General features: G+C 41.7%; 1 protein-coding gene and 1 long non-coding RNA gene across 4 annotated transcripts; one reads left to right on the top strand and one right to left on the bottom strand.

The window, feature by feature from the left end:
* Positions 1-28,362: 28,362 nt before the first annotated feature.
* ATP10B (ATPase phospholipid transporting 10B (putative)) lies at positions 28,363-103,562 on the top strand. Of its 2 annotated transcripts, XM_050962522.1 has the most exons (22): positions 28,363-28,643; positions 29,658-29,852; positions 50,865-51,069; positions 55,228-55,313; positions 58,733-58,839; positions 62,837-62,968; positions 64,406-64,533; positions 66,596-66,848; positions 70,778-71,013; positions 79,995-80,183; positions 81,822-82,443; positions 82,963-83,069; positions 84,281-84,407; positions 85,947-86,131; positions 90,596-90,911; positions 92,581-92,657; positions 93,183-93,308; positions 94,682-94,882; positions 96,616-96,696; positions 97,028-97,132; positions 97,687-97,874; positions 101,517-103,562. In XM_050962522.1, exons 1-22 carry the CDS (start codon positions 28,369-28,371, stop codon positions 102,016-102,018), a joined length of 4,443 nt encoding a protein of 1,480 aa, XP_050818479.1. In that variant the 5' UTR covers positions 28,363-28,368; the 3' UTR covers positions 102,019-103,562. The 2 variants fall into 2 exon arrangements, with proteins under 2 accessions (XP_050818479.1, XP_050818478.1); XM_050962521.1 differs by lacking the exons at positions 28,363-28,643; positions 29,658-29,852 and adding an exon at positions 31,068-31,792.
* LOC127055683 (uncharacterized) lies at positions 57,004-64,497 on the bottom strand. Of its 2 annotated transcripts, none has more exons than XR_007775553.1 (3): positions 64,277-64,497; positions 60,315-60,980; positions 57,004-58,174 (listed from the first exon to the last, which is right to left on the bottom strand). It is a non-coding gene; the product is annotated as an uncharacterized LOC127055683 (long non-coding RNA). The 2 variants fall into 2 exon arrangements; XR_007775552.1 differs by having other exon boundaries at positions 60,315-60,393.
* Positions 103,563-144,179: the final 40,617 nt, after the last annotated feature.

The raw sequence follows: 144,179 nt of genomic DNA, 5'->3' as shown, positions 1-144,179 counted from the left end.
TGTTTAAGGTGTCTGGCAGTCCATAGGTTCTTATGGTCTGTCAGGATTTGGACTAAGAATTGAACTCCTTTTAGAAGGTGACACCTCTCCTTCAAAGTGACTTTGGTAGCTGGTAGCTTCTTGTCCCAAATATTGTATTTTTTCCACTGGAGTTAGCATCCAAGAATAAAAGGCACAGGGGTGGAATTGGTTGCAGGAGTCCACATGAGACTGCATCTATGGCAAAATTCTAGGCATTGGTCTTGATTGTAAATGGTTTAGTGGGATCTAGGTGAATCAGGATGCATGCTGCAGTGAATACCCTTTTCAGTCAAACAAAGGCCAACTGAGCCTTCATGGACCAGGTGAACTGGGTTCCTTTTACAGAAGCACCATTATGGTTGCAACTTGGCTAGGGAATCCTTTAATAAATCATCTGTTGAAATTGGTGAACCCAGGGAATCGCTGCACCCTGCATACATCCTTGGATGCAGCTCACACAGATATTGCTGCCATCTTGTGCGGAACCCTGGTTAGTCCCTTGGGCAAGACAATTTATTCCAAGAATTCCGGTCTCATGTATCAATGTTCTTGTGGAAGTGGTTTTGGCAGAGTCTTTCAAAGACAGTGCCTGACTTTTAGAGAAAGAGAGAGTGTTGGCCAGATAAATTATGATAAATTGGTCCAGCAGGTACCTAAAGACTGATGGGTGACCTCTAGTAAGGTTTTTCATTGAATTTTTATTTTTCTGTTTTGTTTTGGGTTTTTTTGGTCATTGTTTCACCTTAAGAATACATGTGCTTGCCTATAATGGGCTGTGGGGTAACTCATAACTGGTGGCAATTACAGCTCTTCATAAGCTTCAAAGAGAAAGCAAAGTGCAGACACTGGGCTGTTTAGACAGGTCTGGGAGTATCATAGTGTAGGCAGGGAAATGTGTAGCCTGGAAAATATCCAGGTCAGGAGGGAGAGAGATGAGGGTCTATGCCCAAGAAAGACTTCTGAGGAACCTGGAGCTTAGAGTGAGTGCCCTGAAGGGAGCATTGAACGGAAATACAGGTGCAGATGCCCCAAATTGTAACAATATCTATTTTCTTATCTGCAAAATAGGTAGAATGCTTACCAACCTTACAAGAATTTTTTATGTTAACTAACTAGTTAATGAATTGTAAAATGAACTGAAGATGTTAAAATAGTAGCTGGTGAAGAATTTCCCATCCACATCTTGAACAGAGTTGGAATCCATTCTGGATGACAATAATTTAAAATTTAAACTCTCTGCCTGTTGACTAGAGCTTCCATTTCTTAACAGTACAGATTGTAGACTCTGAGTTCACATCTAGCAACAGGGTCACAATGTTCCTGGATGATTAAATGTGGTTGCTAAGTAACCTCATGAAAGTTTCTCCATTGCAAAATCATTAAATCACGCGTCCTTTTTAATCTCAGCAACAGTGCAGCAATTCTTTCCGTAATTACCAGTGTGAAGATTAGGATGCTGCTGGCCCATTTAAGAGAATCATTTAATTATTTGTTGCTAATTTCAAGCATCCACCACAATTTTACAGTGCTGTGCAATCTCTGGCAGCAAAAGGTGCTCTCAGACATGACTTTTTTTCTTCAAAGAAGTTTTATTCCTTGGAAATCATATTGAGATGATGATTTTGGCATTTTTTCCCTTTGTGTATTTCAAGCGTGTTAGTCACTATTACACCTGGGTAACACATTACAAGATTAAAATATGTCCATGAAGATGCCTAAGCTTCACTACTTCATTTCTCCACCTCTTGATGTCTCCAGGAATAGATATATTTCTGGAAGATATGCTTTAGTCAAACACGAGCTCTTGGGGTCAAGATAGGGATAAATAGATTAACATATATGGCCTGTGTTATATGGGAGGTCAGACTTGACTAAATGGTCCCTTCTGGCCTGCAAACCTATAAATCTCCGTATTTACTACTTGAATCATAGAAGTGTAGGACTGGAAGGGACCTCAAGAGGTCTTATAGTCCAGTCCCCTTTACTCAAGGCAGGACTAATTATTATCTAGGCTATCCCTGACAGATGTTTGTCTAACCTGCTCTTTAAAACCTCCAGTGAAGGAGATTCCACAGTCTCTCTAGGTAATTTATTCCATTGTTTAACTAACCTGACAATTAGGAAGTTTTTCCTGATGTCCAGCATAAACCTCCCTTGCTGCAATTTAAGCCCATTGCTGCTTTTCTTATCCTCAGAGGTTAATGAAAACATTTTTTTTCCTTCCTCTTTGTAACTTTTAAATTTTTTATGTACTTAAAAAGTGTTGTGTCCCTCCTCAACCTTCTCTTCTCCAGTCTAAACAAACCCAATTCTTTCAACCTTTCTAATAGGTCGTGTTTTCTAGACATTTAATAATTTTTGTTGCTCTTGTCGACTTTCTGCAGTTTGTCCACAACTTTATTAAAATCTTTTTATAGATGGGCACTATATTTGTCCTTTTCCAGTCCTCTGGAATCTCCTTCATCACCTAAGACTTTTGGAAGGCAGTTGCTAATGGCTCAGATATCTCCTCAGTCAACTCCATGAGTATTCTAGGACGTATTTCATCAGGCCCTGGCGACCTGAAGACATCTAACTAATCTAAAAAAATAGGAGTACTTGTGGCACTTTAGAGACTAACAAATTTATTTGAGCATAAGCTTTCATGGGCTACAGCCCACTTCATCGGATGCATAGAATGGAACATAGTAAGGAGAAATATATATACATATAGAGAACATGAAAAGGTAGGAGTTGCCCAACCAACTCTAAGAGGCTAATTAATTAAGAGAAAAAATGTTTGTAGTGATAATCAAGATGGCCCATTTCAGACAGTTTGACAAGAAGGTGTGAGGATACTTAATATCGGGAAATAGATTCAATGTGTGTAATGGCTCAGCCATTCGCAGTCTCTATTCAAACCTAAATTGATGGTATCTAGTTTGCATATTAATTCAAGTTCAACAATTTCTGGTTGGAGTCTGTTTTTGAAGCTTTTCTGTTGCAAAATTGCCACCTTTAAATCTGTTACTGAATGGCCAGATATGTTAGTGTTCTCCTACTGGTTTTTTAATGTTATGATTCCTGATGTCAGATTTGTGTCCATTTATTCTTTTGTGTAGAGACTGTCCGGTTTGGCCAATGTACATGGCAGAGGGCCATTTATGGCACATGATGGCATATATCACATTGGTAGATGTTCAGGTGAACGAGCCCCTGATGGCACGGCTGTGATTAGGTCCTATTATGGTGTCACTTGAATAGATATGTGGACAGAGTTGGCATTGGGCTTTGTTGCAAGGATAGGTTCCTGGGTTAGTATTTTTGTTATGTGGTTGCTGGTGAGTATTTGCTTCAGATTGGGGGGCTGTATTTCCCCATGTTAAGTATCCTCACACCTTCTTGTCTAACTGTCTGAAATAGGCTATTTGGATTATCACTACAAATGTTTTTTCTCTTAATTAATTAGTCTCTTACAGTTGGTAGGGCAACTCCCACCTTTTCATGTTCTCTGTATGTGTATATATATCTTCTTACTATATGTTCCATTCTATGCATCTGATGAAGTGGGCTGTAGCCTACGAAAGCTTATGCTCAAATAAATTTGTTAGTCTCTAAGGTGTCACAAGTACTCCTGTTCTTTTTGCATATACAGACTAACACGGCTGCTACTCTGAAACCTGTAGCTAATCTAAGTATTTTTTTTAACTTAGATCTAGAGGTGAGGTGTGGGGGTGCATGCAGGAGTACAGCCCTTCCTCGAAACTTTTCAAGCCACCTCTCACTAGGATGCCCAGCAGCAACAAGGCAGCAGCTCCCCCTGGTGGCAGCACTCACTGTATGTACATGCTGAGCTGAGATGGAAGAAGCAGCAGGGCATCTGGCTGAGGGCTGAGCTCCCTCTCTCTCCTACCTTTTGCTACATGGGTCTGCTTCTCCTTCCGTGCTGCTGGAGTCCCAGTGCTTCCCGCTGCCTGCTTTGCAGACTGCCCACTGAGGTGAGTCAGGGGGTCATCTTCGAGATCAGGAAGAGGAGCGGCGGCGTGGTGCTTAGTGCCAGGCAGCTCAGATGGAGCTTCCAATGTACCTATCAAGAAGAAGACAATTTGGGGCTGTCATATTCCCCCTCCCCCCAACAAAAAGTTCCAACTTCTTGTTAACTGAGACAACCCATCCCAAAGCACCATTCCACCCTGGTGCCACCCACCCTGATGGTGCATGGGGGCTCTGCATCCCTACTGTGTTGCCCCTTTTGTTGGTCTTGTTTTGGACACTTGCTAAATTTACCGAGGATAATTCAGGCAGGGAGGGATGCCTGCAAGCTCTGCAAGGGGCTGGGCAGCCACAGGACAGAGAACAGCAGGAAGAGGAGGAGGTATTTGTTAATGTATATTGTGAAGAGCAAGACTATAACAGGGTTCAAAAAAGAACTTAATAAATTCATGGAGGTTAGGTCCGTCAATGGCTGTTAGCTTCTGTTTGCCAGAATCTGGGAATGGGCAACAGGGGTTAGATCACTTGATGATTGCCTGTTCTGTTCATTCACTCTGGGGCACCTGGCACTGGCCACTGTTAGAAGACAAGATACTGGCTATTTGGATCTTTGGTCTACATACATATCAAGTTTCAGGGGATGAAGGCAGAGGGAACCTATGGGGAGGCCATGTGTCCCGCCCCAGAACCTTTCAATTGTGTCCCCGCCCGCCACCATCTACCATTACGTGTCATCTCTCCTCAGACCTTACCTCATTTTCACATTTGTAATGTATTTATATAATAGAACAAAACATATTGTTTTAGAAAGTCCTTGATATTGTGATAAAATATCTAACAAAAAGAAGGTAAAACAGGGAGAACCTGCTTTATGGAGATAGGTCCAGTGACTTCAGAAAGGCAAACTACCAAACTTCTGGTAATCTTAAACTGGCAAGGAATTGCAGTCTAACTGCCTTGCAAGCATGGTAAGGGCTGGTCTACACTACGGGGGAAAATCGATCTCAGATACGCAACTTCACGTAGCTGAAGTCGAAGTATCTAAGATCAAATTACTCACCGTCCTCACGGCGCGGGATCGATGTCCATAGCTCTCCATGTCAACTCCACAACTCCGTTGGGATTGGTGGAGTTCCGGAATCGATATACGCGCGTTCAGGGATTGATATATCGCATCTAGATGAGACGCGATATATCGATCTCCGAGCAATCAATTGCTACCCGCCGATACGGCAGGTAGTGAAGACGTAGCCTAAGAGACCAGCTTTTGTCTCTATTGAAAGTGGGCCACTGTAACGCTATCTTCTTCCTGCAGTGGTGAATTCTCCAACCTGGACCCATGTAAAGTGACTGGGGCCAGGATATAAGATCCAGCTTCTTACAAACACTCCTTTGTTAGTCCTACCTTTATTATAGGAAACATGACACACATCGCTTTTTGATGTTTGTAATCATTGTATTCCTTGGTGTAGCACGAAGAAGCGTGTAGCAAATCTGGGACTTCAGTTAGAGGGGATATTTAAGGAATGGCAGAGAAAAGGGTATACAAATTAGTGGCTTGATCCTGTCCCTTTGAATTCAGTGAGAAAATTCCCATTGACTTCAGTGAGAACTCAGCTGGAACCTACAAAAAATAACCAGTAAATTAGCAAAATACAGGCAAGTTAAAGTGTGATACTTACATTTGGCAAGCAGTATTCCCTGTTCACAACAAAGCTGTTAAACAGCCATAATTTCTGTGATCCACAAAAGGCTCATAGCTAAATGTGGCTCATTTAATAATTAGCCAAGAAGACTGAATCAGGCACTGAATTTATGGGCAAGCTGTAATCAGCTGCTGTACAGGGGTGAAAATCTCAGCCATATGCTTTTAAAAGCTTTAGAAGTCACAATAAAATCATCACTGTAAAATGCAAGTTGGCTGCTTTGATGAAAACATTGCATTTGAGAATTTGATGTTTGAGAAGCATGTTTCATAGAGTCTGTAGGTGTTTTGCAAGGAAGTTTATCAGGTCCCAGTGCTTGGAAAGTTTAGGAAATCCAAGATTAGAAACTGTAGTTCAAGGGGTAAGTAAAAGGGGGTAAGTAACTTGTATTTTCCATCTTTTGATTCAGGAGCAGGCATGCATATTGGTACAAATTTAACATTGCATTATCTTCCTTTAAAAAGAGAGCCTAGCAATGAAACTATACATTAACTCCACACAGAACTCATCTTTAGGTAACCTTGTTTTGTGGTATTTGTCCTTGAAAATTTGGCCATTTTGGATTATAATAGAGTGTAGCACTGTGTAAATTGAAGCAGGCAGTCATGGATTAGCCACTTGGCTGACAGGGCTCTGGCCAACTGGAGAGACCCTGGAAAAAATCCGCCTCTGGATGGCAGAAACTTCGAGCCCCAGCCATCAGGTGGGCGGAGCAGAAAAGGCCCCCACTCCCCAACCTTGCTCCCTGACAGCAGCACCGGGCAGGGTGGAGCCACAGTGCTCCCTGACCCCATCCCCATCAGAAGCTGCTGGAAGCCCCCAGTGCCTGACCCTGTCCCCAGCAGAAGATGCAGGACATCAGGGGAAGCCCCAGCACCCTGACCCATGTCTCCTGAAGTAGTGTGGGAAGTGGCAGGGGAAGCCCCAGCACCCAGACTCTGCTGCAGCCCTGAGACTGGAGGAGCTTTCACTCCCTGCCATGGCCTCAGGGCTGGGCTGGGGGAGCTCTTGCTCTCTAGTGCCAGGGCCCTGGGGCCCTGGCACAGGACCAGAGCTTCACCGGTCTTGGGGCTGCAGTAATGGGGCAGAAAGGAACAAATAGGTTGCAGGGCTGCAGTGGGAGGGATGGAATGGAGGGGACCCTGGGTGGAACAGGGGCAGGGCCCCAGGGAAGGAGCAGAAAGGGGTGGGGCCATGAGTGGGGCCACAGGCAGAAGGGGCTGGGAGGGCCCCCCACTTGCTCTGGGCTGGCCCAGGGCCCCAGTAAATGTTAATCTGCCTCTGGAAGCAGCCATGCTATACCGGCAAAGAAAAATGTATTTCCATCTTTTGTTGAAAACCACATTAGTTACTGATTATATGAGTGGCTATAGACTTATTATTCTATTTTATAGCTGCATGGTTTATGTTTTGTCATCTCACATTATACTCCTATGCCTTTGTTACTGTAATATTGTTAACAATGTATACCAAAAACATATAGATTGTGCATTGAATCTATCCTAAAAACTCTTTTATTATCATTAAAATTTGGTCTCTCAAATAATTTTAATTAAAAAAACTTTTTAAATTCACCTTTTAACGCTGTCCTTTCTGAAATATCTTTTGTAGCATCAGGTTTGCCTCCAGGAAACTTTACAGTCTGCAAACCTCTAAGGGTGGTAGTGGTGAATTTACTTTTTTTTCCCCCTCAGCTCATATCTCCTCTCCTCTTCCCTTTTCTTTCTTTCTTTCTCTGGAAAGAGGTCTTCTTAATAGTTGATTTTGAGCGCCTCTGACTTGACAATGTCCTAGAGTTCAAGGTTCCTTATCTCTGTTGGCTAGGTAATTAACCAGACAAGTTATGTTAATGTGGTCTCAGAGGCCTGTAACCAGTTGCAAGCTGATAATTTTATTAAGAGCCTTGCTCTGCTTTGGAATTAGTTTTCTTAAATCCCCTCTAGGTTTTCCTCTTCACACTTGTTCTTCTTAAACTATTTATAGTGAGATTTGCCTCTTGTGCTGCTGGAATCATTAATTGATCTCTAGTTACTTTGAACGTTTTGCACCAGTGTAAATGACGACACAAGGTGCAAGGCAACAGAGAATCAGGCCCAAGAAGTTGCCAGGATAAATACTGTGTATGCTGTCACAGTTCAGGGCAAATGGACCAGTATCGTGTCTCAGGCTTCTAGCTCCAAAATCATTGTTTCTGGGTGGAGACCTGTGTGTCTCTACCTTCTGACCAGAGTAATTCTAGGTTGCACAGTTCCCTCTCTTCCCTCCCTTCACTGTGTTCCCAGCACAGATAGGCAGCCCAAAGACACCTGCTTGCTTGCTCTTCAGAGGCGGTTAACAGGTATAATTGCGACAGTTTTAAGATACCACACAGCACTTCCCATGCAAACTGTTGATAAATTGAATAGCCAGCTGCTTGACCAGACTTTGGTTTGTTGTGACATATGTTTGAGACCAAATAATCAATAGCACTTAAAGCCTATAATACAGAAAGAAATGCTCAGTATAACAGCTTCTGGGAAGCCATCTTGGGCAGTATTGTTAAATTGTGCTTACACAGAAAGTATTCCCAAAGTTACAAGTTTCAGCTAGGAGTATTTATAGCATGATTTTACAGATTACAAAACTCTGTGTGTGTCACTAAAGTCCAGCCCAACAGTTCATCCTAATTCCTTAACTTGTTCTGCTCCTTTCCTTATCTTTGTTTTGGATACTAGTATCCTGTGTATCCTGTGTATCCATAGTATCCTGTGAAGGCATCTCTCCAGCTTGTATTGGACAGAACATTGATGTATTTTGTCTTTGACAAGTTTCTTATTTTCTTGTGCCAATGCTTACTTCAACATGGCATAAATTTTAGCATAAATGAACAGGATTATAAAAAGACAGGCCCATTCAGGCCAAGTAACTGCTAGAAATATATGTATACAATATAATGTTATATTGATATAGTGTGCTTAATGCATATTAATATATGTGGTATCAATAGTACATAGTGATAATGTGATCTATCTGTAGATAATTAGCCTAGCATATATTGGGCAACAAAGCCTACTTTACTATTCAGATAAAAAAGCATTACAGAGAAAACAAATTAAAAACCATAAAAGAGCCTACACATATGCGAATACACTTACTAGAGTTCACCCCAACCCTAAAGTGGAATTCCCCACACTTGGGGATTCCTTGTGGCTACAAGTTCATCACAGACTCAGCTCAGAACTAGCCCTCAGTCTTGTGAGGTCTCAGTAGGCCCAATCCTTGTCAAAGAATTGGAGCCCTCCATGGATCAAGTGTTCTGTCTTTTTGCTGGATCAGGAAGGCCAACCCCCTCCCCCAGCCCTGAGCCCCCTTCTGCACTCCAAACCTCTCATCCCTGGCCCCAACCCAGAGCCCACACACCCCCAGCCAAAGCCCTCACCCGCTCCCACATCCCAACCCCTTGCCTCAGCTCAGTGAAAATGAGTGAGGTTGGGGAGAGCGAGCAATGGAGGGAGGGAGGATGGAGTTAGCGGGAGATGGGGCCTCAGAGAAGTGGCGGAGTGAGGGCAAGGATGTTCGGGTTTGTGCGATTAGAAAGTTGGCAATCCTAGCTCCTCCCTACCAGAGAAGATACATACAATACCATGCATACACAATTTAATACAATGTACCCCAAAGGTATTAACCCTAATTCAGTTAGATTTATTTTAATTCAGTGAAGTTTATCTTAATTTCATAAGGTTAGTTCAGGACAGTGTCGGGGGGCACAAAAGTATCTTTTTTTTTTTTTTAATGTAAAACCTTTACAATTTAAAATTAGCAAATTTTTATTTTTGCAGTTTATTTCTAGTTTCCTGGGGCCAGATTCCTGTGCTGTGCCCTGCAGGAAAACACAGCTTGGGGGAAGAAGGGCAAATGAGGTGGCCTTATATCATCTGTGTGTTTTCCAAATTTTGAGTGAATGTGGCTAGGGCCTGTGGCACTATTTAGAGAAGCTCATGGGGATGCTCTCTGTCAGGGCCAGCTTTAGGAACTGCGGGGCCCGATTTGAATATCCGGTGGCAGTCTGGGTCTTTGGCGGCACTTCGGCGGCGGCGGATCCTTCACTAGTTCTGGACCCCCTGCCACTGAAATGCCACCAAAGACCCAGAGCAAGTGAAGGACCACCCCCCACCACCGAAGTGCCACCCAAGACCCGGACCGCAGCCAGATATGTGTAAAAAAAAATAAAAAAAAAAAAATTAAAAATTAAAAAATTAATTTTTAGGTGTGGGGCCTGATTCCGGGGAATCGGAGGAATCGGCCTAAAGCTGTTCCTGCTCTGTTACCTCAGCCTTGCAGGGCTGCCTGTATATCACTGTGTGCCCCAGAATAGCCCAAGCACAGTGCACTTCAGCCATACTCTGTCCTTCTCATGAACAACTTCCTCCTGGACAAGCCTTCCCCAGGCCTCTACATCAGAGCTGCACTGTGGAGTAATCTAGAATTACTCCACCAGCTCTATATCAGTAGATACACCCATTAACAAAAATGGTTTTCCCACAGTGCTAACCTGTCCCCTACCTGGCCTCTTCCTACCATGCGAGTGGTATAAAGGGAAGGAGGAAGAGGACAGAATTTGCTCCTTTGGTTTTAAATTTATATTTAACTTCCATCATGTTTAAATGTTTCTCTATCTTTGCACTCCCTAAATAAAGATATAAAACTAATTATTCTATATCTCTTAATCTCTGCTCACACCAGCTCACAGTATAACTCACTCGACTTGCCCTAGCTTGTGTCATTTCACAACCTGTTTTTTTCCCACCTTCTTCTCTGTGGAACGTAGCCTGAAAAGCCATCACGTCATGAATTCCTGTTTTTAAAAGAGAGTCCAATATGTATGTAATTAATTTCAGGCACCTGCAGGAATTTAAAAATAATATGAGTGCTGCAGTGTAAACACCCTTCCTACTGTCACGACAAATACAGGGCAAAACTGCCTGCCTGTAAGAGATTTTTGGGTTTTCTGTTGGTTTTTGTTGTTTTTTGATGGGTAATGGTGTAATTTCCAAGACTGATGCTTTGTCACTGTGCACTGGTAGAAGCAGGGAAGGGAAAGGACATGGAGGATGTGAAATTTAAATGAATATGGTATCAGAAACCTCTTACACAGCTGGTCTTGATTGACAGTAAACGTTGGTCCTTCTAAAGATGTTATTAATGCAGGGACGTTAAGAAACGGCTAGATTCTTGCTGGAACATATCAAGGGAGACTATACCAAACTGGGGAAGATGCTTAAGGAAATTGAGGCTCAGGTGATCTTCAGTGGGATTCTGCCTGTTCCTAGAGAAGGTCAACAAAGGTGTGACAAGATTATGGCAATCAACAGATGGCTCAGGCAGTGGTGCTATAAAGAGGGCTTTGGGATGTACGGCCACTGGGAAGCATTCATGGACAGAGGACTGTTCTCTCACCATGGACTTGACCTGAGTAAGGAGGGAAATAGACTTCTAGAATGGAGGCTGGCACAACTAATTAAGAGAGCTTTAAACTAGAAATTTGGGGGAGATGGTTGGGAGATGTCCAGGTGATCTCCAAGCCTGAATTTAACATTGAGAAGGAAGAAATCAAAGTAAGAGAGGATACAACCGTGGGCAGAAGAATGGACATAAGGAGGAAGGGTAGTGTAGATACCAGTCTAATTGGTGATACTGGTGGTATAATATCTGTGCCTAACCGGGTAAAGAATGTCAATGAAGCCAAACGGCAAAAATTAAGATGTCTGTACACTAATGAGAGGAGCCTAGGTAACAAAATGGAGGAACAAGAGCTACTGGTGCAGGAAGTGAAACCGGATATTATAGGGATAACAGAAACATGGTGGAATAGTAGTCATGACTGGAGTACAGGTATTGAAGGTTATGTGCTGTTTAGGAAAGACAGAAATAAAGGCAAAGGTGGTGGAGTAGCATTGATGAGTATATCAATGATGAGGTTAACTGTAAAGAAATAAGAAGTGATGGAATAGATAAGACAGAGTCTGTCTGGGCAAAAATCACTTTGGGAAAGATAGCTACTAGAGCCTCCCCTGAGATAGTGCTTGGGGGTGTGCTACAGACCGCCGAGATCTCATTTGGATATGGATAGAGACCTCTTTAATGTTTTTAAGGAAGTAAACACTAAGGGGAATTGTGTGATTATGGGAGACTTTAACTTCCCAGATATAGACTGGAGGACAAGTGCTAGTAGTAATAATAGGGCTCAGATTTTTCTGGATGTGATAGCTGATGGAATTCTTCACCAAATACTTGAAGAACCAACAAGAGGGGATGCCATTTTAGATTTGGTCTTGGTGAGTAGTGAGGACCTCATAGAAGAAATCGTTGTAGGGGACAACCTTGGTTCAAGTGATCATGAGCTAATTCAGTTCAAACTAGATGGAAAGATAAACAAAAATAGATCTAGGACTAGGGTTTTTGATCTCAAAAGGGCAAACTTTAAAGAATTAAGGAAATTAGTTAGGAAAGTAGATTGGACTGAAGGACTTGTGGATCTAAATGTGGAGGAGGCCTGGAATTACTTCAAGTCAAAGTTGCAGAAACTATCAGAAGCTTGCATCCCAAGAAAGGGGAAAAAACTCATAGGCAGGAGTTGTAGACCAAGCTGGATGAGCAAGCACCTTAGAGAGGTGATTAAGAAAAAGCAGAAAGCCTACAAAGAATGGAAGATAGGAGGGGTTAGCACGGAAAGCTACCTTATTGAAATCAGAACATGTAGGGATAAAGTGAGAAAGGCCAAAAGCCAAGTAGAGTTGGACCTTGCAAAGGGAATTAAAACAAAAGTAAAAGGTTCTGTAGCCATATAAATAAGAAGAAAACAAAGAAAGAAGAAGTAGGATCGCTAAACACTGAGGATGGAATGGAGGTTAAGGATAATCTAGGCATGGCCCAATATCTAAACAAATACTTTGCCTCAGTCTTTAATGAGGCGCTTAGGGATAATGGTAGGATGACAAATGGGAATGAGGATATGGAGGTAGATATTACCACATCCGAGGTAGAAGCCAAACTCGAACAGCTTAATGGGACTAAATCGGAGGGCCTAGATAATCTTCATCCAAGAATATTAAACGAACTGGCACATGAAATTGCAAGCCCATTAGCAAGAATTTTTAATGAATCAGTAAACTCTGGGGTTGTACCGTATGATTGGAGAATTGCTAACATAGTTCCTATTTTTAAGAAAGGGAAAAAAAGTGATCCTGGTAACTATAGGCCTGTTAGTTTGACATCTGTAGTACGTAAGGTCTTGGAAAAAATTTTGAAGGAGCAAGTAGTTAAGGACATTGAGGTCAATGATAATTGGGACAAAATACAACATGGTTTTACAAAAGGTAGATCATGCCAAACGAACCTGATCTCCTTTGAGAAGGTAACAGATTTTGTAGACAAAGGAAACGTAGTGGATCTAATTTACCTTGATTTCAGTAAGGCATTTGATATGGTTCCACATGGGGGAATTACTAGTTAAATTGGAAAAGATGGAGATCAATAGGAAAATTGAAAAGTGAATAAAGAACTGGTTAAAGGGGAGACTACAATGGGTCGTACTGAAAGATGAACTGTCAGGCTGGAAGGAGGTTACTAGTGGAGTTCCTCAGGGATCAGTTTTGGGATCAATCTTATTTAATCTCTTTATTACTGACCTTGGCACAAAAAGTGGGAATGTGCTAATGAAGTTTGCAGATGACACAAAGCTGGGAGGTATTGCTAACACAGAGAAGGACCGGGATATCATACAGGAAGATCTGGATGACCTTGTAAATTGGAGTAATAGTAATAGGATGAAATTTAATAGTGAAAGTGCAAGGTCATGCATTTGGGGATTAACAACAAGATTTTAGTTGTAAATTGGGGACACATCAGTTAGAAGTGGAGAAAGACCTCGGAGTATTGGCTGATCATAGGATGACTATGAGCCGCCAATGTGATATGGCCGTTAAAAAAGCTAATGCGGTTTTAGGATGCATCAGGCGAGGTATTTCCAGCAAAGATAAGGAGGTGTTAGTACCATTATACAAGGCACTGGTGAGGCCTCATCTGGAGTACTGTGTGCAGTTCTCATCTCCTATATTTAAGAAGAATGCATTCAAACTGGAACAGGTACAGAGAAGGGCTACTAGGATGATCCGAGGAATGGAAAACCTATCTTATGAAAGGATACTCAAAGAGGTTGGCTTGTTTAGCCTAACCAAAAGAAGGCTGATGGGGGGATATGATTGTTCTTTATAAATATATTGAGGGATAAATATTAGGGAGGGAGAGGAAGTATTTAAGCTTAGTACCAATGTGGACACAAGAACAAATGGATATAAACTGGACACTAGGAAGTTTAGATTTGAAATTAGATGAAGGTTTCTAACCATTAGAGGAGTGAAGTTCTGGAACAGCCTTCCAAGGGGAGTAGTGGGGGCAAAAGACATATCTGGATTTAAGACTAAGCTTGATAAGATTATGGAGGGGATGGTATGGTGGGATAGCCTAATTTTGGCAATTCATTTGGCAACTGATATTTGATTATCAGCAGATAAGTATGCCCAGTGGTCTGTGATGGGATATTAGATGGGATGGGATCTGAGTTACTACAGAGAATTCTTTCCTGGGGGCTGGCTGGTGAGTCTTGCCCACATGCTCAGGGTTTAACTGATCGCCATATTTGGGGTCGGGAAGGAATTTTCCTCCAGGGCAGATTGGCAGAGGCCCTGAAGGTTTTTCGCCTTCCTCTGCAGCATGGGGCACGAGTCACTTGCTGGAGGATTCTCTGCAGCTAGAGGTCTTCAAACTACAATTTGAGGACTTCAATAACTCAGATGTAGGCTAAGGGTTTGCTACAGGAGTGGATGGGTGAGATTGTGTGGCCTGCGTTGTGCAGGAGGTCAGACTAGATGATCATAATGGTCCCTTCTGACCTTAAAGTCTATGAGTCTAACTTCTGTGCAAATGCTTTTCTTGTGGTCTTTTAACATGAGTTTCTCTTCATTATGAAGTTCTGATCCCTCCTACTCCACACGATTATCTTAAATAAATATAATTTGCATTAAAATATCTGAATATCCTTATCTCCTCCCTAAAGCAGATTGAAAACCTTAAGCAGTGTATAGAACTTCTGTGGTAAGTAAAACATGGGACTTTTCAGTGGTATTTAGGTCACTATGTATTTTGTTTTCAGATTGTTAAATCTTTTGTTGTTACAGTGTTAGCAAGTGGACGAAGTGAAAACCTTTTACAAATGTGCATTAAATCATATGCAATGAAAAACAAGGAGTTTCATTTAAAAATAAGACAATAGAAATCAGCATTTGGACTCCAGAAAGTGCAGACATGCGATTTTTAATGTAGAGCTCTATAGCATTCTTTTCTCACCAACTGTGCTTCTGGGCATAGGACTTCAGTTCTTAAATGGGAACACCCAATACTCTTGCTTTCTCCGCCTTCTCCTGTAGTTGTCTTGCACCAGTTAGCGTGGGTATATGTGAACCTCACATATTGTGCTCTCTGCAGACTCAAAGGACAAGGCATCCCAAATTAGCCAGAGCGAAATTAAGAAATAAGACAAAGTTCGGTAGGAAAGGTAGCTGGAAGAATTTTCAACACTTTCATGGGACCCTAGGTACTTACAGTTATCAAGGTATCTGCTGGTGCAATTTCATGAGTGCAAAATGACAAACAGCATAGAACCAATAAATCGACCTGCTCCTTTTTACCCTTTCTCATAATACCAGAACCAGATGTCATTCAACTAAATTGAATGGCAACAAATATAAAGCAATAAATTTATTATATAATACTTTTTAAATGTTGCATAATTAATCTGTAAAATTCATTGCCACAAGATATTGAGGCTTAGAGTTTAAGTAGGATTATATGCAATGGAGACAATTACTATATGCCCTCTCACAAGAAAACCCTAAAGCTATCTTTTCCTCTGCTTTGGACTTTTGTTCCAGCAGAGGGAGAAACACAGCTGTATTACTGAACAGTTAATTGAGTGAATGGACTTCATTAGCTATACACAAATGACCCTAGTTTTTAAACCTTTTTCAATATATTTTCCATCACTTCAGACTTGTTGGCACTGGAACATGTTAAGCAGTTTTGGACTCTTACCACAGTCCCTGGAGGTTGGTTTTATTTGCAAAGGCCCCCATTTAAATTAGCTGTTGCCAAAACTGCTAATTTAAATGGGGCTTTTATTGAGTTGATTGAGGAGCTGTTAGTAGATTTTGACTGCATTTAAACTTGTGTGTGTTTTCCTTCTTTAAAAAAAATCCCAATTTGAATAAATGAGTTCTGTGACAGGAAAAATTGTAAGGGATTGCAGGTCTCAAACTAAGGTCTGCGGGTCTATAGGAAAACATCAGACTTCAGCCACCATCCAGCAGCTTGCTGGTACCAGTATGTAATGTGGGCTGGTGTATCCTAGCTCACCATAGGTACTGCCTATAAAACTCCTAACTGAAGGAGATGTCCAGCCTCTCCAGTTGGCTCAGACTAATTATTTAAGCCAGAAGAAGAAACAAGGAGTTGTAAGAGTAACTAGGTGAATCTCCGTCTGGCTACTACATTGGACTCTCCCTTCGCACTTCCTCCTGACCTCTGCCTTATTCCTGATTCCTACCTTCCTGTCCTGTGCCTGGTTTCTGCCTTGTTCCAGATCTCTTCTCCTCGTACACTACATCTGACACTCTTGGCTTGATTCCTGGCTCTTAATCTGGTTTAATACTTGACTCAGTCTCTGAGCCCTGACTCCTGCTCTGACTGCTCTGGCCATCTGTATCCTGGTCTACGACAAAAATGTAAAATGGAGTCTGACTAGTTTCCAAGTCAGCAGATACACTTTTAGCGAATACCACTGTTAGCTTCCTAGTGAGAAGTAGTAATCTCCATGTCAAGTACTTACATAGCACTCATTACCATAGTATGAGGGCCTCACGGTCTTTAGTACAGTTATCTTCACAACATCCCTGTGAGGTAGGGCAATGGTATTGTTCACATTTTACAAATGGGGAACTGAGCTGCAGAGAGGTTATAGGACTTGCCTGAGATCACACATGGCTGAACAGGGAATTGAACATAGGTTTCCCAAGTCCCTGGCTATTGCCCTTCATCATATTCTTCATCTTTATTATGTCTTAAAACCAGCAATGTTAGATGTCCATGTCTAGGTTTGTATTCCAGTTAATTGCTTCAGGTATCGTAGAGTGGCTGGCTGGGATACCACTTGGATGTAATAGTTTGGGACATTGGTTGATGAGGCATTTCATAGTTTGAAGTCCTTTTCCACAGTAACAAATAGGATTGTGTCTCAGTCCCCATTTACGGAAAAAGTAGGCGCATCTGTCACATGATCTGTGGCTGCAGTTCAGAATGGGACATATTTTCCATGGGAGTGAAAAGCCATTCGGTTCTTCAGTTGGGTCCTTGGTGAAGTGTTTGTTAAGGACGCTGGGGTTCTTCCACTTTGCTCACTATTGATTTTCAGGGAAGAACCCTACGTTTTCGAGCTCTTGCATTACAAGCCAAAAAAAGATTTTCTGGGTTTTAGTCAAAATCTTGGTGTGTTGTTTGGGTCTTCATAAAACGATGGGACTCTCCAAGGATTCTCATGTCATGGCAAATTTGAGGTGGATGGATGTGTGCCAGCATGGGAAGCCTTGGTTGTGGCATTGATTTTACTGTCCTTGTAATGATTCACATGGCAGTGTTAAATTGAGAGTTGGCAAGTGATGTGTGGGAGCTATGTGTCCAGATGGGTGAGCAGTATTCTGTAGCAGAGTGGACAGGCTCCAGTGTAGAGATCTGAAGAGTTTTTGCATCAGCTCTGCAGGTTGTTCCTCCCAGTTTCTGGACAAGATTTATATGCCTCTTGTTCTCATGTATATTTTTCATGGAAAATTACTAGGAGTTCAGTCCCAGCAAGGATTATCAACAGTTAATGCTAACTGTATGAAAAGATACCAAGAATGGTTCTGGAGGCATTCTGAGGGGTTCCGAAGTGGACTTTGGTCCTGCTGTCTATCATGTCTTCCTTAATGCCCTGCTTGATAGATGTGGAAAGACCTTGTTTCAGGTGATAGATAGATTGTAGCCAACAATCCAACAGTGTGATTCTTGAGAATTATCTTCAATATGGGTTTCGTGCAGGGGATGTTAGATAGGGTCTTTTAGATGGGCATGTTTGATGCTATTGGTTATCACTGCGCCGACCTTCCTCTCTGTCTGGCATGATCAACAGTGATACATCAAATAAGCAGTGTATTCACCACTGTTGGGCTGGATTTTTTTGATCACATACATTTTCAGGTAATCCTTATTACAAAGAACTTTAATAAGGTCAAGGATTTAAATATGTTTATTAAATACAAGCAGTCAGTTCACTGTCTCAGGTGTCTAATGGACATTCCTTTCACATGATTGTGTGATTAAATTCTCATTGAGATTATTCCAAACTGATCAAGTGACGTGGAACTGTGCCTTATATAATTTGTCAGTGTTTTTAGACTCTGTTGTCTCTTTTGGTTTAACATAAAGAAAAATGTGTTCTCTCTGGGGCATTTTAGTTTACTATACAGATAAGGGGAATTGAGATCAAAACAAATCAAAACGTTCTCACAAAAATCCTCACATAAAAGGTTTTTACACACAGAGGATCTTCTGGTCATTTCCCAATTTATTTTCAAGTTTTCTGCTTCCTTCTGGACTTGTTCATATGGGAACTAAGCAGTGTTGTACATCTGCAACATAATAATCTTGATCACAAGAACATTATAATCGTACATGCTATAAATATTAGATTGTCTTTTAAAGGCCACTCTACTTTGATTTTGAAAATTAAGTGGAGCAAAGAAGTTTATTATTCAAAGGATTGCTTTGATTCCAGTGTCCTCTTTTCTCAGTTAAGAAGTAAGTAGATTCCACAATGGCATGATGAGATATATCGTCTTCTGAATAAGTACTGTTTAGGAAAACTGGCACTATGTACCTGCAGGGACTGTATAATACAAAAAAGATGCAAGGACATGAATGAGACAGTAGAATTCCATACCACACTTTAACTGAGCACCCATGAAACACAGACAGCAGAGCAGCAAGACACTCAGTTTGGCTAGAACATGAAATAGTTTGAGAACAGCAAGATAAGGAAAGAGGAGAAAACACACCAGTGCAGATGCTCTTCATGTACAGAGGAGTAATTAGCTGATGATCAAATGGGCACACACAGATACTAATGAAATAAGTCTAGGATGGACCTGCAGACCAGCGTGCTATTTCCAATCAAATGGGCTGCCAGTACGATAAATTTACACTTGACCTGACGTTGACTTGTCCTTATAAGTTGGGATGTGTATGTGTCTGGTTACTTATTCACAAACATATCTATATCTCTGACTGGTACTCATCTCTTGCCTCCAATACATGGGTGAGGATAGTTAATTGGCTAACCTGAGACTTAAACCTGCCTTGTGTACAAATGTATACAGTGAAATGTAAGTCAGTTACGGTTGCTACAGCCAGCTTTAATTTGTGCTTTTGTTATGTGCTTTTGGAGGACAACCTAAGAACACTCATGTTTTCCATAGTGATTAATTCAATGTCTACACCAGTCTGCACCCAGGGATCTCTTTCCCATTGAAGTTTAGACTGCAGGCTCATTCCAAGAGATTCGTGTACCTAATAATCTTCTAGCATAGCCTGTTAGAGATCACTGCCCAACTGTGGGATCAAGCCACTAATGCATTAGTGAGATACTAAAACAACCTGTAGTCTGCAATCATTGAAAACTCTGGTCGTAGCCACCTCTAGGCTCAGATTAGTAACCAGTTGCTTCTGTAATTGCTGTGAAGAACCACTGTTATATTCTCTCTTCCTGTTTGCTACTCAGCTGAAATGACAGGAAAAATGTAAGTAGGCCAGATATAATTACAGAATTGGAGTTAGGTTAGGGTGCCAAAGTTAACACACCCTGTGCTTGTGAAAAATGCCATGGGAGCTTTCCTGAGCATGAGTGTAGTGGAGCTGGATCACTCTGTTGGCTATCAGGTTGATCACTCATTTTAGAGAAATACTGTATGTTTAAATAGCACATTAATCTTTAAAGTTAGGCTATGCTCAGAATTTTCTTACACCAACAAATGTATGGCTAGGATTTATTTACTTATCCTTTGCTCTGTCTGAGAAAGACAGATCGATAGTCACAGTGCAAGAAGGTCTTCAAGAGGATAGTTAATTTCTGTGTAATTCTGCATATGGACAGGCAAATAATATTGGCAGCAAGGCAGAATTCTTTCCTTGTGCAGCATCTGACTTCTTCCATAAAAATGAGCTAAACCAAGCATCCAGTTTTACTACATTCAGACTGACAGCATACTACTTGAGAAAAAGCCCTTTGATAATTATAGTTGTGTGTTGGCATCTGCTGAGAGCACATCTGTTTGGAGCAAGTCTTAATAATGCAGCTGTAGCCCTTTTTTAAAATCAGGTTCTCTAAACATGCTGCTGTGCTGCTGAAGCTGAAGGAAAATTCTGTCAGGCACTAAGATCTTTTGTCTGCCTTGGGAAAAGTGTTATAATTAACCCATTGTTGTGAGATTTCAGGACAGATTTCTCCCACAAGGAAACACGATTTAGTCACTGCATGAAAAGCCTGTGATAATCTAATAGAATAATAATAGAATAGCAATACACTGTAGTCTAATGATGCACTAGATTTATGTAAAGCTCCTTTCTATTTATACTGCAAAGAGAAACATTATATAAATTTTAATCCATAATGCATTTCTGTTCAATGAATGACAGGGTAGCCTGCAATGGCTAGCATTTTTGGATAATCATTTCTTTAGGACCTATTTTTAACTCTTTTTGATGCCCTGCCCCATGCATTATTTCTTCAGTACAGTGTAGCATAATTCCAGACAGCCTTTTATATGCTCCTAATGAATGACAATAGCCTCCTTCTCTTGCTCCATTCAATATTTTCATCAACCTTCACCTGCCAAATATTTTTTTCAGGATTGGTTTGACTGGATCCTGATTACAAGAGGCTTTATATAACATAGCAAAAAAAACCCAGGCTGCTTCCTAGCAGATAATTGCAATGCAGATTTAAAACAGTGTAGTTCAGCCTTCTGTAGTGCTCTGCTCACTCAGTGATGTTTATTTCCCTAACCAAACAGTCCTGAAAATGATTCACTTGAATGAGTGCCACATCTTTCATATAAGGCAACACAAAGAATAATTGCTGCTGTTTTCAGTTACGAACTGTGAGAGAAAACTTGAAAAAAATGGAATTAAGTGTTTTTCAGGGAGTGTGTGTGTGTGTGTTCTCATAGTTTATGGGTTCTTTCAATATGGAAATGTAAGGTAATAGTTTGGAGAGAAAAAATAGCTTTTTCTTAGTAACATTTGATCAATGCACACATCCTAGTGAAAGGTCCTCACCGAAATTGCTCCTGTTAATATGCTACATTTAAAACTTCCATTCTGTCTAAGCTTTTGTCCTAGAGTAAAATTTTCAAAAGCACCTGCATCCCATTGGTGTAGGCTCCAAAGTAACTTAGGAACTTTTGAAAATGCTACCTCTGTTTTTTTTACCTTTGTATTGCAGGGACAGACAGGCAGGGACAGGATGTTTATACAGCATCTAGCACAACAAGGCCTTGTTCCTTCATAAGGGCTTGTAGGCTTTAGGGTTGTGAATCCTCCAGGATTGGCCTGGAATCAGCATCCATCTCCCAGTAACTATTGAAAGCAATCCAGGAGATTTTAATAGGATATTTTAAGAAAATGACATTGTCATATTGGGGGGGGGGAGTCACCATGTATAGCTTCAGTCAGAGTTGGCAACCCTAGTAGGTGTGAGTCTCTTAATGCTAACTGTCCAGGTAATATAAGGAAAAGTGGGAAGAGGATTCTCATTAGTGGCAGGTAGGGAGAAAACTGCAAGATCATAGGCTAGGGTTTGGCAACCTGCAGCACGTGTGCCAAGGGCAGCACGCGGGCTGGTTTTTAGTGGCACGCTGTTGCCAGCCAGGGTCCCAGCCAATGGCCCCCCTCAGCCCACTGCCAGCCAGGATTATGGAACCTCAGACCAGCAGCGGGATGAGCTGCTCAGCCCGCTGCCAGTCTGGGTTTCTAGCCACTGGCCCCTTGCCAGCCAGGGTCCTGACTGCTGGCCCCACTCAGCCGGGGTCCTGGCCGCCGGCCCCACTCAGCCCGCTGCCGGCCTGGATGGATGGAACCCTGGGCTGAGTGGGGCCAGCAGCCGGGACCCCAGACCGACAGCAGGATGAGCCGCTCAGCCTGCTGCCGGTCTGGGGTTCCAGCCGCTGGCTCTTTGCCAGCCGGGATCCCAGCCGCTGGTCCTGCTCAGTCTGCTGCCAGCCTGGATGGATGGAACCTGACCAGCGGAGGGCTGAGTGGAGCCAGCGGACGGGACCCCAGACCAACAGTGGGCTGAGCAGCTCAGCTCGCTGCCGGTCTGGGGTTCCGTCTGCCACCTGCACTGCCGATCTGGCATGCAAAACTTTTTACTGGCAGGTGAAACCTTAAATTAATGAAGACTTGGCACACCACTTCTCAAAGGTTGCCGACCCCATCATAGGCGGTCTAATAGTCACACTGACCACGTATGAGGAACTGTAAATTCCTGTAGCAGTGAAGAACCAAGAGAGAATCTCCCCATTATTTTGGGGGTAGTGAGGGAGGGAACGGGAGAAAATTTGGCATCAGTGAGTTGCAGCATGCCTTTCACAATAAAGGGCAGTATTGTACAAATGAAGTATGTTTGGTACTGACAAGCACCCAGTGATTTGTGAATTAATGTAATATATTGAATCATTTGAGCCAAACCTCTACTTGGGGAATTTGAACCGCATCCCTTCCACCCCATGACTAGCCAACATACCAGCAAGCTTCTGTTCCATCATGGCACCTGACTTTAAATGAGTCCACTCCATGGCACCCTCCACTAAAATGAGTAAATCGTAATCTTGGGGCTCTTTAGTGTCTGAAGGTGTTCAGAACCCTCCTCAGACTGGGGGACTTGAATCTCAAGGATTGTGTGTTAATTCTACTTCAGTTTTTGGGAGCACATGCCTTAAAACACAGTGAGAATTATCTAGGAGATGCTATAATAAGGCATAGGGCATGAGCACATTTCATTTCTGGATGAGATGTGCAAGGCAGATATAGTGAATCTGTGAGTGCTGACAGTTCGCCTCACACATAAAATGAGGGGAAAATAAATGAGTCTTTTAAAATAATGGGTTCAGGAATGGCAGCCTTGGGCTTTATGAGTTGTAATTCGTGGCAGCTTATTGCAGTAAATACATTACTGTTGTTTTTGAGCCGTATGTAAAATCCCTGACTGTGACAGTATAGTCAATAGTATTTCACAACCAATATCTTTTCTATAGTAGTATTATGAAACCTTTAGGCAACAAATTGTATTCCTTTCCAATAATAGCATGGGACACACTTTTGAAGTTCATAAGATGTTGGTAGTTTAATCTACATGAAAATGGCAAGGAGAAATCTGTTTAATTTGATTCTCTTTGAATAGTTTGTTGTGCATTGACATGCTTGAGGTAAACTTGAAGCCACTCTGAAATGCCTGGAAATAAATGCTAGCAAATTGCACCCCAAAGCTTATTGCCAATCTCTGAAGAAATAGCACGATGTTAGTTCTCCTTATATTGCAAAGAAGTTCAGATTTTTCAAAACCTTTCCTGTTGATTGAGAATTTTATCACTTTTGTTTGTAGACTGGCTTCTTATTCCATTGTCTTGTCAGGTAAAGTATCTCTTGTAAATTTTCTCATATGTAAATCTTTCTATAGCTGTCTAAAGGAGGTGAAACATCTTTCAGACATCTGTGGACAGCTTTTTTGTGTGTCTGCATGTACCTGGCCAGAAAGCACACTGGTAAGGCCTGCTGATTGCCTTTTAACAGCAATCAAATATTTTAAATTTCTGATAGCTGAGGTGAGCATTGAGAAAACACAATTGTTTTCTTGTATTGGGATAGGAATCGACACATGCTATAACCCTAACCCCAGAGTAATGTAGCAGGCAAATCCCAAGTGACATCACAGCATCTGGAAAAATAATTCACCACTTTCTTTGCATCTTCCCTTCTTTTTCTTTAGGGGTGCCTCTGGTGGTACAGAAGCATCATTTTCAAGGTGGGAGATGCTTGCTTGTTTTGGTAACCATATGCTGAAAAGATCTGCTCTTTACTTTCATCAGATATAGCCCCCCACCAATATATGCATAATATAGAGCTATAAATAATGTGTTCGCTACATTTGTGGGTTTGCAGAGGTGGCATTCTCTGCTTCTTTTTAGCTTTATACCTCACCCTTTTAAAGGAGAGAGAGAAATCCTGTGGGAACTGCTAATATGCTTTTATTAAGAAGTAAATGTTTGAAATGGATTCCGCGCTCTTCAGAAAGTGACCCAGATGACACACTGAAATGCAATTAGTATACTTGGGAGATTCTGGATATCAGTTGGCTGATGTAAGGTGATACTGAATTTACAGAATAATGTCTGTGAGATCTTCCGTCCTTTCCCCTAGTCATCTCCTAACTGAGGTGCCAAGTCAGGTTCATCAGGTTCATCTTTATTCTTAGTGATCCCAAAATATATTAGTTGCTTTCTGCAGCTTTGTTTTTTCCAACAATTTCATTCCTGTGACAAGGAAATCATTAACTTCTGCTTTGATTATATATCCATCAATATAATTTTTTCATTGCATAGCCATTGTCCTTTTGCATAGTTTGTATTATGACATCTCCTGTGACCTAGCTAATTGTATGTTGACATCAGTCAACTTCCTTCTCTATAGATACAGCACTATTTACGGCCTCAGTACAAAGGAAGCCATGATGAGAACGTTGCTTCCTAAACTGAATCAAGCTAAGTAGGGCGAGTTTATTCTTTGATTAATTTGTTTTAATGAAATAGAATGATAGTAAGAAAAGAAATCAGCCTGAATGTCAAGAAAAACTTCGTAGTTGTGAGATCTGTAAGGCTGTGAAATAGTCTCCCAAAAGAAGTGGTGGATGACATTATTTTAGAAATTTAAAGCTAGACTGACCAGACAACTGGCAAACAAACTTGCATTGGTGGGAGAAGAGTCTCTGATTTAATATATATTTGCTACTTTAAATACCTATGATTCTGTGAATGAAAATTAGATTAAAAGATTAAGATTAGGGGTGGAAGAGACCTCAGGAGGTCCTCTAGTCCAATCCCCTGCTCAAAGCAGGACCAACTCTGCTTCATTTTTATCTATAAGCATAGAGGACTTTTATTTTACTACTTTTATTTTAACTAGTTGAAGAGCGAGGAGTATTAATAATTTGAGGTTCTGATAAGTTAGTCTAAGTGTATATGTAATTTTGTTGGAGTCAAAATATAAAAAAATCAACTAAGAGCCCGATTCTTTCATATTCACTTATGTTGAAGAGTATCTCACTCCGTGATCAGCCACATTGAAATAAATAGGTTTTCAGAGATTCAAGTTAGCCACTCCATTTTCCACAAAGGTGCAAGACACCACTGGGCAATCTTAACTCTTCATTAACTACATTTTTAAGTGTTTAATAAATAGTAGCACATAGGTATGACTTGCATTATGTTACTGTAACTGCATGCCTATGAGCACTATATCAGCGTAGCACATCGCATAAATTGTCACAGTGTAGTATTTTTCCTCCTTATGACTCAGTTATATACATCTTTGAAAATAATTTTTAAAATATAAATATTTTGTATATAGCTCTTCCTAAGAAAAATGTGTGGCTGTTCACAATTTTTAAAAGGAAAGGGGATTTGGAAGAGGGCAACATAGGCAATAGCTTCGCAAGTGTAGGGAAACTGAGAACTTGTTTATATTAAATGTGGATTCGTCAAATTTTAAATTGGTATAAAATGTAACATACTTGAACAGGTGCAAAACATAATGTGGGTACTCTTAATCCTATTTAAACAAGATTGGTATCAAATTTGCTTAAGCAGATTCTTTACTGAATTAAACTAAATCAATATTAACATAATTTAAATAAGATTAAGATTGTCCATATTGTGTGTTCTGCTAGTTTAAGTAAACTGGTTTCAAATCACAACTAAGTTTAACCAGTACAGCTTTGAATATAGACAAAGCTTTATCCTTTTTCTTATTTGTGCCGTACCATTTGTCATAAACAGATAGCTAAGGGTTAATGTCTCTTTCACCTGAAGCACCTGACCAGAGGACCAATCAGGAAACCGGATTTTTTCAACTTTGGGTGGAGGGAATTTAGTGTCTGAGTCTTTTGTCTGTCTGCCTGCTTTCTCTGAGCTTTGGAGAAGTAGTTTCTACTTTCTAGTCTTCTGTTTCTAAGTGTAAGGACAAAGAGATCAGATAGTAAGTTATATGGTTTCTTTTCTTTGGTATTTGCATGAATATAAGTGCTGGAGTGCTTTGATTTGTATTCTTTTGAATAAGGCTGTTTATTCAATATTCTTTTAAGCAATTGACCCTGTATTGTATCATCTTAATACAGAGAGACCATTGGTATGTATTTTTCTTTCTTTTTTTATATAAAGCTTTCTTTTAAGACCTGTTGGAGTTTTTCTTTACTTCAGGGAAATTGAGTCTGTACTCACCAGGGAATTGGTGGGAGGAAGAAATCAAAGGGAGATCTGTGTGTTGGATTGCTAGCCTGATTTTGCATTCCCTCTGGGGGGAATAGGAAAGTACTTTTGTTTCCAGGACTGGAAACAGAGAGGGGGAGTCACTCTGTGTAGTTTCACAGAGCTTGTGTCTGTGTATCTCTCCAGGAGCACCTGGAGGGGGGAAGCGAAAAAGGATTATTTCCCTTTGTTGTGAGACTCAAGGGATTTGGGTCTTGGGGTCCCCAGGGAAGGTTTTTCAGGGGGACCAGAATGCCCCAAAACACTCTAATTTTTTGGGTGGTGGCAGCAAGTACCAGGTCCAAGCTGGTAACTAAGCTTGGAGGTTTTCATGCTAACCCCCATATTTTGGACGCTAAGGTCCAAATCTGGGACTAAGGTTATGATACCATTCATTTTGTGTCTCCCTCCAGCCCCGACACTCATGTAGTTTACTGTGGTTTGAATTGGGCATAATAGTATAGAGCCCAGTGCTGTACCTTTAAAGTCAGTGAAAGTTGTGCTATTTGTTGGCAATCCCTTGAGGTCGAAGATGATCTCTTTCACAGGTTTTATTTTTCATGGGTCCTTTGGTGACTGAGGAGTCCAATTCTTGAGCCACAGGCTCATTGGCAGACATTGCAGGTGGTTTTGGAAGACAGGGTTGGGCCGTGACAGTTGTCTTTCCTTTCTTTTCTGGCATTTTTCTGAGATCTGGGCAAAACAATTTTCCTCAAAAGTAGAAGTTCCCTCTCTGACAAGTCTTCAACAGTTATCCCTGTCCTGGACTGCTGTCTCCCAGTGTATGCGGGATTCTCCCATTGCCACAGGACTTCTATGGGTAGGAAAAAATTCTCCTGTGAAAGAAGCCTGCACATGAGTAGTTTAGTGTAGGGGAGCTGATGCTCACCAGCAGCCACACACATCTTGGCAAAAGAGGCACCAGTCCGGTGGCAAGCAGGTCTGAGACAACTGGTGGTTTCTGTTGCAGCCTTTGTCCACCTTCACAGCCATTGAGAGGTGATCCAGCTTCATCCACCTGTTCTGTCATTGAGGTCTTACACTGGATTGCGTTGTGCTGGGCTGCACTTTGTCTGGTACCTCACCTTCGACCTTACCGCCATGAGTGACCCTACCAGGACTACAGGACTCCTGACAGCATAATTCTTAAGGTCTTAAATATATGCAAGCTTCTCTACCACGTCAAGTTGGCAGCCCAAGGAGAAGGTTGTGCTATTAGTTTCAATGGGAACAGGATCAGGGCCTTTCTGTATGATTGTGTTTCAAGCTGTACTATTACATTATATAAGGGTACTAGTATTTACTAATCAAGTTGCTAGATCCATTCAGCCAGTAAAATACCCATTGTTCCTTGATGAGTTCTGCATTTGAATCAGATTTCTATGGAGACTGAAGAATGTTTTTCCTTTTGTGAATGTAAATGAGTTTAAAATGACCATGCAGTTCATTCTCATCATAGCCTTTGTGCGTGGTTTAAGATTCAGCACCTGAGCCAATTACCTTTGTAAAAGAACATGAACAGAAGAACCATCATGCACAAGTCTGAGGCAGTCAAAGAAAAACTACCAAACAGCTTTGGTTGTGGCAGTTTGATTAAAGAAATTGATATCGACTTGGGTAAAGATAAAATAATATAGATTAAGAAATGATATAGACTTGGAAGTTCAATTGTGAACAATCAGCTTGAATCTGCCTTATTTGCATTAACTCACAGTTAGAACACACAGATCATAAAGCATTTTTCTCAGAGTTAGAAATAGATTTTTTCCATATTAAATATTTTTGTTGTACTAGTTAACTTCTGTACAGAAAGCACTGAGCGTGAAGCTGAACTGGTAATATGCTGAATTGTATTGTTTGCTGCTTTAAAACCATCACTGGCAGGACACAAAGTGAATTTGTTACCATAATGGAATTGGTTTTCAGTCCTTGTAATGCATTTCTCTTTCAGCCTTACCTTGCTTCTGTGGATGGCTTTGTCAGTGGACTCAGCTTTGTATCGTTGTCAGCGGCTGGTTGCCGAAGGATCCAGCTGGACTCAGTCGGAATCAACACCTCTGCTGTCTTCTGTCAGAAAGAGGCTGAGATACAGCTTGAACAAATGGAGGATTGTGTTTCCCAACAACAAGAGACTTCAAAAAGATTGGGAGAAGGTTTCTAGGTTTTATTCTGGAAATGGGATACAGACCAAAAAATACACCTTGCTCTCCTTTTTGCCCAGAAATCTCTTTGAACAGTTTCACAGGTATACACTTGCCAAAACTAGGGAAATAATTGATCAGCTTTAAGATCTGTCCCATCATAAGTGATCTTTGATAGAAATGTATAAAAGTTTCTATAGGTTTTTGAATAATCCTATAAGAGAATTAATATCCCTGATTTAGAATTATACAAAACAACATGCTGAAAGCCAATTATTCTCTTAAGTTCTATAGGATTTTAGAGTAATTTTATAAAATTATGTTAATTTTTAAATAAGCGCGTTGATGTCATCAATATTAAGTTATATAGAACTTGTCCATAAAGGGTGGTCAAAGCTCAGTCTTTCCCATTAACTACTGGTTGTAGGACTAGTGAGTTGGGCATGAAGAATCCTGCCAAGAGCAGCCAGTGGGAAATGCCATTCTGATCAAGATAGATTAAATTTACCCATCCATCTTTCACTTTGAAATAAACATTCTGTACTATGGTGCCAGGTTCTGTCATCCCATGGTTTGCCCTATCTTTTTCTTTACCTTATGTCTGTAAATTCATAGAGAATCTAGTCTGCTTCTTGTAAAAACAATCCTATAAATTTCTGAATATGAGTTTTAAATACTTAGTTGCTTTTTAAATTTGGCAATCCTTGAATCAAAAATGAATGAAAATATGGGAACCAGAATGTGAGGGAAGTCATGAGGTAAACAGTTTTTAGGTTTCTGGATTTAAACAGTGGTATAATACACAAATTAAATGAAATTCTTTTTAATGTTATGAAAATATCTCCTGTAGAATCCTCATAAGGAATGGAGGCATCACAATGCAGTCAGGAAATATTCTGTCCGTTACTGAGGAGGGAAGGAAGGAGGTGTGTGTGTGTGTGTGTGTGTGTGTGTGTGTGTGTGTGTGTGTGTGTGTGTGTGTGTGTGTGTGTGTGTGTGTGTGTGTGTGTGTGTGTGTGAGAGAGAGAGAGAGAGAGTTTGACTTACAAACAGTGTTGTGAATCAGGAAAGGACACATTTAATTTCTGGCTATTGTCATTTGTTTTTGACCTTCTCAGGTTGGCTAATCTCTATTTCTTCTTCCTGGTCATCCTAAACTGGTTCCCACAAGTGGAAGTTTTCCATAGGGAGATCACGATGCTACCTTTGGGTGTGGTGCTGTTAGTTATCATGGTTAAGGATGGCACTGAAGACTGCAGGAGATACAGATTTGATAAGGCAATAAACTCCTCTAAAACCAAAGCATATGATAAGTAAGTGGAATGAAACAGTGACAATGTTTTTACATTACATTATTTTATGCAGTTTAACCACATAATTTTGCAATATTTTCCCCATTTGATCACAATAAGTGAAATTAATACGTTTGCAAAGGTTTTTATATAGGGACTGTTTCCTAATGATATTAATGATAAAAAGCTAGGGGAATAATTTTAGCCGAGACTGATGTCAGTAACCTTTATTCCACCACGCAGGGTGTCTGTATTGCTATAGCATTTTCTCTTAAAGTTTTCCAACCACTTTACCAAAACCAGATAATTAAGCCTCAACATCCCTTCTCAGTAGGTAAAGGATCTTAGGGATGGTGAGGTTCCTTCACCCACTATTGAAATGCAGCCAACTTTGGAATAGAACATTGCAGCTGCTTAACAGCATGGCATAACACCGCTCATTGGCAGCAGGAAGGGAAGAATATTGTATCCAACTGAAACCAGAGCGGGAAATTTCATCGGTAGACTAGAATGTGACCAGGACATAAGTATTAACACTTCATCTCTGCCATCAGATCTCGAATAACCAAAGGTGGCCAGTCCCTCCAAGTTTCATGTGAATGACTTCACCTCCGGAAATATAATATCCTTTACATTTCTACTGGGGCATTTGCCCGTACTGACTCAGAGGGAAGAGAAAGGCTTCTACTGCCTTCTTAATTACCAGCAACACTTCTCACAGCATCAGAGGTCTCTTCTCCAAGTACTGCCCTGACTAGACCCTTCTTAGCTTGCCACAACTGATGGGGCTACATGACAAGGTGGTAAACTTGCATTAAAAGAGGATGATTACATTGCAGGGTCCTTTGGTCAAGAGGTTTGTTTTTTTCTCTTAAACTTGGTTCTGTAGAGACAAAAGCAAATGGCAGATAGAGATAGTTTTAGGAGATGAAGTCCTGGCACTATTGAAATCAATAGCAGCCTTCCATTGACTTCAGTGAGATCAGGGCTTCCCCTTTGAACTAACTTACTGGCAATAATTTTAGCTTCTAACAACTTTAAAAAGAGTGTTTCAGAAAAGCCTCAAGAGGAGGACTGGGCATATGTCTTCAAATTTATCCACCCACTGTAATAATATGCAGAAAGAAGATTGCCTGGCACAAGCTTCAGGAAGTACAGTAACACAAATAATAGCACATTTCAGGAGTGCTTTTGTCATCAGTGACTTGCAACAGGGCAGACTTTAGGACCCAGAGTCAGCTTGACTGACAGTGGCAGAACTGGTTTGGAGGAGGAGGATACTACCTATTCCTGTGACGTCTGTATTCCAACAGGTGTAGCTTTCTGTCAGGTGAAAGACAGCAGTCGTTTCAGGTAAACTCAAATCCTCATTCCACGGCTTTGCATTCTTCTGGATTATTTAAACCCCTGTGCTTTATTTTTATTATTATTTGACACGACATTTTTAAGGGGAAGATGTCAAGGAAATATGCTCTAGGCTGCTGTTCTATGAAGATCATAAGGGAAAAACTTTTTTTCAAGAAAGTTTGCTGCCATCATGCTGCTTCAGATTCTGAGACACAAAACGAGGAGTCAGAGAAGAGAGAAAAAGGAAAGAAAAGAAAGAAGAAAAATGAAAATAAATGGGTGGTCGTATCCAACTTGCCCTTTGAAAGCTGCAAGTGGAAAGAGAACCCAAACAGACATTATGACTGTAATAAAATCAAGACCACCAAATACACTTTCCTATCCTTCATTCCAAAGAATATCTTTGAGCAGTTTCACCGCTTTGCCAATTTATATTTTGTGGCCATTGCAGCATTGAACTTTGTGCCAATGGTAAATGCTTTTCAGCCAGCAGTTTCTTTGATCCCAATTTGTGTTATTATGGCTATTACAGCAGTTAAAGATGCCTGGGAGGACTTTCGGAGATACCAGTTGGACAAAGAGATCAATAATATGGTCTGCCTCGTTTACAGCAGGTAAATAAATCATACCGTTTTTCTTCATAAACCAAAAATCGCTTCAATTTTTTTTTCAAAAGCATCTTAAAAAATGGAGTCTCTGGGGGGAAAAAAAAATAACTACTGGGGAACAAACTCTTCCACAGAGGAAACCAATGAATTTGTGTGTTTGATAGCTAAAATTAAAGGGGTACCACAAAACAAACTTCACAAATAATGCCTCGTAAGGGGCAAATTAGGATGATCATCCTACTAGATTGACCAAGAAAACACTAATTTCAGAAGCTTATAAAAATGTGTGACCTTATCTAAAAAGTTTCTCTCTCCCACCACCAAAATTGTCCAGGATCCCAGTTACCTGGATTGCCTGCAGAACTGCTGCTTTTTGTTTTCCTTCAAACTGTAGCATTGATAGTATTTTCACTCTTAAGAAAATGACACATTGTAACAGAGGTAATGAAAAAATATTGACAACTTTATAGGTAAGACAATGATTAAAAGGTGGGGGTTTTTTTGTTTAATTTTACATTTGCTCAGACAAAGAAGACAGAAAGAGAGAGAAATAACAAATACACTAGATTTTAGCTGAGTGAGTCTGTGCCGGAAATCTTAATGATCTCCCTTCTGCACAAAAGAGGCATGATAAATTGCTTCTGAAAACCATTTATCAGAGATGGCTAATTCTAAGTGCTAAACGAGGAATGCACAGAAGTGTTTTCTGCTCTTCACCCTTCCTCTTGTGCCATTTTGTATTGCTTTATGTTCTTTCTGAATCTAGCAACCTTAGTACAGCAATGAACTGTCTTTGTGTTCCTTGAAAATTCCGTGTCTGTGGTTTTCCCAAATATCCAGTATATGTGTTTAACCTTTTTGTATATGAAAAACATCTACCAACTTACAGATAGACCTATGAATGCTTTGCGGAAGTTAACATCATGCCTCTCGCTCACTTTTTCTCCAGCCATGGGATACGTAATCAGTCAAACATTAAAAATAGTCCTTGGGCTATCCCAATATGTTGTGTTGTTTTGGCTTGCAGTGATGTGATATAAGGCTCTGAAAAGAGCCCTTTCCAGTTGTCTTTCACCAGATATTTGTGGCCTTAAAGGAAGTGTAAAGCCAAAGGACGTGGGGTGTCTTCAGGACAATAGAGGTTTTTTTCTCCTGGAAAAAATGGTAGATAATACAACTGCCATCAGACTTGTTATGTGCTGTAACTAATATAAATAATTTTAATTCTATGGGAAGCTGACGTTTCTTGTTTTTCTTGTTAGCTGCATTTTCATGGATGAGCTTGGTGTCTCCTCGTGTTCTCTTCCTTCCTATGAATCATCTGGCATAAGTTATTTTGTACCTGAAACTCTTCTTCTAGACACTGGAAGCCTCGTAAAACTGAATTATAATCTTGTTGCAGTAGAGCATTCTCTTTTAATACAGTAACTGATCTCCCATCTAAAGGTGAACGATTCATCAGATTTACAGTATTACCTTAGGAAAAACTGAATTGGAGACTGTGTTATCGCTGTTGTTTCAGACTTCAGTATAATGAATTCTGGTTCCCAGTTTTAATGGAAATATGAAGGCAGAATTCTATTTTGTTTATCTCTGATAGAAAGATGCTTTTCCAAAAAACTTGCTAGGAGATTGGTGGGGGAATCTCCCATCTTGCCTTTACCCAGATCACCGGGGGGGGGGGGGGAGTGAATTTAAATAGGGCATCTTGTAACATAGCCCTTTTCATTTTGCCTTTTTTAACTGAGATAAACTGATGTGTGAAGTCATTACTGGTAAGAGAACCTTTCTTAGTAGCATATTTAAATAAGACTCAGCTGTGAACAGGAGAGAGGGCAGTAGTCACTGAAGAATGTTTTAGGCTCTGTTGGCTGGTTTATGGGCTTAGTAATTGGTTATGGAAACTTGAACCTATAGGCTGCAGGTTCACAGAATCATAGTAATGGTGGTTTATAAACTGTAGCATCTTAATTTGCCAGATAAATTAAAAAGTTAATACTCTAATTGCAGATTGATCAGACCTATCTGTAGTCACCTCCATTCCCTGTGCCAGTACAGGATTGTCCCTGCATATACATTTTCTGCCTAGTTCTAAATTTCATTATCAGGAAGAAATCTATGATACTCAGCTTATATTTTCTCTTTCTTAATTGCATTCACTTTCTTCTAGCTATACTCCTTTGTATAAGTCTGATTAATTCTTCTTTATTCTTAGTATTTAATTATATCCTTTAAATATTCGTGATCAAAGTCCCTTCCCCACACTCCCAGCTATCTCCTGGCAAAGATATGCTGCATTTATTTGTTTCATCTTTTTTCATAGGTCAGTTCCTCCAGCCCCCCCTCATTGTTTTAGTTGCTTTTTTCTGAACTCCTTCCAATTCATCATCATCTTTATGAGAATAGGGGCCTAGAACGGAATATGGCATTCCAAAATATTAAATGGTATGGTTCAATCCTGTTCCAACACACACACACACACACACACACACACACACACACACACACGGCAGGAGGAGATGAACCATTAATTTCAAATACCAAAAGTCCTAGGCAAAAGGTGGTGGTATCCTTTCACCCAGTAAGAGCAATAATAATCCAGGAAAGCATAGTTGTTCACTCTGCATAGAGTACATATGTGAGCTTGCTATATACACAAAGAGACTGAAACTGGAGCTCTTTTGTGTCTGTTTCAATCCCTAGGGATTTCTGGCTAGGTTCCACAAGCATTCCCCAGCTGTTTCTCTGCTGATTCACTGAATGTCTGTATTATGATAAACACAGGGTAGCTGTCTATGTGGCTGTCAAATTTACTTAGCATCAGCTTTAAAAGCAAGTTTCAAAACTCCTACATCTGCAACAAACATTGGACATATAGCCATGATAGCAAACCTTGAAGTGCTTTAGAGTTCATTTCTTCATCAAGTCAAGTAACAGGACACTGCAGGCTACTGGAGAACTTTGCTGTAATGTGAATTCTGGTATATTTTCTGCTTTGAAGGAAAATCAGTATTTCATTTGCTTTAAACGTTACATCGTAGGGAACAGATCCTGGAGTTCTGATGTAATTTTTACTCAATCCTTACTCAGGCAAAATTCTCACTGACTTTTCAACTGGCTTTCTGCTCCCCAGTGAGGCCTTCTGCTTGTGACATATACACAGATTGCCTTCATGCACGATCTCCTACCCTCTCATCCCAGTCAACACATGTCCATGCCACACTGATGATGGGGTTTGCCTAGTATCATTAGGCATGAGCACATGAAATGTCATTTAAGCTGAATCATCTTAAAATTTGAAGTTTATTAAATAAAAGCATATACATCAATTTGAAATTTTACATTAACTACAAAAAGATAATTCTGACATCATATTTTAGTGCTCATTTCACGAAGATGCCCCATTGCAACTTAGTGTCATCAAATATTGGTGCAATGTCAGAACATCGCTCCATGATGATCTCATGGATCTGTAATTCCATTTGACATAATATCTACTCTCTCTTCCCTCCTTGTATCTTTTTTTCCTGGATACTGAAAGCATCAGGGAAGGATGCTGACAAATCCTGTCTGTTTGCTAAGAACTTTGCTAAGACTACTTTGCCTGATGTGCCAGTGTGGTGAGCACTCCTGTGACTGGTGCTCCGCTCGTATACTTGCGAAGCACAAAAGAAATCCATAATGCTACAAGAGCTGCGTACTGCTCTAAAATCTCAAGTTGAGCATTACTGATCTAGCATCTTTCAGACTGAAAGGGCACACCAAAAACAAAGGGATACTAGTTAGCTAATATAGGTCCATTCTACTGTTCTTTAAAAACTGTCTAGGTGAAACTTAGATTCTCTGGAATTTTCAGACCTGTCTGGTCTGGATAGGTGCATACAACATGTCCCTATTTTGTAAGCTAGATATACTTTTTGGGCTTCTAGCAAGTTGTGAATGTGGCTCTAGAATCATAATAAATGAGGTCTGTGTTGCATGCTGCCAAGCAACTTATTGAAACCAGTGGTATCAAAGTTGTGAAGGAAAAATTTAAAAATTGAATTCATACCATGGAGAATCTATGTGGTAAAAGAATGTCTAACCTGCTCAGCTGACTAAATTTAAAAGAACATCAGATTCTCAACATTTACTTTGGTTAGGCCCAAGCTACGGCACTGCAAATCAAGGAGCAGTGAATTAGCAATTCTCGTTGCCAGTCAATGCACATCACTGTAGTCATGATTCTTGGCTTCTTTCAATTAACACCTGCCGTAACATTGCTAATGCCATCACCTGTTTGTGCGCTGCTTTAATAACAACATCTTCAAGGTCTGTTGCATTATTGTGCCAAGACCTCTCAAGCTTGCTTCACCGCCCCCCCCCCCCCCCAAAAAAAAAGAAGTATGCAGTAGTTTAACAGACTGCAACACCAAACTAATGACTAAAGGCAAAGGGCAAATGGAAGCCTATGTTTCTGGTTTAATGAACAGCAGAATCCCTGACATCATGGCAAGGAGTGCCACAGAGAAGATGCTAAGAGGCTGAAACAATGAGTGAACAGCTTATTGAGATGCTGCAAGGAGGCAAGCAGCAGGCCACAGTCCGGGGCCCTCAGAATTGTGCGTGGGGGTGTCAGGAGGTGACAGAGGTAGTTTGGACTGAGCTTCCCAAAGGCTTGACAGGTCAATGGGAGCAACTGGAAACTAATGCAGAATCTGATTAGCAATCATTAAGTAGCTGAGCTTTCAATGGCGTTGTGCTCACTCCATCTGCTGTCAGACAGTATCCTAGCAGCAGCATTCTGCTCACGATGCTAATACAAAAAAAACCTGGCATCGGAAACACTGAGGTGTGAAATCAGAAAACTGTCAAATGAACACCTCGTTTAGAAAATGAACCTCAAAGTTACTGGACAGTAGAGTTTTGAACAACAGTCAAAAAATGTTTTTTGTAAAAAATAAATTTTCAGTTGATCTGGCTCATTGTTTTCAAAATGGATTCTGACCAAATCAGATAAATCAAAAAATACATTTATATGATAAAGTGTTCCTGACTAGTACCAGTTCTAAGTCAGTACAGACTTGGTATTGTTAGTCTATAAGTTAAGAATATAGGCATCTTTTAGCATTGAGAGAATAGTGCCCATAGTAGAAAGCAATAGATTATTTTAGCAAGTAGAAACGTGGGGTCCTTTTGTGGCATTAAGGATCATTCAATCCCCAGACAGTAGGATTATTTTAACTGCATACTTTGTTACCTTCTAGAAAATTGCATGTCATTGCAATATCAAGGGTGTTCATTGCTACCTTGCTATCTTATCATTCAAGGCCAGTCCTAAGAGTTTCCAATTACAAGGAACATACATATCTCTTCGCAAATTAGGACTTGTCTGGCTGCACAAACTGCAAATGATGTACAGAACTTTCACCTCTAGATCACAGGTTTGAATCCAGTCTAAAATGTAGTGAATGAAAGATTGGTACAGAATTGACCTCTGGGAAACAAGTAGGTCTCTTCATTCCAAACAGACATGTGTCAGCCTCACAAAAATCACTTACATGCAACTCTAATTGACACCCTGATGACAATTTTGTGCGAGTAGCCAATGAATGGAGCAGCATGGGGACCTAGCTACTTTCTTGCTGAACTGTTCTTTTGTTGAATTTTTTTTCTAGCCTCTCTGGTTGCAAAGATAACCTGCGAAGAATAAATAACTGCAGTAATTCTGTTTACTGAATATATAGCATTGACGAATGTAGACTTGATTAAAATTTCAATCAGAAGCTATAGACGATGCTTCTTGATATAGTTTTAAAATGTGGAATGTTATCAAATGTATGTGTGATAAATAAAAATGTCTGCTTTGGTCCAAATGTGGCACAGTAACTGTTTTAAAAGGTGTAACGTGCAGCATTTTGCTGGAGGACTGGGGAAAAGGTTTTTTTAAAATACTGCAAAAAATTCTAGGGTGGAGGAATGAAGGATTCAAGGGTGACGTGGTCACAGGATGAAAAAAAGCAGCTGACTTTGGGATGCAAAATACCCATGGTTTGGAAGTTGTGAATGATGAATAGTTGAAGACTTTTCTTTTCAGGGAACTGACTAGATGACTATTTCAGAAGGAGTCACAGATAAATCCTCTTCTTTGTGCCTGTGGCTGGCCGGCTGGCCCTTTAAGGCAAACCAGGCTCAGCCTTGCTGGTGACCAGACAGCCATCCCCGAGCTGAATATGATGGAGTCTTAATTATGAATGTCTCCAGTTGCAGGGGATCAGGGAGAAGAGTACTTAAACACAGCTGTGAACTTCTGCTAAGGAAGAGACCCAGGAGAGCGGAGCAAGAGAAGTTACCTTGTCAGGGATTGACCTGGGGAAGTCAGGTTGGAGGAGACCCACAGAAAGCAGGTCAGGTTCCATGGGAAAGGACTCTGAAATAGGGCCTGTAAGGAACAGGGAAACCTCTAATGGAATTGGCCAGAGTCCACAGGGAATGGAGTCAGTGGGGAAAACTTCTGATTGGAAGAAGCACAGAGAAAAACTCTGCAGGGCTCAGGAATAGGGGCAAAAGCAGAGAACTTCTGAGTAGCCCAAGATAGGCATGAGAATTACTAGTGTGGTTGTTTATGTCAACTTAGTTAGACCTTAGTTACCCTAAAAGGGGACTGAATGTAAATTTGACCTGGCCAGCAGGCGGAGGTGATCAAGAGGGGGGAATAGAGGCGATGACCCTTATAACGCCCCATTGAGGCACAAAGAGGCACCCTCGAGGTAAGGTCTTGCCATTACAGTGCTCCAGTGTGGCTAGCTTAGATTTGTCTCCACTTGGACAGATTAATGTTATTTTTTCTTAATACCCATTTGCACCCCTTCACCTTCCTCCCTATCCCAGTCTTGGTTTGGAAATTCCAGTCTTGTTTGAATCCAAGAAATAAACTGTGAGAACATTGTTGACACAATGCAAATCATTTATTCACGTCCCCATATCCAACAGTTTGCAGCCACTCCAATTTTTTTATGAGCCTTTCTTCTCAGATATAGATTCAGAAAGGACCTTTGATCCGTGCAAATAGATGTGTCAGAGGGAAAGAGATCAGAGCAGCAGACGGTAACAGTGGCCCAGGGCACAACTGATTGCTGTTGGCTGACTGTTCGGTGGGCCTTGGGACAACTTGGGAGGAAGAGAAAATTATTATCCTAAGCATGAGATATGCAGGCCCATCAGCGGGAGGTGGGAGCAAGAATGACTCTATTGAAAATCCCTAATTTTGAAAGATCCAGGCCCTGTTTTTTATTTGTTCAACTTTTTTTGCCTACAGACTCCTGTTCTTCTTCCTGTACCCCACCCAGGGCCGGCGCTTCCATTTAGGTGACCTATGCGGTTGCCTAGGGCGCCAGGATTTGGGGGGGGCGGCATTTTGCCGCTCTCTGCAGCAATTCGGCAGCGGGGGGTCCTTCCGCGCTCCGGGTCTTCGGCAGCAATTCTGCGGCAGGTCCTTCACTCGCTCCGGGACCCACCGCTGAAGTGCCCCGAAGATCAGGAGCACGGAAGGACACCCCCCCCCCGCCGCAGAATTGCCACCAACGACCGGGAGCGCGAAAGGACCCCCGCCTAGGGCGCCAAAAACCCTGGCGCCGTTCCTGACCCCACCCCTCAACTCTCTCTCTGAGCAGAGACTCCACACTAACATCTCTCATCTTTTCTTATTTATTTAATTGGGTGCTACTTTTCCTGATTCCAATGTCCTGACACTGTTTACTGGAACCAGTAGCTCAGGTTTCAAGTTTCCCACCTATCAGAAATCACCTGATGTTGTTTTTTTTTAAATTGCATAATTGTTCGCTTTGTATTGGTTCGTTGCCAGAACTGCCTAGATTTGCAACATCACTTTGTTTATTTAGCAAGGGGAGTTTGGGATTGTACTATGCACTTAAATCCATGAATAGCAAATGGACATTGCTCCCTGTCTACATAAATCTCTAAAAGGAAACTGCTTCATTTGAAAGGTCTTATGTGGTTTCAAAGCTGATAGCTGGGGCGGTGGTGGTGATTGGGGCGGGAGGGATTGCTTGTAAAGAGCTCCTTCCTGCCTTGTATCCATAGAGAAGGCACTACAACGTGTTAAAACGTATCTGATTCTTTGTACTGAAGAAACTTGTTAATTTCACTGCAACAACTGTATAACAGGTTTTTTTGGGAAACATAGTATTTTGATACAAAGCAAATATGTTCATTTAATAGCTCTAATTCTCTATGAAGGGAGGAAGAGTCTAGTGGTGAGAAAACTGACCTGGAAGCTGGGAACTCCTGAATTCTAATCCTAGCTTTGAAAATGACTGTCCTTGGGGCCTTGAGCAGATTACTTGGCATTTCTGCCTCAGTTTCCCTGCTGTAAAATGAGTTAAATAATACCCTGTATAGTAAAATTAAAGTTTTGAAGCTCCTTGAAGGTGAAAGGCATTAAGCATCATAAATGCTTTAATCAGGCTATAATCCTTAGCTCTTTCTGACAGTTTACTCTCTCAACAATTTTATTATTCAGACAATTTTCCTGTAATTTTGTGTATGTTTCACTGAAATTCATAATCAAGTTCATTCTTTCAATAGGCTATTTTTGTTTACATGGGCTCTTTGATCCCATCTAGATGTCAGATAATTGGGCCAGGCTTTTCTAAAGATCTTTGTGAGCAAGATGAATGGAACGAAAGAGTTTTGTAGATATTGGAATTAAACAAGAGGTGAGGAGAGAGAACGACAGGACTGCATTGCAGCAGTTTCTAGCACTGTGCCCAAGTATGTCTCATAAAGGTTATGGCACGTCATCTGCTTACTGTCGGCTGCCTCTGTCCTTTTGTTTTTATGATCTGTACAAACAGATTCTAAAGTTTTACCGGGAAGGTGTTAAACGCTGTTAGTGTTAAAGGTCACTCAGGGTACGTCTACACTATGGGAAAATTCTGATTTAACATAAACTGGTTTTATAAAGCAGATTGTATAAAGTCGAGTGCACGCGGCCACACTAAGCACATTAATTCAGCGGTGTGCGTCCATGGTCCGAGGCTAATGTCGATTTCCGGAGCGTTGCACTGTGGGTAGCTGTTCCATAGCTATCCCATAGTTCCTGCAGTCTCCCCCGCCCCTTAGAGTTCTGGGTTGAGAGCCCAGTGGCTGATGGGGCAAAAATCATTGTCGCGGGTGGTTCTGGGTAAATGTCGTCAGTCATTCCTTCCTCCGGGAAAGCAACGGCAGACAATCATTTCACGCCCTTTTCCCCTGGATTGTCCTGGCAGACGCCATAGCACGGCAACCATGGAGCCCATTCAGCTTTTTTTTTTTTTTTTACAGTCACCGTATGTGTACCGGATGCCGTGGACAGAGGCGATACTCCGGCGCTACACAGCAGCATTCATTTGCTTTTGCATGATAGCAGAGATGGTTACCAGTCATTCTGTACCGTCTGCTGCCAGGGTAATTTGGCAATGAGATGATGGTTATCTGTCCTTCTGTGCTGTCTGCTGCTATCATGGGTGCCCCTGGCTGAAATCGGCCAGGGGCACAAAAGCAAAACTGGGAATGACTCCCCGAGTCAATCCCTCCTTTATGGTTTCTAAAAATAGAGTCAGTCCTGCCTAGAATTTGGGGCAAGTGTACTGGAGAAGCAGTGTATCAGAGAGTACAGCTGCTCCGTGTCAGATCCCGCAGAAATGATGAGCTGCATGCCATTCACGGGGGGTGCCCCTGCAACAACCCCACCCGTTGCTTCCCTCCTCCCCCAACCTTCCTGGGCTACCGTGGCAGTGTCCCCCCCATTTGTGTCATGAAGTTATAAAGAATGCAGGAATAAGAAACAATGACTTGTTAGTGAGATAAAATGAGGGGGAGGCAGCCTCCCAGTGCTATGACAGTCCAGGCAGGACATTAAGCGGTGCGAAGGAGAGGAGCCCAGCATCCCGCTGGTATGATAGTCCAGGCAGTACAGAATCTTTTCTTTACACAGGAAAGGGAGGGGGCTGATGGAGCTCAGCCCCCAGTTGCTATGATGACAACTGTTACCAGCCGTTCTGTCCCATCTACTGGGAATGACCAGGAATCATTCCTATTTTTACCCAGGCGCCCCCAGCTGACCTCACCTGAGGCAAGCTAGGAGCACTCACGGGCTGATAGTGACGACGGATATCAGTCATATTGTACCGTCTGCCACCAGGGAGGGGAGAGGAGCAGATACTGCTCGTCACTGCTGTGGCATCGCGTCTACCAGCAGCATTCAGTAGACACAGGGTGACATTGAAAAAAGTCAAGAAACGATTTCTTCCCTTTTCTTTCACGTGAGGGGGGGAAGGAGTAAATTGACGAGCTATTCCCTGAACCACGCCGGACAATGTGTTTGACCCTACAGGCATTGGGAGCTCAGCCAAGAATGCAAATACTTTTCAGAGACTGCTGTGGACTGGGGATAGCTGGAGTCCTCAGTACCCCCTCCCTCCCTCCATGAGCGTCCATTTGTGTCTCTGGCTTCCCGTTACGCTTGTCATGCAGCACTGTGTAGCCTGTAGATTTTTTTTTCAAACGCTTTGGCATTTTGTCTTCTGTAACGGAGCTCTGATAGAACAGATTTGTTTCCCCATACAGCGATCAGATTCAGTATCTCCCTTACGGTCCATGCTGGAGCTCTTTTTGGATTTGGGACTGCATTGCCACCCGTGCTGATCAGAGCTCCACGCTGGGCAAACAGAAAATGAAAATCAATATTTCGCAGGGCTTTTCCTGTTTATCTGGCCACTGCATCCGAGCTGAGATTGCTGTCCAGAGCGGTCACAGTGGTGCACTGTGGGATACCGCCTGGAGGCCAATACCGTCGATTTGCGGCCACACTAACTCTAATCCAATATGGTAATACTGATTTTAGCGCTACTCCTCTCGTCGGGGAGGATCATAGAATCATAGAATATCAGGTTTGGAAGGGACCTCAGGAGATCATCTAGTCCAACCCCCTGCTCAAAGCAGTTCCAATCCCCAACTAAATCATCCCAGCCAGGGCTTTGTCAAGCCTGACCTTAAAAACCTCTAGGGATGGAGATTCCACCACCTCCCTAGGTAACCCATTCCAGTGCTTCACCACCCTACTAGTGAAAAATTTTTTCCTAATATCCAACCTAAACCTCCCCCACTGCAACTTGAGACCATTACTCCTTGTTCTGTCATCTGCTGCCACTGAGAACAGTCTAGATCCATCCTCTTTGGAACCCCCCTTTAGGTAGTTGAAAGCAGCTATCATATCGCCCCTCATTCCTCTCTTCTGCAGACTAAACAATCCCAGTTCCCTCAGCCTCTCCTCATAAGTCATGTGCTACAGCCCCCTAATCATTTTTGTTGCCCTCCACTGGACTCTTTCCAATTTTTCCACATCCTTCTTGTAGTGTGGGGCCCAAAACTGGACACAGTACTCCAGATGAGGCCTCACCAATGTCAAATAGAGGGGAATGATCATGTCCCTCGATCTGCTGGCAATACCCCTACTTATACAGCCTAAAATTCCGTTAGCCTTCTTGCCAACAAGGGCACACTGTCGACTCATATCTAGCTTCTCGTCCACTGTAACCCGTAGTTCCTTTTCTGCAGAACTGCTGCCTAGCCATTCGGGCCCTAGTCTGTAACAGTGAATGGGATTCTTCTGTCCTAAGTGCAGGACTCTGCACTTGTCCTTATTGAACCTCATCAGTTTTCTTTTGGCCCAGTCCTCTAATTTGTCTAGGTCCCTCTGTATCCTATCCCTACCCTCCAGCATATCTACCACTCCTCCCAGATCATTAATGAAGATATTGAACAAAACTGGCCCCAGGACAGATCCTTTGGGCACTCTGCTTGAAACTGGCTGCCAACTAGACATGGAGCCGTTGATCGCTACCCATTGAGCCCGACGATCTAGCCAGCTTTCTATCCACCTTTTAGTTCATTCATCCAGCCCATTGTTTTTTAACTTGCTGGCAAGAATACTGTGGGAGACCCTATCAAAAGCTTTGCTAAAGTCAAGGAATAACACGTCCACTGCTTTCCCCTCATCCACAGACCCAGTTATCTCCTCATTGAAGGCAATTAGGTTAGTCAGGCATGACTTGACATTGGTGAATCCGTGCTGACTGTTCCTGATCACTTTCCTCTCCTCTAAGTGCTTCAGAATTGATTCCTTGAGGACCTGCTCCATGATTTTTCCAGGGACTGAGGTGAGGCTGACTGGCCTGTAGTTCCCCAGATCCTCCTGCTTCCCTTTTTTAAAGATGGGCACTACATTAGCCTTTTTCCAGTCATCCGGGACCTCCTCCATTCACCATGAGTTTTCAAAGAGTTGAGCGCCCTAGAAGGGGGAACGGGAGTACAGAAACCGATTTAAAGAGCCCTTTATATCGATATAAAGGGCCTCGTAGTGTGGACGGGTACAACGTTAAATCGGTTTAACGCTGCTAAAATCGGTTTAAACGCGTAGTGTAGACCAGGCCTCAGCATTTGTGTCTTATTAATACCCATCCCCACTTTTGTGAAGCATTTAATGCACAGCTGCTTAAATATTTTTAAGGGGCAATTTGTCAAAGTTGCTGAGATGGAACCTTTTTATTTTTTTAATATATAAATAACATTGAACATCAGCTTAACTGAAAATAGAATTGACTTCTGAGGGTGTGGGCTTTCAGCTCATTGTTGCAGAGCTCTGTAAGCAAGGAAATATTTCTTAGCAACCAGCTTCACAGATGGGACGGATTTTTGAGAACAGCTGTGCTAACAGAATTAACATGTAGGGCCAGATTCTGTCAGGCCCCTATGTAGATGTGCATAGAGGTGCAGAGGATGAGGGTGTAAGGAGTTGCTCCCTGTGCATGATCTAGCCACGGTTGCATGTCTCTGGCTTGCATGGGCTCATGGACTGTTCCCTGACTAGTGCTGCTACTTCCATTATCCACCCCAAAGGAAGGAGGGGGGAGAAAGTGTACTCATAGCCCCATTCCCCCTCTACCCTGACTAGCCAACTGTGGATGGGGCACATGCCACAACCTGCTAGGAAGGCAGCAGTGGACATGATCCCCAGGTGCTCCTGGAAACACAATGCCTCCAGGTCTTGCTGGGGCAGTGCAGCTCTGCATATCTCCATTGTCAGCACAAGCCTTATAGGCACAAGCCTAAAGAAGTGAGTCAGTTGTTTATAAGGGCAGTTTATAGTCCTCCTGACTGCCATGATATTCTCCCCATGCGATCTCCAGGCCCACTCATTTGGCCAGGAATATGTAGCCTGGACCTTGGCTTTACACTCAGGATACTGGCAGAGCACTGTCCATCTGTGGGACCAGTGGATTGCTGAACTGGTATCACACCAAATAACTTGTCCACAATCAACATGTTTCATAAATGTCCTTTACATCACCCCATTAAATCACCTCTGTTCACCAGTGTGCTGTACCAGATAAAGCATAAGAGCAGAAAACTACAGTGTTGGTGGCTTGAGACTTGTTCAGGATTCAAGTGCAAACTTATGCCTTAGCTGTGCGGGATGGTGAGAGCTCTTCTTTGCCATAGGGTATCTGCAAAATCTTGATTTATGTAACAGTTCTAGAGCCCTCCAATCAACTCATACTACTTTCAGTCAGAGCTCATTAAGTATGACTAATATTTGGGTCTATGTAGTTAGATTAGCCAAATTTGAGAGAGACTTTCCAGCTCTGAAGAGATGAAGCCAGGGAAGAAGTGAGTGATCACAACAGAGTTGGTCACAAGCAAAGGTTCTAAATATGCCAGGAAAACCTGTACTGCCACATACAAAATGGACCCCTTCTCCTGTAGTGAATGGGGAATCCCTGAGACAGCAGCTGACCGGACTGTCAGTGCTTCATAATCCTTGAAAAATAAATGTTGCTGAAGAAAACAGCACTTCATGCAGCATTGAAGTCAGCACAGCAGCTTCAGAAAGCTGTTTAAGATGGTACTGATGCACAGGGAGTGGGGGTGCAAGATAGGGCCCGAACAGAGCACTCAACCCCTCTTTCCCCCCTCCCCTCCCCAAAGACCCCTTGGATCCAGAACTAAGCAAAAGAGACAACTGAAAGACACTAGGGGACACTAGGACCTATGCTGCATCCTCCCTCCCCAAGCCATGTGGCCTTTGTCTGACTCTTCCCTGCAGTTTCTAGCCCAGTGACTGAATCCAGAAAAGCATCAGCAGAAAGCAGTTTGAGCAAGGACCCGTGGACACCGATGATATCATTGGACTGATACCTGCAGTTTTCACTCTGAATGTCCTCTCCCCTGTGCTGTTCGGCTTCTTGTACCAAACTTTTCCCACCTCCTCTCTTCCTTTGTCTTTCCAGCTAACTAATCTCCTTCTCACACACCCCCAACAAAACCCCACTGGAATGATTTTAAATAGCAAAACAAAATTACAGAACTGACATGACATTTGCCACCATTGCATTGTTTGCTTTGCTTATACGTTCTATCCCTTTCCCCCTCCTTTTGTCTGTCTTGTCTCTTTAGAGTGTAAGCTCATGGGAGCATGAGAGATCTCTCTTCTTCTATATCTGTGCAATGCTTAGCACAGTAGGGACCTGTTTTCAGCTGGCCTCAAAGCACGGGTATAGTAAACATGATAAATAATAATAAAAATGACCTAAACAACTACCACATCCTCTCTAATGTTTCCTTCCTATTCAAAGGTATTGGGAAGGTGGTGGGTGAACTGGAAGTTTTCTGAGAAGTTGAAAGTATTTCTTTTTCTTTGAGGATAAGAAAAGATCTTGACATCTATTAGTTGAGAAGTTTTTCTGGGCATGCAGCATGGCATGAAAAGAAGGCACAAAGTCAGAAATGGGTGAAGGATACAAAAAGCAGAAGTGTGTGTAGAACATAGGAGTAGAAGGGGACAAAAGAAGAAATGAGGGAAGATTTAAGAATTAACTATTATTGCTATAAATATTTAGCAATGTTTAAACACATTTCACACCCAGTATATTCACTGAGAGGGGTTTGTGAAGATTCTTACAAGGTGGGTTTTTAAGTAATAATGTAGAGTGGATGCAATGAGGAAATGATTCACAGTTGTGTTGCATTAAAAATTATCAGAAAAAGGTATGTGTTGGCATCAAGAGGTTCCTGGGTAGCAGTATGTTATGTTCTTCCTTTTTAGATACAAGTATTTAAACACCTAGAGGTAGATAATATAAATTATTTGTCAATACGTAAGCAGGTTTATTGGGCTGCAGAGTTATTTATCTTTTCAGACAATAAATCTTCATATTCATGAAAATCAGTAGTAATTATGTGTGTTGTAGGTGGAGCAAACTTTATATTGGTTCAACATCCGGGACACGCTTTTTTTTCTTATGCCCTGATAGTTTGTGACTGCTCAGAGCTACAAATTTATGCTTATCGCTAGTTAGATATAGGATTCACTACTAGCCCTGATAGCTTGAGAGATATTAGACATTACAATCACGTATTTCCGATTGTTATTGCATTTTTCCCCTTCCACTTCAGTTCTGACCTAATTTTGAGTAAGTCAAGAGTATTAGAGCCAGTACTTTACCCTGTCTGAACTCTTGAGTCAGATTTTTTCAGATTATGTAAAACATTTATTTCTAGCTCTTGGAGTTCGTGAAACATGCTGGCTGTTAAAATCATTGTTGAACTGAGGAGAGTGTTACGGGGAATAAACAAAAGTTATAGGAATAGGCTGATTTTTAAAACTTGGGTGTCATAGAAGCCAAGAAATATAGGGCTGGAGGGGAACTTGAGAGATCATCTAATTAGAAGTAAGACTAGTAAACCTGTAGAATAGAATCCTAGGAGTCCTGACTCCAAGTCTGGTGTAGAAATCAATTCTTCTCTTAATGAAAATGAAAGTTAAATTTTGGAAAAGCCTTGAGTAGAGTACTACTCAGATATTTATGTGAAGATGAAAAGGGGTGGGAAGGAACCTCAAAATATCTGGTGTGGCTCTGTGGCCTTTTTTATAGACCTTTAAAAATAAATCAAGCTGCAGAAACTGTTAGGTTCATGCTTGACAGGCTGTGTTTGTTGGTTCAAGGCCAGCATTAGTGGGTAGCAAGCAGGGCATTTGCCGAGGGCCACATGCCACAGGGGATGCTGTGCAGTGGGGCTCAGGCTTTGACTTCAGAAACATTGCAGAAATCCAGTGAGTGAGCAGGTACGGGAGGTGGGGTGTGCGCCCACTCCGTAGTTTCTGCCCTGGGCCCCAGCAAGTCTGACGCAGGGTTTTTCAAAGGCACTCACCATTGGCCTAACCCTACTCCCACTATAGTCAAATGTAAAAGTCCCTTTGATTTCAATAGGAGTAGAGGTAAGCCAATGCTGAGTGCTTTTGATCTCACCCTATATAATGCATAATCAAGTTACAGTGTTCTGGAATGCTTTAGTCATGTGCTGCTGCATTATTAGTTTAGCATTGATCATTCAGAGCTGTTAATATTCCTCTGGGGTAACTGGGGTGGTAAATGAAGCCCATATCCCAAGACGGGAGAGAACCCAGCAGAAAAGTGCATGACCATATTTTGTATGCCAGGGTACAGAGCTGGATAATCAGAAAGTGTGGAAGAGAATTCAATGAGCACATCAGATCACGTTGAAAAGAGAGTTACCTGCACAAATAAAAGATCTGTTCCAAACTTCCTAATGAGACATAGTTATTAATTAAGGGATAACGCTCCAGGTGGAGAAGTATGCAAGGCAATGAATAGCCTTTCTGGTAATTAAACACTGAAGAAAAACTGGGGTGTTGAATCGCCACTTAAATCATTTATCAAACGTCTATTCTAATATCTTTCCCTATTGTAGGTTCAGAAATAGGATACTTCAACAAACCACATTACAAAAGTAACCTTTCTCTGCAAGATTCTTTAGTTTGGCTAAGTTTTTCCCACTAACACTAGCTCACGAAGAACTGAGCAGCATGGAGTAGGAAAGGGAGGGGAGGGAATCCCATTACTAATTTATGGCTAAATGAAGAAATTATGCAGAGAAATGAATGTGACTTGTATTTATTGCCTGGATATGCAGATGATGAGCTTTGATGAATAAACTTGTTCAAATGAAGGGTTAAATAGGATATAATTGTTAAATGAAAATTGATGTGTTAGGATACACATGCTACTCCAGAGCAAGAAAATCGTTTACACCTGGGGAGCAAGCAAAGAACACAAACTTAGTGGTAAACTAGCAAAGCAGGAGGAGATTCAGATGGGAGATGAGTTTGTAAAAGAGAGGATGGACTGGGTAATGCAGAGTGCAGTGGAAATATAGCAAATATATCACAGTTGTGAAGATTTCTCTATTGTGCAGAAAGATAACTACTTAATACGTTTTTGCAATGGAAGATTCTCTGGCTTTCCTGTTTTGACTAGGGCAAAGGTTGCAGGATCACTTCAATTGTCTGGGAGCTGGGGACAATCCATGGATTCGGGTATCCAGGAGGCAGACACGAGGATGGGGGACTGATTTGCATCTGTGTAGTTGTGTGGGAGGAGCCCTTTTAGGGTGACCAGATGTCCCAATTTCATAGGGACAGTCCTGATATTGGGGATTTTTTCTTATATAGGCACCTATTACCCCCCATCTCCTGTCCTGATTTTTCACACTTTCTATCTGGTCACCCTAATCCCTCTTTCGAGCCCACTGCTGAGGAGGGTCCAGTCCAAGCACTCCTTATTGGGGAGAGCTGACGCCTGGACTTACAGCCAATGAATCACACTGTTTTAAATGGCTTTGTCATGTCTTTTCAGTCAGACCATACCCCACACATGCTATATATAAAACATGCCCTAGATTTCTTTATTTTAGTCGCAAACATAATAAGCAGAGTTTTAGCTAATTCCTGCCCGGTGTGCTCTGTTTTTATGAGGGGACTAAAAAGTTTCCAGTGTCAGAGCACACTAATGAAATATTTGCATATGCCATAGGTACTTTGCTCTATGACACAACTTGGCCAAAGTGCAGCAGCCAAATCAGCCATTTCCTGCTTCCATTTATTTCCTGTGACACATGACTGGCCTGGGGATAGGTCTGGTAAAAGGGCCTGGAGACGGGCCTCAGGGAAAAATCTGATATAATGGAGAGTTTCACACATCCAAAGGAAATCTGTGTGGAATAAGACAAAAAGCAGGCAGCTGAGTATCAGAGCCAGAGAAGTCTGAGGCAGCAGACAGTGTTCCAGCGACCCCAGATTTTCTAAAGCCCAAAGCTGCAGTCTGCAGTCACTTTCAAAAATGCTTGCCCTTCCTTGAACCATGGAGGGAAAGTCTGTTCTCTAGTTCTTATTTTATTTATTATGCTTTGAAACAAACCATATTCCTTTTCCTTAAGTCCCAAGGCTATAATTCTTTTCTGTTTTCACTAATTCAAAACCTGTAAATGTTCTTCACCTTGAGATTTTCATTGCCCTTTAAAAAAAAAATCACAGTATGTTACTTATTTTTAAAGTGGTACCTCTCAGTTGTTGCATGTGTTGAAATCATGCATATGGGCTAAGCCTGAGGATTGTCGTAACGTTTCAAGATTTAAGAACCAGGGAGAGCTGAAATAACTGCAGCTGAGAAGTTAGTCTGACTTGTTCAAGTGTTTCTATTTTGGTGTTGGGAAACCCCAAGTAAGTAGCCTTCCAGCCTCAAGTAATGTAGCATTTTCTGTGGAATGTTTGAAGCTCCGTACAGAAGTTCTATTCAGTGCAGCTTTCGGGCTTCAGTCTTAAAATGCTATATTTTTAAAAGTGCCCACCATTGCGAGGCTTAAAGACTTAATATTTTCTCATAAGAGACTAAACATAACCTGGGGTGATGCTAGTGTCTTAGACAGTTATCACCACAGTATCGTTTTACTTTGAATGGGATTCGGTTAAAGATCTTATTGTGTACATTACACAACTCGCTTTCCAACGTTAGGTGTGTAGAAGTGATGCTATGAGACTGTAGATTGGTGATCTCTGTTTTCCTGTGCACCAAAACCTAAATTATGGAATACCCCAGTTTTCTTTTCTTAACGAACCAGTAGCTATAGACTTTTCCTCCTAATGTGGCTATTCAAATGTGGCGCTTCTTTAACACTACAGGAAAGAAAGCGACTATATTGAGAAGTGCTGGAAAGATGTGCGAGTGGGAGACTTTGTGCAGCTGCAATGTAACGAGATCATCCCTGCTGATATCCTGTTACTGTACTCCTCCGATCAGAATGGGATCTGTCACTTGGAGACTGCAAACCTCGATGGGGAGACCAATCTTAAACAAAGACAAGTTGTGAAAGGGTTCTCTAATCAGGTAGGCCTGCTGGAAATGTGACAATATTCAGGCTATTCTGCCTCTGTTTCCATGACAACTAGTGCCATGAAATGCAATATAAGCTTGTTCTGAAGGTCTGAATAATACTTGCTCAGTCTCATACAGCCACAGATGCATGTCATGAATGTATAGTACGGTAAGCAACAGATTTGTGTAGGTGTGCTATAGACATGCACAATTATAAATGAATATTATCTGGTACAAAGAAGTGCGTATATTACCGTGTTTCCTGCTTGTAGGACCAGATGACAGTACTTTCTGGGTTGCAAGTGGTATTTTGCTTCCCACTGGGCAGAATCTGCAGTGGCCATTTCCAAATGTCCAAGGAATTCCATCTCCTTTAGACTGTGATGGGATACAAGGCAAAAACAAGAGAGCTGGGTGAGGGGTGACCTGCCTTCTGCGTAGAACTAGCAATTCAATTCACTACACCCTTTCTAATTCAGTCTTTGTGCATAGATTTGAGGTGTAGCTTTCACCACATTCCCAGCCACTCTTATGCCCCATGAGTTTTTATTGTTAGCTTCCTAAGCAACACTTTGGCATATATTAACACGTGGATAAATAGTTCCAGTACACAGTAAGCTGAAAATAACTTTGTGAATGGCCCTTCTTGAAAGTACAATATATTATTGTGTAGGCTATTAGGACAAATTTGAATTAAAATGGAAGATTGGCTGTCTAGTCATCAGTTTGTATGTTGGGCAGTGAGAAATTAAATATCTGATGTTGATATTATTGCATAATTCATATTGTTCCTTTCTCCAAAGCAACTGATTGAATTATTCATTTGGTGCCACCTTTTGAGAAATCCTAAAATTGAGACAGTTTGACATTAGAAGAGTTGTATTCATCACACTCTTGAATGACTTTTCAAACATACTAGTGACAGGTGTCAGATAAGACAAAACAAGTTTAATCAGCTACATCAGGAGGAATGGAATAATTTGTACCATTGGAACCATAGTTGCAAATAGGGCAAAAATAAAGAACATGCAGATAATTCCAGGAATTAAACATCAATGTTTTAGTTAGCAGGAAGTGAGAATACACATAAGGCACAAAAATAGGAACAACTATTGCAGAAATCTCCAAATAGATATTTGTACCACAAAAAATGTTTCATTTTTTTAATCCCATTTTTAATTCACTTCAGCAGTTCAGTACTTAGGTAGATCTGGCAGCAAATTCATCCCCTACTCCACCCACTTCATTTAATTCAGTAGAGACTCCTTTGGCTGTCATACATACATTTCTCAGAGATCTTTAGGGTCTAAGTAAGTTAATACTCATAAGATCATATGAGTACTGAGGAGAGAACAAAGAAATAATTTTACTCAGTAGGTTTTATGTTTTGTGCTTTTCAGGTTCAGAGCCCATGCTATTATTTTGAACAACAATAAAATTCCATTTTTTCAGATTACTTGTCTTTAAAATGTATGGACTCAATCCTGTGAGGCTCTTTCTCCTCCAAGCCTCTGGGCACCTTTATCTCCCAATGAAGATAAATGAAAGTTGAGGGCAATAAGCACCTCCCAGAATCAGGCCCTAAATCAGTATGGCCCATTGCACTGATCTGTCGTGTCTTTCAAATAACTTGTCTTCCCATTAGCTTTTGTTCTGGCTATTAAGGTACAGGATAATAAACTGCATTGTGCTGTAACTATTTATCTAGCTTCTGCACATTCTGAATTCTCCACTCTGTTTACAATGTGAGAGGATCTGTGGTTTCAGTTCATCTCCTAATGCTCCAATTAATGTAATCTTCTATTAATCTAATAGTTTTATTCATCTGTTTATTTCACTGTTTAAAGTTTGTCCTAATTAAAATGCCTATTGAATAGATTTACAGCCCACAGTTTAGTTTGCATTCTTCAAACTATTTACTTAATGGATTACAGCAGTCCAAAATTGTAGTTAGTCCTCTTTTCAATTGAAAGACTATATTTACTTTATTACATTAAACATGAGGTTACTTGCAGCACAACTGATCCTCTGATGAAACAACAGATCATCATCATTAGTGTCACAGTTCAGGGCAACTGCACCTGTATTTCCACCTCGTGGTCCCTCAAGGGGACCCACTCTAAGCTCCCTGCTCCTCAGCCATCGCCTTTCTTGGGCAGAGACCCAAGTCTATGTCCCTTCTGACTGGGATTTTTTCAAGCTGCGGAGTCCCCTGCCTAGATTTTGTGACATCCCCAGCAAGCCAGACTGCCTAAACAGGCCAATGTCTGTACTTCGTTTTCTCTCTGAAGGCTATGAACAACTGTAATGGACAACAGTCATTTTCCCAAACAACATCATTAGTTCATTGCATGTGGTTTATTTTTTTATAGTTTTTAAATATGAATATCAATACCACCAATTCACAGTTCAGATTTCACTCCTCTGAATGTAGGTGCAGACACGGAAGATGCAGGAAGAACCTGTTGTATCCTTTAAATGAGGGTAAACCATAATTCTACACATTCTTCACCCATAGCATGGAATTTATCTCGTGCACGTGCTTAAGTGCTTTGCTAGATCAAGTCTATAGTTCCATAAACCTCAAACTATCTCTAAGCTTTGTAACAATAAGTAGGAGAGACTCTTCTTAGTGTGAAGAGTTGAAACTAGAGCTGACTGAAAAATGGTGGTTGAAACTTTTTTCTGTTGAAAGATGCTATCTCATCAAAACTGAAATGCTTCACAGAATCTTATTGATTTTCTACAAAAATTTTGCTGGGAAGTTGTCTTGACTAAAGGATGGAAGATAAGAGGTGTAAGAGGGAAATCAGCCCATCCCAGAATAGCCAATAGCCCAGTGGTTAAAGCACTCACTTAGGATATGGGGGAATTGGGTTTAAGTTTATCAGGGTTATTGGCTATTTGAAGAGGTTTATTTTTCTCTGCTTTTCACAACAAAATTTCAAAAAGTCTCATTTTCATTCACATCAAAATGAAAACAAATTTTCAAAATGTTTCATGAAACTAAGTTTTCTGCCCAGCATAGTTGAAATCTGCATATTTTATTTTATAGATTTAACAACATAAACCAAAATATATTGAACTACATATTTAACAAGGAAAAAGAGGAATAGAAAATATTACATATGTGTGATGCTACCATGTTACTAATACCTTATGAGCTACATCTTTTGTATTTCCTACCTTTTTATATTATAACTGAGCAACCTGAATGTTAAACAAAACACAAAATTCTGCACTAATAGGAGGCCATCCTCAATTCATCAGCTATTAACTCAGTATCAGTTGTGTTCTGAGTTAAATGTGCTTTGAGCTCAGATTATTTAGCTTGGTTATTACCTTGTTACCTTCAAGTTACCTAAACAAACTATATGCCCTAATGTGTGCTTTTTGCATGTATAAAATGTTGACCTCAGTAAGCTTGGTGGAAAGCAGTTTGGATTGTGGTGGTATCTAGTAGTGTAAGAGGTTAGAGTTTAATGAACTAATCAGTTTGTTCCCTTGACTTCCTGCTGTTTGTATGTTTGTTGTCAGCACCACATCATGTTGTGAGCATATGTCACTGAGTACTTGTGTACTGTATAAATGTTGGAACAATAGAACCGGAGCTAGTGCTCCCAGAAAAGCCAAAGATTGAATGAAATGTCTGCTATGCTGAATGGGATGAAAATGTTCAGTTAAATCTAAGTATGGTCAGTTTTACTTTTTGTTAATTTGCATAAAGAAAAGGCCTGGATTGATTGGTTATCTTGTAAATACCTAATCAAAACAAGATTAGTGGAGAAGCTAGCAGCAAATTTGGCCAACTTCTGCCTTTGAATGCATCCACAGCTCACTGAATTCAATAAAAGCTCTGGATGCAAATCCAAGGTCAGAATTCATATTTTATACACTAATGGGAGACAAAAGGCTGGATGTGTCTGTATGTTGCAAGCCATGAATTTGCCCTCAGCAGTTCTTGCCCATTGTTCTTTATTTTGCTGTAGTGAGGTGGATCTGCTGGGATTGTTGCATTCAATCTAATGTTATATGACCCTTCCAACAGAAGGCTTCCTATGCCAGCAACCATAGACATGTTTGCCAGTCACAACTGCTGTGAGATATTCTGATTGTTACATTGTTTAAAGTACATGTTGGGCTTAATCCTCAATGTATTTTCTTTTGTAGAACACTCCATTTGATCCAGAACTTTTCCAAAATACCGTAGTCTGTGAAAAGCCAAATAATGATCTCAATAAATTCAACGGTTTTGTGTAAGTACTTGCTATCTGTTTCTATAAATGTGTCAAATCCCCTCTGAGCTTAGAACTAAGTATTTTACAGAAAGTAATAGGTTTAAAAACTCCACCACTGCCTAAATGTGGGCTGTGGACGCTGTGTTGTAGGTCCAACTTAGATGGGATTTGGAGTTTGTGGCTAAGTCAATGCCAATACTTGTGTTTGGATTCAGTGTTGCCAGAATCACATGAGCCCTTCTCATGAGACTTCAGCTATGTCTGAATCCAGGTATAGGTCCCTTTAAATTTTAAATCTGACCTGAAACCAACACCAGAAGGACTAGTCTGGGCCAGGGTCTAAATATAAATCTCTCCTAATGTTCAAAGGGGTTCAGGTTCAAAGATCTAGATTCTCTATATGTATGTTCACAGGAAATAAAAGGCATCCAGGGATGAGCTACTGTGGCTTGATTTTCTTGTACTAGCAGAAATCAAGAGTAATTCCATTGAAGTCAATGGGATTATACTAATGTAAAATATGTGCAAGTGAGGAAAGAATCTGCCTCTTATTTTCAGTTACCTTTTGTAAAATGGTTATAAGAGGCATACATAATGCCTCTTCAGAGGAGCAATGAGAATATTAGAACTTCTGGAAGATACTGTATGGGCCAGGTTTTGTTGTGGTGTATTTACTTTGTGCTTCTCCATTGGTGTAAACCCATATCAATCTGGCCTAGAAGATTTACCCAGTGTAAGGTGATCCTCCACTTACTCTCCTATCTGACATCTTAGAAGAGTCAAGGGGTGCTGCTAGGAAACCCCTATTTAATATTGATCCAGTTTTGGGCTCCTGGGACTAGTTGCTTGGAGCATAAACTATGACAGCCCTCTCAGTTAGGCTTCTGTGGCACAGGGTAACCTTCCCGACATAGAGGCAGCAGCAGGATACTGGGTGTGCAAGGATGGGCTCTATATCACCTATGCGCACGCACAGACTGCACTGTGTGCCATCAGATGGAACCAAGGATCTGACACCAAATTTTGGAACTCTGACAGGAGTTTTGTATGAAAAATCCATTCCAGAAATATTTACTATCTCCCAAGCTTAGTGGATGCAGAATCCATTCAATGTTTCTTATCACGTGGTCCAAGGACAGCAGAAAGAATCTTCAGCAAAAAATATTCATTGTAGTTTAATGCATTTAATGATCAATGAAGCTTGAGTTCTTCCCTCTAGTTTTACTATTAGTTAGGACAATTTAGAAGCCTAGTCATAGGAAACCAGCATTATTTTAAGTAATTTTCCAACAAAAGTTGATATTCCAACAAATGAGTGTGACCCAGCATACAATGAACACAATGTCTCCAGCAAAGAATTTGCTCTAGAACAGTGGTTCTCAACCAGGGGTACATGTATGCCGAGGGGTATGCAGAGATCTTCCAGGGTGTACATCAACTCATCTAGATATGTTCCTAGTTTTACAACAGGCTACATAAAAAGCACTAGTAAAGTCAGTACAAACTAAAATTTCATAGAGACAATGACTTGTTTATACTACTCTATATACTATACACTGAAATGTAAGTACAATATTTGTAGTCCAATTGATTTATTTTATAATTATATGATAAAAATGAGAAATTAAGCATTTTTTCAGTGACACTTGTGTATTTTTATATCTGATTTTGTAGACAAGTAGTTTTGAATTGAAGTGAAACTTAGCGGTACGCAAGAGAAATCAGACTCCTGAAAGGAGTACAGTAGTCTGGAAAGGCTGAGAGTCACTGAGATTCCTCCAAGAATCGTTTCTAAGTTGTACAGTTATTTTCTGTAGCTTCACTATAAAACTATAGTAATTCCTAAGAACTGCTCTATTGAAATCACAATGCCTATCTGACAGGCTTGAAAAAATGTTCCTTACTGGATTGAAATTTGAGCAAAGGGACACATAGAGGCTTTTAGGAAATGATCTTACCAATGCCTTATCTAGACGAGGGAAAAAAGAGGTTGCTGGAGTTTTTTGTGTGTTAGTGAAGACACTTTAATTAATGCAGTTTAACTAACACATCAGCAGTGCAATACAATACAATACTGCTATGTCACTAGTTTTGGGACACTTAATCTTTATTGCTCCATAAACTGATTTTCATGTACAAATAGCATTTAATGTCTGACTGCCTGATGGTCATGTGCAAATTGCTTTTTTGTGAGCAAATGAGAAACTTTGGGCACCTATTACAGGCTACTTTTGAAAATCTGTCCCATTCATTCCCATGACTGATTCGTGGGTTACATTGCAAACTGGAGCGTATGCTACTTTGCCTAGCTCATGAAACTTAAGAGCAAAGTGGTTTCCAACAGTCCATGGAGTTTGTTTGTAACCATTCTGACCTAATTCTTCTTTGTCTTGCATCTTGTGTTGTCATTTACAAATGGGCAAACTGGCTTGAAAACACTGTGAGTGCACTCGTTTACCTTGCACTCATTTGCACAGGTATAAGTGATTATGTAAGGTGAGAGGTAGTGTATAATCAGGTATGAATAATACCATAGTTCACCAATAGAAGTTAAAAAATTAAATGGAAGCCATGAACACTTGGGAACCTCCTCTTCAATGCTGATGTTTAAAGTAGCAATATCAGTTCCACCATGTTAGGACTGACCCACATCATAATTCCCAACTTGGATGACCTCAGCAGGAACCTAGCTTGGGGTGTAATAGAATCTTTGAAAACATCAGACTTTCGCTGTTGTGTCGCTGGAGGCAGATAATGACTTGTTTACCTGAAGGAACAGCTTCATAGTGATTTGCTCAGCATGTAAATCGAACCTCCGCTTCTGCCCATCTTACTAGCAATAAGGTCTGTCTTGTGAATGTGCGTCCTAAACTGGGACTCTGTAAAGCAGGAAGAATGCTGGGATCAATAATACAGTGAAGGGGAAGACACACAAGCTTCTTTGAAAAATCTCTCCCCCCAGCTAGTGCCTCACAGAGATGAGCCCCTGAATGGTAAACACAGCAGACAAAGGATATTCTTCGTATGCACATGTGGTATCTGTACAATTGTGCTTCTACAATTTTACAAAATCTATTACTCTTAACCATTATCCTCAGAGAGAGAACACCTATAAGATTTCTTCAATAATTCCATCTGAATCGTGAGTTAAATTGCACAGTCTGTCTTATCTTCATTTCTTAAATACTAAATCTGCCAGGCAAAGAACAGAATCAGAGGCTTCAACCACATAAATCATCCTAAGATTTAAATTTTGATGCTTTAGTCCATACAGACAGGTTCTGTATCATAAGATACAAAGACTTCTATATACCTCCAGTGTGGATCCCTGACTGAAGCCAGATATAGTGAAACATTTCTCAGTCCTCACAATTTGCTGATTCAAACCCAAAGGGGAAAAAAAGGCAAATCTTATCATTTTATTTTCTTCTTTGTAGGGAGCAGCCTGATCACAAACGGATTGGTTTTGGCAGTGAAAGCCTTTTGCTTCGTGGCTGTACAATCAGAAATACTGAGATTGCAATAGGAATTGTCATTTATGCAGGTAACAACTCACTTTTTACCTTTTCATTTAGCTAAGCACGGAGTTGCTCTTGAAATATCTTACAATGAATATGTCTAGTCTGATACTGAGCCATAATACTTTACTTTAAGAAGTGGTAGTTTATGGGAATGAAATAGGTCGATAAAGTGAAAGTACTGGCCATTTATCTCTAAGGGTTTGGTTCCAATCTGAAGCTAAGGTGTCCGCCCATTGGTGCCTGATGGCTAATAGTGATAGCAGATGATCCTGCTTGTTAATTGATTTCAGATGTCCTGCTACTCAAAAATTGCTGGAGTGAAGAAGGCATAAAGTGATCTGCTCCACATCCCAGGACTGAGTCCAGTACAGGTGATGGGGAACGGAGCTTAGAGACACCTCATATACCTATACAAGCCATAAAGACATCAGTGCCCAGATCTGTAGCAGCATCACAAGGTTCACAGTTGTAGTCAGGCCTTCTGTTTCCTTCTATTGAGCTCAAATATTTTCATGGGTGATTGTTGGGCTATAGAGGAAGAACAATGGCCGTTCCTCCCAGAACACTTGCTAGCTGACATTTGAAGTGACAGTCACCATGAGTGTCATTCATTTGCACCCCTGGCTAGATGCCAAATGCTGTGACAGTGTCCATCTAACAGAAATACCTGTTTCCATTATGGCAACCTTTGTACCACTCCAGCACAGACTGCCAAGCCCCATCACTCACCTCCTTGAAATAGCTACTATAAAAAAAAATTGGAGCAACTGTTCACTGTGAAGTTGGGATCATTTCTCTTCACTTCTCCTTTTAGGAATCCTACTTTTCTCATTGCATGTCTATTGCAGTCATTTTTGGTATGTTCTTTTGATCACAGACCCTAATATGGTTTGCATCTCTGCTCTTTACTTGAATGTCTGTTCACTGCTTTCTCCACTCATTTTGAAGGTTAGAGTATCACAGTCATTCTTGTGCCATGGTGACTGTGACCTGAGCATGTCTTCAATATGATTTTTTCAGCTGAGACCCACTTATTAATGTCAATGTAAGAGTTTATTCTCACTTTTTTGTTTCTAAAATTAGATTAACCTACAGCATCTTCCCTGAGCCAGCACTAGCTTCATTTCTGGGACTCACTGACATTGATTATACTGTGACTTTTAATCAGGATCTGTAACCTCTTTTTCTGAATCACCATTATCACTTACGTTATATTTATATGATGACATGTTCTCCATTTGTATAACTCGGTTACCTCTTAAACTTGCCTTTTAATGGAGACATCTGTGAATTGTGGAGCAATCACTGAATGTGATTGCCTAGCCTGTGTGGCTCACATCTCACTGGTGTGTGGCTTTACTTTCCATGTCTATGCAGATGGCTAAATGTGAGGCAGTTGTGCTAAGGGAAAAGTGCATCATAGCTGAAGCTTCAGCCAGCACAGGGTGATGCACTCTTCCAACCATGATAGAGGAGGGGCTACATGAATTGCACTCACCCCAGACATGAAGGTGGTAGGAAGCAAGAGAGAAACTTCAATCCTGCAGCCAAGAGAAGTTCTTCCCTCCATTCAGCAACTAGAAAGTGAGACATTAGTGTTCATAGGGTGACCAGATGTCCCAATTTTATAGGGACAGTCCTGATTTTGGGGTCTTTTTCTTATATAGACTCCTATTAGCCCCCATGCTCTGTCCTGATTTTTCAGACTTGCTGTCTGGTCACCTAAGTATTCATCTGCCACCCCCTGCAGCTAAGTAAGGGAGTGAGTTAAACAGCATGTTCAGAGTTATGGGGAAGGCCTAGAAATGCAGTGTAATTCATACCTCTAATTCATAGTCTTAGCCTGTCACAAGATGATGTCGAGATCAAATTTTCATTCTGAGCTTGCTGAGATATTTTTTTTAGATTTTAGTATATTTGGGATCAGGGAAGTGTGTCTATATATATGTCAAACACCTAGCACATTGGGGCCGTCATCTTGATCGGGGCCCCTAGGCACTACTGAAATAGGAACAAAGAGTAATAATAGATGCTGTGCAATATGAATTTGGGCTACGATGTGGAACAGCAACAGCATTAGTGGCACTGCTGGACCACTTGCTGATCACTTCCTCTTCATGTTTAAGGTGTGCTTCTTTGACCTTGTCTTCTCAAATAAAAGGATCTAGCATATGATAAAACAAAGGAAAAAACAACCCATCATTCCCATATACCATGCAGTTGCAAACAAAAATCTATACATAGTTTATCCTTTGGAAAGATAAATGGAGAAAGAATCACATATGACATCATTTAAAGCACCACTGGAAGTTATTTAGCTATCACAATGAGAGGTGCAGTATGAAAAATTAATAGGCTAGAAAAAGCAGGCTCTTACATGCTGGTTTCATCTTAGCACTTCTTTCACTAGTCTCGTATTGCCATTACAAACGTAGTAACTTGATTCAGATTTAATACGTTTAATATTTTCCTATCCTACTGTGTTGTTCATACTTTACAGTCATATAATGAAGAGCTAAATAACATTAAAATCATTCACTTCTGGATCTGACATATTGGGTTTTCTGTAAGTTTGTACTTGGCAAATGTGACTAACAGCTTCTAATTAAGCCAGTTTAGCTGCTGAGATATTCAAAAGTAGTTAGAAATCAGTAGACCACCTAATCAAGGTTTTTATTTCTATATATAAAAGGAAGTAAAATAAGATGTATATTATATTATTGTGTAAGATTTTTATATTTTCCAAATCTTATTTTACTTCCTTTTCACATCAAGCAGATTTAGCTGTTAAGTAGAAGCACGTACATGTTTCCCTGGATCTTCAAATGTTGGTGTAAGCCTTGTGGTCCCGCTGACTCTGCTGCCCTTGTGAGAGTGAAATGTGTGTGACAGCTGAAATCTGTAATGTAATTGTTCTTTTGGAATCCTTCCAGACCTAATTGGAAGCTTTACTTCCTTCTAGTGCTTGTAAAGCTGGACTCTAGTGTGAAACATGCTCCCCCTAACGTCTGTTTCATAGAAATTCTTCATCTTAAAAGTTTCTCTGTGTCTTCTGTTTGTAGTTAAAACATATACATTTTACAGTGGGTGTGTATTTATTTGTGTGTATATCACGAAGGTGTCAGAAGCAACTCCATAGTTAAGCTTGTATTCAGGTTTGCACTTTAAAGCAGGATTCAAATTCTTGGCCCCAATTCTCAGTTAGGGGAATGAAGTGTTTTAGGCAGGAAGTGAGGCTGGGAAGGAAAAGTAGCTTTTTAAGCCACCCTTGTGTTCTGGGGAAGGCGGGACCTGCCTGGCACTGATGTAAGTTAAGTCCACTCAGTTTTGCTCTAATGTATGCTCTGCTGCCTTTGGTCTCCGGAAAGCAGACATTAGCTATTGTACATTATACTCCAGCCACAACCTCAGTCAGCCCTTGACATGCCCTGTATTGCAGGAACTGGGACCAGAGCTGGCGTATGCCTTATGCTGGCCAGGGAGACCTCTTGCAAACGGCTATTCTTGTGGGGCCTTGGTGTAAGTGAGAATTTGGGGTCCTTGTATTTACCACCTAAATGCATCAATTGAGTATAAATAGGAATGCCTGGGACAGTGGCATGAATGGTGTGTGATAGGCTTGGGTCCCACTAGGCTGTACAGGTAAAATGCCCTGCTGCAATGCATTTGCTGTGACTTAGGACACAGGAACGATCCTTCCTGGTAAATTATACCAGGTGGAGAAGGCAGGGAAACACTCCTGTGATCCTTCAGCCCTGACACCACTCCCATCTGAAACCCCCCTCCGCTGCGTGCCCCTCCTCCCCCCCCCCGAGTAAAATGCTTGGAGTCAAGTGAAGATTGTGGGCACCAGCCTCCCTCCCCGCGTCCCCCCCCCCCACGTAAAATGCTTGGAGTCAAGTGAAGATTGTGAACACCAGCATGTTGGGTATAGATGTGTATTAAGTCTGTCTCTGTTCCCTGTCCCCTCCCCCAGGTAAGAAACTAAATAAACAAATCTCTCTACCTTTGTTTTTGAAGGTCATGAAACCAAGGCCATGCTGAATAACAGTGGGCCTCGTTACAAACGCAGCAAGATAGAACGGCGCATGAACATTGATATTTTCTTTTGTGTGGGACTTCTGTTCATCATGTGTCTTATCGGAGCACTAGGTATGGAGCAACGGTGAAAATCTCCTCTTCCATTTGAAATGTTTGGTTTTCTTTTGAGGTGATTTCAGATTTGTTCTTATTAGGCGTGTGTCTGTTCCAAAACCTAGATCTGAAAAACCTTTACTCTGGGGAACTTAACTGAAAATTCAGGGTTGACACTATCTTTATAATGGGTTTGAATCAAAATCTCAAATCTGAATAATCCCAAATGCGGGAAGAAATTCAGTTGTGGGTAAGAATTTTCATCTCCAATTCTAGCAGGATTTGCTAGATGCTAATCATGGAAGAGGTCATCTCCATCGCATTGCAGAAAGCTTCAGCACAGGCTTGCATTTCAGTAGTGACTGTGATCCTATCCTAGTCAGAGCAGGATCGATACATTTTCTTAACTCTAATGAAGAAAGGGTCAAAGTTGGAGCCCAGTGAGCATTTTTCGTGCTCATGTATCCCTGAGTAGCAAAATCCTTTACGTTAAGATGTGATGTGTGGACACAGATGCAAAAAGTAAACATTTAAAACCCAATTTATCTGCTTATCTTTTAAAAAAAGTGAAGACTTAAACATGAAATGTTCATACAGTGTAACATGTAAAATAGTAATAAATCCACTAGATTTCATTCTTTTAAAATGACCTTTGGCGCCAACAGTGGTTTAGTAGTTTGTTTTACATGATAACATTGTTTTAATATAGCATTTCAGAAAAAAAAAATATTACTGATGACTTAATGATCAGTATCTTGCTTGCAGATAATGGAATATTAGCAAAACTTGGGGGAGTAGGTAACTCATGAGTGTGGTAGTGGGATAATCATCCTTGTTCAAATATGATAAGGTCTCTAGCAGCCAAAAGCTGTTGCCATCTGACAGGTGTTTTCATGGCCAGCATGAAATAATTTGGGAGTCTCTATTCAGTTCTTAGTAGGACAGATGTCCACATCACAAAAACTTCTTCCACAATTGGCATTTAATAGCATCTTCTTCAAGAGTGTCAGGAAAGAGGCCAGGACAGTGCAGGGGAAGCTTGTGTTCCTGCTGACTGCCTGTACAGTATCAAACTCCACTAGTTCTGTGTGGAAATTCAGTTTCCAGTGCTGTTAAGTTAACAGCATTCTTGAGCAACATGCATATCTGGGAGGCCAGAAATAACAATGTTGCAGTAGTAATGGCAGCAAGCAATGAAACCTTGAAGAGATTTGTCTTCAGGGGTGGAAAGAAAAGGAATGAGATCTTGGAGAAATTGAGGAGGAAGAATCATCCATTTCTGGATGTGGCCTAAGACCAGGGGTGAAAGTAGTTTAAAGGACTTACCAGTATGCCAGAGTCCTGAGTGGGGCGTGGCCTCAACCAGAAGAGGCGTGGCCTCAATGAGAAGAGGTAGGGCCTTTCAAGACTGTTTTGCTCAACTTAGTCCACTAAAATAGTGTTGATTCTATATAGGTCATGGCATTTGGAATGGGAGTTTTTCAGAACGCCCACCATACGAAGTCCCAGACCCGAATGGCAACTACCTTTCCTCGGCTCTTGCTGGTTTCTACATGTTCTTGACAATGATAATCCTGTTACAGGTAAAACAGAAATTTAAAAAAAAATCTATAGCTTCAATATAATGGCTGGCAAGCAGATGTCAAGTTATAGCCTCTTGATAGTTGAATTTATTTTTAAACTTTTGTAAAAATACTACGATATTTTACAGAAATGGTCCAAAATACTAGTGTACAGCAGTTAGTGCAATATTTTGGATGTTATTCTAGAGTGCTTAAGTGATAACAGCCTTTTTTGTATTTGTAAATAAAGATCACATGGTAGAGAACCAGTTGCTATACATCAGGTGGAAGCACCTTTTTATCTTGAAAGCTTCTTAAGTTTTAGGGTTCTACAGCATCTGAAAACCCATACATTGTTATAGTTAATTCACAATAGTCAGTATAGTATGAGTATGGGTATATGTATGTACACACACACACACACATGTGTATATATATATATTTTGTGGCAAGGCACCTTCCCAGTCTCCTCAGTCTCTGCTGCTTTTAGCCCTGGTAAAACAGGCTTAGGTAATGCAGTCCCCCTTGGGACACAGGGGAAGTTTGCTCCCCGTATCTCCACCGGTCCTGCTTAGCGAATTCTTACCACCTTGTGAGAGAAAGTACTGCCGCTCCTCCTGGAAGGTTTCGCTGTTTTGCTGCTCGTGCACTCCTGGCAGCAGGGCTTTTTCTCTCTCTCTCTGCTCTCCCCCCTTCCTTCCACAGGGAAGGGTTTAAAAAGGTCTCAGGCAGCCCCAAGATGACCAAGCTTCACAATCATCATTGCTGTGTAAAGTAAGTTGGAATCAGCTGGTCCCAATTAACCTCAGGTAGCTCCCCCCTCAGCTGATTCTAACTTGCTACCTTGGTAACCTTTCACAGCTGAACCTGATTGACCTGTGGTTGCCTCTCAGTTGATAAGGAGCAGGGCCTTTTATCTTTCTGGCACTGATTCCTACCCCTCCCTTGCAGCTGTCTGTCCTGATTTTTCTGATCCTTCCCCAGTGTTATTGATATGAAGGAGATGGTAATATCATTAAACTAGTTCCAGAATTGATCGCATTCACACAGAGGAAGACAATTCCATCCGTATGTTAGAACTTTCAGTGTTTTCTCCCCTGATTCAGAATGAGAATTCTACTTAGTAGCTCAAAGAAACAGTGAAACAAAAATTATTGTACACTTTACCAACAGGGAATAATAACTAGATAAGGCTGTGTTGGCATGGAAAAAGAAGATAAATTAGAACTGGAAGACCATATATCTGAATCTGATTAAGCCTAACTGAGAACATTTTATGGAATGGGGATTTATTTTTCATATTTATTATTATAGCCACTGAGATTTAAAGAGACTTTGTTTAATATGAATAAAATATGAGGACAATTTTCTGAGTTGTTGGTAGAATCCCTAGGGAAGCTATGCACTATTTCTGAAACAGAATACTTGTACATTTTGGGAATTTAGAGGTTTTTGGGGGGATAACAGAAGAGGGAGAAGTGGTAAATAAAAGCAGTTACTTATTCAAAGGAATTTATATTAAGAGTTGAAAAATATGCTAGTCCATCCTATTTTAGGAGCAATATGAGCAAGATGCACATTGGCCTAGAAACACATTTTGGATAGTGTTGTGAATCCCATCTGAGCACTTCCAAATATAGCACCTCTTGACCCACATCCACTGCTATATCCATAGGGTGCTATTATGTGTACAGCATCATTCCACTTCTGGATGGCTGTTTCTGGCACCATAGCCTCAGTCCTAGAATATGAATTTCCTGGTAGTATATCATTCCCATAGATACATGTTTAATGAGAGTCAGGAGATGCATGTGCTTATGGTCAAGGTGTTACATCATGGAGATCACAGAGCTTTTGTGAGGGTGACCATGACCCATACATTCCCTGTGAATTACAGGGACAGTGAAAATCTCCCTGCCACTGAATTAATAAGACTTAGACTCCAGAAAGAACTGGTTCTTTTTCTCCTCCATAAAGTGTCATGACTGCAGCTGACATGGAACTTGTCTGACAGTGAAAAGTACAGAGAGAAAAAAGATCCACCACTGAGGTTCTAACATCTTGTGGAACATTCTTCTTTCAGATTTTAATCCCCATTTCTCTCTATGTGTCCATCGAGTTCGTCAAGCTGGGACAAGTTTTCTTAATTCACAATGATATCGACCTGTATGATGAAGATGTAGATTTGCCCATACAATGCCGAGCCCTAAATATCACTGAAGATCTGGGGCAAATCCAGTACATCTTCTCGGATAAAACTGGGACACTAACAGAGAACAAGATGGTGTTTCGGCGCTGTACTGTCGATGGAAATGAGTTTTCACATCAGGAAAATGGTAAAACTCAAAGAAATATTATTGTATTATGATCCTACTATACCTTCTCCTGGCTAGCTAAATATGGCTTAGTATTCCATTTTGTGGTTGGTTTGGGGGTTGTTTTTTTTTGTTTTCTTTGGTGACTGTTTTGTTGTAAAGGTTCACCAGAGAAGGAAGTTTTTAAAATTATTCTGAAGCCACATAACTAATCTTCATATTCCTACATCAAACATCTCAGCCTCTGCTCTATTGTGATCAACAATTCAGGACTGCAAGGAAGAAATATCCTCTTAAAATCACTGCACTGTAGTAACTGCCAGTCCTACCTTTCTCTGATTCTTACTAAGTGAGATAAGTGGTAATTAAACTCAGTGGGTCCAAAAGTAATTACCATACAGCCATCTGAGTAATGCGGAAGGTAGGAACAATTATGTGTTTGCTAGAAACAGGCCTAAACTACAAAGTCCATATCTGAAGTTCCCCAAAGTTTGTGGGTATTTGAATCTGGTTTTTTTTGGTTAGGTCCATTGCTGATAGTTACTTTTTCATTAATAAATACTGTTATAGTTTTTGTTAAAACCTCATTGAAACTGATGAGTGTGAATGCTGTCTTCATTTAAGATAGCTGTAAGAGGGTATGTCTACATCTACAATTTTGCAGCGCTGGTTGTTACAGCTGTATTAGTACAGCTGTATAGGGCCAACGCTGCAGAGTGGCCACACTTACAGCAACCAGCGCTGCAAGTGGTGTTAGATGTGGCCACACTGCAGCGCTGTTGGGCGGCTTCAAGGGGGGTTCGGGGAACGCGAGAGCAAACCGCGGGGAAGCAGGTCTCCTTCCCCGGTTTGCTCCAGTGTTCCCCGAACCCCCCTGCAAGCAGATCTCCTTCCCCGCGGTTTGCTCTCGCGTTCCCCGAACCCCCGTGCAAGCAGGTCTCCTTCGCCGCGGTTTGCTCTCGCGTTCCCCGAACCCCCCTGCAAACCGCGGGGAAGGAGACCTGCTTGCACGGGGGTTCGGGGAACGCGAGAGCAAACCGCGGGGAAGGAGATCTGCTTGCACGGGTGTTCGGGGAACGCGAGAGCAAACCGCAGGGAAGGAGACCTGCTTCCCCGCGGTTTGCTCTCGCGTTCCCCGAACCCCCCTGCAAACCGCGGGGAAGGAGACCCGCTTGGGGGGGGATTCGGAGAACACCGGAGCAAACCGCGGGGAAGGAGACCTGCTTGATTACCAGAGAGGTATCCTCAGGTATGCTGGGATACCTGCTTATTCCACGGAGGTCAAGAAAAGCGCTGGTAAGTGTCTACACTTGATTACCAGCGCTGGATCACCAGCGCTGGATCCTCTACACCCGAGACAAAACGGGAGTACGGCCAGCGCTGCAAACAGGGAGTTGCAGTGCTGGTGATGCCCTGCAGATGTGTACACCTCCTAAGTTGCAGCGCTGTAACCCCCTCACCAGCGCTGCAACTTTGTGATGTAGACAAGCCCAGAGATAGTTAAGGAGCCCCACCTAAAAATAGGCATAAGCTCACACCGCATAGGCGGAAGGCACAATGTGTGTGTGAGTGAGAGAAAGAGAGAGAAGCTGAAGTACAGACAAACTGAGCACACAGGGACAGACAAACTGAAGCAAGACATACTGAGAGAGCCTGGACAAGCACAGTCTATGGCCATGAAAGAAGCTAGAGAATGGGCTTCTGGGTCTGGTGCTGACTAAAGATGCTTGGGACTGTAAGCAAAAAATCTGTCTTGTTTTGATTCCTTCTGCATTCAGAGATGCAGGATTCCCTATGTTCCTTTTAAATAAATAAGTTTGTCTCAAAGAAAACACCAGACTTCATTGTCAATTTTTATACCCAACTGCAGCCCCCACAGGGCGGCAAACTTTCACAAGCCGCTTGGGTCAAAAAGGGATAACAATATTATTGGTCTAATCTCGCAGTCTTTGCTAAGGCAAAATTCCCATTTGACCGCAACTCCCTTTCATGTTGTATTCTTCAGTGGGAGTTTTTCCTGTAGGTAATGCAAGATTAGGCCCAAAGTGCTTTACTATGCATATAACTACTCCACGTCTACATTATATTTAGAATGTCGTTAAGCTGGCCAGCAGCTGCCAAATAGATTTTCATGCTCTGTGAGTGAAAACATTACCAAATTTTGTGAATTACAATAGTTCATTCTTCTGTTCCACTGAACTGCAGGAAGTGCAACTAAAGAGACTTTAGTTAACAGAAGTCCATAAAAGTAACCAGTTTTTTGTTGTTTTGGTTTATAATGATAAACATTTCAGAGTGAGGCTTGCCAAGAAATTGAACTGCATGGAAGTTTTTTTTTCTGGTGATGGTTTAGAGATTGTGTGATGAGTCCCCAGTGTACAGCCTGGAACTGTGGCACTGCTGTGTCCTCTTAACTCTCCAGCCTGGGCTGTCTCTCATGATGTTTTGCTAGATAAGTTGCATAAATGCTCTCTAAGACAGTGCTTCTCAACCAGGGGTATGTGTACCCCTGGGTGTATGCAGAAGTCTTCCAGGGGATACCTCAACTCATCTAGATATGTTCCTAGTTTTAGAACAGGCTACATAAAAAGCACTAGCAAACTAAAATTTCATACAGACAATTACTTGTTGATACTGCTCTGTCTACTATACACTGAAATGTAAGTACAATATTTATATTCCAATTAATTTATTTTATGATTATATGGTAAAAATGAGAAATTAAGCATTTTTTCAGTGACACTTTTGTATTTTTATATTTGATTTTGTAAGCAAGTAGTTTTTAAGTGAGATGAAACTTGCACACAAAACAAATCAGACTCCTGAAAGGGGTACAGTAGTCTGGAAAGGTTGAGAGCCACTGCTCTAAGCCACTCATGAACCATACACAGGGAAACATCAGCAAATCCCCCCAGACCTGCACCCCAGGAATGTACCTGCTCGAGATGTTCTCTTGAACAATGCAAGCTCATTAATTAGTTCGACATTTCATCAAAGGATAGTGGACATGCACCAACCCTTGTAATCTGAGCAGATTCCCCAAGCACTCTAGACAAACTCACTGGTAAGGATAAAACATTAAAACAAGTTTTTTTAGCTACAGAAAGATTTTAAGTGATTATAGGAGTTAGGCATAGAGATCAAAGTTGGTTACGTAAGAAATAAAAATAAAATCACAGTCTAAATTCTAAACTTTATCAAATTAAGCAAGATTTTAATCAGTTTTTCTTACCCCATTTGGATGTTGGAGGCAGGTTACATACAGTTCTTAATACGCAGGCTAAATTCCCTTCTCAGCCTGAGCCCAATCTCCCCAGTTCAAAGTCTTTGTCTTCCCAGTGTTCTTGTTGCCTTCAGAATAGGTGGGAGGGGAGAGAGGCTGGGGGCTGATGTCACCATCCCAAATTTAGATACCTCCCTCCCCCCCAATCCATGTGCATGGAAAGAGAGTGTCTCAAACATGGAGTCAGAGGTCACATGTTCTAAATGCCCTGGGAGACACTAGGCTTCCATCTATGTGCTTCAGGAGGGGCCCTCTGGGAGAGTGAATTCTCCTTAATGGCTGGCTATTCCTAGTGTAAATCTGGCTTGGAGGTGTTAGTTGCTCCTTTGTTGCTACTGACAGGCTGTGGGAATCTCCCAGACTCACAACATATTTCAGTAACAAACATACAGCAAACTCCATAACTTCACATACAGTGGTAGTGCGTACAATTCAACAGGATACTAATGTTCCACAGATCATGACTTCTCAAATGATGCCACACAAGGAATACTTGGTACAAAACATACAATCATTTAATAGTGGTGAATACGTGAGTACAGGGTGTCATTTTGAGGTACAGAGCATCACGGATTATCAGAGTTAGTAATAATAACAATAAAATCTTCTCAGTAATACTGCTAATAACAAGAAAAGACTAGGCAAGATCTTGGTTTCTCTCTTCCAGCCAAACGCCTGGAGACCCACAAGGAACTGGACTCAGATGATGAAGACTGGGCAAGACATCAGCATTTCGCTCTTCCTGTTATCAAGATCGAGAAACCAGACACTTTAAAACAGAAAAACTCTAAGCCCTTGAGGAGGTGCCAAAGTGCCCGGGCTCGTTTTCAGGGACATGCAAGGAAGAAATCTTTGGGGCGTTGTGACAGCCTTCAGTCTCAAGTGGCGTTCAGCAGTACCATAGTGAGTAACTTCAGATTCGGTCAATACGTTTTGGGGATCTCTGCTTCAAGCAACTTTTTGAGGGGAGGAGGGAGCTGAAGGAGAAAATAGTCAATGGAACAGCACTCATTTCCTAGATTGGGAGCAAGGAAATGATAACCTGTTACTTGCCAGAGAATGCTACATGGTCACCCCAGATGAATCTCAATTTATTACACTATATCATGTAAAAGTGACAAATTGAGCCACCAGGAGAGTTACCAGTATCTTGTTATTCTGTCAAAAGACAGGTCTCACTTTACTACAGATAAAATACAGTGAACCTAGTATGGTTTTTAGTACAAAGTTAAAAATATAAAATTTGAGTTTTATATAAAATGTAGTTCCAAAATAAGGCTGTAATCCTACAAAATGCTGAGCACTCTGGCCTCAGTCCAGCAAAATACTTAGTCACATCCTTAATTTCAAGTACACATGCTTAAAACTAAACACGAGTGCTGATCGAAAACTTGCGGAATTTCATCACAAGTTTGTCAGAACTTCAGCAGAAAAAATGGGTCAACGTTTTCAGTTCTAATTTTTGTAAAAATTTTGTCCCATTTTTGTGACCGGCTGTACAGCAGGTTGAAAATTTTCAAAATTCAGAATTTTTATTATTATTTTTTTGAAAAGTGAAAACAGGAACAAAATTTTCCCAAATATTGTTACTTTTTCAATCTGCTCTGTTACACACATACTCAAGTGCTTTACTGGATTTCAGCCAGAGTGCTCAACACTTTACGGGGTCAAACACTAAGCAAAGAAGCTCCGGATGGAAATCTCTTATGCCCACTGATTCCCAGTGACTTTTGTTTGCAGGATTTAGGCTTATGAATACATTTATTACAAACTTCTGCCTTGCTAACTAGTATCTCTGTTATGTAGAAGTGGACATCAGTTAGAACTCTGTTAACTTCTGGAATCTGTTTATTTAATGATAGTCTTATTGCTTGCTGGTCTGTTGTCTTGCATCCCGTTTTCCCACATAGTACATTGAGAACTTCTCTGTATCTATTTGCTTTATGGATCATGACATTTCAGGTGTGTAAAACGTCTTCATGAGAATTTTTCCCCAACTTCTTTTCCTATCATAAAATCATTGAATCAGAATCTATAGCTTCTTGCTGCTCTCTCCAGTTCTTTTTTGCATTTTTTTTAAGGATTGGAGTTAAAAAATTTCTCACTTCACACTGCAAATTCAGTTAGAAATAGGGTTTCCTGCTCTACTTGCCATAGAGAAGGTTTTGGAAAAAGTTGAATAATTAAACAGTAATAAGCCACCAGGACCAGGTGGTATTCACCCAAGAGTTCTGAAGAAACTCAAATAAGAAATTGCAGAACTACTAACTGTAGTATGTAACCTATCACTTAAATCAGCCTCCATGCCAAATGACTGGAGGATAACTAATATAACAACAATTTTTTAAAAGACTGAATAGGCGATCCTGGCACTTACAGGCCAGTAAGCCTAACTTCAGTACCAAGTCAATTGGCTGAAACTATAGTAAAGAGACACAGATCAGGGGTGGTCAACCCGAGCCTGAGAAGCAGCCACAATTTACCAATGTGCATTGCCAAAGAGCCACAGTAATGTATCAGCAGCCCCACAATCAGCACCCCCCTCCTCTCCCAGGGCCTCTTGACCACCAGCAGCCAAGCCAATCAGCACCTCCACCTCCCTCCCCACACCTCTCAGTCAGCTGTTTCGTGGCATGCAGGAGGCTCAGGGGGTAAGAGGGACGAGCGAGGGCATGGCAGGCTCAGGGGAGGGGGCACAAAGGGGTGGAGTGGGGGCAGGGCCTGTGGCAGAGCCATGGGTTGAGCAGTGAGCATGCCCCAGCACACTGGAAAGTTGGCGCCTGTAGCTCCAGCCCTGGAGCTGGTGCCTATACAAGGAGCTGCATATTAACTTTTGAAGAGCCTCATGTGGCTCCGGAGCCACAGGTTGGCCCCACTGGCATAGATGAACATGATATTTTGGAGAAGAGTCAAACCGGATTTTGAAATGGAAATCATGCCTCATCAACCTATTAGAATTCTTTGAGAGAGTCAACAGGTATGAGGACAAGCGTGATCCAGTGGATTTAGTGGACTTTCAGAAAGTCTTTGACAAGGTCCCACACTTATGTTTGCTTAGTTTGTTTAAGAGCCTGGGAAGGGAGGTCTTCTCATGGGTCAGTAACTGGTTAAAAGATAGAAAACAAAGGGTAGGAATAAATGGTCAGTTTTCAGAATGTAGAGAGGTGAAAAATGGGGTCGCCTATGGATTTGTACTGAGAGTAGTGCTGTTCAACATATTCATAAATGATCTGGAAAAAGGGGTAAAATGTGCAGATGATATAAAATTACTCAAAATAGTTAAATCCAAAGCTGAATGCAAAGAGTTACAAAGGGATCTCACAAAACTGGGTGAGTGGCCTACACAATGGCAGATAAAATTCCATGTGAATAAATGCAAAGTAATGCGCACTGGAAAACAAAATCCCAACTACATATACAAAATGATGAGGTCTAATTTAGCTGTTACCATGCAAGAAAATGATCATGGAGTCATTGTGAATAGTTCTCTGAAAACATCTGCTCAAAGTGCAGTAGCAGTCAAAAAAGCTAACCATTTTAGGAACCATTAGGAAAGAAACAGAAAAAGACAGAAAATATCATAATGCCACTATATAAATCCATGGTACGCCCACACCTTGAATAGTGCATGCAGTTCTGGTCACCCCATCTCAAAAAAGATATATTAGAATTGGAAATGTAACAGAGAAGGCAACCAAAATGATTAAGGGTATGGAACAGCTTCCATATGAGGAGAGATTTAAAAGACTGGGAATTTTCAACTTAGAAAGGGGATGACTAAGAGGGGATATGATAGAGGTTTATAAAATCATGACAGGTGTGGAGAAAGAGAATTAAAAAATGTTATTTATTCCTTCACATAACACACAAACTAGGGGTCACCCAGTGAAATTAATAGGCAGCAGGTCTAAAACAACCATAAGGAAGTATTTTTTCACACAATGCACAGTCAACCTGTTGATTTCATTGCCAGATGATGTGAAGGCCAAAACTATCACGTGGTTCAAACAAGAACTAGATACATTCAAGGAGGATAGGTCCATCAATGGCTATACACAAAAAAGGGATGCAACCACATGCTCTGGGTGTCCCTAGCCTCTGACTGCATAGAAGCTGGGAGTGGATGACGGGACAAATCCCTCAATATTCTGTTCATTCTCTCCGAAGCATCTGGCATTGGCCACTGTCAGAAGTCAGAATACTGGGTTAGATGAACCACTGGTCATTCTTATGTTTTTAGAATTTGGATTCTCCATGTACATTTTCCTGAATCTTTGTATCAAACAGACAAAGGGAAAGAAAAAAATTCTTCTCTATATAGTAGACAGGAGTGTCCAAGGGCCACAAGCTGGGATTCTACTTTTTTTCTCTTTTTCTTTTTTTTTTTTTTTTTTTTTGGCTTCTAAATGCCAAGTTTCCAAGTGTTGTACCAGCTATGAAAACTGGTAGCCCATGATAAAAGGAAAATTTAAGATCTTTGCAATGCTGAGAAGAGTGGTTTTTGGATACAGGTTAGTACAGCATCTGCTGTGAGCACCTGCCTGGTGGGGCTGTTGCCAAGAGAAGTGTTAAAGTAGGAGAGCTGCTAATATAATAGTATGCTATGGAATTTGCTGAGCTTTAATGGAAAGTAATAGTGCTGAACAAGAGATAATCTTCTGTAAATGCCAAATAGATGTGGGACCAAAAGGAAGTATAAAGAGTTCCTTTTTTTTTTTCTTTCTTTTTTTTTTTTTTCTGTTTAATCAATGTTCTGTGTGTGGTAGGGCTGGTTGGAAAACACCAATTCAATTTTGCAGAAAATGTCAAGGTTTTAACATTGTTTCCATTTTGATGCAGGACAAAGCAAAGACCTTTCAAATTGTTTCATGAGGAAAACAGCCCACTGGTTTTAGGTACTCACCTGGGAAGCAGGAGACCCAGGTTCAAATTCCTCGTCTGTCTTGAATTGTACCATTGACTTGAACCTGGGTCTTCCACATTGCAAGTGAGTGCTCTCACCATCTGGCTGTAAAGCTAGTCTCCCTCAATCTCAGTTAAATATTTGTTGACTCAGAGACAGAGAGAGAGAGAGAGAGAGAGAGAGAGAGAGAGAGAGACTTTCTGTTGGCACTCTCCAACAGACCATAGGCCAGGGGTTGCCAACCTGTGATTCCGGAGCCACATGAGGCTCTTCAAAAGTTAATTTGTGGCTCCTTGTATAGGCACCGGCTCCAGGGCTGGAGCTACAGGCGCCAACTTCCAATGTGCCAGGGGGTGCTCACTGCTCAACCTCTGGCTCTGCCACAGGCCCTGCCCCCACTCCACCCCTTCCCAAGTCTGCCATGCCCTCACTCCTTCCCCCCACCTCCCCGAGTCTCCTGCATGCCACAAAACAGCTGATTGGAGGATGCAGGGAGGGAGGGGGATGTGCTGATTGGACGGGTTGCTGGTGGTCAGGAGTCTCTGGGAGTGGAGGGGAGTGCTGGTGGAGGGGGCTGCTGATGTATTACTGTGGCTCTTTGGCAATGAACCTTGGCTATTCTGGGGCAAATGGGTCTCTTTCACACATCAGCAGTTCTTTCTGGACCTAAAAAATCTTCCTGATAAAAGTTAAATTAAAACCAACACATTTCTGTAATGAATCAGGATTTTCCAACAAAAAGTAATTTTGTCAAAAAGTTCCCAGCCACTTCTATTATACTGTGATTGCAATGCCAACTGGGAAGTGGTCTTTCATGAATTGGTGATAAGCAGTCTGCATTAGTTACTTTTAAGTGTTTTTGTACTGTTAGTAATCTATTATCTGGCTTTACTGAAAGAAAGACTGCAGATATTTGACATGGGTTTAAGCAGGCCACAACTTTATTATTAGATGTCTGGGACTACCTGGCAGATAAAAGTGTGCAGTGCAGGTAAACCCATGTTTATATCATAATTACCAGGAAGTCTTTTTACCAGCTCCCCCTCTTTTTCCATCCAGGTCACTCAAGCAAATCCATCGACAGGACCTTACCACCCTCCACCCCCACCCCCACCTCATAGGAGGGTTAAGGTGGACTATAATAATGGGATTAGCTCCTAGGGGTCCCAAACCATCCCCCGTTCACACCTGTACCGACACCTCTTTTTAAGTCCTTTTCCAAGCCATTTATCCAGTCACTATATACCTTGCCTATGGAGTACCTGCACTGGACATCCACCACAAGGAGGTGCCAGCCATTAGCTTGGGTGCTTCCTCCCCAAACCCAGTTGGGTTCCCAGACATCTCCTAATGCCCTGTTATATGGGTTTTACACTTTATTGCTATATCTTGAGAGGTTTTAGGATTATGGAGCTAAGTGGTTACAAGAATTATCCAAGCTTGAATGTTTTGTGAGTGCATCTATGCTTCACAGGTTTTTCTGTTTTGTTGACATATGAGATGGTTTCATCAGTTCATATGTTGCTGTCAGTGTCATTCTGAGAAGGAAGCAGATGATGATGTTTCTTTCCTGGCATTTGATGGAGTTAATGAAAATGGAGCCTGCTGATCCTGGAGAAAAATATAAGCAGCACTGTGTGGTCCATTCTGGAATAGAAATTTCAAAAATATGATGCAAGAGGCAGCATAGTCTAACTTTTCAGTAATGTCCTCGATTTGTGCTCTTGCAAATACATGTGCCCATGTTTTCCACCTCATAGTAAGTTTTAGCATAAATGACAGCAATTGGATACCAAGCTACCTGTATCTGGCGCCATTAACAATTACCCCTGCATAATTAGAGGTTGAGTTAAATCCAGGTTTCAAATCGGTCTACCTCAGGTGTCAGCAGCCTTTCAGAAGTGGTGTGCCAAGTCATCATTTATTCACTCTAATTTAAGCTTTCACGTGTCAGTAATACATTTTAACATTTTTAGAAGGTCTTTTTCTATAAGTTTGTAATATATAACTAAACTATTGTTGTATGTAAACTAAACAAGGTTTTTAAAATGTTTAAGAAGCTTCATTTAAAATTAAATTAAAATGCAGATCCCCTCGAACCGGTGGCCAGGACCCGGGCAGCATGAGTGCCACTGACAATCAGCTCGGGTGCCGCCTTTGACACATGTGCCATAGGTTGCCTACCCCTGGTCTACCTAATCAATTCCCACGAAGAAAGAGAGAGATTATTTAAAGTTGAGAATACCTGTCAAGTTTGTAGTGTTTATACCAGTGCCAGGGAATTTGTATTGACTCTGCATAACTTAAGATCATATTGGTGAGAAAGGAATAAAAAATGGTAAAAAAGCTGTGTTTCAGAAAGCCCTAGAGAGAGAATGTTTTCTGTATCATTAATTTCTCCCTGATTCAGTGAGGAAATAGAGAGGCAGGGTGGGGAAGGTGAAAGATCAATCTTATTGAGACGTTTATAGGCAAGAAATCAGGTTTCTCTTTCCTTCAAGCCACAGATAAAAATGAAAACTAATTCTTTTTGTATCCATCAAAACCCAGCTTCACTGAGAAACAGCCTGCAGCCCAATCATAATTACCCATTTCATGCTGGGACCTACAAATGTTCCCTTATGTTGGCCAGCTTCATGGTTTCTATTTGTGTCTCAAGTGGCGAGATAGCCAATTTATTTTATTAATTTTGTCTCCTGCTGCTGCAACTTCTCTGTGCGAAAAAGGCTGCATCAAATCACATGCTGCAAAATAAAAAATAGACCCTGGGATGGGGAGAGGACTTCCTTGTACTATAAAAGAATGGAAAGAAAAACCTTACAATACGAAAAGGAATAAATTATGGAACAAGATAGAAAGAGGATTATCACTGTCTATATTCCATTTGCCATGTCTTTTAAATGAAGTTTCTTACAGCACTCTTGATCTAGATTTTATAAGTCTGCTATTGCATGTCTTATAAATATCACTATTATTAGAAGCATTTCTTGAAGACTGGCAGTTTTCATAGTTAACGTCTTTTAAAGTCAATAACTTATTTTTAATTTTGTGTTATTTAAAGGGACATGCAAATGAAAACTATTAATAAATTACCCTTTAAAACTTAAATAGCCTTACCCATTTTATAAATAATGAACTAGCTTACTAACAATGGAGGGATTTTTAAATTTTAATTAATTTTTCATTCTTAACGCTGATTGTTTAATTTCTGCATATCACTCAGCTTGGTCAGTGAAAATAGATGTCAGTTTCACCATCTGTCCCTTATACATTACTATCCAGCTACATGGAAACATATAAATCCAAGCCAACATCTGTTGTCATTTTTTAAGATAATGAAAATTTTTCTTCTAAGCTTCAGTTGTGCACTGTCTAGCTTTTCAAACCTGACAGAGTCCCCTCAATATTCAATAATTGTAATATGCAGAATATAGTACAGAAAGTTTCTGCACTAGTAGCATACCTGAGGTTAAATAATTCTTCATCTGCTGCATGATGCTGCAGTACTGGATACTAATGATATAGATGCAGTAGAAACTGGATGGATGGATGATGGACAAGAGCAAGAGAGAGGTGTATGTTATTGCGCTTTGCTGCTTGCCTGAGTGCATGTTGGTGGATTTGATAAAAAGAGCACAGATATGGAATAAATAGCTAGATGTTCAGTAATCAGTAATTAATAGTTACTGTATTAGAATATGTATGGATCCTGGAGAAATTTGCTTTGGCTTTTGGGATTTTGTATGTATAATTTGTGTTTTTTCATTGAAATTATGCAAGTAATAGAGAACCTCAGGTTGTGTTTTTTTCCATTGTGTGATGCTGTAGCAGCCAGTAAACACAAATGCACTTTCTTTGCTGGTACTTGGTGTGTCTAAATCTTTCACTTATTTCAAAGGAATGTTAGTTTAAATCAGCAATCCCAGAGACATATGAGGGTCTCCTGTAGCTGAGAGCTGAATGCATATGTCCAGTATAATTAGCAATAGATTTTATTTTTCAATTTTCAATTATTAGATCATTTAAGAATCTCTATTCACTTTAGCAAATGGGAGTTAAAATGTAACACATTCAGCTCAGCACAAAACAGCCTGAAGGTTATTGATTTATTGTTGTTGCATACTAGGGAACTTCATAGTAATTGTGCCAGATTGAAGGAGGAAACAGCAATGGCAGAAATGAACTGAGAAAGAAGCTAAATTGTTTTGGCAGTAGTTTGAAGAAGAAATCTAAAAGCCTTGGCTCCTACAGAGGCTCGTATTTTAAAACTGGAAGATCTTATTAAATATGGCCTGAACTAAATTCAAATGTATTAAAAAATCAAGTGGGGGCTAGGGATTACAATACCACCTCACAGAAATTAATGATCTCTTAAAAAAAAAATTCAGTGAAAACACTTTGAGATGTGTGATTGATTTCTTTCCTCCTTTTTGGAAATGACATTATGGTATGAGAACAAGATGTGAAATTGGCCATACAGAGTGAAGAGCAAAAATTAAACATAGGCCCTGAATTCATTGGGTGGTCACTTGTCCCTATTAAGCATTCCATTTAACTCAGTGATCAGCGGTTTCAAGAATCTGCCCATTTAGGTCTGGGTATGGGTTTAGTGCCATAGTGCAGATTGTATAACATGAATTTTAATGATCTAGGTTCAGATTCTGGCCTGACTTGCACTTTTTCCAAGCCCAGCAAAATGACCACTTTCCTATTTTGTTCTATGTAGGTTCTTATTCTACCCTCCATCATCATCATATCTGAGCACCTCATTTGCATAGTCTCCAAGATGAAGAATCTTTTCTTCTTCAGGAAGATCCCTGAAGATTTCATTAGTGATGATGTGTGACCTTGACCATCTATTTATGCAACAAGCTTTTTTTCTATCTGCTGTACAAGCATTTCCTTGAAGACTCTAGAAAACCTAAGGTGCAGGTCGTACACAATCCCAAATGTGGTCCTTACTGAATAACTTCTCTTCCAGGAAAAGGATGTGACCCCTGATAACAGGCTGTTGATGAAAGTGAGAGATGCTACACTCCAGATAGAGTCTTTGGCATCATTTCCATCTGCAAAGGACACCTGCTCCACCACGTCTGTTACTGACTTTTTTCTTGCACTGGCTATCTGTAATACTGTTGTGGTCTCCACAGCAACTGAGCCAAGACAAAGGGTAATCTCACTTTAAATACATAAGGGAAATTGATTTGCTTAAAATCTGTATACTAAAATTGAAAGCTATCTGCTGTAGTAAAAAAGCAGTTTTGGAACTGCCATATGGTTTTCTATCTTCTGTCTGCAATAACTCCAGTGACTGCTATTCAACTGTTAAGGTCAGAAGGGCCCATAATGAACATCTAGTCTGAACTCCTGCACATTGCAAGCCACAGAATCTCACCCACCCACTCCAGTAATAGACTCCTAACCCCTGGCTGAGTTACTGGAGTCCAAAAATCATGGTTTAAAGCAGGGGTTCTCAAACTGGGGGTCGAGACCCCTCAGGGAGTTGCGAGGTTATTACATGGGGGGGTCACAAGCTGTCAGCCTCCACCCCAAACCCCGCTTTGCAGCCAGCATTTATAATGGTGTTAAATATATTTAAAAAGTGTTTTTAATGTATAAGGGGGGTTGCACTCAGAGGCTTGCTATGTGAAAGGAGTCACCAGTACAAAAGTCTGAGAACCCCTGGTTTAAAGACTTCAAGTTACAGAGAATCCACCATTTACACTAGTTTAAACCTGAAAGTGATCGGTGCCCCATGCTGCAGAGGAAGGTGAAAATTCCTTCCCAACCCAAATATGGTCATCAGTTAGACCAGGGGTCAGCAACCTTCAGCACGCGGCCCGTTAGGGTAATCCGCTGGTGGGCCACGAGACATTTTGTTTACATTGATCATCCACAGGCACAGCCTCCCACAGCTCCTAGTGGCCATGGTTTGCCATTCCCAGCCAATGGCAGCTGTGGGAACTGGCATGGGTGGATTACCCTGATGGGCTGTGTACCAAAGGTTGCTGACCCCTGAGCAAGACCCTGAGCATGTGGTCAGACCTCCAGCCAGACACCTGGGAGAGAATTCTCTGTAGTAACTTAGAGCCCTCCCCCTCTAGTGTCCCATCACCAGCCACTGGATATGTTTGCTGCTAGCAGTTGCAGGTCAGCTACATGCCGTTGTAGGCAGTCTCATCATGCCATCAGCCCCTCCATAAACATATCAAGCTCAGTCTTTAAGCCAGTTAGCTTTTTTGCCAGAACTGCTCTCCTTAGAAGGCTGTTCCAGAACTTCACTCCTCTGATTGTTAGAAACCTTTGCCTTATTTCAAGCCTAAACTTGTTGATGGCTAGTTATATCTCTTTGGTCTTGTGTCCACACTGGCTCTTAAACTAAATAACTCCTCTCTACCCTTACCTACGTATCTCCCTTTCTACCACGGTGGCCCTTAAGAACTTGCCAATCTTAAGTAAGATAAATCAATATGGCTACCTCAGTGTCTGCAGCATCCCCTTATACTTTAGGAAATATTTTGAATGCTATAAGATTCTCACTGTAAAACCTTGCTTAATTATCGATAGTTGGTGAGGTTTTTAGGGCACCACTCTGTCTCTGCCATAGACCATCATTGAATCTAGAAGCCAACTTAACTGTTGTCCTAAAAATCCCTTGACATAATTAGTTAGAAAAAGGACAGCCACATATTTTTTAAAAAATCATTACTTTGATGCACAGCACTGCACTGGGAATTCGCAAACGTTCTTGTGGCTCACCTTGTTTAATTTCAGGTGTAATGTTCCCGATGTCTTCTCATGTTTCAAGGTTACAGCACCTCCACTGATGAAACCATCAGGGATCTCCTTGGAGAGGATTCACCAGCTGCTCCAACGGCTAAAATTAGCAAACCTTGGTCAATCTTTCTCATTGACTCAGTCCAGTTCAGACCTAGGAGCAAGTGTTAATGCAAAGAACAGTAAAGAGAATCCAGCTGCCACAGACTCCTATAACAAAGATGACATTTCCACCCACACTTGCTCCAACTCAACAGATGGTGACTACGATGCTGATGATAGAGCAGATGCAATGCCCAGGAAAGTCAGCACAGAGATGGGAGGTGCTTCCCTGGATGAGGTGTTTGGGTCTGTTAGTCAAGGCCATTTGCAGCCAGAATTTTGTTACGAGGCTGAGAGCCCAGATGAGGCAGCCCTTGTCCATGCTGCCCGGGCTTACAGTTTCACTTTAATGTCCAGGACCCCTGAGCAGGTAACTGTGAGGTTGCCACAAGGTACCCTCCTGACCTTTGACATACTCTGCACCTTGGGTTTTGACTCAGTCAGGAAAAGGATGTCTGTGGTGGTGAGGCACCCCTTTACCAATGAGATAATTGTCTACACCAAGGGAGCTGACTCTGTCATAATGGATTTACTGGAAGACCCTGCCAAAGGTAATTAGTGCATCAGCTAGTGAACTATTATTGTTATGTTGTCTGTTAATAAGTACGGGAAGTTTACAGTACTTCTTCCTGCATACAATATTATATCCAAGCTTTAGGATTATACAGGAATAAGTCCCTTAGTATAGTAGTATTGCTGCAGATCAAAATAAAGATATTTATTTAACCCGAAGAGTGCTTGAAATATGGAAAAGGCTAATTAGGATTCCCAGGCAGTCTAAACTAACTGGATGGTGTACTCTGCAATAATATTGTCATATAACCCCGACCAGTGTATTTTAACTTGGCAGCAATGGAGCAGTAACATAAAGAAGACCAAGAAATGCCATCCTTGAGCATATGCTTGTGAGGTTATGGAACACAAATTAGTATTTACGGGCTTTGCAAGGGATTGCTGTTCTGTTAGTACACCAGCTCCTGTGTTGCCTGTTTATTATTATTATTATTTTGGCTGTTGGGTATGGAATGCTCTGTACTAGAAATAAGTAGCTGACTGCTTATTTTTCACAGCTGACTTTAATATGGGGAGGAAGCTGAGAAGAATACATGCTAAAACACAGAAACACCTGGACTGGTATGCACGATATGGCCTGCGAACCCTGTGCATAGCTAAGAAGGTATGAAGTATTTGGACTAATGCTATTTGTTAAAAATGTCCTGTACATGTAACAGATTTATGACTTGTGAAATGTGAGAATTATAAACCCTTATGCATAAAGTCACAAGCCAAATCCAAACTGCCTAGGATTAGAAGGGAACTTTTCCTACAGACAAATTGATTTTACACTTTTTTCTGAAGTATTTGGTCACTGTCAGAGACAAGATCTTTTATCTAGATGGGTCACTGGTCAGCAATATCTGTCTCCTGTGACTACCCTATCTATTCTTAGTTAGTGATTCCAGGCAAGATCGAACAGAATCACAATTTATTAGCTGTTCTTTTAAATTTTATTTGGCATTCAGCTTTCGAACATCTTGTACTCACTTTGGAGCAGTTGTGCTTTATCCTGACGGTTTTAATGCAGTGGTGATGAAAGTTCAGCCTATAGGTAAAATCCACCCATGGAGGTCTGGAATCCAGCCTTCAGAAACAACATGTCCCAGCATGCAATTCTCTATCTTGATCCTTGTTGAGCAGCACTGGGACCTGTTGTCTTTCCAGGCCTTGCCTCTCTTAAAGATGCGACAGCAGCTGTCTATACCATTTTATGCAAATTGAGAAGGCAGGTCTGTTTTTCCTCATTGCTACTTGTCCATTAATCTTTCAGTTGAGCAAGGTTAAAGGTGATGTGATATGTTGCACATGGACTCTGGGGTAGTAATTACCACTCTGGGATCCAAAATATTGCTGCTCTATTTCCCCAGTTTAGATCAAGGTGAGCTCTTCTTAGGTTCAGTGGGGAAGACATAATCCAGAAACTGTTGCATCAAAATATTTTATACGAAAAACCTGAAGTAATAGATGCAAGATTGTGATTTACAGGATAAGACTCAAATGCAAAGAAAGAAGTTATTTTTAAAACATAAGCATCTTCAATTGTAGCTGAGGATTCTTTAAAAAAATCTATTACTCAGTATTCTACCTCAACAATACTCTGAACCATGCTAACTTTCCATTATGCATCCATACTACTTTGCTGAGAGAGTGCACCTTTCCTCTCACAACTCCCCAATTCTTCCTCACTGCTTGATTCTTGGTTTTGTTTCGTTCTGTGAACCACAAGGAAAGAGTTGTGTTGCACCATGGTGAGCCACAGACTACACATAGTTTGAGCAACTGCTCTACCTAAATCTGAATATGTGGCATACCTGTATCCCTTTTGCACAGGTTTTGAGTGAAGATGACTTTCGGAAATGGGCCAATTTTCGTCGTGAGGCAGAGGCAGCAATTGACAACAGAGATGAGCTGCTAATGGACACAGCACAGCATCTGGAGACCAAACTCACCTTGCTAGGTAGCTAAAAATAAAGACTTGTTACTGAGTGAAATATTGTTTGCTTTCAAGTGATGTTCTTGGTAACCAAAGGAAAAATGACTTAGACAAATTTATATGAAAAGGTCTTGCTGTGGCCCTTTGCAATTCTTTGGTACAAATATCAAACTCCTTAGTGCTGGATGCAGCTTCCAAGGGCAAATATTTTTCTATGTATAAGCTGTGTCCAGAGCACTAACGTTGGTGCACAGTGTTTTATATTGGTACCTAAGGTTTGTGTGCCTTTTCTGCATACACACGCGCTTACCAATGGGTTTATGATTTATCTATGTTCTGCTGTTAGTTTTCTCCACTTTGAAAAAACTACAGTACATCATGCAAAAAGTTATCTATCTAGGTACTTATACAGCACCCATCCCTATAGGATCGAAGCATCATGATTTCATAAACATGAGTAGTTTAATGTTCTCTATCTTGAGTCCAAATGTTTTGCTATTTTAGGCTTGGCTTTTCAAAGAAGCCCAGGTTTAACCTATTTACCTATGTTCAGTACTTTGTCATCCTGATCTATATAATTGCAGCCTGTTGTTGTTATGGCTTTTCATAATCTCTGCAATGATGTTTGTAAAAATTAAGATAATAACAGTGCTCTAAACGGAGCTGTAGGTGAGCTAGTGCAGCTGTCAGAATCTCTCCCCTTTGCCGACTACAAACCCTCTGTATGCATTCCTACTTAATTAATTTTCCTCAGAGAAAAAATATCCTTTTCTGCTTTAAGTAATACTGATCTTTAATGTATAGTATCACTGTTACAGCAACTTCAAAGTGGCCTCTAGTGGAAGAGATAAGAGATGACTGTTTATCACTCTTTCATATGGTGATTTCACTTCAGTATAAGTATTGGCTTCTTCACCTAAGTTTTCACATTTCCAAAGAGGAAATTTGTTGTAGCCTATCTCATTCCTTTGATGGAAGAAGCATCTGACTTGCCAGTAGAGTATCTTTTAATTAAACAGCCAAGATTCAGTGTAGAATTGCATCCTTTCTAGTTCCTGTGATGGGAACTGATACCATACTTTTTAAAAAATGCACGTAGTATATTCCTTGGCTTGTACATTGCCATTTTGGAGTATTCAAAAGAAATGAAATGAGTCACTACAGTGCCAAGTAAAATGAATGGTCACTAGTCATTGATTGCTGTTTTATGTTTCTTTTTTTAAATCTCAATCTAAATGCAGATTTCTGTATATGTTAATCACTTAGAACTGTTCAGTATTCATCCATATATTTCCTACAGGACTGATGTGAGGCTTGAGATAATGCAAAAATATAGGGAATCTACAAAAAGATTTTCCCCTCAATGCAAGCTTAATTTTATGCCTTTTGAAGTCTGTATCAACCACTGGACGGTAGCATTGGCTTAGCTGTTGATACATGCTGGATCTTTATTTATTTATTTAGAATTAAAGATTCCTGATATCTTTTTTTTTTTAAAACCATCTCACCACAGCTTTCAAAGGGAAATAAATTGGCTCACTTCTCATCTTCCTCTTTTACTAGGAGCAACAGGGATTGAAGATCGGCTGCAAGAAGGAGTGCCCGATACTATTGCAGCTCTCCGGGAGGCTGGGATACAAATCTGGGTGCTGACTGGAGACAAGCAGGAAACAGCAGTTAATATTGCATATTCTTGTAAACTTCTGGACCAAAAAGACACTGTGTTTACCATTAATACTGAAAATAAGGTACATCCAGAAAGGGGTGAAAAGCTTGCTAGGAAGTGCATTCCATTTCCTTCAGTGATTTGGGGTTTGGAAATGCTTCATTTTGTATTAATGCTTCATGAAAAGCCAAAACAAAAATAATCCCTCAAGGCCTATTGGAAAAAGGCCTTTGACTCTTTAGATCACACATCATGTGGTATGATTCAGAGTCCAAGCAGGTTTTATAGATTATTTTTATGAGATTAAAATATAATGAACTTTCCACATGAAAATAATCTTTTTTTTTTTCAAGAAAAAGAAGGCATTGAATATTATGCTTTTGAGAAAAGATAATCTGCAGTTCAAGTGCCTGATCACATAATAGTGTTGATGTTTGGCTTTGCTCCTTGCAAAGGAATTTTCACTTGCAATGATAATTTAGCTCCTGGTGATTTCTGTAGGAGGACAGTTTTAAAGTACTGCAGGAGTCAGCTTGGGGAAGATGTGCAGATGTAGATTCCATTCCCTTCAAAACCTTATAGCAAGGTGTAGTTAGGGTGACCAGACAGCAATCGAGATGGGGGTGGAGGGTAATAGGAGCCTATATAAGAAAAAGACCCAAAAATCGGGGCTGTCCGTATAGTATCGGGACATCTGGTCACCCTAGGTGTAGTTCATGCTCCTTAATGGAGTTAGGGTAGTTAGGCTTCAAAAGAAATTAATTATTTAGTACGGAACATTTAGCACCTCCTCTTTGTCTGGGTCAGCAGTGCATATTCCATTTAACCTTCTCATAATAGTTCTCATGGTCCTGTAAAAATAATGAGATCATTTCCTAGGTACTCCTTGTGGTGTGTCTAGCACTGATTTTTGCACAAATATTACCTGTAAATTCACTAGTAATAAGAGGTTCATACAGTGAGTAGCACAGGCATACTTTGCAAAATTGTGGGTAAAGTAACTTTTCTGGGTTATCATTCTCAGCCACTGCTACTCAGAGATGTTATGTTTCACAGCATACATACAGAGAAGGTAGATAAAAATATAAAATACTCTATCTGGAAGGTTGCAAGATAATACTACTTTATTTCTTAAAGTCCAGAACCCTAACGCATACTAACCAAAAACCAGAGACAAAGCTGGCTGCTCCTTAAAGCAGAGGGTCATAACTGAACCCACTTTGCTCTACACTGGCTTGACTGCACAAGACCCAGATTGCATGCTTCCTTCTAGAGCCCGTTAGTTTGCAAGCAGGACCAGGAAACCTCTTACTCTGACAATGTTAGCTTTTAATTTTAACAGTTTTCAGTACACCACAAGGGAAGCCACAGCAAGCAATTGATGGAGCGAGCTATAACTTCTGAAACAACTAGAGCAGAGTGAGATGAACTCTTGCAAATGGAAGGTGCCAATGAGGATAGATGCAAGTTTACCAAAGTGACCGCAACTTTTTTGTAACTTCAGACGACAAAATATGATGTCATGTGATGCCATCCTGCCCTGGCAGTCCTAAAACGGGGGAGAGGCAGCTGCCACCCACCTCCTCGCTTTTCATTACTCACATCCTGAGCATTCTAGCCATCCACTAAAACCCAAGACCCACTCAATAGGCCTGCTCATTTCCAAGACCTAGCCCAGCTAGCCAAACCCAATCAAAAGAGAGCCTGAACATTACCCCTCCTCCTGACTAGAATTGTGGACCAGCTCATAAGTGGGCTAGAACAAGTCATCTCTAGCCTTTGCTTGGGATCAAGAGTGATGCTTGTGATGGCATATGGCAGGATCACGTGGTTTATCTGCCCAAGTGACTGCCAAGTTAGTTTCACACCTACTTCCATGCAGCTGTTGTGCGGATTAACTAAATGGTTTGTAAAATGCTTTGAATGTGAAAAGCAATGAATAAGTGTTGAATATTTTATTGTGATGGACACTTTTATAGAGCAGTTAGATGCCCTACTTTGTAGCTTCTTTTGTCTGTGGCTAGCAGCTCCCTAGACAGGAACAGAATTCTGTACAAATGTCTTTTTTTTTAAATATATTCTTTTTGGAAATAGCATGCAAAGCTGATACAGAATCTGGCATGGAATATGTTCTCTGCTTCAGTGTGTAAATTTGATTTGATACACATCTGCTTTAAAGAAAAGGGGCATATATTTTACTAAGGGCAGCACCCTGGTTGACTTGATGGGATATACACTTAGTGCATGCAAACTTTTCATTTGTATATAAAGTTGAGGATTTTTATTTCAGATGGGTGTATTGGGGCCTTTTGGCATTCAGTGTAATGCAGAATCACTGGTGATTTTCAGTAACCCCAATACTGGGAATGATAAAACTTGCACCCTGCTTTAATTATATTTAGCAGTATGAAAATAACTTTTTAATGTTAAAAAAAATTACTGGTGAAATTGTAAATATAACAAATCTTTGATTACCTTGAACTTCATAGTTGTCACAATGGCTACCAAGAATTACATGGCAGCAGTGAGGATATGACTCAGATCCTCTTGTTCCAAAAGCACAATTCCCAACCAGTTAAACTAAAGGAAAATCTCCTTTAACTGTTGCCAGTGTATGACTCATGACACAGCTGAGCATTCTGATCCCATCCAGCAGAGGGCAGTGGTTCACACATGCTATAGTAAAGTTCTAGCTGTTAAAATGGAAATTCCTTTACTGTATTTGTGATGTCACTTTTCCTTAAAGACAAAAACACACATACTTAGTGATGTGCACAAGGGTGCTAAAGATAGGTATCTCCATTTTAGGCACCTTGGGGTGCACTGTTTTCCACCCCACTCCTGAGCCCAAAATCACATGACCCATTTCTATACAGGTGGAAAACTTCCCCCAAATCTCTAGTCCACCATACTCATTGATACTGCCACCCTTCAAGTGGGCAGGGAACTTTACTCTTCTTACCTGCTCTACTTGCTGCCCAGCTTGGGCTACAACATCAAATCTTTCTTGGCTCCATGACAGGACATCTATACCCTCAGTCACTGTTCTGCACCATCAACTTCCTCCTGAGCTGAGGAAGAGGTGAGGCCCAGCTGCAGGGGTAGGCACCTGTCAGTAAGGACTATGGTTCCCTGACAGGAATAGTGGGGAATGAAACCAGATGGACATACTGCAAGAAGTATTCTTCCCACTGGTCTCAGATGTTTCTTCTCCAGGGTACACTTACCCACAAAGGCTCACCAAAGCCCTAGGAATTAGATGTATTCCTCGTGACCAGCACTAGGCAATTAGCCAGTTTCTTTAGGGTTAATTAAAAAATACCTTAAATTTTCGTATAGATTTCTTGGTTTATACATAGAAAGGTGCTGTTCCCCAGGAACATTTTTAGAACATTTTAGTGATGCAGCTTCTTCTTAGATATCAGAGGTACATTTGATTTCAGAACCTCCCACTTAAGTGTAATTTAAATCTTACAGCATCCTACGAGTGCACCTTATGCAACATAACATGAAAATAATATTTTAGAGCTGAATCATCACTCAGGTTGACAGAAGGCAAAAAAGGGGAGTAATTAGCTCTTCAGGTATTCTATGCCATGCCACAAAAACTAACAGCAAGATGAACTTTGAGTGACACCGTATGTCACACTGTCACCGTGCCCTTATGGAATCTTAAGGGAAGGAAGGCAATTTGGAACAAGTTATCCATTCTTGGATATGTTTGTCTCCAGCTCCTGCTTAAGCCACTCTAGGGACTGTGTGCCTCCAAAAGAAGAATTCAGTCCAAAATGGGGAAATGCACTAATGAGGGAAGTATCATTTTGTGGCTAAAGCACAGAAGCAGGTGCTGTTGGAACCTGGGTTAAGTTCCTAGCTATGCCATGCACTTGATGTGTCACAACACATTTATTTAATTTTCAAAACCAGTGGCTACTTTTAAAAATCTGGACCTTGATTTTTCTGTCAGGTTCTGTGTGTGTGTGTGTGAGAGAGAGAGAGAGATTGAGAGAGAGAGATGAATCATGCATTCATCATCCCTCACATGGGAGTTGTCAGATTCCATGTGTACGTGCCTGGAAGAGAAATATGAATCATGAGTTCACTGTCCCTCACAGGGATGTTTGTTGTTATTACTAACATTATTGTTAGGAATGAATGTTACGATCCTTGCATGGAAAAGACTACGACAATGCAATTTATTATTAAAAACAATTATTCCATGTTGCTTTCCCCAAATTCTTAACATTGCATATGCAAATATAGGCTCTCTTTGTAAAGCTAGGCTTTCTTTTAAAATGAAAGGTCATATTGGAAGCAAATAGCTGTTAAAATGGTCAGTATTTTCAACATATTTTTTATGGGTGGAGAAGCTGAGAACATCATGGATGTCATCTCCAGTGTGGTAAACTATTGCTGTCCTTTGTTAATTGTTCCTAATGCTTCTGTGACATCCTCTAATGCATCTGGCCTGGGTAGACATACCAGTCGGGGGTGATGTAATGGAAGATACATATAAGCATTATATAATGATCTCATCTCCCTCCAGGAAACTTGTGAATCCCTCTTGAATTTAACATTGGAAGAAGTAAGGAAGAATTCTAATGTTGAAAGAAGAAAATGGAATTTTTTTGGCATTAGCCTGTCATCATCTTTACCAGCTTCTGTGGCCTCCAGTCCTGACATTGGGCTGGTAGTTGATGGAAAAACATTGAACGTCATTTTCCAAGGAAAGCTAGAAGAGAAATTTCTGGAGCTGACCAAGTACTGTCGCTCAGTTTTGTGCTGCCGTGCCACTCCTTTGCAGAAGAGCATGGTGGCCAAACTAGTGCGGAGACAACTAAAAGTCATGACACTGTCCATAGGTATTTAACTTTCTTAGTCTCTTGCAATTCTAGATTATTTTGGTTTTATGCTTTTTATATTCATCATGTGTTATGAGCATGTGGGGAAAAGATGGTGCTAAATATTCTCTCCTTAGCAATAGCTATATGCTTGCAGGTGAAATTTCCTTTTGAAGAGCCTGCTACCATTGAACAACCTCAGCTCCCATTAAAGTCAAAGATCAGATGAGGGCACCTAGCAACTTTGAATATCAGCAGTTCTTCCTCCCTGCCTCCCTCCAAAACTCGTCAGTTCAGGAATACCAATCATAATAATAATTACTCTGCTTGTTGTGTTAACATCTCCCTTTTACTCTTTGATTTTTCCCAATTTGTTAAAACAGGTCATATCCCCAGAGCAGCATTAGACACTGACATGCTTGCTTTTAACCTGCAAGTAAACTAGTTGATGTGAAATTGGCAAGTTTCAGTGTGTGCGATTCTACTAAAATCCTTGCAGAACTGACTTAAAATCTTACAACATAACCAAGGCCTGCAGGGACCAAACAAAATATTAACAGGAAGGGAAAGGTCTGATAATTTTTGACATTTCTAGATTTGAATCATTTTTAAAAGGAAAATGTAAAAGCAAGATATATATTGCCACACTTCCATTTTGTTTATGCCACTTCACTAGTTTACCTTGCTCACAGACTACATGTTTACATACAAACTTGAATATTCTTGCCACAGGGATATTCTTTGTAGTCAAAGATCTTGAAAATGCCCCCAAAATTATGATGGGTAAACTGTGATTTTAAAGTGGCTTGTTATACTGTATAATTTGCATTATCTTTTGTGATTTAAGTCAAAGAAATCTACAGAATTAATTACTACAAAAGCATGCTTTTGATCATTTGGGTTCCACCACGAAAAAACATAACAGTGATTATTAATATGCTTTATATTTGGTATCAGGTGATACAGAGAGTATGTGAGAAGGAAGTCATTGTAAAACTATTATAACTCCTGTTTCTTTCACTCAGAACTTCTGAAAATGTACACCTTTGGGCTGAATTTTTCCATGCATGGTACCTGCCTGAATCTGAATGTTTTAGGCCATTTTTGAGTTACGATAAGATGGGGAAAAATTGCTTTTTTGCCGTAGGAGGAAGAGGGGAACAACTTGTTCTCGAAGGCTTTTTTTGTTTGGCTTGTTGGTTTTGGTGATGGATGGAGTAAATAAGCTGAACCTCATGAAGTAAATTTATTTTTGTAGAAAGTCCATAAACAATAGCATGTGCTTTGGGAAATTTTGAACAAATGTGATTGTTAAAACACACGAGTTCATGTATTACCACCTTGGTTACTGACTCTGCTTAATACTTTATGCTTGCAAGTATTATAGAGGAAGTTTTGCCATTGATTTCAGTGGGACCGGAATTTCATCCCAAGAGTTTGTGACTCAAAGGCCCACAGCAAGGAGGTATCAGACCCAAGTTTCTTGGCTGCTTGACCTAATCCTAATCCACCTGACCACTAGGCTAGGCACCAGCAACCCTAAATGTGTTATTGTAAAGATACTTGTCTATCAGCAATACTTTGAGATGTTGCTCTCAGATTCAGGCATATAACACTGAACAAACCAAACCTTGGCATTATTTTATCCTGTATTCTCATATTTCTGGAAATCTGTTCTTTTCTCTTCAAGGTGATGGTGCAAATGATGTCAGTATGATTCAAGCAGCTGATGTTGGGATTGGAATTTCTGGCCAAGAAGGCATGCAGGTATCCCTTCAATTTATTCCTCTTTCTATTTTTGTGAAGTAGATTTGACTATCTTCAAGGACTTATAGAAGGACCTTTATTCTGAAATTAAGATACAAGTTGGCATTATTGCTATCCTGACATTACCCTTTCCATCATTGTGGGGCTAACTGTCTATCCTAAGCTTGAAAAATCAGCAGATTAATATCCATCGGTGGAATAACACCTACTTTCTTGATCACCTCTTCTGTAGAATTTCTCCAAGATTCTGGTACAGGGCTGCTTTTCGCCCTAATTTCTTCCCAGATGTTCTCCATCTCTCATCATTCTGGGCTCATTAATACATTTTTATGGTGCACCCTGGGAAAGTAGAAGGGTGCAGGTTCATATTGGGAAGATTGAGAGAAGGTTTTTTAGTTAGTTAACCAGCCTCAAAATGTCATCACAATAGTGGGTGGTTGCCTCAGTTGTTCATTCTTGAATCAGATCATGTTGGATAGAGAAATAAAATTTTTAATAAATAATCTCAATACTTTTTTATTTAAGGCTGTGATGGCCAGTGACTTTGCAATATCTCGATTTAAACATCTCAAGAAGCTGCTTTTAGTCCATGGACATTGGTGCTACTCTCGTTTGGCAAAGATGGTGATTTACTTCTTCTACAAAAATGTGGTAAGATGCAAAGGATCCTGGATGCCTTGGTTTACTTTATTCAAACTGGCTTAAAGTACCAGTTCTTGTAGGCCATATTTCTTTAATGTTCATTGAATTGAAATTCCTTTTTCTTCACTTGGACAGTTCATGGTTACTCACAAGTTCACTCTTACTACTCTACTAACCTAAAGCCTTCAGAAACAGTAACATCTAGCTATTTCACTGTACAAGCTGAAAATAGTACTGTCCCAGAAGAGGAAATACCTCAGTTAAGTGACTTTTATTAGTTCAGAAACTTTTCCAGTAACACTCATGAGCCTCAAAATAAAATTTGCTGCCTATTTGCATAAGGAATGGTAGATCAGTGCTAGAAGATAACTTTACATTAGGCAAGAATTGCCTGTGAAACTTGTGAATTTTTGTTATTAATTTTATAGGAAGTGCTTGCAAGCACTGGTGCGGTCAGATCTAGCATTTTTATTAAAAGTTTAATGTATATGCAAATAAGCTGTGCATTGAAGAATAATGTAAAGTGGATAAACTTGAGAGTAATACATTTTCAGCAAGCCTGTGCAAACAAGTCTATTTGACTTGAAATACATTCTGGGCATGAAAGACTATTTACTTAGAATTCAAAGTGTTCACATTTTAAATTTTTTTAAAGTCATCATTTTAAATAAGGATCATGTCTTATCAATATTAAAATTTGTAATGGAAAACTTTTTTGGTCTGGGCATGCTTTCAAAGCTTAAATGATATTTATTTGCGACATGGAATAGTTTTCTCAACTGGAATACTGTTGTTCATTATCTCCCCGCTAGCATTTGGGAGTGGGGAGAGACCTTTTGATTCCTCAGTCAGAACCAATTTTATAAAAAGATTTAAAACTTGATGTTCAGAACTGAATAATTGAATTGGTCTGCTATGTTTTCTTAAAGGAAATCCACTGTGATGCATTGATTTAAAACCAAAATATTCCTAAAAGGTACACTGCATTGATTAAGTATAGGAATGCAAAGCTATCAGTTTAAGATCTCAGTAAAATGGATGTGTGGTGTGGAATATCAAGTAGCTAAAAGTGGAATGGATATGTGGTGTGGAAGGATATTTCAGAGCTCTACATACTATTTAAAGCTCATTGGTGGACCTGTTGGCTGGAATTAACTATGCACTGCAAAATGAGGAACTCACACCAGCCCCAAATAGACCATCACAATTGATGAAGGTCCAAAGAAGAGGCCACAGGAGAACTGTGACTTTGTGGCTTCAGGAGCCCAAAGTAAAATGAAATTTATACTTACCAAAAGCAATTTTTCTTGCAAGTTTGAAATGTTGGGACTGTGTCTACTCATAATGCATCCTTTGGTGGTTTTTGTTCACTTCTCTCACAGAGCTACGTCAGCCTGCTCTTCTGGTACCAGTTCTTCTGTGGCTTCTCAGGGACCACTATGATAGATTACTGGCAGATGATCTTCTTCAATCTCTTTTTCACCTCAATGCCCCCCATCCTTTTTGGAGTCCTGGATAAAGATGTATCTGCAGAAACACTCCTAAGTTTGCCTGAACTATACAAGAGCGGGCAAAATTCAGAGGTGGGTCTTGGCTGCTGGCGTAACTGTATGAGATCTGCTGTTTTGTTTGATAAGACAGTGGTTCTCAACTTTTTTCGTGCTTCCCCCTTCCTGGTATCCACTATCCACCTATTCTTTCTCTTCTACTGACAGCCACCCAAAAGATTGTGTAACTAGGGTCATGACAAGTACTTGTGAGAGGACTTAGAGTGGAGGTGGTTGTGGAAGCTGGGCTGAGTGCTGGTGCTAATGATGGGGCTGGGCTGGAATGTGTAAACTGGAGGATTCGTGCGGTCACAAATCTCCTGGGCCTCATTGGCCACTGAGTCACTCCAGTTTCACTCGTGTGTAAGTCCACTGAAGACATAAGGTGGGTGAGGTAATACCTTTTATTGGATCAGTGTCTGCTGATGAAAGAGACAAGCTCTGGAGCTTCCATAAAACTCTTCTTCAACAGAAGCTGGTCCAATAAAAGATATTACTTCACCCACCCCATGTCTCCAACATCCTGGGGCCAACACATCTACAACAACACTGCAAACAACGTAAGTCCATTGAAGTCAGTGGAGAGCAGCTTCGGAGAATCAAGCCCTATACATTGAAAGCCTGAAGACTCTCTTAACATCAGAAAGGTGTAATGTCTCTGACCTGAAGAAAGATGAAGTAGAAGAATTTGTAAAGACTTTTGTTTTTCATTATTGGGGGATGTAGGAAGAAATAAATGAGTGGAGTTGAAAGGTAACAGCTGAGTGTAAAAACAGCATGGCTCCTGATTTAAATTCTGATGGGGTCTGAGTGTTTGTAACCTAAGCAGGAGTTCTAAAGGAAACGCTTTTAAAGTGAAGATGGCAGTAGAAAGTGATACATAAACTTAAGACTTTAGATCAACAAAAGGCTGGCAGAATGCGTGTATGCACTCCTGCTGTTATGTTTAGAAATAGTCCTTATAATATACAAAGTACTTCTTTTGTCACCATAAGAATTTGGTGTCCCTGCTTCTCCAGGCCTGGATGCTTTCATTTTTCCTTTGAATACTCAGAAGTTGATAAAAATCAGGGAATATGTATAAGCGATTATATTAAGCTTTTTCTCAAACCTCCCTGTCAAGTTCAGAGAACCAGGCTGATCTTTTATTTATTTATTACAAATGCACACATTTTTTTTCTGTCATTTTAAAATCCTTAGGCTAGCTTGGGCTCAACTGTTCTTTTCTAATCTGTTTTGAGGGCAGATTTTGACCTGCCCTTTTCAGGTCCCAGAACAGTGGAATACACAAAGAGCCAGGGCTCCTCCATTTTATGCAACAGCAACATTTTTAGTTTGGGGTATGGTTTTCAGTGGTGCTGAGCACCCATGACTCAGACTAGTTTCCCTTTGATGTTCTGACAGTCCAGCTCTTGGAATACAAAGTGTGGAAGATAGTCCTGCTGCCAACAGACTCTCTGAGGAGGTCCTACCCTCTTCCAACAACATCAACATGCCACTTCCAAGTGACCGTATCTGTTACTGCACCTCTTGCATTAAAAGTCATGATAAAGGCGTAAATGTCAACATGCGCAATCACATTACATTTCCCTAAACTTACTGTTCCACGGAAAGGAGTTTTAAAGAACAACATTTGGCCCGATCATACAGCTCTTATGAGATTTTTGCCTGAATAAGAACTGCAGGATCAGGCTCTTAAAGATGAGTTAATGGATGCAGTACAAACTAGCAGAAACTGTGTGATAATGGTTATTCCTCACTTCCTACAGACTTACAAGCTGTCAACTTTTAGTATTGCAGTAATGGATGCCCTCTGCCAGAGTCTCATCTGCTTCTTTGTCCCTTATTTGGTAAGTACGTAAAGGGTTTAAACACTACATCTCTACCCCGATATAACACGACCTGATATGACACGAATTTGGATATAACATGGTAAAGCAGTGCTTGGGGCAGGGGGAGGGGGCAGCCTGCGCACTCTGGTGGATCAAAGCAAGTTCAATATAATGCAGTTTCATCTATAACGCTGTAAGATTTTTTGGCTCCCGAGGACAGCGTTATATCGATGTAGAGGTGTACTTCTTTAAAGAAGTAAAAAAAAAAAAAAAAAAAAACCAAAAACACCAGTGTTTTCTTAAACCTTGACTAGTTAGAATGCATATCTGATTTTTGTCTATTTTCTAGACGCATAAGGACTCTGACATTGATGTCTTCACATTTGGAACCCCCATCAATACCATCTCTCTCTTCACAATTCTCTTGCACCAAGCTTTAGAAATGAAAACTTGGGTATGTCTGTAAATGTGATGTGTACAGATGACAATTTTAGTTTTTGTGTGTTTAAATATGATTATATGATAGTGTAGATAGGGCCTATAGAAAGCCATGCAATTGTCTTTGAGTCATTTTTTAACTCTGGATCACACAAAGGAAATAAATTTCTTTATATGCAGTGAGGTATCATCAGTGAGCCAACAAAAATGGATGATTTGCCTAGATTAATTGCCTCCCTGGAATACCTTTGATTATTCATACAAGGTCTTTGGGACAGAACAACGCAGAATTCTTGCAGTTAGGCATAAGAATAGGAGACTTTATGCCATGCTCTTAGAGATAGTCTTTGTTACTTGCAGGTTATTGTCTTTTGAATGAGTTATGTGGAGGAGGGCATGTTTTATTCTGTAATATATATGTATTGCATTATGTAATAGTTCTCAATAACATGATCTGTACAGGTATGTTCCTTTTAATATCCTTATATGTTCCCCTGTACTAAAACTAAAGTCATGGGATCTAGCATCAGTGTTTGGTGCCATTAATGTGTTCTCTGCTTCTGTTCATAGACATGCTTCCATTGGATCACAATGATTGGAAGTGTTCTTCTTTACTTCACCTTCTCAACTATCTACAATGCTGTCTGCGTTGTTTGTAATGAACCCACAAGCCCCTTCTGGCTTATGGAGGATCAGCTGTCAGATCCTAGCTTTTATTTAGTCTGCTTCATTACACCAGTCATAGCACTTTTACCAAGGTTTGAACATTTGATTTTTTTTTCTTCCCAATGTTGGGATTTGAGGGCATTAGGGTAAAATAATAATAATGATGATGAAAATGATGCCTTGTGTAGATAAAAACAATATTGTCCTTAGATGTCTCAGAGTCACGTTTGGTCCAATGTGGAGCCCTGGCTTCTATTCTCAGTTCAGCCGTTGGCTCATACAATGATCTAATCTTTGACAAGTCACTTGTGCCTCCTTTTGCTCATCTATAAAATGGACATGGTCATGCTTCTGTGAAGTGCTTTGCGATTTTACAAGTGAAAAGCTGCTATAAAAGTGTTCAGTATTATGAGTACAGCAATATTCATTGTACCACCGTTCAGTAAAGGGTAGGTATAAGTTTTGAATTGTCCTCAAATGCAGTAAAATCTTAAAAAATATCTACTTCTATCATGTCAGTATATTATACTACATCTTTAAATAATTAACATCTTAAAATTTGGCAATGCGTTACTGCGGATCATTAATAATATCTTCTTTATATACAAACATATCCGTACAGCCAAAATCTTAGTTTACTATTGTAATGCTTTAGGGGTTCACTCAGACCAAAAAGGACTTCTCTCACTACCTGCCTTGGAACCCTGATTGCCTCTGCGTTATGCAACTTTGACTCAGAGCCCTGACACCAGCAGTATGCTCACAGCACAATGGTCTCACCCTGGTTTCTTACTCACACTAAGTTATCAGCATTCTCCAACTAGTTTAGTAGGAGGACCCATCTTTTGTAGATACAGTGAATTGGCTTCTTTGTTCTCCCAGGAGATGGATGACTCAAATATCTCTTTGCTCCCACATGTATTACCCCAAAGTCCGTGGGTGGTGGTGCATTTTTTTGGGGGAGGGATAGCTCAGGGGTTTGAGCATTGGCCTACTAAACCCAGGGTTGTGAGTTCAATCCCTGAGGGGGCCATTAAGGGAACTGGGGTAAAAATCTGGGGATTGGTCCTGCTTGGAGCAGGGGGTTGGACTAGATGACCTCCTGAGGTCCCTTCCAACCCTAATAGTCTATGATTCTATGATTGGGTCTGTTTCAAGAGCCAAGAAGGCTTCCTGAGGGGTACAGACTTCATCTGTGGTTGTGATCATTAAGTGGTCTTTTCCCTTGCTTGATGGCTTTGTTTACTTTATATGTAAATGTACCTGCATTGTCCTCTGCCTGTGATCAAACTGGTCAGACAAGTTAAAAAGGGGGGGAAACGGTTTTGCCTCCTATGTCTGTTTACAGATTACAAAACAATATGAGAGGGCATGCGTAATTTCACATACAACTCTGTTACATACATTTCATGGTGATATTAATGACCACATGGTGGTTGTTTTCTTATTATATGACACTTGTTCAATGAATATCACGTCAATGATGTGCTGAGGGCACTGAGTGTGTCAGACCTATTGTGAGTTACAGTATAGTGTGCCCTCTGCCAGCAGGTATGGAGGGGCTCGCAGGGTCACAACTATATGCCAAATAATGGATGTATTGGAAAATATTCAGTGATAATGCAATTGTTTTAATAGGTGACAGGCTAAAAATATATACTTTCATTTCCTTATGTGTCTTGTTATTAACACCTTAGGTTATTAGAACTGAAATAGTTTATAAAAACAAATCTCCTATTCCCAAATTATGCTGCTAATTTATTTTTTGTGCTACGTTCAATTTGGACAATGAAATAAGACTAGTTTGTTTCACTTTTTGTTTCTAGTCAGTTTCACGTTTATGGTTGTCATGAACTGTAAATACTAGTTATGAAAACAGTTCCTTTAATGTTGTATTCTGTAAGACTGCTTTTAAAGCACATTATAAAATATGGGCCTAAATGATCAGAAAGGTGACCATTTAAGACTAGATAACTTTTTCCTCAATTAATACCTGTCCAATGAGTACTATTTTTCCATGTGTTTTTAGATTTACTTCTGTTTATGTGCTGTGCTATATAAGGTAAAGATGAAGTGCCTCATATTTCAATGCAGGCCACATCTTTGGGGTACAGCATCTTTTACTGTCTGTTTTGTTCCTATATGATGGTTGGGGTCCATAAGCCCATATTCCTGTTGTCATTTTTGACCCTGAGCTTTCTACGAAGAGCTAGATCACACACATAGTTAAGAATTCATGTCTCTATCTTGGGGATTCAGCAAGGTTGAGATCATTGCTGCCTCAGCAGGATACTGAGTTTAAGGATTTGTGTTCTTGTGTCATTGCTGTTCCCTCTTGCAGGCACCCCAGAATATTGTCTTTAGGAGTCTCTGCTCACACAAAATTCAACTTGAAGTCCCCCCCCCCAGAACTCTGTTATATCAAAAACACTGCTTCCTGTTATGTACAGCCTTACACTCAAATTAAGTTTTCTGTGACTTTCTTCCTCTTGGCATGCTGATTGATCCTTATCTCCCCTGTTTCCCACCTGGAGTTTACAACTTTAAGACTCCTGACTATCTCTAGGAGGTAGGATTAAAATCCTAGAGCCTCAATTCCTCTTCGTGGCCACAACTTCTTGTATTTATTGATTCTATAGGTTGGAGTTGCTAAGTCATTTAGTGTTCGGTGAAGGACGTGCCCATTTGCCCTTGCTTGTGTGCAGGGTTTTTGTAGTAGCTCTGCATGGTAGTTCTACCCATGCACACGACCAAAAAAACTGACTATGCTTTCCTGTTATGTATAGAATATGAATGTCGCTGCTTATGAGCTCCCAGTTTCATGCGACTTTGCTCAACTTTCAGGCACTGCTAGGGAGCTGGAAGAAGAGTGGGTGCAGTGGAGGCAGTATAAAAGCAAGGAGTCTCTACCTGACTGGCCCTAGCCTCTGCAATTTTTCAACAGTCCACAAATTCTTGGGACAGAATCCCCTGTTCATTGTACTGGGAGGGTGAAAATCCCCATGCCCTTCACCTTTCCCTATCTCCCTGTCCCACTTCTGCCTCCACACACCACCTGATCTGAGTGTGAGGGGAACTTGAGAGATAAGATCCCTTCTTGCATGGGAGAGAGGGGAAATGGGTCCTTTCTTAACACAGTTTCAAACAGCACTTCCTCTTAATTGGTTTAGGATATATATTGGCCAGCCGTGTGGACAAAGGCCAAATCGTGCTCCAAACCCTTCTCAGAAACTGTCCTTACGGTGAGGCTTTGGTTTTCAGATATGTCCTGGTAGTGTAGAGACAGGCACCATCTCTCTAGGGAGGCCAACTGTTTCGCTGGTTCCCGAGCCACCCACAAGCTGGATTGTTTTTACTTCCAAGACTCTCATGAGATGTTAAACTAAGATCCTTTCTGCCCACCCCCTTTCTGAATATGGGAGAATATAACCCAAGTGTCCTGACTGATAGTGCTTCTCTCAGTGAAACCAGATCTGTGACTGACCTTCCTTGCCCTATGCAGTGACTGCACAACCTGTAATATCATAATTTATATAGCATCATAAGTGTAAATGACTCTGTACAATAGGAGGACTGTGTGTATTCAAGTGCCTCCATTAGAAACATTACACCTCTCTGCCAGAAACCTGCAGAACAGTGGAAGCTGAAAGAACAGAGTTAGATTTTTGTCATGTTGTGGTAAATTACTGGTGAAGACCATTATTAATGCAGTTCTCTTCTATACCTTTCACCAGATATCTTGTGTTGGCTGTGCGAGGAACCTTCAGAGCATCTCCGATTCTGAAAGCTCAGCAGCTGGATAAGCTTCCTAAAGAGCAACGAGACCTGGAAATCCAGAGGTGGAGGTCAGGAAAACAAGCCACCCCAAGCACACCTATGGCATCACCCAGCGATGAGGTTGACCGAACCAACAGCAATTTACGTGTGTCACAGTTTCTGGGCCAAGCAGCGTTTATACCCCATGGGAATAACGATACCCAGGGACTCTCCACTCCTGAAATGAATCACCTAAGGGACTGGATACTAAATGGAGAAGGTAATTCTTCCACCAGGAGGTGGGCAAGGGAAGAAGCTACTGCTGCCAACTCCTTAGCAAGACCCTGCCCTGGGCGAGATCTACTTGAGCCCACTAGGATAGCATCTCCTGGGCCGTTCACTAGCCATCTGACAAGTGATAATGCTGAAGAACTTACCCCTGGAAGCCATCGGAGGTCTGTGAGCGCAGTGACACTGTAAAAGATTGGGGAGGGAGGGGGGAGTGTTTGAACTTGTCATGTGACTGCTTTTCTGGACATATTGTGCTGCTGCTGTGCGGCCCACATGGAGAGGGAATACGGAACGGGGAAATCATGTTTCTGTTTATATTCAACTGTGAAGCTTTCTAGACAGACAGAGACACGAATTTACAAACCTGCTGGAACAGTGCAATATAATCACTAATACTTACATAGCCCATGTTCATGTGTCTTTTTGGGGAGGTGGGATTCACTAGCTGGTTGGTTTGGATTAACTAGGGCAATATGACATGAACATCAGTTAGTCACTGTGAAATGCACAATATGGTTGAAAACCAAAGATGTTGCTCGCCAAGGAACATTTTCCCTTCACAATAATGATGGTTGAATCCTTGTGTGTTGATTAAATGGTAACTACAGTAAGAGGGAACTGTCTCTAGGCCTTGCCTTAAAGCGGCAAATCCCATTCCAGCTCCTTTGAAGTTTTGTTGCTTTTTCAAGAGGCACCAGCAAATTAAAAATCACACAATGTATAATCTCCTACTGTTACAAGTGATACCTAAGGTGACTGTAACAGAAAGAAATTAGAAAAATGGTATTTTTTCAGTTTGTATGCTTTATGCATGTAACAATACTATGTGTATAGTCAGTTTCACTGTTTCTCTTCGATAGTCAGTTTCACCCTTTTTGTCTGGGGTTGATCTTCTACACAGCAGTAGAGGGCAGTGAAGAAAAGATTTTAATAAACGGCAAAATGTGCATATAAAACCACAAAAAAACCAAACAAAAACACCTTGCTGGAGAACTTCACGGAAGGTATAGGACTTGTACTTTTGAAAACTACCTAATTTAAACCAAAAAGTGAAATAGAAATATATTAACCCTGGCCAAATTTCAATTCATCCCAGCTAGAATTCTCCTAGCTTTTATAAAGTCTTGCTGTGTTCTGTCAGACACACATCACGTTCTACCCCAGAGCTGGATGCATTCAATAATAGATGTGGACATCGCTACATGTTTATCAATATTCTTGGGATTGTTTTGTGATGAAAGTTGCTGAAGAGATGGAAAATATTTTAATAGTGAACTATACAAATCTATACCAGATCTGAGAGTCAGGCAAGTAAATTACTTTGGAATGTCAGATATACAACATATAAAGGCTGCTCATCACATTATAGTTGCAGTAACAAATGGTGACTAAAATGAAGTGTGTGTCTTCACAACTTTTAAAAAATACATCTCTAGATCTTTTTCAATACCTCAAAGTAATAACAAATAAGAATAAGCATAAATGACTTCAACATTACTAGCTGTTGCAATACAGTGAATGATGTCTCTATTGTTTCTCATAGAAATACTGACTTATTAGCGCTATGTCAAGTTGCAAGATGTCACAGGAAAATCTTCACAACGTGAGGCTTTAACTGAACCCAATCATGCACTAAACCTATCGTGCCTGGCACTTGTAACTCAACCACTGACTCTCTATTTTAGAAATATGTTTAGCCTTTATATATAAAAGGGATCACATGTGATGTCATAATAAATTAGCTAAAATATATTATAAATTATATATATATATATATATATATATATATATATATATATATATATAAAATATTTTTTGGCTAATTTATTATAGCACATCACAATGTGTGACCCCTTTTTAATAAGCCATTTAGCAAACACTCATTTGGCTTTCAGTGTATTCTGAGGACTACTGTAATTAATATCTTCAAGTTGTGGTTACTTTAAAACAAGTCAGGCAGGACTGAATATCATACCTAGCACTTAGATTTGTACTAAAACTGTAGTTCATTTATAACTGTAACCAATACAGTATTGTCTGCTCTGATGGAAGTAGAAGGCCATTTAGAAATAGATTTTTTGTATGTGATGTATGAATGGAGGGAATTAGGTATAGCTGAGGTTATTGTTAATGGGATGTGAAATTGCTCAGTGACCTGCTCACTGGATAAGAATGAATCCTTCGGTAACTATATTTGATATCAAGACTTTTCCACTCCCAACAGTGGTTTCATGTGATCTAGACCATTTTCTCTGAACTTGGGGAAATGAGGTGCCATTCACCAGTTTTTTTTCTCATGTATTTTATGATGACAAAATGTGGAATATTTCCACTGTAATAAAATTAATACATTTATGACTCAGAGTGTTATTCATGATGAGCCTTACCTGACAGCCAGAAAAAGGTAATAATATCAAGCTCTTTTATATAGCACTTTTAATCAGCAGATTTCAAAGTGTTTTAGAAAGGAGGTTGGCATCATTATCCCCATTTTATAGATGGGGAAACTGAGGAATGGAGAGGCAGTGACTTGCCCAAGGTCACCCAGAAGCCGGTGGCCAAGATGAGGTCTCCTGAGTCCTAGTCTAGTGCTTTATCCACCAGGTCACACTGGCAACTTGTTAAGGGCAAAATAATGAATACCTTGTAGGTCTGTGTGCGTGTATGGAGAGGGTGCAGAGGGCAGCCAAGTCCAGTTCAAGCAAGCCTGGGGACAGCTGTGGAGTCTCTTAATTGAGTCCCCTGTCTACAAGCCTCGAGAATCAATGTGTGATTTTTCTTCTCACCACATCAACTGAAAAATTGCTGTGCCATACAGGCTGCCCTCCCAGCTGGGAAGCAAAGGGAATTAGGAGGGAATGTCTCCAGAACTGGTTTGAGGATGCAGTGCAGGGAATAGCAGCTCTCTGTTAAACAGGAAAAGGGAGGATTCCCCGCCATGTGCTCACCTGTCTGAATGTATCCAGAGGTTCCATGACGCTTAGGGCCACCTATTATACAGAGTGAGAGAGACACTGTGCCTGCCCAACCAACTTAAAAACAGAAGTATTTACTCCATGAATGTATGGACATGTGTAGTGCCTTTTAATCTGCTTGTCAACAAGCTACCTGCTAATGCCATCAAGTGGTAGATGATTACAATAAATGGCCCAATTTACATCTCTGTCTGTGGAATTGACTGTGGTCTTCAGAATCAGAAAGCGCTGCAGCATCAGAACAGTGTAAACCACCCACCCATTTAGGGGTGGAAGCAGAGTGAACTGATGTAGCCCACAAAATGCCAGAGACCAGGCAAGAGCAGGCCTCAGAAGCCTAGCAGGATACTAGCTGGAGAGTAAAGCAGTGCTTTAGCAGCTCTCCACTTGGGGCGAGAATGGTGGCAACACTGTTACCTATCCTGCCTTAGGCTCAGAGCCAAATCGAGCCCAAAGTGGATTTATTTCCCCTGGGGCTGTTTTGTTTGCTTGACAGAGGTTGCTTATTTTCATGAATCTAAATGCACCGTGGCTTATTTAAATGAGTCCTTTTCAGGACACACTCCATCTGTTATAGTGTGAACGGACGAAAAGCAAAGTGGGTCTCTAACATTTTCATTTGCCTGCTGCTGCTATCAACTTCATTGTTTCATTTAGTTCGGCCACAAAATATTAAAAATGAATGAGTCTCATTAAAATTGCCACATAAACTTCTTTTGGTCTGTGACACTTTTGATAATAAAGTAATTGCACAAACATCAATGCTTGAAGCCACGTAGAGGAGGCACTGTTACCTAGGGGACAAACTGAAGGTGACTTCTCTTATGTAAGTGACCGGCTCGCTCTTATATAAGTGAGCAGGTGTTCACTTACACAAGGCTATCCACAAAGTAATGCAAGCTACCCCCAAGCTGCTTGCAATGATCAGAGAAAAGCCATCCATCCTGTTAGAGAAGGGGACTTTTTAAGTGCATGGGGATGGAGGTGTGCACATCCCCTGTTATACTTTAACTGAATTTGTGCTTGTACCTCTTAGTGCAACACTTCGGAAATGTGCCCTTTTGCCTACTAGATATTGGCTGTAATTGTTCCGATTCAAAGCCCCAAAGAAGAAGAGGTGGAGGGAGGACACAGTTTGCTTTTTTGTTCAGCACAACACTGACAGTAACATTCTGTATAGAGAGGTGGGTGTAACACCGTGGCAAAGAATTTCTGTTTTGCTTAGAGGATAGTTTGCCATATATTTTTGAACTTGTGTGCTACATCTGTAATGTTTAATTCATTTGTTTGATTGCAGTACCAGGCACTATAGAAGTACGAAGCTGTTTGCTTTGGAGGGTAGGGGGGAGGAGGGGGGAGAAGATGACTGAAGACAGGATGCGGTGTGAATTAGATACTTGCAAGCGGTGCTGATGACTAAAAATATAAATGCTAAGATAAGATAAGAGACTCTTGAAGATAATGATCCCAGAGGGTGGGAGATAGAGGGCTGACCAAATAACACGATCTGTAAAGTACTTTTGACAGTTGCTGGTGATTGGAACTCACAGCAATTATCAGTACATGAGCCAAATGTGAATAGGACTTGCTGTATAACTATTATAATCTAACACCTGATTATTCTCAGTTATGTAGACAAGCCAGGGATGGAAAACAGAGGTTGAATTTATTATGCTTTCAAAATGAAAATGACTTGGAGCTGATTCTCTGTTGCCTTAAAGCCCCAGGAACTAGCTCCTGTATAAGGCAGCTCCCCTCCCCCTGAGCATAGAGCTGCTAGAGCAGCATTTGCCACCCCACTCCAAGTTCCTGCACTAGGGGGGATGGGAGGGAGGTGCCAGGGTGCGGTAAGGTGGGAGTGTGGCCCCAGCACAATGCTCTAAGGCCCACGGGTTGCCTGGGCCTGCACCTGCCCCCAAATATGGGAGGCACGTGGCTGAGCACAGAGATGGTCTAACTGAGAATTGGGACCTAAATGCTTCTCTTGATATCAACAATGGCCCCTTCACTGGACACCATGTAATGTGTTTTAATCTCATAGTGTTACAAAGAAGAATCCACCTTCTACACTTGCCAGCCTAATTCACACCTCTCCTATATACCCTTCCATGTTTCCATTCCCCTGCTGCCACCCCGGCTTCTGCTCCATCAACCAAGACACTCAGCTTGATACACAACCCCTTGATCCCCACCTGACTCAGCCTCTTTGTGCTGGCTGAACCTGTCTCTCCCGGCCAACTCAGCACTGTTTTGTTCTCTGTTCTATTAATTTAGATAGAATACATGGGCTAATACTGTTTACATAACCCAGTCACTGGCCAACATTACACAATGTTAAACAAGGTCCAGGGTTTAGAATAGAGACCTCAATCTACATAGTACAATGGCAAATACGCTATAAAATTCATGCCTATGGTTAGAAATTTATTGATTGATGCAAATAAAAGGAAAAGTATCAAAATGAATTAAAGAGCATTGAAACTGAAATAACTGATACAAAACAATTAAAACCTAGCAAAGTCCCTTTCTAGAGACAGTGAATATTGGTTACAGTCTCTTATTCAGTCAAACAGTCCTTCCTGGTGTGGAAGAAAGGGTTAATGTTGAGCAATTCTGAATCAGGAATGATAGTCACTTTCCTGCTTTAGGCAAAACCGACAGACACAGAAGGCAAAGGAAAAATAGGATAGTAAAGGGGAAAATACAGTTTTTGTTGATGTTCTCAGACTGCGGTGTGGCTGGTCGGTCACGGTTAGATACTTTGAGCCAGCAAATTGGCAACAACTGGACCCTGGTTTACTTCCCAGTCAAAGGACATCAGCTGGTTGGTCTGGTCAGGTCCTTCACTGGTCCTCCTCAGGCTAGGCAGAGCTGAATGGGCCATCTCATCTCACCATGCTGGTGCCATATAGTACAGTTTATTTCGGGATCAGATGAAAAGCAGAAAGGACAAGAAAGCTGGAGAGGAAGAGAGAGGAGAGCACAAGGGAAGATCTCACATGTGTCAGGTTGGGGTCCTCGCTGATGTCATGAAGAGGGTCAGATGTCCCCATTGGAGTATCAAGGACTGCTGTCATGGCAACAATTCTTCCGCCATAGCTGCAATGTTAATAAGAAGATTTTATTTCTCTTCCTTTCCCGCCCCCCTCCCCACAATCTCTTTCTTAAAGGCACCAAAAAGGCAATGGCTGGGATAACATATCCTCTTGTTATTTTGTTCACCAGTTAGGCCTAATATCCAATGCACCAGTTTCGGTTCATTGATTTCCGATTCTCTGCTCCTCTTGTTTGCCAGTCTTAACACAGTCTTTGAGTGGTTTTCTGTTTAAATATATTCAGTCTTTCTGTCTCCTCATCTCTTCTCTTAAACAGTTTTATATAACTGATCACTGTGATGATTCATAAACCTTTACCTCCTTTTCACCAGTTATGCTAACAATTCATGTAGGCCTGTGAGGCCTCAATTATTACATCCTTTCTCCCTAGGCGGGTATCCTTTCACTCTCACTCCCAGATCTGAAAGGCTTGGCATTGACATATGGTTTCTCCTCTTCCTCTCCTGCCACTTTGAGTCCTCTCCTTGTCCTTCCCATCCCACTCCATCTGCTTTAACATCCATTCTGCCTAACAACTAACTTCAGTTTACCCCAGGCCATGCTCTCCATCCTCCTTACTCCCTACCTGTAATGCGTGCCTCGATTTCTCCTTCCATCCTCAATTCCTTCCCTTTATTCCAGACAGTTTCGTTTTCCACATCAATTTGTCTGAATCTGCTACCTCTCCAGCCCTCCTATTCACCCCCTCATTTAATTTCCCTCATGCACTGTCTTGATCACTCCTAATCTGGTCTCAAATAAGCATAAGTTCTTGCTCTGATCTCTGAATTTCTTTTCTGCAGACAGGGTTGTGCCATTTCCCCCCATGAAACAGAATTAACACTGAGAACTCTCTTTGCCTCTCCATCCTTCCCCTTTCCCATCCCTAGTTCAAGCCAATTGCCCTTCACGCCAACATTAGTCTGAGGTCTTCCATCTCTTGTGTTTCTAATCCTTTGGCCTGTTCCTTTTGACACCATTACCTCCCAATTAGCATCTTTTTTCTTGCCTCTCCTTCCTTCCTCCACTGGGTCCTTTCACCTTTAAATAAATAGGAGATCTATTGCTTGGTCAGTGGTAGTGTAGCCAGTGCTTCACATCTTTTGTGCTGCTTTTCTTACCAGTAGGACTAATTCAATTCTACTTAGCTCTAAAGAAATCAGGTACAAACTCCTCTACGTGTACTGGTTTTATTTAAAACAAATAAGCACACATGTAAATCAATAAGGCTGAGGTCAAGTGAATAGGGCTCAATTAAAAGCAGTTAAATTCAGTGTAACTCTATTAGAGCCCATCTTGTTCCTCTAATCTGTTAATTCTACAGGAGCTTGCCTGGACCGTTTCCCAGCATGAACATGCCCTGCCATCTGAGCAGGCACACCCTTGCTGTGTCCAGCCATCCAGGGGCCACGAATCTCATTTTCTTGAGTCTAAATTTTGGATTTCTTGGTGACCCAAAGGAGTAGATGTTTTGTCCTGTCCTTTGTGCCCCTGATGCAAAGCAGGAGAGGATGAGTAAAGGTGGGTGGCACATTGATCAAGCCTGCAGAATATCACAAGAGGTGAGGGGCACTTTGTTAGGTAGCCAGGGCCATTTAGAGCTTTATAGATCAAATCCCTAAACTCCACCCAGAGGCCACTGCACATCGTGGAGTACCCATGTAATGTGCTCTGTGTGACGTCATTCTTAAACAAGTATCCACATTCCATACCAGATTAAGTTTGAATGACCATAAGGTGCATCCCCATGCACTTAGGAGATGGCAATAACTTGGTTTAACATCTTAACTTTGGGGAGAGGAGATGAAGAGGGTCAAGGGTGATTCCCTCTCTCTCTCTCTCTCAAAATTGTTGGATGCCCAAAAAAACATGGGGGCCTGGTGCTCAGCCCAGCCTTAACCAGGCCTCCTCCTTCATAACCTACAATTTTGCAGGCACAAACAAGCACATGGACATCAAAATGACTTAAATTTCACCTGCAACTTAGGGTCAGGCTTAACTTCAGTCCCCCCGCCCCAGATATTCAGCTAAACTTCCTATCTTCATAGCACGTTCTTCTGGAGGTTCTCAAAGAATAAAGACAAATACTATTTTCTGGGAGAAGAAAAAAATATTTAGGATCCAATTGCAAATTTGGAAGGGAATATATTTTAAAGCGAGTTGAGGTTTTAACCTATATGGTTGTCATTTATTGTCTCTCTAGTCTTTGCTCTGATTTTTCCTCCCCCCCACCCCCCGTGCATGTGTGTTTAATTGATTGCTTGCATGTAGAAGCAAATGAAGAAACAAACTTCATGTATTTAAATATTAGGTATGAATATTCATGAGCATATAGAAACATATGTAGTATCCCTGGTGATATTATTGGTGTGTACTACATTATATGTTAATGAATCTGACACATGAAATTAGTCAGAGCTGTAATCTTCTCATTTACACTAGTTTCTATGCCCAACTCCTGGATTACATGTATAGGAAAATATCCGTATATATAGAAGTCTGTGTAAAGCACCATATACACTCAGTGCAATATTGGTAAAAGTGTTCCTCTTGTGAGCAGTGAGAGATGATCATGTAAGGAGAACCACTGCTATCCATGTTTTGACTGAAGAATGGTTTGGTCTATATTAACATTTCCCTGGCTTGCAGTACACAGGCACTATATTAGGGGAGGTTCAGAATTCAGATGTGAGTGGTCGGTGGAGTGCCGGGAGTTAATTTTATATGCAGTAGTGTTTGCCTGATTTTCACAGCATGGATACCGAAGACAGAAACAAAGTAAGAAATGTACAGGCATAAATCAACACCATACAACTGATGAACACTTTTATGAGATGTGAATTAAAAGAAAATTTTCAGTTTTACTGTTTGCTCCTCATTCCATCTAACTGGAGGAAGTGTGTAGAGCGGTCAATCACCTCAAACTTGCTTTTAGCTCATTTTGGTCCTGAGGCTGCAGCCACTTAGATTATGGCCACAGTTACCATGGGATATAGCATACGTACACTGCACACACCCTCAGCAAAGGTATAAATAGCATTGCTTACGCGAGCAGAATAAAGATATGCCAGACCCTACACAACTCTCTACGCACCCAAGCAGTGCCTGCTGCCTCTACAGTGTCCCGCTGGCTCCCGCTCCCACCTCAGCCTGCCAGAGCTTTTCACTCCCACATGTAGCTACACACCACACTGTGGGTGCAGCCTGCTTTTCACTGTGAATGTAGCTACACATACCCCACATGCCGCTGTCAGTGTAGACAAGTCTCTACATATGTGGCACATGTAGGCACATGACTAGCGTCATTGACCTCAATGGGACTACCAACATGTCTGAAGTTGCACAGCAGTAACTTTGCAGGATTGAGCCCTAATTCCTTCAAATGACGTAGAAATAGTGTGTGTGGTGTATATAGATAGATATATGCGCACAGACACACAGACAGAAAATTGCCTATGTATCGACAGATACAAATATTTTAAAAGAGAGCCAAAACTGGAACCCTGAATATGTACCCGTTGATTTTCAGACAGGTTTGGAATCAAGGTCCTGGTGCCAAAGCATTCCTTATGGTTTTTGGTTCCCCAGCATATTCAAGATCAGAATGGGAGGTGGTCTGTTTTTCTGGTTCATTTGCATGCAAAAGTTCATAAGAACTGCTGTTCTTATGAGATTTTTGGCCATAAAAGAACTGACCTCATGAGATTTCCACTAGTGCAAGAAAAGCTGACATCACTGGGCCATCAGATCCAAACCAGACCTCTAACCTTAGCATTGATTTTGTCTGTGGCCCTTGCCTATTGTCTCTCAAATATAGTTCATTGATCAGTGCCAAAAGTTTCATTTTGGCTTCTTGCATCCCTGGAGCCCTAATAACTAGTGTTAACAGATCTATTACACTAGGATGGAGGAAGGAAGATAGGGGGGAGCACCCCCTTATTGCCTGATATTCTTCACTAGTCTTCAGAAACAAGTTAATTCAAACAACAATTTCCTAATTTTCTTCACTCTCACCCCACACTCTGTGTCTTTTCTGAAACAATCAGAGTGTAAAACTGTGTGCTTGCTAATTAACAAGGGACTTCTGCCTCCATGGAACTGGGGTGATACATGTCCTAGAAATCTTCCAGCAGGTCAAAATCTGTGGACTTGGGAAATCACCTGTCTGATGCTAATGAGGAAATAAGACACCCCAAAGAGGATTGTGGAGGGGCTACTGGTTTTCAATATTTTGTTCTGAATGTCTAGCAAAATTTTCAGGAGCAAAATAGCCAATGATTTGAGATACGTTACTGTGTATGGTAAACAATAGCTTCAAGCAGGGCCAGCTTTAGTCCTATTCCACCAATTCCCCCGAATTGGGACCCACTCCTAAGAGGGCCCTGCGCCCAGTGAGAATCCCTTCCCTGGCTAGAGGCGCCTTTTTAATTTTTACTCACCTGGCGGTGCTTCGGGTCTTCGGTGGCGCTTTGGCGGGTCCTTTGCTTGCTCTGGGTCTTCGACAGCAGGTCCTTGAGTGCTGCCAAAGACCTGGAGCAAGTGAAGGACCCACCGCCGAAGTGCCACCAAAGACTCAGAGCACCACCCGGTGAGTACAAGCCCCAAGTGTTTTTTCTTAGATGTGTGTGGGTTTTTTTGTGTTTAGTCATCCCTGCCAGGGCCCCATCAAAACTGTTTGAATTGGGACCCGCACTTCCTAAAGCTGACCCTTGCTTCAAGCAGCTGTTAATCAGCTTGGGCACCATTCTCCTCCTGTCTTTCGTGTCTGGATACCTTCTTCAGACTAAAGAAGCAGAAGGAAAACATCCAAGCATAAGAATCAGAAGGCAAAGAAAGAGCGGTAGCTAAGGATAACAACTGAAAAATAAATTAGATGAGACCTCCCCACACACAGACTAGGGACCCAGCAAAAAGAACTTTCTAAGGAATTAGGAACTAGATGTACAAAGAGCAGAGAAGTTTAGTAGTCACTCTCTCACACCTATACATGTATCAGCACACACAACATTCTATAGAACCCATCTTTTTTCACTTTCAACCTGCTATTTTTTCCTCTGAAGCTTAGTTTTTCAGGGAATAAGGCTCTCACCACCGTGCAAAGTTTAAAAGGCTCTTTGCTGCCTATTGTGCTGAATCTGAGCTCAGAGAAAATGTTCAGTTCCGTTAGAATGGCCTGTGTAGTCTTTTTCAGGTCATCAGACCTATCCATCCATCCATTCATAACATCAACCTTTCTCTGGCAATGAAGAAAGCCACTGGAGCACTTTTCTTGTCTATCATGGTAATTGACAATGGGTTTGCCTGGAACTCTTGAATTCTTTGCCTATCCAGGACGTTAGGTAAGTTCATATTTGTGTATCTGGGGGCAGCAGGTCTCTGAAAATCCAGCATCTTGTTAAAAATGAAGCGATCAGTTTAATAATAAAAAGAATGGAGAACGTTCTTCCTGGTAATTTACCATTCAAGCTCTCAAGTGTTAGCCAAAGCCATCTGCCATCATAGTGGGTCGTGGAAGAGAAAAAAAGAACTGTCATATAGCATACTAAATTTAAGTTATTGCTCCCTGTTTACTCCCTGAAAAATGGGCTATTCCCAGGTTTTCCCTGAAAAAAAGGAAAGAAACATCTCTATTAGCACAAGCCCATTAAATTAACTTGAATGTTCTCACGTCTCTGTTTATCCCTGCAAGAGAAGACTTGAGAAAATAATTTCAAAAGAGGATGTTGTTACATCTTCCACACAAGAACATCACTGTTAATATTGAACTGTTCTTCAAGTAATAACACAGGCGTTTACCTCTGCTGCTAATTACTCATGCCAATCTTTTTCTTCCACTTTAGAAAACGAAAAAGGTCATCAAGGCATCATTTGTTATCTCATATTACAGGCTCATCCTTTGAGTAGCATTTTCCATCAGCATTCAGTCTAATGTGATTGTTTCCAAACCAGAGAGGACAGCTGTCAGCTTCCTCTCATAACTCACTCAAAGGTTATAATCAAGAAATCTTCTCTGAGCAGTTGTTTAAGGATGTGCTTATCACTCTTCAAAAGACTGTTAAAACAATAAACTAGTCAATTTAGTCTAATAGACAGATGTAATCTGAGACTTTAGTGGCTCTTAAGTATTGATTTGCAAATCTTAAAAGAATCTGAATGGCATGGATGTCATCCACTAGCCTGACAGTAATTGAAACATTATTGGTAAATATTTACATTTACAAGCAGCTAATTCTAGGGGATTTCTCCAAGTGTTAAGATAACCATTAACGTGAATATTATTCTGCTTCTCACTTGCACATCACTAAGCTTGCATCTGACATCCACATCAGAATTCCCTGGTAGTTCTAGTTAAGAAGGTATGATTGTGAACCAGGATAAGATTGTAGAAGGGAACTCTCCTGCTCCAAGCCCAGAAGGGATCTATCAATCAGAGGTGCTTATAAAGCCAACCTCACTGTAGTCTGAGTCTCTCAAAATCTGTAATGTGTGTATTCTCACAACACCCCTGTGAGGTAGAGAAGTGCTATTATTACCATTTTACAGATGGGGAACTGAGGGACTGGGAAGTTAAATAACTGGCCCAAGGTGTCACAGGATATCTGTGGCAGAGCAAGGACTTTAAACCTAGGTCTTCTAAATCCTAGTAGTCCAGTGCCCTAACCACTGCATCACCCTTCCTCAACAGAAAATAGCTTAGCACCTTTCCATTCTGAGACTAACAAGGGGCCAGCTGCTATTATATCATTTTTAGTAATTTTTAACTCTATTTTTTTTCAGAACTCTGTTTTGAAACAAGAAATACACAAGTGCAGTAACAAATCAATTTCAAGAAATAAAAGAATAATACTTTAACACATAGAGGATAAAAAAGGTCAAATATATGAGCACACAATAAATATTTGGAGCAGACTGAAATTGTTCAGATTTCAAAATTTACATTAAACGTTTCCATAAAATTGCTGAAGTTTGCAAAAATGCAGTCCCAGGTTTCAACCGGCTCTAATAAAGATCATGAATATACTAAGTAAGATAATTACATATCTCAGTACTGCCTTTGTCTGTGTCTAGTACCAGGGGCACTAGAACAGGAGGGGCCAGGAGCCACGGCTCCATCACTTTTTCCTGCCTTAAGCGATGGGGGAAGGGGGCAAAGAGGAGCAAGTGGGGGCAGGGCCCTGGGGGAAGGGGCAAAGCTGTGGGGGCCATGGTTTGGGTGCCAGTGGCCCCCCACACACACTTCTAGGGAGCTTCTGGTGCTCCTGTCTAGTACTATAGTATCTAAGCCTTAACTTCAACAACTGAATGAAGTTCTGCCTAAGTATGAGCATCTTCTCCACTCCTTTTTTTTTCACTTAGCTCATAGTCTTGTGGATCTTTCTAAGGTGCCTAAGGGAAGAAAAGTCTTCCACTAATTGTGAGTCGTCCCTTATTTCAGTCTGACACAAAGAGCTGTGTCTCGTATCGTGCTCTAGGGCAAGAGTCAAGAGGACCACTACTGCCTTAAATTTAAGCATATATGTAAGTACCATGCTTGACTGGTGTCCTATCTGTCTAATTATCAGTCCTGCACCAAAGTAACATCTGAGTGCCTCACAATTTTTAACATGTTTAGCCTCACAACACCTTTGTGAGGTAGGGCGTAGAAAGATTAAGTGACTTGCACAAGGTCACACAGGAAATCAGCTGAGGTGCAGGGATTTGCATGTAGGTCTCCTAGTTCCCAGTCTAGCACCCAGCCAAAAAGAGAAAAGACAATATCTGCTAACAGGAAGGCCCATAGTCCAGAACCTTCACAGGAAAGGCCTCTGTTTCCTGAGAGTTTTAGCGTGGCCTCTGGCAGCGGTAATGACCTTGTTGCTCATAGCTCGCCTAGAAGTTAGGCTCTCATGTTGATAGGCACCATGATCAAATGATCAAATAATAATCTGAAACAAAGAGAAATAAGCCCTAGGTAGCCAAGCACTAGCACACTGAAAGCAAGGAAGATGAGAACTGGAGCCAAGATTTTCAGTTGTGACTAACTGTCTGAGGTGTTTCCATTTGTGAATACCCAGCTTGACACTCCTGGAAGGAGCCTGCTATCTAGAAAGTGCTATACATCCCTTTCTAAAAAAATCAGGCCCCTTTGGGGTGTCTTAAATTGGGCACCTAAAAATCAATGCATCTCAAATCACTAGCTACTTCTGAAAATCTTGCCAGGACCATAAAGCGGATGTGGAATTTAAACAAGTGGATAGATACTTATGAGGATGATATCCAGTCATGACAACTCCTGGGGTAGGGTGGGTATTTTCAACATACCACCTTTTTTCAAGTAACTCATCTTTTCTCTATGCAGAGTACCTAAAGCACCGATTAAACGGGTCAAGCAAACTAAAGATTAAATCAATTAAAAAGTTAAAACAGCCTTAAAAGGCTGTCCATTATTAGAACTTTACCCTGGGCTGTCAGTGGTGCCACAGTCATAGCTAGCATGCTCAGTGTGGGCACAGGAGTGGCTGTGTTATGCATGTTTTATTTGGAAATTCCATTTGATAATCGCAGTAAGGAGCACCACAGGCAGCACATTTCAAGGTGATTAGTGCCCTTCCCGACTGGTTAAAATGACTGGACCGTGTGCCTCACAAGACCTCCTGAGGCCTGCCATAATCGCCTCTGAATGTAGTGCTTGCCACGTCTCCACCCTGAAGCAGAAAGAAGCAATTATTCACACAATCTATTGGATAGTTAAAATCTCTAGGAAACTATACCCTACACATTTTCTCAAACTTTGATTTGGTCTGTGTTTAGCAGCACATTATCCATTTAGAACAATGGCTGATTTAAGGAGCGCTGCTCCAACTGAAGCACATTCCTCTAGGTTGGTTCTGGATCTATCTGTTAACTAGAAACTGCCCTTTTAACCTAAAGATACTAATTAAAATATGCCCTTGAGTCATCTCCCATTCAAGTAATACAACAGCCCTGAAAGTGCCTGGAGTGGGGTGTTCAGTAAATAATGAGACCTTTAGACCTCACTGTGCATGATAATAAGAGAACTTCATATGCACAGCCTGAGGCTTATTGGGTCATAATGTGCAATTTAGGTTCAGAAGCATGTGTGTGTCACATTCCTGAGTTACTCCACATTTAACACATATGGATGAACTATGCAGAAGCCAATATTGAACTGAAATTTCCATTATAAACCCTTTGTTTGCTTTTTTTGTGAGCTGGAATAGCCTTTTAGGTATTGGAACACAACTTCTTAGAGCAGGTAGAATAGTATTAGTTGAACAAAATGTGATGAATTTAAGCATTTGAGGAGTTTGTGAATAAGTTTGCAAACCCTTTCAGATTTCTGCAAGAGTTTTCATTATTCATAAGTATACATTGAACAGGCTAGATGAATAATTTTCAAACGGTCGTGCACAAATGACTCTCACTGACTATTTGCTGTTCATGTTATGTGACTGATCATGTTGGCATATTTCTCATTGGGTCCCTGAAAATCTTTAATAGGAGAATTAAAAAACAAACAAACAAACAGAATGATTAGTGCATAGCAAATAATGCACTGCTGCCTATAACAAGTTGTAAAACTTTCAGAATCTGTGATCATTGCCATGAATACCAGTGGTGCTCTGAATATTCATGAATACCAAATAGTATGGTCCCAAAAAGAAAAGCAAATTGATTTTGAAACATTAATGTGAATCTATTATTTTTTATTTGTCCAGCTTTCCAAATCCAATTTTGCTTCAAAATTCCTGTATCTAGCAGGACTATTGGGACCAACAGTGCCTCAAGTAGTAGCTTATAAACTGAAAGAGAGAGTTATAGAACAATTTTGAAGGAAATCAACAGATTCTAAGCTTGCCTTCTTGAATACATCTTCATAATACACGTACTGGAAAAAAAAACAAACCCTGAAATAATTATCAATCAATTTGTTCTAATTTTGCTGATTTAGGGGAAAAAAGTCAGTAACGTTTAATTTTCAGTAAGTTCCGTTTACCACAATTATACAGAATTACATTGACTGCGCTATGTAAAATTGTGTGAAACAAGTTTGAAGTATACCATATAAACGGTTTTCAGATCTGACAGTAAATAGTTCCTCAACTACCCCACTGAAATCAATGACGATTTTGTCATTAAGTTCAGTGGGAACAAGATCAGGGCCACTATGCTTTTCATTCACCATGATACTTATTTGGTAAGAATATAGCTAGTCCTGGTTTTGCTGCATTATTTTATTCTATCTCTGATGTTCCCAAAGTCAGTCTGATATGTGTCAGCAGAATTGCTCCAACATATTGATAAATGCAGAGATGGCCTCACCTATCAGTCAATGAGCGGAAACAATAACCTATACAAAAAAAACACCCCCTGGCATGCAATACCCATAGCTAAAATGTCAATACCAGAAACATGTAAGAAATGTTAAACAAAAAGATGAGCCAAGAATAGTTGATTTCCCTGTGTAGTTTCTCTATTACTCTCCTTGGTTGCTAAGATACTAGCAGGAATCTCTTGTAATATGTCTCCATGGTTTACAGTAAATTATGCTTCCTTACCACTCTTATCTCTAGCCTGTGAACAGAAAAATGTCTCCTCAATGTGCAGGAGGATACACTTGTGTCCTCTTTTACTCCCTAGGAAGAAGCTAAGCAATTTTGGTCCAGACCTTCAGCTGCTGTAAATCCACATCTTTCCATTGACATCAGCAGAGCTATACCATCTTACAACAGCTGAGGAGCAGGCCTGAGCTCTATGTGTAACAGCTTTATTGAGTAACTACTAGAAGCTGTTGTGCTTGCACACCAGGTCATGAGACTTTTTATATAAATGCAAATAACTTTACCGATAAAAATCAAACTTCTCTTGAGCATTTCAGTATGATCTTGCTTGAGGTATTTGAGGGTTGATTTTTAAAAACAGCCTTCTATTTTGTGTGTAAAAATATTTACATCCCTCAACTGAAGGCATTTTGATCGCAAAGTGCCACTGTATTTCAAGTAGGGCTGTCAAGTGATTTAAAAAATTAATCAAGATTATTCGCTTGATTAAAAAAATTAATTGTGTGATTAATCGTCTGGTTGAACTGTAATAGAATGTCATATATTTAAAAATTTTGGATGTTTTCTACATTTTTAAATATATTGATTTCAGTTACAACACAGAAAACAAAGTTTACCGTGCTTACTTTATATTTATTTTTATTACAAATATTTGCACTTAAAAATACTATTTCTTTTGTTTTTTAAATTCACCTAATACAAGTACTATAATGCAATCTCTTTATCATGAAAGTTGAACTTACACATGTAGAATTATGTACAAAAATAACTGCATTCAAAAATAAAACAATGTAAAACTTTAGAGCCTACAAGTCCACTCAGTCCTACTTCAGCCAATCGCTCAGACAAACAAGTTTTTTTTTACATTTGCAAGAGATAATGCTGCCCGCTTCTTGTTTACAATGTCACCTGAAAGTGAGAACAGGTGTTCGCATGGCGCTGTTGTAGCTGGCGTCGCAAGATATTTATATGCCAGATGTGCTAAAGATTCTTATGTCCCTTCATGCTTCAACCGACATTCAAGAGTATATGCATCCATGCTGATGACATGTTCTGCTCAATAACAATCCAAAGCAGTGTGGACTGATGCATGTTCATTTTCATCATCAGAGTCAGATGCCACCAACAGAAGGTTGATTTTCTTTTTTGGTGGTTCAGGTTCTGTAGTTTCCGCATTGGAGTGTTGCTCTTTTAAGACTTCTGAAAGCATGCTCCACACTTCGTCCCTCTCAGATTTTGGAAGGCACTTCAGATTCTTAAATCTTGGGTCGAGTGCTGTAGCTATCTTTAGAAATCTCACATTGGTAACTTTCTTTGCGTTTTGTCAAATCTGCAGTGAAAGTGTTCTTAAAATGAACAACATGTTCTGGGTTATCATCTGAGACTGCTATAATAGGAAATATATGGCAGAATGTGGGTAAAACAGAGCAGAGGACATACAATTCTTCCCCAAGGAGTTCAATCAGAAATTTAATTGACATATTTTTTTTAATGAGTGTCATCAGCATGGAAGCATGTCCTCTGGAATGGGGGCTGAAGCATGAAGGGGCATATGAATGTTCAGCATATCTGTCACATAAATACCTTGCAATTCCAGCTACAAAAGTGCCATGCAAATGCCTGTTCTCATTTTCTGGTGACATTGTAAATAAGAAGAGGGCAGCATTATCTCCCTTAAATGTAAAAATAATTGTTTGTCTTAGTGATTGGCTGAACAAGAAGTAGGACTGAGTGGATTTGTAGGTTCTGAAGTTTTACATTGTGCAGTCATGTAACAAAAAAAATCTACATTTGTAAGTTACCCTTTCATGACACGAAGATACAGTACTTGTTTGAGGTGAATTGAAAAATATTATTTCTTTTATTTATCATTTTAAGTGCAAATATTTGTAAACAAAAATAATATACACTTTGATGTCAATTACAACACAGAATACAAAATGTGAAAATGTAGAACAACATCCAAAATATTTAATAAATTTCAGTTGGTATTCTATTATTTAACAGTGCAATTAAAACTGCAATTAATCGTGATTAATTTTTTAAATTGTGATTACTTTTTTTGAGTTAATCGCATGAGTTAACTGCTATTAATCGACAGCCATAATTTCAAGTACTCTATAACCAACACCAACCTGTTAAAAAGTCTCCATTTTTTACAAGTAAACTTTAATGTTTTATCAATGATATACATGATGTCCATAAATTGCTCCTCTTCCAGGAGACGCTGTGGATGGAATGAATCAAATGTAAATAATTCTTTAAAATTCATTATTCTCACCAAGATATGATTAAACACTATATAATTTCATATCTCTTGCTAATAGGAAGTCAGAGCATTTGCCCCTTGTTTGTTGGCGTGTTATAGCAGTGGGGAATTTTTGCACATCCTATGCTCATAATAACAGATGAGGTATGAAATGGAATCCGATAGTAGATTGAGCACCTCAGAGATCCTGCCATTTATCATAGTATGCAAGGTTGTTCTGTGACCTTGATACTAATCTCTAGCTTGTTGCTACCAACCAGAAGCCAAAGAAAGTTCTGTTATAATGAATAATGATGGATGAAACTCAGAAGGGTCAGAGATTAGATTCCTTTCAGCTCAGACACCATAGTTTGAATGGTTTCCCAATGCTTATACAAGCCTTTGATGTTGATCCAACTCCCCTGGAAGTAAATGGTAAAACTCACATTGACTTTATGGGAATTAGATTGGACCCTAAACCACACATGCTGAACATTATCATTTGATCTTGTTTGGAGTAAAAGTAGCAAGAGGCCAGTTGGAAAAAATAGTGAATGCTTTTACTAAAAGCTGAATTCAGATGCACACGAAGGAGAGAATGAATCTCTCCAGCGTGGAAAATTGCACTTCTGACTAGTTCCAGAGAGATTCCATCAAAGTTTTGAAGCCAGATACCAAATTACAGGTAATACATCAACAATACAAGTTCCCATTACTTCATCATAGCCTGAGGTATGACAGTATTACCTAGCAATCTTTGACAGTTGTTCAGACAGTATGGTGCTGAGCACTATAGAAATGTCTATAAAGAAAGCATTTTACTAGGGCTGTCAAGTGATTTAAAAAATTAATCATGATTAATCTCACGATTAATTGCACTGTTATACAATAATAGAATACCATTTATTTAAATATTTTGGATGCTTTCTGCATTTTCAAATATATTGATTTTAGTTACAGCACAGAATAAAAAGTGTACCATGCTCACTTTATATTTATTTTTATTACAAATATTTGCACTGTAAAAAACAAAAGAAATAGTATTTTTAATTCACCTAATACAAGTACTGTAGTGCAATCTCTTTATCATGAAAGTTGAACTTACAAATGCAGAATTATGTACAAAAATAACTGCATTCAAAAATAAAACAATGTAAAACTTTAGAGCCTACAAGTCCACTCAGTCCTACTTCAGCCAATCGCTCAGACAAACAAGTTTTTTTTTACATTTGCAAGAGATAATGCTGCCCGCTTCTTGTTTACAATGTCACCTGAAAGTGGGAACAGGAGTTTTCCTGGCATTGTAGCCAGCATCACAAGATATTTTAGTGACAGTTGTGCTAAAGATTCTTATGTCCCTTCATGCTTCAACAACCATTCAAGAGGACATGCATCCATGCTGATGACAGGTTCTGCTCGACAACAATCCAAAGCAGTGTAGAACCATGCATGTTCATTTACATCATTAGAGTCAGATGCCACCAGCAGAAGGTTGATTTTCTTTTTTGGTGGCTCAGGTTCTGTAGTTTCCGCATTGGAGTGTTGCTCTTTTAAGACTTCTGAAAGCATGCTCCACACTTCGTCCCTCTCAAATTTTGGAAGGCACTACAGATTCTTAAACCTTGGGTCAAGTGCTGTAGCTATCTTTAGAAATCTGATATTGGAACCTTTTTTTTGTTTTGTTAAATCTGCAGTGAAAGTGTTCTTAAATCAAACAACATATGCTGGGTCGTCATCCTAGACTACCATAACACAAAATATATGGCAGAATGCAGGTAAAACCATGGAGCAGGAGATATATAATTCTCTTCCAAGGAGTTCAGTAACAAATTTAATTAATACATTTTTTAGACAAGTTTCAGAGTAGCAGCCATGTTAGTTACAGTTGGTATGCATACTTCCACCTTTTCATGTTCTCTGTACGTATAAATATCTTCTGTCTGTGTGTTCCATTCTATGCATCCGAAGAAGTGAGCTGTAGCCCACGAAAGTTTATGATGAAATACATTTGTTAGTCTCTAAGGTGCCACAAGTACTCCTGTTCATTTTTTAGACAAGCATCGTCAGCATGGAAGCATATCCTCTGGAATGGTGGTCGAAGAATGAAGACACATATGAAATGTTCAGAATATCTGGCATGTAAATACCTTGCAATGCCGGCTACAATAGTGCCATGCAAATGCCTTTTCTCACTTTCAGGTGACACAGTAAATCAGAAGCAGATAGCATCATCTCCCGTAAATATAAACAAACTTTTTTCTCTTAGCAATTGGCTGAAGAAGAAGTAGGACTGAGTGGACTTGTACGTTTTACATTGTTTTGTTGTTGCATGCAGTTACATAACAAAAAAATCTACGTTTGGAAATTTCACTTTCACAAAAAAGAGATTGCACTACAATACTAGTATGAAGTGAATTGAAAATTACTATTTCTTTTGTTTATCATTTTTACAGTACAAATATTTGTAATCAAAAGTAATATAAAGTGAGCACTGTACACTTCGTATTCTGTGTTATAAGTGAAATCAATATATTTGAAAATGTAGAAAAACATAAAAAGATACTTAATAAATGTCAGTTAGTATTCTATTGTTTAACAGTGTGATTAAAACTGTTACTAATCGTGATTCATGTTTTTAATTGAAATTAATTTTTGAGTTAATCTCGTGAGTTAACTTTGATTAATTGACCACTCTACATTCTATATATTAAGCCCTTTTATGGGCATCACATTTGACATTAAGAAACCACCAACTTTGTGCAGGAGAAAAGGAACCAAAAATTAATTCTCACCTATAACCTAGGTGATGGAAAGAATTAAATTAAATAACCCTGAAATATCCAAACCCTATGGAAACAGAAATTTGCATTTCCAGCATCTCTGCTTATAAATATTCCCCATTTTTTCCGGCTACAAAAATCAGAAGTCTTCATCTAAGAGAGGGATACTGAGTTTTGCTTGTATTACCTCTGTATATAAAATTCTTTACATTTAAAAACAGATATAGCTTCCTCTGCTTTGCAGGTTATTGGCAGAATAATGTTTGATGGAATAATTACATTTCAATTAATACCATTGTGATTGGTAGGCTAGATGATTGATGACTACTTTGTCCACCTCCATAGATGTGTCATTTACCTACGGATGGTCAATCATAGATTCGTAGACTTTAAGGTCAGAAGGGACTATCATGAACATCTAATACAGAGGTTCTTAAACTGTGGTCCACAAGCTCCATTCAGGTGGTCCGCAGATAGTTCCTTCTCAGGTGCGTGCCTGGGCGGCTGCACACAAGAGAATGAAGGGCCACCCACCTAATTAGTGGACCCTGGAGAAGACGCACATTTAAGGTAAGGTGGTGGCCTTCGGGGGAATAGGAGGTAGGTGGGAGGGGGCAATGGAATGAGAAGAGGGGGTATGAGGGGGCAGTAGGGTTAGAAGAGGGGGTGGAGGGGCTGCAGGGCTGCAGTGGCCAGAGAAAGAGGTGACTTTCCTCAGCTTCAGGGCTGCGGCTGCCAGGGAAAGATGACCCTCATTCCCAGCCCCAGCTTGGGGGGCTGCTGTGGCAAGGGAAAGACCCACCTCCTTCTCAGCTCCAGCTCTGGAGCTGCTGCAGTAGGGGAGAGACCCCCCTCATTCCCAGCCCCAGCTCAAGGCCTGCCATGGCAGGAGAGAGAGGGCACATCAGTTGCATTAGAAAGGTAAGACTAGTTATATTAAATATGAGTTTATGCCTTTATTTGTAGAACAAAAAGTTAATTATTATTAAAGGGTTTTTATATAGTGCTTTTATCCAAAGCACTTTATAATAGTTAGCTAACGGTACAAACAACATTTGGAAAGATCATTAAGTGGTCTGCTGAGACCCTCAGCAATTTTCAAGTGTCCCATGGAAAAAATGTTTCAGAACCACTGATCTAGTCTGACCTCCTTCATATTGCATCACAAATCAGATGTAAAAAAATGTGGTTCTAATTCACCTCCTTTACTGTGAAGTCTCCATCTAGATATAATAGAATTGGATTCTGCCTTTATTTCCCTTCTTCAACTGTCTTTCAAACACTCCAAGAATTGTTATCCTGTACACATAAGCCAATGTCCATTCTTAGAATGGTGGTATATTTACTGTGGTCACAGGCAGTGCTAGGATTAACCTATACCTTTTTATAAACAATTCTAGTTCCGGAATGTATTACAGTGACTTCCTCTTGGGATACACTTTCCAAACGTTCATAAATTTAGCATAATTCACTAGCACAAATCCATATACACCAGGGTTTAACCACAATTGACTGGCACAATGCTCAATACAATTTAAAAGATATTACCTAATCCACCTTGTCTATCTAATATCCTGGGGCTAACATGACTACAGCTACACTGCATACTACAATAATCCATCAGTTGTGGTCAGCAACATGCTATCTAACTCACCTCTTCATAATCATGTTTGAACAGAATAATATTTTTTAATATAAACAAGTCCATGGTGATTAAATCCATAGGTAATCTGGATAATACCAATCAGGCCTGCAAAATTGTCAGATTTACTCTAGAGTGTTGGAGAGCGATGAAAGATAAATCTGAAAGTTGAAACAAACTTGAGAAGAATTGTCTGCCAGCAGACAAGTAACGAAGATGATCTAACAACAGACCCAGGTCACAATCACTTGCTGAAGTGTGCTGGAGAACCATCTTGGACCAGAAGACAGCCTAGAGAGGGAAACAATGGGCTGGATCACGGTAAAGGTCAGATTCCGATACTAGCACAGTTGTTAACACAGTAAAAGGAGCTCTCCAAAGTTTGAGAAGTGAGAAATACCTGTCAAGATTTTGTGAACTTCCCAGGGATTTAGTTAATTGAAATTAGTTTTGTAGTCATCTTTGTGCTATAGCCACAGATGCGGTCCATGTAAATGACCATGAAAACTGATTCATAAAGACAGTCTTAGAACGCTTACAGTAAATCATAAAAGTGGCTGTATAAAAATGATGTAGAGCTTCTTACTGATTCTCTTGATTTCATCTGCTCTAAACTTCCTGGTTACAAGTCACAAGATTTTTTTCCTGTCTGCCAATACTGCAAATTTCACCTGTTCTACAAAAGGGTGAGCGGGGACTTCTACTATTATACATGAAAACCATTGATTTTGGTTAAGAGGAGGATACTCAATATCTATGAATTAAATTATCTACAAACAAGAGGGATTCCAGTTTCCCAGCACTGGAGAGTATGACTTCATCATACCTCCCAACAGTATTGGGATGTTTTGGTGCAGATTCAGGAATTCCCCTCTCTTGCTGCTCAGTCTCCACATCCACATGGAAGATCACAAGTAACAGATGTTACCAAAGTAGTCTGACCTAATCAAGCAGCAAATCTAAATGTTAAGCCATTGCTCCATGAGTATTCAATGCTGTGGGATAATTCAACCCTGCAAACTGGAGACAGCCCAATGATGTGGAAGCAATGGGTATTTTCTCTCTCACACATATAAAACCCACAGGAACACTCCTAAGGCACTGCAGCAATTGCCACTCACAAAAATTATGGCACTGCTTACATACGAGATATTTATTAATTAATCCAATTTGGCCCCAGAGCAAAGCTAGAACCAGACCAGAGAGAGCGGTGGCTGAATCCCAGAAAGGGTTAGCAGTAGCAAGCACACTCCTGGTGAGTACAGGGAGGCATTCCACTTAGTCTAGCCCAGTGATTCTCAACCTGCAGCCTGTGGGCCACTTGCGGCCCAGAGCTGCAGCCCAGGTGACATCCTCAGGGCCATAAACATAGTATTGGATGCAACCCATAACACAGTGTGGGCCACATATGCGGCCCACAGTGGTAAATAGGTTGAGAACCACTCTAGCCCTTGAACAGCAGACTTGGTCTCAGATTTTATCAGATTTGTATTGTTAACAGGAGTGAATACTCGTTTTCTCTCAATAAAATGAGCAGATATCACTTAGACACACCAGGGTGAATAGTCCATTGAAAGTGTCACTTATCTAACCTGGGACAACATTCAGCTAAGGTGTAAGCACCACAGTTCCAAATGAAGTCAACAGCAATTGCACCAAAGCTGAATTTGACCCCATATTAAAAGATGGTTCCCTCTCTAAACATTTTGTGAGGAAGTGCTTTAATTTTGAGTAGACGTAAGGTTTAGTTGATATTTTTTAGCCTATTTTATCAATCTATCATCTATCCACTTGCCTATCATTTATCTATTTTACCTAATGTATTATCTATTAAATACAGTTAGCCAATGTCTAGTCACCATGCTGAACAGCTGCAAAAGGGCCATGTTGCCTGTGGTGATTTTCCAGTTTGGGTTTGAATTATCAAACAAGCCACAAAAGCCAAAATGTTAGGAAATAAGCAAGGAATTTCCAGGGACTCCTTGAGAATCAGCAAAGATGCTCACCCAGCTCTCTGATAAAAATAAAGGGAATAAGTATGCTCTGTAATACGTTTCCTCTATATACTCATTCCCTATGTACCAACCAGTTGGTCTCTGAATGTATGTTCACAGTTTTGACGTCTGTTGCTGCCCGTGCTAGTCAGTTCCAGACATTAATTATCTTCCTGGTTATAAAACTCATAAGAAGGCATTTTGCAAATGTAGGGGAAAATATGCATGCTAATGGGATCTGCCTACAGGCATGTCTAAACAGGCAAACCATAACCGCTCTAAGCAGCCCAACACATTTTATATCAAATATAAATCTGAAAAAGATGAACCAACATGAGTGTAAAAGGAAAAAAAATTACTTTAATGGCAGAGAGGGTGAAAAAATATTTCACAGAAACTCAATAATGGCTCTAACCCTAACCTTCCCTTCTTCTTCGAGTGATTGCTCACATCCATTCCAGGTAGGTGTGCACGCCGTGCGTGCACGTTCGTCGGAAACTTTTTACCCTAGCAACTCCAGTGGGCCGGCAGGTCGCCCCCTGGAGTGGCGCCGCCATGGCGCTCGATATATACCCTTGCCGGCCCACCCGCTCCTCAGTTCCTTCTTACCGCCGTGTCGGTCGTTGGAACTGTGGAGTGCGGCATAGCTGTCCTCCACGTCCCTAGCTCTCCTTGTTAACTACCGTTATTATTACAGTTGTTAGTTAGATCGTTAAGTATAGTTAGTTAATTAGTTGTAGTGTAAATAGTATTGTATATAGTTGTTCGCCGGTCTGGGCTGTAGCCCTTCCCGGCACCCGGCACCGGGCTCATGCCTGGTTCGCCGGGCTTTAAGCAGTGTGCGGCCTGTAAAAAGCCTATGCCAACCAGCGACCCCCACGACGCGTGTCTGAAGTGCCTGGGGGAATCGCACAGGTCGGACAAGTGCCGCATTTGCAAGGCTTTTAAGCCCAGGACAAAGAAGGAGAGAGACCAGAGACTCAGGACTCTCCTAATGGAGGCGGCACTTGACCCAGCAGCTTCGCAGGCCGTGATCTCGGCGCCGGCACCGGATCGCACCGGCACCGGGAAGACTTCCCGGCACCGACCTTCCCCGGCACCGGGTGCAGAGGCGAGACCGTCAACGTCTGCTACTCCAGCCAGGCAGACCCGAGTGGAGCGCCCGGCATTGACATAGGCCGCGGCACTACCGGCACCGTCGACTCTGGGCCCGGTGGGTCCGTCGAGTCCGGTGCCGCCAAGCTCCCCCATAAGATCTGGGGTTGAGCTATTGGTCCCATCCACTCTGGAGACCTTCGCCTCGGCACGGGACCTTATCGCCCTAACTGAGTCTACTCAGCCGCCACCCCCGGTACCTCCGGTGCGGGTAGCATCTAGGGGCAAGCCCATGATGGCGGCACCATCTCGGGACTCGCGCTCGCGATCCAGGTCCCGACACCACGGTCGCTCGAGATCCCGCCGCCGCTCGCAGTCCCGGCACCGCTCCCCTCGGCGGTACCGGTCGCACTCGCGGCTCCGATCGACCTCCAGACGGTCGGGGTCTGACTCCAGCCGTCGATACCGGCACCGTGACTCTAGGAGCCAGTCTCGCTGTCACTCACCGCGCCGGTCGACCTCTCGGCACCGAGCTGGTGGCAGGTCCCGGTCCCGGTCGACCTCCCGGCACCGCGTCGGTGGCAGGTCCCGGTCCCGATCCCGGCACCGAAGCAGCGGCCGGTACCGTTCCAGATCCCAGCACCGAGACAGAACCCGGTCCCGATCCCGGCGCCGCTATGACTCCCGGTACCGATCCCCGGCACCGAGAAGATCTTCGGTGCCGACCCGCGCAGACCCTTATCAGCCGGGGTCGGCCCCTCCATGGCCTTCTAGGCAGCCGTCGGTGTCGTCTCAAGCAGACAGCGTGTATGCGCTGGGCACCGACAGGCAGGCGGCATTGTTTCAGGACCCTCCGCAACAGGACCAGGGTCCGCAGCAGTGGGGGTTTTGGACCCCCTGGGCATACCATCAAGCCCAGGGCCCCCAACAGCTTCCGGCTAGGCCTGCAATGGCGGAGCACAGGGTGCCGGAGGCTTCGTTGTCTCGCCCCCCTCCCTCCCCGGATGGAGAGGAAGGATCGAAGCAGCAAGACCTTGCTCTTGCTCCTGAGACAGAGGCGAGGGCTGAGGGGGACCCCCCACTGGACACTTTCTTGCCGGGGGTCTCCTCATCCTCCTCCCCTGACGAAGCGGTGGCTGGCACCTCCTCCAGTAGCCCTCCTCCGCTGGATCTCAGGGCGCACCAAGACCTCCTTAGGCAAGTAGCTCAGAATCTGAGCCTGCAAGCCGAGGAGGTCTCTGAGATCGAGGACCCTATCGTCACCATCCTCTCATCTGATGCTCCCACCAGGGTCGCCCTACCCTTCATTAGGACGATCCAGGCCAACGCCAATACAATCTGGCAGTCACCGGCCTCCATCCCCCCTACGGCGAGGGGCGTCGAGAGGAAGTACATGGCCCCCTCCAAGGGCTACGAGTACCTCCACATCCACCCGACACCGTGTTCCCTGGTGGTGCAGTCGGTGAACGAGAGGGAGCGCCACGGACAGGAAGCTCCAGCCCCCAAATCCAAGGAGGCCAGGCGTATGGACCTCCTCGGCCGCAAGGTCTATTCGGCTGGGGCCCTTCAGCTCAGGGTTTCAAATCAACAAGCCCTGCTCAGCAGATATGCTTTTAACTCGTGGGTGGCAGCGGACAAATTCAAAGAGCTGCTGCCACAGGAGGCCCGCCAAGAATTTGCGGCCATTCTGGACGAGGGCAAGAAGGTTGCACAAACCTCGTTGCAAGCTTCTTTGGACGCTGCAGACTCGGCTGCCCGCACCCTCGCCTCGGGGGTAACGATGCCCCGTATCTCCTGGCTTCAGGTCTCTGGCCTTCCACCGGAGCTCCAATACACCATCCAGGACCTCCCGTTCGAAGGCCAGGGCCTGTTTTCAGAAAAGACAGACCCCAGACTTAAAAGTCTCAAAGACAATCGGGTCATTATGCGCTCCCTCGGGATGCACACGCCGGGAACGCAGCGCAGACCCTTCCGGCCACAGCAGCAACAGCAGCGCAGGCCATACCCCCAGTTCCGCCAACGGCAGGACCTCAATAGGCGCCGTGGCAGGAATGGAAGGAGTAGACATTCGGGGAACCAGGGGGGGGCAGAATCAAAGCTCCTCTAAGCCCCCGCCTGGGCCCAAGCCTTCGTTTTGAAGGTGCGCCCGAGGGCGCAGTAACAGTTTTCCCCACGGATCCTTCCCCCCCGTTTTCCAACCGCCTTTCATTTTTCCTCCCGGCGTGGACCCAAATAACATCGGACCGCTGGGTCTTACGCACGGTGCAGGCGGGATACCGCCTGCAGTTTATATCATTTCCTCCTTCCCGCCCCCCTTCCTCGTCCCTCTTCAGGGACCCCTCTCACGAGCAATTCCTTCGACAGGAGGTACAGACGCTCCTCAACAAAGGAGCTATAGAGGCGGTTCCGGAAAACGAGAAAGGCAAGGGGTTTTATTCCCGCTACTTTCTGATCCCCAAGGCCAAGGGAGGCCTCAGGCCTATCCTCGACCTGCGAGAGCTCAACAAATACCTAGTGAAGTTGAAGTTCCGCATGGTATCCCTGGGGACCATTATCCCATCCCTGGATCCAGGAGACTGGTACGCCGCCCTCGACATGCAGGACGCTTATTTTCACATTGCCATTTGGCCACACCACAGACGTTTCCTCCGATTCGTGGTGGGCCGCCTTCACTACCAATTTGCAGTCCTCCCGTTTGGCCTTTCTACGGCCCCGAGGGTATTCACAAAATGCATGGCAGTCGTTGTGGCACATCTTCGGCGCAGTCGTATCCACGTGTTCCCTTACCTAGACGATTGGTTAATTCGGGGCACGTCGGAACTACAGGTTTGCAGCCACGTCCGCAGGATCACCGGCCTGTTTGCCACCTTGGGCCTCATGATCAACATAGACAAGTCCACCCTGCTCCCCACGCAGAGGGTGGAGTTCATCGGGGCCGTCCTGGACTCCACCGTAGCCAGGGCTCTTCTGCCGTTACCGAGGTTCCAGGCGTTGTCGGCGATCGTTCAGCGATTGCGGGCAGCCCCCTTGACATCAATACGGACATGCCTAACCCTGTTAGGCCACATGGCAGCATGCACATTTGTGACCGGTTACGCTCGGCTCCGCATGAGGCCCCTCCAGTTGTGGCTCATCGCACATTACCGGCCGGCAAGGCAACCGCTAGACATGCTGATCACAATCCCCCAGGGGGTGTTAGATTCTCTCGGCTGGTGGCTAGACCAGTCCGTAGTGTGTGCGGGGCTCCCTTTCCACCCACCTCAGCCTTCGGTGTCCCTAACAACGGATGCCTCAGATCTCGGCTGGGGGGCCCACTTGGGAACCCTGAGAACACAGGGCCTGTGGTCCCCGCAGGAGGTGAAGCTGCACATCAACATGCGGGAGTTGAAAGCGGTCCGCCTTGCTTGTCAAACGTTCTGTCACCAGCTTCGAGGTCGTTGTGTCGCGGTGTTTACCGACAACACGACGACCATGTACTATATCAACAAGCAGGGCGGCACCAGATCCTCTCCCCTATGTCACAAGGCGATGCGACTCTGGGACTTTTGTGTAGCCCACTCCATTCACCTCACGGCTTCCTTCCTCCCCGGAGTACGGAACACGCTAGCGGATCGCCTGAGCAGATCCTTCCTATCACACGAGTGGTCCCTTCGCCCGGACGTCGCCCTCTCAATCTTCCAGAGGTGGGGTTATCCCCGTGTGGACCTCTTCGCGTCCGGGGGGAACAAGAAATGCCAGGCGTTCTGCTCCTTTCAGGGCAGGGAGCCCGGGTCTATAGCGGATGCCTTCCTTATTCCGTGGACGACCCACTTGTACTACGCGTTTCCCCCGTTCCCACTGGTCCACAGGGTCCTTCTGAAGGTGCGCAGGGACAGGGCTCGCGTGATCATGGTAGCCCCGGCGTGGCCCAGGCAACATTGGTACTCCATGCTGCTGGACCTGGCCATAGCCGACCCAGTTCCCCTGCCCCTTCACCCGGACCTGATCACCCAGGAACATGGGACTCTCTGTCACCCGGACCTGCAGTCGCTGCACCTAGCGGCGTGGTTCCTGCGTGGTTGACCGGTTCTGAACTGCGCTGCTCCACCCCGGTACGGGAGGTACTTTTGGGCAGCAGGAAGCCTTCCACTAGAGCGACATACTCGGCCAAGTGGAAGCGTTTCTCCTGTTGGTGCGTGGAGAAAGGTCTCCGCCCTATGGAAGTTTCAGTGGCCAATATCTTAGACTATATTTGGTCCCTCAAACAACAGGGCCTGGCGATATCGTCTTTGCGGGTTCACCTGGCAGCTATCTCCACCTTTCACCCGGGTGGGGATGGCCGCTCCGTTTTTTCTCACCATACGGTGACTAGATTCCTGAAGGGGCTGGAACGTTTATACCCTAACGTCCGACTCCCTGCTCCAACCTGGGATCTTAACCTGGTGTTGTCTCGGCTCATGGGGCCCCCCTTTGAGCCGTTAGCTACTTGCTCCCTACTCTATCTCTCTTGGAAGACTGCCTTTCTAGTAGCTATCACCTCAGCTAGACGGGTGTCGGAACTCCGGGCTCTCGTGGTAGACCCCCCGTATACAGTCTTCCACAAAGATAAGGTGCAGCTGAGGCCACACCCTGCCTTTCTCCCCAAGGTGGTCTCGACCTTCCACATCAACCAAGAGATATTCCTCCCGGTTTTTTTCCCGAAACCTCACTCTTCAGGCAGGGAGCAACAGCTCCACTCGCTTGATGTCCGTAGGGCTCTCGCGTTCTATGTGGAGAGGACCAAACCTTTCCGCAAATCCCCCCAGCTTTTCGTGGCAGTAGCGGACCGCATGAAGGGGTTTCCTATCTCCTCGCAGAGATAATCCTCATGGGTAACGTCCGTATCAGGACCTGCTATGACTTGGCCCACGTCCCTACGGGCCATGTGACTGCGCATTCTACCAGGGCGCAGGCGACGTCGCTGGCTTTCCTCGCCCGTGCGCCCATCCAGGAAATCTGTCGGGCAGCGACCTGGTCATCGGTCCACACCTTTGCTTCCCACTACGCCCTGGTCCAGCAGTCAAGAGAGGATGCGGCCTTCGGATCTGCAGTGCTCCATGCCGCTACTTCTCACTCCGACCCCTCCGCCTAGGTATGGCTTGGGATTCACCTACCTGGAATGGATGTGAGCAATCACTCGAAGAAGAAAAGACGGTTACTCACCTTTGTAACTGTTGTTCTTCGAGATGTGTTGCTCACATCCATTCCACACCCGCCCTCCTTCCCCACTGTCGGAGTAGCCGGCAAGAAGGAACTGAGGAGCGGGTGGGCCGGCAAGGGTATATATCGAGCGCCATGGCAGCGCCACTCCAGGGGGCGACCTGCCGGCCCACTGGAGTTGCTAGGGTAAAAAGTTTCCGACGAACGTGCACGCGCGGCGCGCACACCTACCTGGAATGGATGTGAGCAACACATCTCGAAGAACAACAGTTACAAAGGTGAGTAACCGTCTTTTTCTCCTTTTCTATTTTCTTTGCTCCTCCGGCTTATATTAATATGTTTCAGACTTACACGCAATGGGCCAGATTCTCAACTGCTGTAAATTGGCATAGCTCTGATTCTAGAATCCCACAAATGTCCCTCGAAGCAGAGCCTAGGCTGCTCCAAGCCCTCTGTCTCACAGGGTCACACACTTCTTCAGATGTTAATTGGGAAAGTAATCGAACTAATTTACTTTACTTAGCATTTATACCTTTTGTTCTCAAAGGAGTCACATGTCCCAGAAATATGCCTTGTGGGCAATTATTACTGGTATATTCTGATTAATATTTTGGAAGGGGGCAGCAAAGCAGACACAGACCAAAGCTCAATCATTTACTCTCTCATCAATCATTCCCTTAAGCTCTTAGCGTGATGCCATCCAAATTGGTCACTTTGACCCAGGTCAGCTTGCACCAATCCCACTGATCGCATGATATTAAATTTCCTTTACTTTGTGAGCTAGTTCCCTGCTGACATTCCAAAGTTCAGTGTTGAAACATATACATGGGGCATGGCTACACTGGAGAGTTGCAGCGCTGGTGATGGGGTTACAGCGCTGCAACTCACTCTGTGTCCACACTTGCAAAGCACGGCCAGTGCTGCAACTCCCTGGCTGCAGCGCTGGCTGTACACCTGGTTTGCTTGGGATGTAGCGATTCCAGCGCTGGTGATGCAGCGCTGGTCATCAGGTGTAGCCACCAAAAGCGCTGTTATTGGCCTCCAGGGTATTAGGAGGTTGTCATAAACAGATAGCTAAGGGTTAATGTCTCTTTCACCTGAAGCACCTGACCAGAGGACCAATCAGGAAACCGGATTTTTTCAACTTTGGGTGGAGGGATTTGAGTGTCTGAGTCTTTGTTTTTCTGGCTGCCTGCTTTCTCTGAGCTTTGGAGAAGTAGTTTCTATTTTCTAGTCTTCTGTTTCTAAGTGTAAGGACAAAGAGATCAGCTAGTAAGTTATATGGTTTCTTTTCTTTGGTATTTGCATGAATATAAGTGCTGGAGTGCTTTGATTTGTATTCTTTTGGAATAAGGCTGTTTATTCAATATTCTTTTAAGCAATTGACCCTGTGTTGTATCATCTTAATACAGAGAGAACATTTGTACTTATTTTTTCTTTCTTTTTATATAAAGCTTTCTTTTAAAACCTGTTGGAGTTTTTCTTTACTTCAGGGAAATTAAGTCTGTACTCACCAGGGAATTGGTGGGAGGAAGGAATCGGGGAGATCTGTGTGTTGGATTGCTAGCCTGATTTTTGCATTCCCTCTGGGGGAATAGGAAAGTACTTTTTGTTTCCAGGATTGGGAACAGAGAGGGAGATTCACTCTGTTTGGGTTCACAGAGCTTGTGTCTGTGTATCTCTCCAGGAGCACCTGGAGGGGGGAAGGGAAAAAGGATTATTTCCCTTTGTTGTGAGACTCAAGGGATTTGGGTCTTGGGGTCCCCAGGGAAGGTTTTTCAGGGGGACCAGAGTGCCCCAAAACACTCTAATTTTTTGGGTGGTGGCAGCAAGTACCAGGTCCAAGCTGGTAACTAAGCTTGGAGGTTTTCATGCTAACCCCCATATCTTGGACGCTAAGGTCCAAATCTGGGACTAAGGTTATTACATGAGTGGCAGCTGGTGGGAGATAGACAGAATCCAGAAGCCAGTAGAAATGTTATATTTTTCTTTTCTCTGCTAAGGGCTTTTTAGCAGAGAGAAGCAGTTGGTTTTAAAAGGGAACCAGAGAGAATTTTTTTTTCTGCTCTCTCTCGCAGTTTGTGGCTTGCATGTTAAGGGTCTTTTGTCATGCAATAGCCCTCCCATTAGGAGGCAAGTACCAGCACTTATAGGCATGCAAATAAAGTGGTTTTTCTGGTTTCCCTTCATTGAACATTAGCTAGAGAGAGAAAAGGAAAATTAGCTAAAGGCACTGTTGCTAGGCAGACTTCAGGAGGCAACAGAGAACCTGCAGTTCAGAAGATAAACACCGGAGGGCACCCCAACACAAGAAAACAGGAACCATGACTTCTAAGGCAAAAATTGACGCCGAAGAACAAATCAAAGAAGCTGAACACAGGCGACAACTGGAAATAAAACAAAAAGAGATGGAGATGAAAGAAAGAGAAGAACAGATCAAAGAGGCAGCCTACCAAAGAGAACAGGCAGCCAAAGAGGCAGCCAAGGAGGCAGCACACAAAAGAAAACTAGAAGAAGAAGAGGTGGCCTACCGAAGGAAAGAAGCAGAAGAAGAGTTGGCCCACCGCCGAGAAATGGAAAAGCAACAAAAAGAAATGGAAGAGAAGGAAAAACAGAGGAAACATGAACTGGAGTTGGCAAAAGCTGGGCTGCATGTGCCAGCCAACCCTAACAACCCGGCGCCAAATATTGCTCCACAGCACAGGAAATTTCCCACCTACAAGGCAGGTGATGACACCGAGGCCTTCTTGGAAAATTTTGAAAGAGCCTGTCTTGGGTACAGCATTCCCGAAGACCAGTACATGGTAGAATTGAGGTCACAGCTCAGTGGACCTTTAGCAGAGGTGGCAGCTGAAATGCCTAAGCACCAAATGAATGACTATAAACTTTTTCTAACCAAGGCCAGATACAGGATGGGGATAACCCCAGATCATGCCCGTCGGCGCTTCAGAACCCAAAAGTGGAAACCCGAGGTGTCATTTCCCAAACACGCCTACTACATTGCAAAAAACTATGAGGCCTGGATAACAGGAAACAACATTCAAACCTTGGAAGAACTAAACCTCCTCATACAAATGGAACAGTTCTTGGATGGTGTTCCTGAAGACATCACACGGTACATACAAAATGGAAATCCCAAAGATATCGCTGAGGCGGGGGAGATTGGAGCCAAATGGATGGAACTGGCAGAAAGCAAGAAAGCTACTGTCAAGGGGAACGATTACCCCAGGGGGCACACAGACCATAAACCCTACAACCGAGGACAGCCAAAGACCCCACATACCACCCAAGTAAAGCCACAGATACCCTACCCTTCAACCTCACCAGTCTCCAGTAACTCACCTCGGCCCAGTGACCCATCAGATGGAAGATGCTTTAAGTGTAATGAACTGGGACATATCAAGGCCAAGTGTCCCAAGAACACCATGCGAGTGCAATTCATTACACCACCATCACACCAAAGATCCCCTGGCCCGGATGCCTCTCAAATACCCTTGGAGCGAAGGGAAAATTTGAGAGTGGGCGGAAAGAAGGTTACTGCGTGGAGAGACACGGGGGCACAAGTGTCAGCTATCCACCAATCCTTCGTTGACCCCAAATTCATCAACCCAAAGGCCAAAGTTACAATTTACCCCTTCATGTCACAAGCTGTAGACTTGCCTACAGCTCAACTGCCTGTCCAGTACAAAGGCTGGTCAGGAATGTGGACTTTTACAGTCTATGACAATTATCCTATCCCCATGCTACTGGGGGAAGACTTGGCCAACCAGGTGAGGCGGGCCAAGAGAGTGGGAATGGTTACACGTAGCCAAACCAGGCAAGCTTCCAGACCCATTCCTGTTCCTGAGCCGTCCACAGAGGCCCCGTCTGTGTTACCAGAGACCCAGACAGAGGTAGTGGACCCGGATTCCATGCCAACCACTGAAACAGCCACAGCACCTCCAGTCCCAGGCCCGGAACTGGAACAGCAACCAGCACCAGCCATTGCAACCCCATCTTCAAACTCAACGCCAGAGGGCGCCAGCGAGCCAAAACTGGCAGAAGCAACAGACAGCCATACCCAAAAGGCTCAGCCAGAGCCTGAAATACCCTCAGGTGCACCAGCGGAGAGCGGTTCACCAGCAACGGAAACAACACCATCACCTACATCGCTTCCAGAGGGACCAAGCCCAAGTCCACAGTCTGAGGAAGAACTGGTGATCCCAGCCTCAAGGGAACAGTTCCAGACTGAGCAGGAAGCGGATGACAGCCTTCAGAAAGCTTGGGCGGCGGCACGGAGCACCCCACCGCCTCTCAGCTCTTCAAATCGATCCCGGTTTGTTATAGACCAAGGACTTTTATACAAGGAAATTCTTTCTGGTGGACACCGGGAAGAATGGCAGCCGCAAAAACAGTTGGTGGTTCCAACTAAGTACCGGGGGAAGCTCTTAAGCTTAGCCCATGATCATCCCAGTGGCCATGCTGGGGTGAACAGAACCAAGGACCGGTTGGGGAAGTCCTTCCACTGGGAGGGGATGGGCAAGGACGTTGCCAAGTATGTCCGGTCTTGTGAGGTATGCCAAAGAGTGGGTAAGCCTCAAGACCAGGTCAAGGCCCCTCTCCAGCCACTCCCCATAATTGAGGTCCCATTTCAGCAAGTAGCTGTGGATATTCTGGGCCCTTTCCCAAAAAAGACGCCCAGAGGAAAGCAGTACGTACTGACTTTAGTGGACTTTGCTACCCGATGGCCAGAAGCAGTAGCTCTAGGCAACACCAGGGCTAACACTGTGTGCCTGGCCCTAACAGACATCTTTGCCAGGGTAGGTTGGCCCTCTGACATCCTTACAGATTCAGGGTCTAATTTCCTGGCAGGGACCATGGAAAAACTGTGGGAAACTCATGGGGTGAATCACTTGGTTGCCACCCCGTACCACCATCAAACCAATGGCCTGGTTGAAAGGTTCAATGAAACTTTGGGGGCCATGATACGAAAATTCATCAACAAATTCTCCAATAATTGGGACCTAGTGTTGCAGCAGTTGCTGTTTGCCTACAGGGCTGTACCACATCCCAGTTTAGGGTTTTCACCATTTGAACTTGTGTATGGTCACGAGGTTAAGGGGCCATTACAGTTGGTGAAGCAGCAATGGGAGGGGTTTACGCCTTCTCCAGGAACTAACATTCTGGACTTTGTAAGCAACCTACAAAGCACCCTCCGACACTCTTTAGCCCTTGCTAGAGAGAACCTAAAGGATGCTCAAGAAGAGCAAAAGGCCTGGTATGACAGACATGCCAGAGAACGTTCCTTCAGGGTAGGAGACCAGGTTATGGTCTTGAAGGCGCAACAGGCCCATAAGATGGAAGCATCATGGGAAGGGCCATTCACGGTCCAAGAAGCAGGTCCAATCCTTCTTAGGCTTGGCCGGATACTACAGGCGATTTGTACCACACTACAGCCAAATCGCTGCCCCACTGACCGACCTGACCAAAAAGACCCAGCCAAATGCAGTTAAGTGGACTAATAAGTGTCAAAAGGCCTTTACCCAACTTAAGGCAACGCTCATGTCTGACCCTGTGCTCAGGGCCCCGAACTTTGACAAGCCATTCCTAGTAACCACGGATGCATCTAAGCATGGTATAGGAGCAGTGCTCATGCAGAAAGCAACAGATCACAACTTCCATCCTGTCGTGTTTCTCAGCAAGAAACTGTCTGAGAGGGAAAGTCACTGGTCAGTCAGTGAAAAGGAATGCTATGCCATTGTGTACGCCCTGGAAAAGCTACGCCCATATGTTTGGGGACGGCGGTTCCAACTACAAACTGACCATGCTGCACTAAAGTGGCTTCATACTGCCAAGGGGAACAACAAGAAACTTCTTCGTTGGAGTTTAGCTCTCCAAAATTTTGATTTTAAAATTCAACACATCACAGGAGCTTCTAATAAAGTTGCTGATGCACTCTCCCGTGAGAGTTTCCCAGAATTCAGTAGTTAAAAAGTGTTCTTAAAATGTAGAAGTCTGTTAGTTATATACTTAGGAGTATATGTAAAGGTGTATGTGTTGTATTAATCTGTTTATTTTCAAGTTCTAGAAGGAAATCGCCGCCAGTGAGCTTCCCCACTGTCTGCAATTTGGGGGGCGTGTCATAAACAGATAGCTAAGGGTTAATGTCTCTTTCACCTGAAGCACCTGACCAGAGGACCAATCAGGAAACCGGATTTTTTCAACTTTGGGTGGAGGGATTTGAGTGTCTGAGTCTTTGTTTTTCTGGCTGCCTGCTTTCTCTGAGCTTTGGAGAAGTAGTTTCTATTTTCTAGTCTTCTGTTTCTAAGTGTAAGGACAAAGAGATCAGCTAGTAAGTTATATGGTTTCTTTTCTTTGGTATTTGCATGAATATAAGTGCTGGAGTGCTTTGATTTGTATTCTTTTGGAATAAGGCTGTTTATTCAATATTCTTTTAAGCAATTGACCCTGTGTTGTATCATCTTAATACAGAGAGAACATTTGTACTTATTTTTTCTTTCTTTTTATATAAAGCTTTCTTTTAAAACCTGTTGGAGTTTTTCTTTACTTCAGGGAAATTAAGTCTGTACTCACCAGGGAATTGGTGGGAGGAAGGAATCGGGGAGATCTGTGTGTTGGATTGCTAGCCTGATTTTTGCATTCCCTCTGGGGGAATAGGAAAGTACTTTTTGTTTCCAGGATTGGGAACAGAGAGGGAGATTCACTCTGTTTGGGTTCACAGAGCTTGTGTCTGTGTATCTCTCCAGGAGCACCTGGAGGGGGGAAGGGAAAAAGGATTATTTCCCTTTGTTGTGAGACTCAAGGGATTTGGGTCTTGGGGTCCCCAGGGAAGGTTTTTCAGGGGGACCAGAGTGCCCCAAAACACTCTAATTTTTTGGGTGGTGGCAGCAAGTACCAGGTCCAAGCTGGTAACTAAGCTTGGAGGTTTTCATGCTAACCCCCATATCTTGGACGCTAAGGTCCAAATCTGGGACTAAGGTTATTACAGAGGTATCCCAGAATTCCTGTCCACAACAAACCGGAAGAATGGCTGAACTCCGATCTCCCCGTAGCTACTTAGCTAAAAAACAAACACAGCTGCTCTTTGCTCCAGCGAGCGAGCGAGAGGAGGCAGGGGAATTGCTTTGGAATGTTCACAGCTGTTTGCTTGAGGAGAGAGGGGAGGAGTAGTGTTGAGCAGCTGCTTATATGGTCTAAAGACTATTTAGGAGTGCATAATTTGCATTTAGTGAATAAGAGACAGGTGGGGGAAAGGTCAAAACTTTTAAAATGATTGAAGGTAGGCACTGTGTATCTTCCAGTCCTTAGAACTTGCAAGGCAGGGAGCTGAGAACAGTGTCAGTTCCAAAAATCCACTCTCTCTGTCTCCCCCACGCTCCCTGTCACACTCCACCCCACCCCACTCTTTTGAAAAGCACGTTGCAGCCACTTGAATGCTGGGATAGCTGCCCACAATGCACCACTCCCAATAGCACTGCAATGCTGCAAATGTGGCCACACTGCAGTGCTGGTAGCTGTCAGTGTGGCCACACTGCAGCGCTTTCCCTACACAGCTGTACGAACACAGCTGTAATTCCCAGCGCTGCATATCTCCAAGTGTAGCCATACCCTTAGATTGAGCCATTATTAACCATTTCAGTGCAGTTCCAGTACCTCCAGTGATTCTCCACATCATTTATCTAATGCTAACAGAATCCTGCTCCCAGAATCCTGTAGCAAATTCAGACATACCAAGCCATACCAAAGTCATTCTTGCCACATTTATTCATATTAATCACAGCAATTCATAATAATTTGGCATTGTTTGATCTGGGGATCCAGAGATTTCATTTCTGCCTTCTGATTGTAATACAAAATATACCTGTCACCTTTGAATGGACTTCCATTTTTTTCATCCATATAATAAAATATAATTTTCCACTGTGTCCTTTTTTAACATTAGGTTTCTCTGCAGTCACTGGACCCCTGATGTTGATAATGTAACTATAGGCCAACCTGATGTGTTGGTTTTATAATCAAATTGGCTTTTCAGTATGGAGAACAAAGGTGTTTCATTTTGGAGGGAAGGAATTTGATTAGCTCCATAAATATGTGGTTATAAGTTTTTAGGCCCATGATGGGATGATCTGCATTTTAATGTTTTTCACAGCAGGTCTGTCATATTGTTAGACACTTGTATTTTATGTATAAAATACAATAAAAGAAGGTAAGAGTGGAGAGAAACTCTGTAAATATATTTAAACTGTGGCTAATATTTTGGAAACAAAAGAGAATATATCGCCATTTCTCCAAAGGATAACACCGTCATGTGTCTTTACTTGATCTAACGAACTGCACTGACATGCCAGGTTCAGTAAGAAAGTTCTCTGAAGCTAAAGTCACATTAAATTATTACATTAAATAGCGTTAATACTTTGTATAGGCAAAAAAATGCATTTTTTACCCAAGTGGATGAAAGTCCTTTATATTTATCAAGGCAATGCAGAATATAGGGTTCAGGTCATTGAGTCAGCAGTTATATGGGGTATAAAGCTGCTCTGAAAGTTTTGCAGCAGAACATTTTCTCTGTGATGTACAGGTTTGTGCAGAATTGGGCAAATGTAATTCCCAAAGCTGAAGGAGCAGCCCACAGCTATTCACGACTGAAGGAATAAAAGCTCAGTAAAGTGTGGTAAAATTCGCATCTAGCATCCTTGTACTGACACTGATGATAGGGGTTGATTGTTCTTTCCGAAAGAGACCTATTGCTGATATGTCTGCAGTTTCAGAGGGCTATTTACTTGCTTTCATTAACATTGGAACCTAGCGTGTAGAAACCTAAAACCTATGTGCAAGGGACTGAGGCTTTCCAGTATGCCTTGTATGTAACTAAACATGTAAATAACTGTGACACGTTTGAAAAAATGAAGGTACAAGTAATGAATTTCAGACGAAGGCATATTTCTACTATTTCTCATTCATCAAGGTAGCGCTAGGCAAATACCACAAAACCTTGACCCTGTGTATTCATGAACGTTTAAGCAGAAATTTTACTTCACATGGGCTTGTATCCCTTTTATGTTTACTTTCCAGAGACATTTGAGTTAACAAGATTTGCTAATAAAAGCACATTTTATAGCCACGTACACAAGCACTGTTCCAGGAAGTGTGTATTTTAAAATCGCAGGTACCAATATTCACAGCTACTTATGATCTCCTTTTGGTCCAATACCATCTTTTTTCCCTCCACTCCAGGATGCTGGAGAAGTAAGATGTTAGCCACTGTAAGCACTTGCTAGCATCATCCATATAATTTCCATCATCAGTAACCTCTGACTCACTTTTTAAAAAATGTTACCTCTAAACTTTCTACTTTGGGCCAAAGCAGAAATACTAAATAATTGGCAGATGACCATGTTATGTTCTATCCCAACAAGATCTGGAATAACTGGCTTATGGCTGTTTATCCATAGCAAACCATCAACCTCTTGCCATTCACCCCCGTTCTCTAATCAGAAGGGCAAAGTTAGGCAACTATGAAGGCAGCTTCCTGTTCTTATTCCCAGTTATGGTATTAGGCCTTTAAGCAGGCACATTGGATCCTGCTATTCTAAGGTGCTCGCACCACCTGGGTACACTCAACCTGTTGGACAAAGTACGAACATCCCCTTCCCTATCAGCGGCATCATCTGACACTAGTGTCAACAGACCTGTGGGAGAAAGTGAATTACCTTTGTTTCACTGCTTAGAAATTTGCACTTTGGTTCCAGGTCCCAGTTCATGTAGAGGATTCAATAAAAGATGCAAAATGTGTTACTTCCTATATAATCTTGCAAACCTAGAGATGCTTTTGTCATTTCCTGTTTATAGACTCCAGATTTCCAGTGCAATTCAAGACGTTGTTCTGGGTTCCTGCAATTTTGTTTTGACTAGGTCCTGGCTTCTTTAGAAGGACCCTCTGTCATATTCTGGGATACAATTCAAACCTGTGAGAGGTTGGGTCACCCCTTGAATTATAATCTCGAGTTCCCCAAAATGTTTCTGCTAGTTGTGACTCCCTGCCTGGGACACACAGCCGGAAGCCAGCATTCACTTTATGTTCTGTGTGCTGTACAGCTTTGATTCAACCACTTTGAATCCAACACCCTGCCAGCAGTTATCACAGACACTTTCCTGTCTGTCTCACACTTGGTTGATGTTGCCAGTGACCCCAATACACCATCAGTCCCAAACTTTCCCAAAGCCAAGCACTCTGCAGTGTTCAGCCCTCTTTTGCGACATTCAGTGGAGTAATAAGAGCCATTCACTCATTTAAAGAGACAAAACACAACAGCTTACCACGTTAACTGGAGTTAACATTCACTGTAATTCAAACACAACTTTGCTGGTTTAAATTAATAGCAGAACAAGTTTATTAACATAAGAAGACAGGACGTTCAGTCAGTTCAAGTGCAAGAAACAAAGTTAGAAATGGTTACAAGCAAATAAAAGTGGAAGCACACATCTAAAAGTCTAAAATGTAATCTAGCAAGGTACAGGATTTGTTCAAGATGGCTTTTCTCACCTTCTTCTAGCAAGATGGTAGCTGACACCTGTACCCCTCTCAGAATCTCCTCCAGAAACCCAGAGTGCTGTATCCTTTAGCTGAAAGAGATAACTTGGAGTTCTCTGCCCCTTTCTTTTATAGTCCTGGGACCCTTTGAAATTGATTCTTCAAAAAGGTACCCTCAAAATAAAGTTTATTCAAGCTGTGAGGAAGGTGACATGCTGTCAGATGGTGAAGGAAGCCCTGTGTTCTTTCT

The sequence above is a fragment of the Gopherus flavomarginatus genome, chromosome 7 (assembly GCF_025201925.1).
Source record: "Gopherus flavomarginatus isolate rGopFla2 chromosome 7, rGopFla2.mat.asm, whole genome shotgun sequence".
Classification (NCBI taxonomy): domain Eukaryota; kingdom Metazoa; phylum Chordata; order Testudines; family Testudinidae; genus Gopherus; species Gopherus flavomarginatus.
Note: the sequence above shows the minus strand (reverse complement) of the source record. Positions and strands in the feature narration are given on the sequence as shown.

Excerpts from the sequence above, each read along its gene's own strand:
- ATP10B (XM_050962521.1), top strand. The coding sequence starts at position 31,287 with ATGTCAAGGAAATATGCTCTAGGCTGCTGTTCTATGAAGATCATAAGG. Across the intron at positions 71,014-79,994 it reads TGGCGTTCAGCAGTACCATA|GAAAAGGATGTGACCCCTGA; the intron begins GTGAGTAACTTC and ends CTTCTCTTCCAG. Across the intron at positions 93,309-94,681 it reads ACTTCTTCTACAAAAATGTG|AGCTACGTCAGCCTGCTCTT; the intron begins GTAAGATGCAAA and ends CTTCTCTCACAG.